General features: G+C 34.5%; 1 pseudogene; it reads right to left on the reverse strand.

Moving 5' to 3' along the window:
- Window positions 1-10,412: 10,412 nt before the first annotated feature.
- On the reverse strand, window positions 10,413-60,585 carry LOC133101650 (uncharacterized; annotated as a pseudogene).
- Between the last annotated feature and the right edge of the window lie 83,594 nt (window positions 60,586-144,179).

Raw genomic sequence — 144,179 nt, forward strand, 5'->3', positions numbered from 1 at the left:
TCCTTGGAGAGTCATTTTCTTGACTGCTCCCACATGAATGTTTCCATGCTTATAATAAAACTCTGTCAAAAGGTTCAATTCAGTTGTTCCTGTTTCTTTGTGTGTGTTTGTGTGTGTGTGTGTGTGTGTGTGTGTGTGTGTAAGGGAATCTCTTGTGATTGAAACAATTGAGCAATTTTTTTTTCCAGAAGATGAAGTATCCCTATAAAAAAGTATAAGTGTTATAGACTCAGGTTGATTAAGTGGGAAGTCAGGAGACTTAGCTGGTTAGAGAAGAGTGATTAAAGGCCATTGTCCACAGTACACACAATTCATTTAGTCTTGTAGGTGCATGAGACAGGCATGTGGAAGAACATCAGTAGCACAGGAGAAACCCTAATTACTCGAGGGTACATGTATGTATTTGTGTGCAAAGCAGAGGCCTCTTAAAACTTGGATCAGATTTGCTGCTTTTATAGATGAATTGTCAAATCCACATCTTTTTGAAAGAACTAGTCCTTAGTTTTACATAAAATGTAAAACTAGCTGAATGTCCAAGTGCTTACAATTATGCTTTTATTTTTCCCCCAATTTGTACCTCAAAAATTAGTCCTGTGTAAAACTGTCATTGGATTTTCAAATGCAGGAAAGAAACCACAGGCATAGGCTTGTATAACCAATAAAACTTATAAATGCTGCATCAAAGATCAGCAAGCCTTACTGGTACATGTAGGTTAAGACCACAAAAAAAAAAAAAGTCTAACTATGCTTGAGGAGCTAAACTGTGGTTGCTGTGGAAACAGAGCTTAACTTTAAGGTTTTACACTGTGGTGCATGGAAAATTTCAAGCCGACTGTGCAATAATGTCAGCTTTTTCAGTGAATATACAGCATCAGTTATGGGAAATAGCATGAATGGAAGATAATGAGTTCCTAAGACTGACAACAACGTTGAACACACAAACACACATATGCACACACACAGACACACACACATGTCTAACTTTTTAGAAACATAATTAGATATTATGTTTTTTTAAAAATATATTCCATTTTCCTTGTCTTAGTCCATTTGGGCTGCCATAACCAAATACCCTATTACTGAGTGGCTTATAAGCAGCAAACGTGTATTTCTCACACTTTTGTAGGCTGGGAAGTCCAAGATCAAGATTCCAGTAGATTTAGCATCTGATGAAAACCTGCTTCTTGGTTCATAAGCTGTCATTTTTCTGCTGTGTCCTCACATGGCAGAAGGGGTGAGGAAGCTCCTTAAGATCTGTTTTATAAGGGCACTAATCCTATGCATGAGGTTTCACCTTCATGACCTAGTCACCCCCCAGAGGTCCCATCTCTTAATAACATCACAATGGGTATTAGGATTTCAACATATGGATTTTTGGTTGTGGTGGGGGATTGGGGGGAGCACAAAAATTTAGTCCATTGCATTCCTCCACTCTGTTTTTCTAAATCATTTCCAATGGAAAATTTTCACTCTCATAACGTTTATAATGTTATTCTAAAGGTGTGTTCTTTTTTTTTTATTTTGACAACAGTGGTAAGGGATGATCTCTAACATCTCTCTCATTAATGATTCCACTGGTGCATTGTAAATAAATCACAGAGGCATGAGCATTTTAAAATTATTTTGTCCCATGGACAATACGGAACACGTATAAATTTAAGTATACATAGGTATAAGAACAGAAGTTTAGCTAAAGAGAAACTTATCCTTTATAGACAAAAATCTGTAAACAAAGTACAGATACATTTTTATATCCCCAGATAAAAGAGTGCTGCTGTATAGATAGGATGTAATTTATACAAATTATTTACCTAATATCTCTGATATTTCTCTATAATAATTGCATCATCTATATTTCCTGGTGTGACCCAAATAGGAAAAGGAAAAGCTAGGAGACAAGGGTATATCAAAAGTACCCTAAAAGCAGCCTCTGGCTCAGAGGTCCTCCACCACCCCCCACCCCCGCACTTTCTTACTGGAGTCACACAGTAGTCCAGTTCCATGTCCCCCCTATCTCTTACTGGCAACCCCAAGTTACTAAAACATTCTCATCTCGGCTAATGATGTCCTGCTCTCATGCCACTGATGCCAGCCTTCCCTCCTCACCTTCCTGTAGCCTTAGTGCTGCAGGCTGTGGTCTTTGCAGCTGATGTTGGCTCACCTTTACGCTAACGTTGAGTGTGGCTATTGTTTTCTTGTCAATCATTATGTTGACACAGGGCTGGCACAGTAACTATTGTGGAAGCCAATTTTTTTTTTTTTTTACCACGTTATGGCTCCTGTTAACTTTCTAGTATCTCTTCCATTTTTTTCAATCACTGCACTGAAATTGGGTGAAGACTTCATTAATAGAGCTAACAATTCTTTAAACACTCAAACAAGGACCATGATTTTTTTTTTTTTTCCTGTGAGTAATCCACATTTTTGGTGCTAGTACTTTATTATTTCAATGTAATACTTAATCATCCTTCTCTATTGCTTTTTGAAACTATTCACACATCCCACTAGGACATGAACTAGAAGATAATATAAATAGCAATTCATAGTGCAGTATTCAAACTTATTCTGTCTTATCATGGGCAATGAACAATTTTATGTCAAGTATTCACTCAAAGCAATGATAGAGGGAGCAGTTCTTATAGCAAGGCACTGCTCTAAGTGCTTTATCTACATTAACATTTAATCTTCATGAGAATATTAATCCCTATTTTACAGATGAGGAAACTGAGGCACAAAGAGCTTAACAATTTGTCCACATTCTCACAGCTAATTAGGGGCAGAGCTGTGATTTTATAGCAGGCCAACCTGGCTCCATGAACTTTTACTATTCTGCCTCTTTAAGTCTGGTATAAAGACAATTGAATTTCTCATATGGTACAACTTCCTGAAAGTTAAGGACAAGCCTTTGCAAATTATTTAATTCCGAGGTCTCCATCAGGGGATTCACCATCAGCTTTAACAGTTCCTCTCAAAGTATCCATAATAGCTTTATGTAAAAAAAACTTCTTTGATGCCCATGCTGAGAAGCATGTCATTCTAAAGGGGCTATGAAAATGAAAAGACTTTTCTCTGGAATCTCTACTACAGCGGAATTTAAATACTATTTTACAGTTCTAATTAAAATGACACTATTTAATGCAGTGATACATAGAATACTTTGTGGTGCAAATTTTTTCATCTACCCCAGACATCAGCAAATGTCAAATAACATCTATGCCATGATTGCCTTCATCTGGCCATTCAAAAGAGTCACCCCACACACCCATTTCTGAACTCAAGGCTTTTTGAAATTCATATACAATAAATTATATTAATTGGCCACATTTAAATGGGGGATTAACATGATGAAATCATAAACTAAAATAATTACAGATTTTTAGGAGGTATTTGTCCCTAGAAATTAAAAGCAGAGTGTGTAAAAGCAAATATCTAATACTATGTTTTTTGAGCAATGTAGTAACTGAGATAAAGAGAAGCCATGATGAATATTCCTTTTTTCCTTAATCAATCATCATGAGTGAACTTTTGAAATCTTCACATTGTCTTTGAAAATTCCCTTTCCCTGTTCTCCAAACTCATCTATTTATTCATTTTAATGTTTCTATTTATGGAAATTTCAATTTACATCTTTATGAAAATATACCCCATATATGGAGTATATCATATATATTTTATATACAATCAAAGTAATACATATTCACAATTTAAACACTCATGATGTCTCATTGAAAACATCTTTCTTAGTTCCTTCTTTTCCCAATTCTCACTCCTCAGAGGTACCACTTTCAAGTCTTCCATTTTTAAGTCTTCTAGTTTTCTTTACAAGTTTACCTCCATATTTATCAACAACATGATTAGCCTGCCTTTTTTTTATTTTTCAGCTTAAGGCATCATTCCACATTACAAGGAAAGACGATTTTTTTTTTTTTACATTCCCTTCATATCTGCTTCCTCTTCCCTCCTTTTTCCATTTTAGTTACATGAGCCTATGTGTATTTATATCACCAGTTTCAGTTCACTCAGTACTCCGTGTTTGCATTATTATGACTATGCAATATTTTTCACAGCAAAGCCATGCGGCATGCTATGATATTACATAATGTTATAAGGATTAAATGACTTACAGCTTTTGAAGTGCTTAGAACATTGTATGTAATAATCCTACATAAGTGTATATAGTTTAATCAAAATCTTTTTGATTTTCTAGTTTTCACTTTTCTGATTTTCACTTTCCTACTAATATAGTCAATTTTGTAATGGATAGTTTTTTACATATGTCTTTGCACGTTTGTCTAATTGCTCCTTGAGATAAATTCCTAGAAATAGGAAAAAAAAATCCTTTCTTTAAAACTTTTTTTCCTGTATGTATTAACTGTCTCATTTTTCCTTTTCTTGATTTTCTACAAATTGTTTATTAATTTAGCTAAGGTTTCTGACAGAATTGTAAAATTATTCTCAAGTTCCTCATATACATTATGTATTTTATCAATTTGTTTCATAACTCCTCTGTTTGCTTCTGCAAACTTTCTAGGACAGCTGTGCAGAGCTTGCCATGGGATATCTTTTGCCAGCATCTGGAGGGTTTCTTTTACCTCTCTCTTATTGGAAGCTTTATTTCCTCATTCCCATGCTTGTTGGTTTTCTTAGTGTTTTCCTTCTTTCATCTGGAATACATCCTCCAATAGTTTTTTGAAAAACAGGATACAGAAAATAAATGATAAGAGACTCATGTGCCTGCAAACATCTTTGCTCCTCTTTCACACTTTATTTGATGGGCATTGGGTATAATTACAAATAATTTTCACTTATAATTCTGGAAGTTTTCCCTGTTCCTTGTTTTCTTTGGGAACACACCTTTCCAGTACTGGGACTGAAATCACATTGTGCCTCTGCTCGGGCCATAGGGGTAGCCATGCCATGCAGGCTTGTGATTTAGAGTACTATACATCCCTGACCCTGGTAACTGACTCAGGAATGGCTGTGCCACTCCAACAGCTTAATTCATAGCTTAAGCTGGGATTTGGTACATAGGCCATGGGAGAGAGAAGATTTATCCTCCTCTGGGATCGTAAGCTGTTAGGACTATGTAAACCCGGAGCTGCTGACAGCGCCCTCCCCTGGTCACATGGAGAATATGATGTATATCACATGATATTGCATAATGATGCAAACACAGAGAGGAAAGAAATCTTAGGGTTAGGAGAGAGAAAGACAAAAAAAGTTTACACCTCTAGAACCAGTCGTACTTAAACGAATATTTTCTATTTTATAGAACTATTTCAAACTGTAGTTCTATTACTTACAAGAACAAAAGAATATTTAATATAACTAGTTTTTTTTATGTTGATGAAACTGAAACTTTATAAACCAATTGCCTCTCTCTGGTCACACACGGTGAACGGTGGTAGCAGATTTAGAACACATGCCTCTTCCTCTAATGCACTGTAGTTTCTTGGGTGTCAAGTGTCAAAGCCCAAAACCTGAATAGTGATGAAGTTAAGTGCCGGAGGCTTATTGCTATTTATTCTTTGCATTCTTATTAAACAAACAACCAAAAAACAAAAACAATAAAAAGTGCAGTAAGCCCCTATTATGTAGCAGTCTGTGTGTCTGTCACATTTTTTTCTAGTTAGTTGTTAGGTTCAAATATTAAATAATTATGAGTATTATATATATTTGTATATACAATGACCTCATAATATGTGCTTCTACATATACATTTTTCATTGGTCCTCGTGAGAATACTGTCCAGAGAGCATATGACAAACTTCAGGCTCCTGGATTCCTTCATATTCCCACTTTACCATCACAGTGTAAGTCATTCTGCAAAGTTCTAATGTGCCTTTAGCTTTCCCATGACATCCTTTTTAGTGCATATTGAGAAAAGTAATCCAAAAGTTCATCCTATTTTTATATATGTATCATATATATAAAAATAAATAATAGCATTTTGCCAGTTAAACTAGACCTATTTCCCTAAACTAAAACCCCAGTGATTGTTTTTATAGGTTTGTATTAATTTTTTGTAAAATATTTATTTTGTAAGATTATTAAATATTTTGATAAATTTTCTTCAGTGAAAATGACAATAAAAAACTTAAAAAACTGAATAGTAGTACTTACTACTTGCCCGCATATTTTATTGTCCCTTTAGACATTTTCTGCTTTATGACCTTGTCAAAAGAGATAAAACAAGACTGAACAAAGAGAGAAATCTTCTAAAACTTTACAAAAATGGGATAACTTGGTACCAATGATGTCAAAGAATGTTTATTCTTATTTTCTTTGGTGGATGTTTCATCATCATCATCACCATATTTCAATCTAAAGTTACATTAAGGCTTCTTCAAAATACCTCCCTTTGAATTATTCAGTGCATGATCCTAGCTTTCCATTTTCAAATTGGATATATTCTCATTAAATATGTAAGTTTTCCCTATGGAATATTTTTAATTCTGGAATTGAAAGTCCCTTAAGTATCTTTTGTTTTATGGCTTAATATAATGAATACTTATAATATCTGCAAGATCTGGCCTGCATTTTAGGCAGTGCTAATTGGGCCATTTTAGACATATGTTTATTTGTAAATGGGACACTTTCAGACTATAACAGATGCATACATTACTAGATTGCAAATTTGTATATTTCTCTACAATCTGCTTCTCAGTTTCAGAAGTAATTTTCTCTATAATGGCATGAAGATAGAGAGATAGCTGGGAGTCCATCTTTTTTCCTCCATGTCTCTGGGTTATTTGTAATGTGGTTCACTTACCTTCCAGTCATCAAAGCTCTGGAATGATGAAGCATCAGTAGTTATATGCAAAGCATATAATGAAAAAGAGTGTGAGAAAGTTTGGAAATTCATACTGGTACATCTGCATTCCCCTAGTCTGGGCTACCCTAGAAGATGAGAACTGGTGTTTTTGTTACGAACAGAATGTTTATGTGCCCCCAAATACATACGTTGAAGCCCCAACCCCCAGTATGATGGTATTAGGAGGTGGGGCCTTTGGAAAGTAATTAGGTTTAGATGAGGGTGGGGTCCTCATGATGGGATTAGTGCCCTGTAAGAAGAGATCAGAGCTTTCCCAATCTGTCTCTCTTGCTCTCTCTCTTTCTGTCTCCCCTCCCCCACCCCAAATGAGGACACAGCAATGAGACAGCCATCTGTAAGCCAGGAAGAGGGTCCTTACCAGACACTGAATCTGATGGCACCTAGATCTTAGACCTCCCACTCTCTAGAAGTGTGAGAAATAAATGTTTGTTGTTTGAGCCACACTGTCCATGGTATTCTGTTATAGCAGCCTGAACCAAGGCAGTAACTGGGACTGATCTTGAAGGACCTTGTGAACAATAACATATTATCTGTGTGACCTTGGGAATAACCTGGGACTCACTTTCCTTATGCATAAAATGAGTATTATGACAATACAGTTGTGAGAATTAAATAACTTGATATTTGTAAAGTGCTTTAAATAGTACTTGGCACATAGTAAGTGTCAGCTATGTAATTGTTATAGTTGTAAGAACCGTTTTCATTTAAAATATTTGTCTTAACACCCCCTTTAGGTAACATTGCTGTTTTAAAAATATGAATCCTAGTTTCAAGTTCGGAAAACAGGGGCACAAGGGTAATCAACACACTTTTGGCTGGAAGCGATGGTAATCAACTCAACAGTTTGATCAAATAAATAGTTTATGATCCGACATGACTGAGCACAGCTGAATTCAGGGTCCAAAGATTGACGGGTTTGACAATATCATCAGTTTATATCAGTCTTCACTGGTTCTCTCATTCTCAATTTTTCTTTATTTTGTGTTGCCTTTATTCCAAATAAGAAGTATGCTCGGCTAACCCCTTCAAGACTGCACTGTCTTCTCAGTTCGAGATCTTAATAAAACGGAGAAAGACCACCCGTTTTCTCCTAGAACCCATCTTGGTTCTTGTGCCTGCCCCAAAACTGTCCCCAGAAAGTAACAAGTATTCTTTAGTCATAACATACCTCAGGAGCTAGGCAAGTGTGTCTACTTAATAGTAGCCTTGTCAGAATCCTGTAGACTTTTGTGGAATAGGAGAAGAGTATATTCTAAAAAAAAGAAATAGCTTTAAGAAGAGAAAAATGTATGAATGTGTGCATACTACTGTACCATCCATGCTTTCTCTTCACTTTCCATCTCTTCTCTAACATAGCTTGGTAGCTACCCAAAAGGATTGAGCAAATCTCAAAGTCTGTCCAATTGTTTGGTTTAGGTGTCCGTGTGGCTACTGCTGCCACCCCTGCTTTCCGTCTTGAGATATTCAGAATCCTGTAGCTGCTTCCTCAAGAGTCAATGCAGTTCGCCACTTACAGCAGGAGTTCTGGATTCAGGTGTTCAAATTCTTGCTATAGCACCTACTATGTCCCCTGGTCAAACAACTTCACTTTTATTTGTACATCAGGAAAATGGGGATTATTGTATGACTATCTCAAACATAAGCGAGGCTTAAGTAAGGTGATATATATGTAAAATCTCATTATTTGCTAATTTTGATAAAATTATCACTGCTTCCTGGGCGACCTAGAGACCAATATAGATAAGTGCAGTACATGAGATTCCTTACAACAAATAAAATGTTGAGAGAGAGTAGAATTTGGAGGGTGATAGTGAGAGCAATTCATTGTGTTCAAGGGAGCAAGAATAACTAAACTCCTTGAGTTTCATTCTAGGATGTAGTATGATCACTGCCTCTGCTTTCCTTCTTTTTATTTTTTTGTTATCCCTGGAAAATTCTAATATTTGATGTATTCAGAACATGTAATTCTTGTTTGATTCCAGAGACTGTCAAATGAATAAATAATATATTTGTACTTTAGGTTTCATCTGGTTTTATTCAGTGTCGCTATTTTTGCTCTCTTGCTGTATTTCCTTGTGTCCTGCTTCCTCCTCTATCTTCTTTACAGAGAAAATCTTAGATGATTTCCTTTCATCTTAAAAAGCTTTTTATAATGATAAAAATATATATATAACTCTGCAACTCAGAGGCCAGGTATATTTTTTAGTTCTCAATAGTGACAAAAATGCTTTCCCCAAACGCTTCGACTGCATCGAGATCCCTTGGGCAGGCTTGTTCTTGCTTTGGCAAACCTGTGGAGAGGTCATTCACTTCATTCAAATTTGATGGCTCTGTGCATTTGCAATGTATGTCTAGAAAGCTATGAAGGCTAGCTCAACTCTTTCTCGGCATAGAGGTATTTTATCAAAACCTTTCATGGGCTTTTTTAATTTGTTTCCTATCTTTATCAATGTCTCCATGAATTTTTCATTCTGTCATGAGGTTAAAAAAAAAAAAGACTTAAAATAGCCATTTAAATAACCCAGAATCAAATATTGTAAACTTCTCTGAATATACTTCCCTCTTCATTTTTATAAACATTTTTTTTCTTTCAAATTGTGCTTTTAGAGTAGGAGAGAGGGGTATCTACAGCAGCTGGTCATTTATTATCTGTCTTTGCAACAGCTGAGAGACAAGATCAGTTAATTCTCCTTGAGAGGCAACAGAGGAGAAATTATCAGGCCAATCTGTTTATTTCAGATGAGCACTTTGAATAGCCTTCTCTACCACATGGCATAGAGGTTCACCTTAGATGCAGATGATCGTTGACCAAGAAAATATGGACTCACTGAAATACAAATTATAGGTTTTTCAAGCTTAGAACACTGGCTTGAAAAGGAAAGATGGGCTCTTGGAGAGTCTATAAAGTTTTCTGTATTCCACTTTTTGCAAAATGAAGAGGGATAAGAGAGCTCAGTCTTAAGCTACAGGACATGAAACCTGTTCCCAGAATGGCTTAGATAATTCTCTAACTTGAGAAAACTGAAATATTTTGGGAGGAGGAGGTGACATTCTCCCATTATTTAAGATAAGAGTATTATCACCAGATCTTCCTCTGTAGTGTTATAAAGATGAAACATGGATTAGGTATTTTGAAGAGACTGAGTAAATAATATTGCATGCCTATATATTTTTATCTTCTATGTTATCTTAACATTTTTCAATGTAATATATGCTAGCTCTATGTCAGGCCACATGCTTTCTATGCCTTATCTTTATCCACCATAAAAACCCTATAAGGTACCCATTTTATAACTTTAAAACTGGAAGGATCCAGAGAGGTTTCTAATATATTTTCATGAAAATGATCATGTTTCCATTATCTTTAGGGAAGATAACTCAGAAGTTAGAAAAATCACTAGCTTACAGATTTTTTTATGGATGGTGACTAAATAAGGTCCTCTGTCATGTATTCTCATTCATAACCTAGTATTCTAGCATGGTGCTCTCAAAGTGTGGTCCCTGGGCCAGCAGTATCAGCATCACTGGGAACCCATTAGAAATGCAGATTTTGAAAACTTACCCTAAACCTATTGAATCAGAAATTCTGGTGGTTGAGCCCGGCAATGCATTTAACAAGTTCCCCTGATGCACCATAAATTTGAGAATTCCTGTTGCATTGGACGAGTAGTTCATTAACTTTAGTATCCTGAGGATACTGTGCAGACTGCTAAAAAAAAAAAGAAAAAAGAAGATTTTAGCAACACTCATAATAATTCTTATTCAAGCTACATGATATGGGTCCGAGATAATTGCATGTAAAGGAGCAGCCCAGTAAACCCAGTGTATGTGGTCCTTATAATTATCTGGATTAGACAGAAGGGCTTAACACTGAAGTTGTTCAGCTTTCTATAAATGCAAAATGAAGGCCTATTGTTTATATATTGTGCTTACACTCCATATTAGGTTTGTGCAAACCAATTCACCCAGTCCCCAAAAATGGAGTTTTCAAATTACTGAATGAATTTTTAGAGTGTGATTACGGCAATCCACACTGAACATTCAATATTCTTTCTTTATGGTGTTCCTTATGATGTACTTGCACTTGGAATGTAATTTTGCTCTATATAATCAACTTCACATTTATATTGTGTTACATTAAATCAGCTTAGCTTTCTTGCATTTGTTAAAGATTCCTTTTCTTTTAAGATTTGGAATCATGTTTTTTTAGCCAAAGACAAAAATCTTTGAGAGTTCTGGTTTAGGTAGCTTTCAAAATTGGAGGTTAGTTTATTTAACTCTGTTAATATTCTCATTCCATAGACTGATGCTGAAAGAATACAAAGAGTTTGTTGGTTTATTACATAGGACTGCTGCACTGATGGTATCACAACTGTTTCTTTAGTATGGTAGCTGCCAGCAGAAATACCAGTTTTAATGAAGCTTTGCACAGGCTCTTATCTCTTGCTGGGACCGACTCTGTTATAAATAGTTTGGCCATTGACTCATCATTAGACACATATCGGGAATCAGCCCGAGCTCCTCTAGCTTACTCAGAGACCTGCCTTGCGTTATGATTCATAATTTTGTATTCGTATAGAGTGGATAACACTCAATGGTCTTTTTTTTTCTTTGCTATTTTATATTACCAAATGGAGGTGTGGTCATTTTCTAATTTCTGGGTGGCTGAATTTTTCAGATATGCTCTTGCTGTGTGAGCAATTTGTCAAGGGTAAATGGTGTTATTTCTACTCCCTTACCATCGGGCAAGAATACCTCAGAGAACGAACAGCGCTCTCTCTGTGCGTGTACGTGTACGTGTGCGTGTGCATGTGTGTGTGTGTTTAGGAAAGGCGAGGGGAAGAGAGGATAACTTGAATTTATCAAATTCTTTTCAGTGAGAAAAAAGGAAATGCCAATGTCTTATCACTGTAGATTCTAGAATAAGGTAATTCTATCTTACCTGCCACTTGCTTTGGAGAGGTCTAACACCTTTCCCCTGTATGATATTAAGGAGTTGGCATGGTTCAATAACCATGAGCAAAGGAAGCAGGATTTGGGTAAGACATAGATGGGTGTATGAGTCACGTATTAGAAGAGTAATACTGCTAGCTGCCATAACAAACCTCCCTCAAATCAAAGTGCTTTAAGTGCTTTAATACCTATTTTCCTCATGTCATAGTCTACTGTGAGTAGCACGGGTCTCCTAGGAGTCTGTTTCTGAAGGGGTTACTTAAGGATTTCGGTTCCTTGTATAGTGTGGTTCCACACTCCTGAAGTCATTTGCCTGTGGCGAGTAAGAGAGACAGAGACAGAGAGAGACAGAGAGAGAGACAGGGAGAGAAAGAAAGGAAAATCTGGAATTTAAGGGTTTACCCTTGGAAGTGGGAGTGCCTCGTTTCTTCCTGTATTCTATTGGCCGAAACTAATTCAAAGTCACAATCTCACTGCAAAGAAGGCTGGCATGCATCCTAATGTGTGCTCCAGAACAGTCAATATAATTGGTTAGTATCCAGTCAGTCCCTTCTGGTCACCAATAACTTTTTCATTATTCCTCTTATATGGAACACATTCAGCCTTTCCCAATGCTATTAACACCCAAATTCCATCAGCCATGGCATCCATCTCGAAAATCTAGGATCTTTAAGTAATGTTTGGACCAAATATTACTCATTTTGGTCTAGAGACCTACTGTCAAAAAGATATATTATTTACACACACTCTTCCCATCAACCACTCAATTATTTAATGGTGAAACAAGGAGGGCATAAACGCAGAATATTCTTATTCTAGGAGTAAAAGAAAAACACAAAAGTCACTGGTCTCTAATAATAGAAAATCCTGCCAGTCAGACTATGTAAAAGCTGCTCTCCTGGGTTGGGGAACCAAGTCAGCTATCTGGGAGGGGCTCCTGTGTTAATTTTCCCCATATTCTCCTTGATCAGATCTTTGCGATGCTTCTCCTTGCTCAATATCCTCCTTAGCCATATTCGAAGTATGTTTTTGGAGCCTTATTTTTTCTTATGCATTAGGGACCCAATAGTTATTTTAAGTATTTGTCAAAGATCCCCTTGCTACCTTTTAAAGCCAATTTCTCTGGTGCTACATTTTCTTCAAAAACTTAATAGATTTCTGATCTGTTATTTCTGAGTAAGTTCCATGTGTCAGAAACCATGCCCAATGTTTTCCACTAGACATTACTCTCCAATCTGTTGTTCTATTTCTTTTTTCTTTTTGTGGTCTCCATATATTTCTGGACCTATTTCTGGTCAAGCTCTGCCACAGAAAATAATAAAAATAAATCCAGAATATATGGACAATATCACTAAAAATTGGACAGAATATTTTTTTCAGCTATGAATAATTGACCAAAACACCTGCTTTCACTTGCTATTCTCTTCTCATTAAAAAAAAAACAAAAATCCTGTGGGAAAATTACTCATTAATTTTTACTCCATATTTTATCCAAGAATTCTGAGTGAGACCCTGAGCATAATTCTTATGCCTAGTGATACTTAGTTTAGCCACCATCCTTTCCTATAGTCACTGTCATTTACTGTCTCTTGGACATATTACTTAATCTTTCTAAATCTCTTCTCTAAAATGTCGATAACAATGATATCCTCTCCCTAATGTCGCTTTGAAGATTAAATTAAATAACATTACATTTCTTAGTACAGTGTCAAAGCCCTCAGCATATAATTATTATTATTGTTGCTTTTATCACAGTTGTCATCCATACTTCGGGTTTTACAGACATATGGTATCTGCTATATATTTTATACAAGCAATATCTATTGACCTGGATAAAAAACAATGATTAAGACATGACTTCAAAAAGCTGAGTTTTGTACCGCTTTATGAATAATCCATAGCAATTTGTGAAAATTCAATTCTTATGTTCAGCACTGCTTTCCTTCACCTGATCAGCTTATAAATGTCCACTTATTTATTCAATGAACAGCATTTGGAATAGCAGATGGCTTTGAGTTGCATGTGTATTATTTCTTTGGGCCTTAGTGATATACTGAGCAATCATTTGCTATGTAATGGTTGCTTCAGGAAACAGAGCAATTTATTCCAAAAGTACAGGGCCAACACATGGTACATGGGCACAATGGCATAAATAGACATACACAGGTGGCAATGACATTAATACAACCAATGTAAGTACTAGCAACAGATTTTAAGCACCAATCTACCCTTGGGCTACAACAAGCATTACCCATATTACCATTCTTGATTTGTTTTAGGAAGATATTAACTAACTTTTGTTTTTAACTTCTTGTTTTAGACTTAGTATGCTGAATCAAGGTTCTGAATAATGCACTGTAGTTAGCCTAGTTCTTCAAGTTCTATTCAACTTGAGGCCTGATTCAACAGGCAATTCAAGTAAGAAAAATACCTACTAATTTAATTACCACTAAGTATACAAACATATTTATTTCCTAGATAAGACTTGGGGCATTGGATATCAATAACAAAATCTATTTACAATGTATTTCCTGGAATATGTTTTCCTGGCCTCCATATAGAAATAGAAATATAGAAATATAGTGCCCACCATAGTACTTGCAATTGCCAAATTTGCTGAGATTTGGGGTAGATAAATTGGCATTGTCTGAATCTGACAGATCCTACAACTGTTATTTAATGGGAACTATAGGTTACCACTTCCTCCCATCCCAATGCTTACTGTTTGCTAAATAAAGCAGGTCACTTTCTCTGACTTTTAAGGGATTCAGGGTTGTACAATTAAGCCACAAATGCTGACAAGATAAGAGTAATATCTTTTCTTCTTCAATCACTGCTTTTCTCTCTTTTGGTTTCTTTGATTTTAGTAAGTCAAGACACAATCTTTTTTGTGCTCTAGAAAAGAAAAAAAAGCAACTCCAGCTTGAAATGTGTTTATCTGTGGGAACAGGGTTGGAAATCATACTCTCACATTCATTTTGTGCTGCCGTTCTTATTTAATATATAATCATCACAACTTGCTATAACCTAGAAAGAAGAATGGAATAAGACCAGCAGTAGTTTTTTTTTTTAATGTGCTCACAAGCTATTTGTTTTCAAATTAAATCTTTTATCCAGAGGCCAGTGTGTGTTGGGTGGGAAGAGGGTGCAGCTATAGACTTCTGGAAGGTTAAGGTGAGCTTGTAAACTTACCATATAGATGTGATTAATTTTCTGATATTTTCCTAGTTTGTAATTTGATCTCAAGGAACTCCTAGTATAATGACTTCAGCACTATGATTTTATCAGCACGAAACATACTCTACATTTTCTATTCAGAAATTCCCCTGACCCGACCCTTTCATCTCGGAAACTACACTCACATTAGGCAAAACATTCTTGAAAAACGTCTCATTCTTGGCTTCTCCACTTTCTACTCCCTCCTTAATGCTTTCCTCCTAGTTTTTCACATACTTCACACCCACCAGAGATTGCTTTTAAGGGGATCACTTCTCACCTACCTCTATTTTGAAAATCCAGTGGAGGTCTCCCCATTCTCCTCTTTTGCTGCTTTCAGGAATATCTGGCACAAATAAGCTCTTCTTCTGAAAGAATTTTCCTCTCAGTTTCTGAGAAGACATATTCTCTGGTTTTGTTTCTACCTAATTTTCTTCTCTTGATATTTCTCTGCTATTCCTGTACACACACACACAAATACATATGTTAATTATTATGATAGTTATTATTAAAGGTGTTTGGATATTTGTTTCTATAATTCTATCATTGAGCTTACCACTGAGATCCAGAGTTGGTAACTACCTAACAACTTGATACTTCCACTTGAAAATCTAATAGCAATGTGAAATTTAATGTGTCAATCACAATTCTTTCTTTTAAACCACCCCTAACATTTTTCCTCCTTCAGTGTTTAGTCTCCTTAAATGACACCACTGTCCATCCGTTGGCTCAAATCAAAATTTTAGGAATCATCCTTGAGTCCTCTCTCTTATCATCTGACCATGTATTCATTTTTCATTCATCCATTTATTAAAGAAACAGTTATTGAGCAGTAACAATGAACTATTGCTTTGAGCCCTAGAGATCCAGTAGTAAACAACCATTAAGTTCTCTGCTAGGCTGGAACTTACATTTAAGTAGGGAAAGACAAGTAATAAACAAATGGATACAACACTTGTTTGTTATAAGCACTTTGAGCAGCATGGGAATAGGGTCATGTAAAAGGGCAAGGGTGACTCTGAAATTGTGGCATCTGAAGAGTTCTCTTTAAGAGATGACATTAATCTTGAACCTAAATGACAGAAGAAGAAGAAAGATGAGGAGGAAGAACAAATTTAGGATGCAGCTTGACTTGTCTGAAGAAAATAAATTGGCTGTTATGGCTTTATAGTGGATAATGGTGAGAGTCATTTGAAATGAAGTCAAACAAGTAGGCAGGGGTCAGGTCATGTGGATATATATAAACCAGCTTAAGGAGTTTGTAACTCATTCTAAGTGCGGTGATAATTCGTGGAAGGATTCTAAGCAGGGGGATAAGAGAGAGGGACTTATCTTGTAAAAAATATAAGTACTGCCCTATCTAATCCAAATGCTGTTTCTTTTTTGCTTAAAATCTTTAATGAAATTCATAATTAATTGAATAGATGAGTGCTTTGCATATAGCAAATGCACAAAAATATCAAATGAATGAATGATAAAATAAGCAAAAATATGTTTTACATAATTTTATGTCTGTTAATTTTTTTTTAATTTCAATATTTTAAAATTAAGTTGTAATTTGGAGTTTTCTATTTTATCAAAATTAGTAGATTTGGGGTGAATTTAATTAACTTCAATTCAATAAATTCTCATTGTGTGCTATGTGTCTTCTTTATAAAAAAAATGTTATGAAAAAGGAAATAAGGCATAGTCTCTGCCCTCAAGGAACTCAAACTCTAATAAGACATATAATAATCCAACATGAGAGTAGATCACAGCACTTTCCCAACACAAAGGCAAACATGGGCTTTCTAGTTTTTTCCTTCCTTCTTGCCTTCATTCTCTCTCTTTCTATTGGAAAGTTACATTAGACCAGGCACAGAAACAGAATAGAAATATGGAAAGATTTTTAAACAATCAAGGAGAATGTAAAGGACACTGATAATTTATAGGCATCAGGTAATTTTATATTTATTGGCATCTGAGACTAATACATCTCTAAATTTGGTTACAAATCATTCTGAGCTTGATTATAGAATGGCTTTGTACTAGTCAGCTTGGTTTGCCATAACGAGATAGCACAGACTGGGCCACTTAAACAACAGAAACAACTTATTTTCTCATCATTTTGGAGGTTGGAAGTTCAAGATCAAGTGCCAGCAGTATTAGTTTATGCTGAAACCTGTCTCCTTGGCTTGCAGATGGCTGCTTTTTCACTGTGTTTTCACATGGCCTTTTCCCTCTGCATATGCAGAGAGAGTTAGTTCTGGTGAGTTCTGGTGTTTCTTCCTCTTCCTAAAAGGACATCAGTCATTCAGATTACCCTATGATCTCACCCTCAATTACCTCCCTAAAAGCTCTATCTCCAAAAACAGTCACATTGGGAGTTAAGGTTTCACATATTGAAAGGTTTCAATATGTGAATTTTGGTGGGAACTCAATTCAATCCATAACAGGCTCTATACACTCACAGTGGACTATCACATTAATTATCTCTTAAATCGTTCATAAATCTAGCTGTTTAAAACAACAAAAGTTTCATTATCTTGACAGTTCTGTGGTACAGGAATTGGAAGAGGCTTAGCAAGGTGATTGTGACTCAGGGTCTCTGATGAATTTGCAGCCAAAACATCAGCTGGTGCTGTAGTGTTCTGAAGAATAAACCAGGGCTAGAGGATCCACTTAACCATGGCTCATTCACATGGTTATAATTTAAAACTATCACAGCCACCTAAAATAATTCTTAGTTTTATAAATCTTCATGTTGCTAAATAATTTTAATCCCATTGTAGGTACATGGCATGCCTTAAAACTAGAGAGAGTTGGAATCTATAAGAAATGGATGAGTTGAACTATTTACTCTGAAATTCAGAAAAGATTTCCTCAGGTGACTCAGCCACTGGAAGTAGAAATAATAGAAAAGGGAGGGACTAGTATTTTTATCAGTATAAGCTACAGCAGTCTGAGTTTTACTAGTTCATAAGAGTTTGTGTGTTAGCAAGGAAAAAATGTCTGGTAATTGATTATATTTTAATGTCATATATTAAAAAATTCATTTTTTACAGAGATATTTCTTGAGGTATTGTTAAAAAAAGACACTGGCCCTCACAGAAGATAGCCAGAAATGATTACTTAAAATTGTTTTGCGATGTATGTTCATCGGTCCTAATAGTATAATTTTCTGAGGCTATGCATATGTGCTTTGATTTTGGTTTTGCACAGTAAGATACGGCATATTGGTGTCCTTTCTCTTTAGAATAGCCATTTTTTTTTCTTTTGACCTGCTAAGCTGTTTCAAGGACTGAGAATAAAGCAACAACTAAAGATGTGTTTTAGATGCTATCACTGGAAGCGTTTCTTCAGATGTCAACAGATATTCAAAGGCCAAGAAGACCTTAACCTTGCAATATTGAAGTGAGGATTATAATTACTTTTAAAATGATAGTGTAGTTGGCAATGAATTTTCAGAAAGTACAACATTGCAGTTTATGGCCTTTTTCAAAATTACAAGGAATCTCTGATCTTGTAGGTAAATTCCAGTGGAAAGTACCCAGGAAGAGAAGACTAGAAATCTGGGTTCCGGAGATGTGAGCAGACCACTTAGCCCTTTTGCCTTCTGTTTCCTTCACTACAAAGTGAAAAGTTAGTGCTCATTGCTCTCTGAGGCCTCTCAAAGTTCCACAGTTCTGTGATTATTATTTTGAAGTAGAAAATATAGAGTATTTGATTGCTGATTGCCATGAAAATATCAATGAGAACAATGAGCTGTAAAAGATGCAATTTTATTTCCTATGTGACCAAGCCAATTTAACATTTATAAGAATTTTTTAATGAAATGAAGCTATCCAGGAAATAGTTTACATCAATATTAAAATTCTATGATAATAGCAAGGTTGATATCTAAGAACAGCTTTACAGACCCTATGATGACCAAAGGAGTTATCTATTAGTGATTTATTCCTGCTGAAAAATTCAAGAATTATATAACACAAACTCTTTCTCTATAACATCTAGAATTAGCATATTGGATTAGCCCAGAGATATGATCTCATAATGAATGTTACCACGTAATGGTTTCCAGAGAGGTGATGAAGGATAACACTTTTTAAAACATATTATCACCAAAGGGTTTAGTACTGGGAGGGAACTAAAAGTCTTTGAGTTAGCTATGTTTAAGCCATAGTACTCAGATATTTACATATATCATGTCATTTAATAAAATGGATTCATAAAATTACTTAAGCTAAGATTGAATGTCATTAGCTTGGGTAAATTTTTGCTGTAGACAGAGGGTCAGAAGAGTTGACAGTAAATACTTGCTATGTGACCTTAAGCTGATCATGTAACCTGGGTTGACCTTAATGCTCTCATCTCTGAAATTAAGGATTTGGAGTGATGGATCTCCTTGTGCAGTTGAAAGTTATAGGATTTAAAGTTAAACCTGTATTTGATTGTCTGCTCTTTTATTTCCTGATTATATAACATTAAGCAAGTTAGTTAAACATATAAAGACAATTTCTTCAGCTGCAAAATGAGGATAACATGAAGCATCTTTCAGGGTTGTCCTATGGATTAAATGAGACACTGCACATCAGCTGTCTCACACTAGTCCAGCACATAGTAGGTGCTTTGAAAAATGGGACCATATCATTATGTTCTCTTTGGCTTCAAAAATAGACTGATTTATTTTTAAATTTTCATCTAAATTTTTCCTTAATTGGACTAACAAGATTGGAATGACCATATATATTACGGTTGTTTTACTCAAATTAAACCAGATGGAATCAAATGATTCCTCCATCAGTGTACTTTGTTAACAGTGGTAATGGAATTTTATATTTGTATTTTATAATAGTGTTAAGAGTTCATGAATATGCATATATAAGTAGAACTGTTTATATCATGTGACTGTCACTTTGAAATTTCAGTACTTGGATAAGATTTGAGATCATAGGCATAGAGTGACATTTAAGATGCAGAATGGATACTTTGGTTGAGTAAATGCCAAATAATTTTCACTAACATTGAAAAGGCCAACTACATTAAGATAATCTATCTGTTTTGCCAGTGGTATCTTCCCTCCTGCCATTCCCTTCTGGTCTAGGGTTTAGGCTTGCTTTTTGGTGACTGATGTCATGGAGCTGTGGGACACTGAGGCATACTCTAAAAACTCCATACAGAGGGAATTTATGCCTGAATATATGCTATACAAGATTTTGCTAGAGAAATCAAATACACAAAGTGAAATGTTACATGTTTCATAGTCTGACGCTCTACTCTGAAATCTCTCTGGTAATGGCAGGCCTAGTACATTTCACACTAAAAGACATTCAATAAGTGATAAAGTGCAAAAACAGGTTTACTAATAGCCTACACAAAATGTCATGAAAGTTAAGGCAAATTACATATAAACCTGATAGTTCACTTGGGTGGTAAGATGCTCCAATTTCTGAAGGATGCTGAAGTTCTTTCAAGGACCTGAAGTAGAGGCCCTTGCCAGTTTATTTTATGGGCTCTAATTGTCAAGATGCCCATCTGCCTCCATGGCTCACCTTCTGCTGGCAAAGCTGTCTGGCTGGCCATCCATATCATCTGGAGCCCAGGTGCTTATATCCTGGATCACTGAAGTGTTCACAGGACCACATGCTATGTTCACAGTAGTGGATATAGCATTTTTATTTTAATATTAAAAACAAACACATGAAGGCTATTGGAAGGCTTTACTCTCAATATGTTTCTCATGTCCATGTAATACTATTTAGGCACAACTAATCATCTCATGGCAGCTATGATATATCAGTTTAAGTTGTGGGAAGATAAAAAAGTACTAAGGCTTGTCTTGAAGACTCCCTTGTGAAGTGTTGAGTTATTGAGTAACCATATGTCCTAGTTGGTCTTGGACACCCTCTGTGTAGGTCTGTTATCACAGTATAATTACTGAAAACTTTTTTGTTTATCCTCAAAATGTCCTGGTGTGGACAATAAATTATATGGTTATCCCATAATCTCCTTAGCAATGTCATTAAAGCGCCCAGCCTTCTTAAGATTCTACTCTTTTCTACTTTTAAGCACTGAATTCAGAACTGGATAAATAAACTTCTCAACTATGTCTAAAAAATAGGTGGGTGATCCTAGAGCAATCTTATGCAATAAGTTAGTAGATGCTGATGCAGGCAGATGCTAAAAGAAATTGGTTGGTGTTTATGACCAATGTGATACGTATTAAGGTAAGTGGAGGCAAGGGATTGAAATGGCAATGTTAGGAGCTCCTATTAGCAGGAAGTAAGACTGTTGCTGAAAGATCCTACTAAGTGGCATAAGGAAGAGGGCTGAAACAGAAATTTAAGAGGCCAGGAGAATATGAACCCCAATGAATAAGGCTGAATGTGTGACAAACCAATAAGAGAATTTGTCAGGTTATTTTGGTGAGGAAAAATTGTGTTAATTCTCGTCAGTAACAGAAGCAGTGAATATGAGTTTTAGGAAGAGACTTTTAGTAATAACCCTAGCTCCTTGTCAAAGGTATCTTGGGCTTCCCATTTAAAAATGATATCTATGTTATAGAGATGAATCCTGTTGTAGCCATCAACCAATCTTCCTTTTCCCAATTCAAAGCTCACTAAGCAGCTCTTCTTTTTTCCCTTTGAGGAGAAACACATCATTTATATTTCTCAGTACTAATTAGTAAATTAGTATCCTGGTACCTGTATATGAAAGATCATACCAATTCAGTTTCATGTAAATTTAATCAATATGAAGGCATTCCTAATTTCAAGCCACAGTGAGGCATGAGCACCACCCAGTAAGCAAAGATCATCACTGTGCTTTGTGATTAAACATTTAATATCACCCTGGGAAACACTTCACTTCATGATTTCCTTTATCATTAAAAAAAAAAAAAATGTGCTTATCCACTATTGTGAAGTCAGTAGATGCGAAGTACAATAAGTATTTCCAAATTTACATATTACATACTGAAACTTGAAAAATACTACATTACGTATTCAAAGCCATAGAGTGAATCAGTAGTAGTGTAAAGAGGGAGTAGAACATAGGTTTTCCAAGTTCTTGTTTTTTGCTCAGTTTATTAGCATACACATTTAAAAGCTGTGGATTAAATCATGGGGGAGAATGCAGGCTTACACCTTTTTTCAGAAAGACACAAAAGTACTTAAGCATACTAGTCATGATTTCATTTAGAGAAATACTTACCTTGATGCTGTCTTGTTATTTACAAGGCAATCAGAGCCATTAGCCTAAGATGACATTTTCAGTTGACATTAAACATCTTAGGCCTATTTTAGATAACATTTAAATCCTAGACTTAGTTTGGCTACATCTTTCCAATGATGAATGCTTTTCCCATCTTTGAGTGCTCTTAAGTGTGACCTGTTTTAATTTTTTTTTGCAAAGGTAGTACAGTCATAAAATAAAAATTCAGGAGTGAAAGAAAATAGAATTAAAATTGTCTTCTTCTCTCCTTAGCCCCCACAGAGCCTAGTTTCCTTCCCCAGAAGTAAATACTGTTACCAGTTTCTTGTATATTCCTCCCTCTAATTTATTGTTTGAGAAACACACATAAAAACATACATAATTTTAGCATTTTACACAGAAGATTACTATACTATACTTATTACTCTATGCCTTGCTTTTAAAAAATGTTTCCATATATAGCATAGCATTCATTTTTATATCAGTTTAAATAGAACTGTCATGTTCTTTTTTAATGGTGCTTAAAAAAGTATTCTAGTATTCCACTGAGTATAGGAGCACAACTGACTTGAACCAGCCTCAGTTAACAAACTTATATTTTCAATGCTGCTCTGAATTTCCTTGCACATCTGCTTTTTGCTCAGATGTGAGGAAGCTAAATAATGAGGAGTTGAATATCTGGATAAAAGTACACATGAATTTAAAAATTTTGTAGTTATTGTCTACAGAAATTGCAATAGATGGTATTTCAGTTTACGTTTCCTCCAAGTATGTGTAGGAATACAGGAGAACGCCTGTTTCTTTCACCCTTGCCCACAATGTGTAGAAACGAAATCTTTAGTTCTTCGTGCATATGCTAGGGGAAAAACAATTTGTAGTTAAAATTTAGAATTTTCTTATTAAAAATTAATTTTGGTATTTTACTGTGTTTAAGACTCAGTTTCTACGAAATGTTTTTATCTCTTTCCTTGAAGGAAGAAAATGCTAGTGGCGTCAATATCCGTACTTCCCTTTGTCATTTATTAAGGGACCAACCTTCCTCATAGGTAAATGTCTAAATTCTTACTGGAGGGATGTGTGTAATGTGTGAACACAAATATGTGTATAATTTCTGGGTTATATTGTCTCATTGCCTTTTCTCTTTAGTAATGATGAATATGTGTACAAGATGAGGAGATAGACCAGCCATTTTAGGTCATGGATAGAAGTTACATTTTTAGGGAAGCTGGGCAACAATATAACACCTGGACTACTTATACACACATTATTATATGAGACAGAATAAAACCCCTAATTTTAAAGCTATCTTGTTTTAGCTATTATTATTTTGGTAATTTTTTACAAAACATCTGTATTTTAACTAATATGAACAAATTATATTGGGTCATTTGTATTTTTCTTATTAATTTGTAGATACTATTATATACAAACAATAAAAAACTGAATAATTTATACAAAATTTTCCTCTCCAGTTTAGTATTTATTTGACTTTATGATTTTTTTTGCTAAAGTGAATTTTTTATGTTTGTGTTATCAAATTTATCATAAAAATTTCCTTTTATGGAATCTAGATTTTGAGTAATTTTTAATTAATATAGTGAGTAAATAGGTTTCCTGAGTTCTGTGAGCCATTCTAGCAAATTAATCTAACCCAAGGATTGGGTTGTAGGAACCTCTGATTTATAGCCAGTAGGTCAGAAGTACAGGTAACAACTTGGACATGTGACTGGTATCTAAAGCAGAGGGCAGTATTATGGGACTGGAGATAGTGTCAGAATTGAATTGAATTGTAGCATAGCCAGCTGGTGTCTGAGAATTGCTTGTTGGTGTGGGAAAACCTCTCCCCCACTCATTGAAATTGGGTCTCAGAATCCTTTTAACACCTTAAATTTATACAATGTTTCATGTCCATTATATCTCAATAAAACTGGAAAAAATAAAACAATATAGTACTACAGCCTACCATATTTGACAACCATCACCAAATTTTCCTGGGCAGATTTAAGTGTTCCTTCTATATACTTTTTATAGCATCATTTTGTTGAAAATGCCCCTATTTTCTCCCATATAGACATTGAACTTCATAAGTGCTAGTACTGTTTACTGGTATCATCCCAGTGCCTGGGTTGCTTGATAAGTTTACATAGAAGTGAATAAATGTGTGGTCCTTAAGACAGACAGTTGATTTAGAATTCTATTTCATTCTCTTATAGAGACAAATAATATATAGAGAGATATTATAACAGACTTCATTAAATATAGAACAGCATTGCTAGAAAATAAGTGCGTTAGGTATTTTGATAGATACTGATTAGGATCAAAAGTGTACATTTAGCCTATTAGGATGAATATCACTTAATTATTTTAAGAGTAAAACCAAATATCCGAGGTTATTAGCCATTTGAGATCCAGACAAGTCATTTCAGAGACAAGGAGAGAAACACTATTCCACTAATTTATAAAAAGTGTCAGACTTCAGTGAATTATAAAGGAAATATAGCTGAAAAGAAGAAAACGTGTGTCAGTTAATGTATTTTTCATCCTCAATTCTTTATGTTTATATCTATTGCTTCAAAATATTTCTAAAATTAGAATTTCTTAGACACTATTAGAAATAATACATTTGTTTAAAATCAATTAAAAATACCCTCCAGTATTTGGAAACTTTGGCAAGAAAGCAAATCTATTCAGATACACTCTGCAACTAGCCCTAAGACCCTATTGTACTGGTAGACATTCATTGTTGTAGTTGTTGTTTTAGCTATTCAGTGTCTATTCTCACTTCTAGTAACAACCTTCCAAAAGACAATTTCTTCTTGCATTCTTGGAGAGAGTATCACTAATATTCATTGTCTGTCCCTAGACAAGATGTAGACAGGTAAACCCAGCAAAGCCTATTAGACTCTATCAGGACTTTGAATCATAAGCTAAGTGACCCACATGGGGGAGGGGGAGTAGAGCTGATTGATCAAAGCAGCAATAGGAGACTCAATTTGTTCTTGCTCCCTCAGCCTTTGGGGCTATATTAGCTCTTGCTCTGTGCTAATTAAGGTCTTCAGTTCTTCCTTCAATGAATTCTACTTTCTCTCACATTAGCCAAGGTAGGGCTCTGTGAATTGCAACTAAAACACCATGAAAAGACTTGTTACAATGATTTGGTTTCAACATTACTCAAGCACCTTCCAATCATTTTATTAGTTCAATTTGAGTAACATGACTCACAATTGTCAAATTCTTTTCAAATATGAAACAATCAAACAAGCATGGTAGCTGATCCCATATCTCCAGTGCATGGATTTCAGAACGGTTTTACCTACTACACAGGGCAAACAAAATCATGATAAAGAATGCTTAATGTTTTTAGAAGTTTATAATTTTTAAAGATTTTTCACATTATTACCTTATTTAATCCTCATGGGAACTCTATGAAGTAGACAGAAAAGGAAATATTACTCCCATCTTCAAGGGAGGAAATTAAGTTTGAAAAAGAAAAAGGAACACCAGAGAGCTATTGAGTTAGAGGAATATGTCACATAAATAAAATCATTTTGCATACCAAGTCTAAAAGTACATTGTAAAACCATATCTAGGGAAATCCTTTATTTTAATGTAATTATTTTATGTATAAGAAGCCATTCTAAAAAAAAAAAAAAAGAAGCCATCTGCTTAAAAAAGAAAGAAAAAAAAGACTGGTCTTTCAATTCAGTGTTTGATCCCTGAATCTTCCATTCCTCAGTAAGTGTTATTCCTACTAGTCTAGTTAATAACCTTGACTGTGTAAAATCTGATAGTAACTTTCTATTCAAATAATGTATAGGGACATATGGTATTATTCTGACTCAAGGTTGAAGTTGATGATGGTGTTTTCACCTTCAGTGGGGTCATGAAGTTCTGCACTACATAGACTGAGTATGGGAAAGAAGAATCTTTATTTTCTGAAGTCCACAATAGCTACTCAACCAGCAACGATTACAGAGTACAGCCAGGGGCTGACAAATAATCATTCAGGATCTATCTAATTTTAAAATTCTTTATATTAATATAAGTTACCATACACAAACACATATATGTATGTATATGTATGCAAACATGTTTATATCTTAGAAACAGATTCAGGGAATTCTCTGGTGGTCCAGTGGTTAGGACTCTGAGCTTTCACTGCTGAGGGCACCGGTTAGATCCCTGGTAGGGGGACTCCCGCAAGCCGTGGCACATGGCCAAAATTAAAAAAAAAAAAGAAATAGATTCAGTTATTATTAATAAAAAGTCTGGAAAATAATATTTTATAACTATTACAGTTTAAAATATTCCCCCTTTTTATGGCTTACAGCAGATTGACTCCATTTCTTTCTGTTGTTTTCTTTTTGGAAAAAGGAAACAACTAGCTATCACCATTTCTAAAATAGACTTCATATCTCTGAAGGCCATTCTTAAATTATTCCTTAATTTCTTTTTCCCCAGGCTAAATTATCCTTTTTATTTTTACTTTTTTTCTTATAGGCCTTGTGTTTCAATCTTTAATTATCTCCTTTGCTCAACCCCTGCCAAACTCACTACACATATTAAATTGCCATTGATTTTTTCATTTGGGTGCCCAGTGGGTACACAGAACTCTATAAAGTATCTTTCATTCATATCCTTGTGATTTCAGCCAAGTACAGAAATTCTGATGTAAATTTGAACATCATTCCATATATTGTATTAGAGGTTAAAAAATGAGACCTGTGAAGGGTGAATTTTTCAGATAAAATCTGCCCCTACTATGGAGTTTTATGTTAATGTAGGGCTAGAAACTTACGTAGTTTCATTTCGTTATTCAGAAAAGTGTTACCTTCTTGTCAGATTGCCCATTGCATCTATGATTTTTAGGTTTATATGGCAACATTTTGGACATTTACCTTTCATAATCATAAGAATAAGAGAAGGAAAAAATCTACAATTCAGACTGGATCTATATTTACTAATTTGTCTGTTTTCACTGCCAAGCCTAAAAAAAAAAAGCTAAAAAACTAGCCTGTTTTGACTGACAACTATTTTTTTTTCAGCAGACTCAAGCATTTTGATTTAAGTGTTAGTCTAAATAGTCAAGTTTGTGTCAATAGACACACTAGTTTTCCTTTATTTGTTTGAAGCAAGAAATTCAAGGGTTCACATTTCAGCTTTCAAGATCCTCTTTCCTTCCTCCAGTCTGTTTCCTTTTTCCATTCTCAAGCTGAGGTCATTAACTAATGCTACTGGGCAACTAGTTGCTAGTAAAACCATCTTCCATATATTTCATAGGAATGGCTATTCAACACTATTATACCTATACCTATTTTTGTGTACCTGTTATAGAACTATAATTACTCACCCTCTGGAGCCTGGTATAATGAGTCTGCTCCCTACAAACTATGTGATTTATCTAATTCACATGACTACTTTGATCCTCAGTTTTCCCATCATCTATATTTAGTTTCCATATTGGGTTAATGTACAGATTAAAGGTAAAATACTGTATATAAGATTCTTTGCACATTGCCTAGCGTACAGTAAGTACTGCCAAAATGAATGCTATTAAAATACATAATATTTATTAATGGTATTAATTCATAAAATGGAGATACCCAAGCATAGTTGGGCAAGGCTAGTTACTATAAATGATAATCCTCAAAAACTCAGTGGATTAAATAACAGTTTATTTTATCACACTTAGAAAAATTTAAAGCTTATCTGAATAACAAACTAAACTCTTTTTTTTCTTTGAAAGTAAAACCATAGTAGAAAATATAGAAATATCAAAGAGCACATGGATCCTTTCTGGGGAAAAACATAAAATCTTATTTGACTATTAGATGTGAAATTTACTATTGTATATTTAAAGGGAACTGCTTTAGAGAAAGGAACGTAAAAGTAAAATAGAATTTAAAATATTCCAATTTCAAAATCTAATAATAAACTTTATCTACCCTGTAGCTGACCTACCATCTTATTACTAATTAGGTTCTTAATACCTTAAAATATTAAACTGAATTTTCAGAGTTTGAGGAAGCACATAGAGAACAAGTGGAAAACATACCATAATTTGCTTCAGATGTTAGAAAAGTACAGCATGCTTTCTCTAACTGTAATCCCCTCCCTTGTAACAACATTAACTTAAAATCATTTCTAAACTGTTTTTATTTACAAAAATGTACACACAAAGACTGTCTTTGCAAAGCCAGTGTTTCTGTTTTTCAAAGCAATCATGTATTTTTATTTTTAAAAATTATGACGTGAAGTGTACAAAAAGCAAAAGTGTGTGTTAAGAATCGAGAAATCTGTTCATATACTGGTAAGTCAACTAAAATTTAGTGACTAAATGATGAACATTTGGGTATAGATTTCATGGAACTGATAAAATATAATATTTTATAACATTTACAAATAATATGCTGCCACTTCTAAGAAAATATCTGTACTTTAGATCTGGCCTTGAACACTTGCTGTAGTGGAGAGCTTGCTGGATGGAATACCAGGAGGCCTGGGTTCTAACCCAGGTTTTCCTGGACAGCCTCTGGAAGCTCAGACAGGTGTTGATTCTGAGCTTCAGTTATCCCACTAAGAAAGGAATAGCATTTGAATGGTGAAAATAATATTGTGTAGCATTTAGGTGACTGCTAAATGGGAAAATACATATGAAAACACCAAGCAAGGATTTAGGCTCATGGTGGACATTCAACACGTCCATTCAATAAATTGCCCGTTCCCTACTTTAATTCCTTTCTCTTTTTTCCTTCTCTACTCCATCCCTCTTCAAACCTCTAGAAATTCACAGCTCTGTACAGTCTCTGCAGACCCCAAGAAACCGTAACTTTGAACATGTCTCTGGTTTCCCTTTAAAATGAATCTGTAGGTCAATACATGCAGTTACCTCCTTACATTCTGAACATTTTTGCACATTGTCTTGTTTTATGCTTGTATAACTGCAAAAAAGTGACTTCAGTTGGGAGGAGTGGGTATACAAACTGTGTATAGTAAATAATTTTCAATACAAGAACAGGTGCTAATGGCACGAACAGGTGCCAGTGGAACACTGGGTCCTTGACGTAGATAGAAGTAGAGCCAGACAAGGGTCAGTTTGAGGAGTCCCTAGAAATTTTAGAAATGTAACTATTCTTTTTCCAAGGAGAAAAATTATAATTTTGTTGACTCTTTGAATGATTTTAAAAAGTTAAAATGCAAATCATTTCAAATATTTCTTTTTTATATAAAATATAGGTATTTAAAATATAAAGTGTTCACAATTTTATAAATTGTTTTCATATTTTTCACCTGCAAACAATGTCTAATTAGCAATTACTGTTGGCTAAGCTTAAAAATTTTAGTAGTGCAATATAACTTTAAATCCCCATATTAGAAGCTGATTTTTTTTATAACCTTTAGTACTAATTTTCAAACTTGAAATCAACAATGTCCTAGTTGTAATAAAACATAACACTAATAAGATAATGGTATAATAACTCTAATATAAGAGTGCATTAATTTGAATATTAAAAACATTATGTTTAAAGTCTGATTTATAGTATCAATGTGACATGATTTGTCCTTTTAGAAGGAATGAGTATATACCATCTCTTCTCTTTACAAATCTCACGCTGTTCTATGAGAATTTATTTTCTTTATATCTTATATCCTTCTTATAAAATACATCCCTTTGGTATAATTGCACAAAACCACAATTGGTTATTTATTTTGGCTTACTGAACATTTTACACATAATTTCTACATTCTGTTTCTTTCATTCATTCATTCTTCATTTATTCATATTTATTGATTTTCTACCATGTACTTGGCTGTGACCTAGTTGTTGGGGAGTCAATATGATGAGATTTGGTTTCAAACCTCAGGAGCTTTCATTCTATTGGGGAAATAACACAACACACTCTATTCTATGCAAGAAATGATACAGGAAAATTTGAAATTATAGTAATAAAAACGGTGTGGTAATGTCACAAGATTAGACTAATTGAAATGAATGCAAGCTAAGATATCAACCCAAGTGCACGTAAGGGCTTAAACATTACAGTGCGTGTTGCGCAGTAGATGGTATTACAAAAATTGGATCGTAATATGAAGAAAAATACAATTAAATCTCTACTTAATTACACATAAAGCTTGAACTTTAGAGAGACTAAAGACCTAAGCATGAAAAGAAAAACTGTAAGGTAATTATATTAATACATGAGAGAACATTTTATTGACATAGGGTAAAAGGATATCTTTCATCTTCATTTTACAGATGAGGAAACTAAGGCACAGAGAATTTTAGGAGTTCTCTGGGGTCAGTCAGATAATACATGCATGACCCTAGTTTTGAGCTCAGTCTCACTCTGAACCCACAGTCTTAAACACAACGTTAAATTGTCTCATTTCCAATTACCTAATGCCTGTGCATATCAGGAGAGCTGTTATTTTCAAATTTCAGATGCACAATGATTCAAAATTCATAAATGGGTCATTTCAAATAGTACTTTCTTTTTCTTTCTTTGTCAAGAAAATAGTTTCTTTATATAATTTTTGTTAAACAATTGTTTTTCTACCTCCTGTCTGTGATTTTATCCCCCTTATACACTTTCTCAGAAATTAGAATATTTATGTTCAATAGAATGGAATTGCAGTCTTGTAGATATTTATTTATTGAGGCAAATGTTGTAACTCAATCTTAATTCACCTTAGAAGACCTTAACATGTATTGCCACACTGAAAGACCAAAAGAAAAAAGGAAAGAAGCAAGGAAGGAAGGAAGGAAGGAAGAGAGGGAGGGAGGGAGGGAGGGAGGAAGAGAGGGAGGAAGAGGAAATTTTGTTGAAAATAAAATTTTCCACAAAGAAAAAAAAATTGACAAATTGGACTATATTAAAATTACAAACTCTGTTTCTCAAAGGACATCCTTAAGATAGCATCCTAACTAGGAAAAGATATTTGCTATTTGGTAATATCTCCTACAGTTGAATGTACATTTACCCCATGAATGAGCCAGAAATTTTACTGCTAGGTATATACACAATAGTATCAAACACACATGTGCCAAAAGTCATGTACAAGCAAAATAGTTAATCTTTTGTTTACATTTATTGACATAATGTTTTATTTCCTTCAAATTTAACATGGTATATTATATTAATTGATTTACTAATTTTAAATAAACTTGAATCCATGAAATAAACCTAACAACATAGATTATATTACCTTTTTTATTCATTGTTGAGTTTGGTTTGTTAATAGTTAGGTTTGCATTTTTACATTTATGTTCATGGGTAAAATTTGCATGTAAATTTATTTTCATGTACTATCCTTATTTGTTTTTGATACAAGGTTATGCTACTCTTATAAATACTGTTGGTATACATATGTTCTTTTCTATTTTCTAGAACAGTTGGTGTAAGATTAGAATTATATGACCCTAGAAGTTAAAATTTATTAGTGATGCCATGTAGACTAAGAATTTTCTTCAAATAAAGTTTTTAACTATTGATTTAATTCAGTTATGGAGTTATTTAGAATTTATAGTTCTTCCTTTGTCAATATACAACTTGTTTTCTAAAATTTGTCTATTTCATATGAAGTTTCAAATGTATTAGTATAAAGTTGTTCATTATATATTAATTTATTAAATCTCATTGAAGATTAGTCTATTTTATTAGATTCCTCTTTCATGAACCAACTTTGAACTTTGTTGATTCCATTTTGTCTGTTTTTGTAGTATTTCATTATTTTTACTTCTTATTCTTAATATTTCCAGTTATTTACTCTTTGGGTTTATTCATTTTCCTATTTCTAACTTTTGAATTCATTCATTTTTAGCCTTTCTGCCTTTTGATTTTCAATCTTAGGCAAATCCTAGACATTTTCTTCTAATCCCTAAACCAAAGCTTAAATTCACTGCATTTGTCAACTGCTTGCAAGGCCTAGGGTAATGTTGCCATTCTTAATTCTGGATTTCCACATCAGTTAGATTTTGGCTAGGTCATGGATTATTTCCTTGGTATCCTACTAATGGCTCCATGTTAATTAAGTTATTATTTTTTAATGGTCACTAATAATCTTAATTGTTTTCAGCTGGATTGATGGTCCTGCTGCTTAGCCTAAAATATTCTTGAAGGTACAATATTGTATTCTTTCCATAGGTGAAATCATCCCATTATTTTGGATATCTTTCTTAAAGCCTGTCTTATTCCTTTATCTGTGTTGCCTCTTTTTTTACACTGTATCCAATTTTTATTTTATTCTCAACATTGAAGCAAACATTAGATACAGTATGCAACCACTATTTAGCCGATGTAAAAACTTGAAAACTTCTTTTTCTGTGGGATGAATTGGGAGATTGGGATTGACATATATAAACTAATATGTATAAAATAGATAACTAATAAGAACCTGCTATATAAAAAATAAATAAATAAAATAAAATTCAAAAATTCAAAAAAAAAAAAGAATTATAAGCAAAAAAACCCCAAAACTTCTTTTTCTGCATTTGCCCAGCCAATGATTCATTATATTTGAAATCAGAACTTTTATCATTCAAAATATTATATCTTTTTTCATGGTATCAGAGAATACCAGTGCTGAAACAGACAACGCCAAAGTCTCTTTGCCTTAAAATTAAAAGATTTTTTTCTCACTCAGATTTATTTATTTCTTACTCAGTCCAGCTGGCAGCCAGATTCCATGTGGTGATTCAGGAATCCATGCCCCTTCCATCTAGTAGATTCTCAAGTCTTCCCACTCAATCCTCCGCATCTGGCTGTGAAATGATTGGGGATTGGTGGCTGTCACAGGAGATTTGGTGGGCCATACCTGGAAGTGTAGAGCATTTCCATCAGCAATACATTGGCCATAGTCACATGGCTTCATATAGAGAGAATGTTGGCTGGGAAATGTAGAAGCACTCATTGTTCTTTCCACAGCCAAATTAAACAGTTACCAAAATAATAGTAAATTAATTGAAAATGACAGAAACAAATAACAACTTGGAAAACTGCCTCAATCTGTGCGGCTAGGTTGTCTATCAGCAAGACAAAATGATACAAGTGCAAATAATTCAGCCCCCCCTTGGGTTATAAAATTGATTACAGACATTTGCATGGTATCATCTTCAAGAATATAGTCACAGCTCTGCATATCCCTTTATGTAACTAGTTATGGAATATTATAAAAAATTGTTTGTTTTAAGCCAAATACTAGGAGAACTGTCAAGATTTTTCTTTCTGTTTGGGCTTTTTCAGTTTGCAACTACATAAATAATCCAAACTTGGCCTGATTTGATTTTCTAGTGATACTCAAAGGATTAATTAGTGTCTTGCTTCCTTTCAAACTAACTGACCGTTGGCTTTTCATCTTTCTTCCTATTTCGCAGATATCTTACATTAATGATAATAGTCACCCTCATAATAAGCACTCATTTCAGATTTCAAATTGGTAAAATCTGTTCTTCATTTATTATTTAAATTCATTTGCCTATATATATATTCACAAATTTGGGGGGAAGTATATACATTCAGCAGTACCTGATAGACTGTTAATTCATCATAGCAATGAAATCAGTTTAAAAATTCTAACATTTGACGCCACTAAGGTTTGTAGGCTCCTGCAGAAAAAGACTTAGGTAGTTTCCAGTCTTACCTGCCATTGATCTTGACTCTATTCTTACATATTGTGTGCTGACCATTTAAAATGAATAGTGAAGGATTATAATTCTTGTTTGGAATATTTGTTTTCATTTTCTCTGTGGTATCCTTAATTTGGTTTTACTAAATTAGAGTAGGGGCTATGTTTTTTTTCTTTTTTTAACTTGTTTTAAAAAAATGTTACACCATCTTTTAGTATTCTTATATCCTCCTTATTAGACTTATTTTTATGACCTTTTCCCTGTTGGATTCTAAACTTTTTTATTCATTTCTAATTTTGATGTATTTGTCTATTCCAGGGTACTAGAGCTATTAAAGTATGCATTTTAGAAGTACATTCAATGTTTTCTACCCTCTCCTGTGATATTACCTGTCTTTCCAAAACTTTCTTCTTCAAGACTCAGCATTCCAACTACATCACCCTGAAGTCTTTTCCCACCTCCCCATTTGAGTTGACTATACATTCTCTGTTCTCCCAGAGAGATTATTTATATTTTTATCATTGTACTAGACAAAGACATAACAAGTAAAAAAAAAGGGTATCTATCCTTCATGAACATACAAGTGATAATCTAAAGTGAAACATTAACACATCAACTCAGCAATCTATTAAAAGATAATATATCATGATCAAGTAAGTTTATCCAAGAAATGCAAGCTTGGTTAAACATTTTTCTTTAATTAAACAATGTAATTCACCATATCAACACACTAAAGAAGAAAAAAAAATGTTATCACCTTGTAGACGCAGAAAAAGCATTAGATAAATTCCCATATCTCTTCATGATAAGAACTTTCAGCAAAAAAAAAAAAAGGAATATAAGGCAACTTCTTTAATCTAATAAAATGCGTCTTTGAAAATCCTACAGTTAGCATCATACGTAACAGTAAAAGATGATGATTTTTTCCTAAGATTAGGAACAAATAAAGGGTATCTGTTATTGTCATTCCAATTCAACAGGGCCCAGTCCATCCGGTAAAACAGGAAAAATAAATAAAATGCATGGGTATTGGGAAGAAGGAAATACAATTTTCTCTATTTGTTCACAACATGATTACCTACATAGAAGATGCTAAAGAATCTAAAAAAGAGCTACTAAACAAATAAGTATAAAGCAACATCACAATATACAAAGTTAATTTTAAAAAATCATTTGTATTTTTAAACACTAGCAAAGAAAAACTGAAAATTAAAATTTTAAAAGGTATTATTTATAATAACAACAAGTAACATGGAATATCTAAGTATATAGCTAAACATATCTATAAGAGTTATATGCTGAAAACTACAAACATTAATGACAAAAATAAAAGAAGTCTAAATAAGTGAAAAGAAAAACTATGTTCACAAATTGAAAGACTGAATATTGTTAAGATGTATTCTCCCCTAATTGACATGTAGATTCGATGCAATACCCCACAATATCCCAGCGGGGTCTTTTTTTTTTTTTTTTTTTTTTTTTTGGTAAAAGCTAATTCTAAAATTAAGAGAGAGATAAAAAGAATTAAAAATACCCTTTCCTGCCAAAAAAAAAAAAAAACCTTTTAAAAACAAGAACAAACTTCAAAAACTTACCCTACTTGATTTCAAGACAAAACGAGACAATGTAGTATTGGTATAACAATAGAAAAACCAATAAAACAGAATAGAGGATGCAGGAATAGACCCAATATATATGATCAAATAATTTGTTTTTTACTAAGTTGGAAGACTCAAAAAGCTGCACATCACATGATTTCATTTATGTGACATTCTGGGAAAGGTAAATTTAAGAACTTAAAACTGATCAGTGGTTGAAGAATAAAGAAAGGGATTGATTTTAAAGAGTCAGACATGTGAACTTTTTGGTGTGAGTAGAGTATTCCATATTTTGTTTTCTTCATTGAATTGTGATGATTTAAGAATGGTGAACAATAATTGAATATTAGATGGTATTAACAAATGAATTACTTTTGATTTGGGGTTGAGGATGTGATGTGAAATTGTGGTAATGTATATAAAGAGATAAACTCGGTGATAAATATATGAGGAATCACTGCACTATTTTAACACTATTGTATTTTATTGAAAATTACCTAACCCCAGTATAAGGTATAGTCATTTGTTGAAAACTATTGGCCTTTCTTCCTAAATTTGAAAAAAGAATTTATATCTGACTTTCATGTCCCAATAAAATTTATTAAAATACTACCTGAGAATTAAGTTTGGTATGGGAAGAAGGAACCCACAATAACTTATTTACTTCATGAAGACATTAGGAAGTTTCCATTATTTACGATGTGGGTATGTACAATCCTTCACTGAGAGATAGTGACTTTCCATCACAATGTACTGTGATTTACCATCTGAATAAAAACAATAATGCAAGGAGACAAAGTAAGGTAACAGAACAAAGCAACAGAGTCATTCTGTCAGTGGATTAAATTGATATTTTGTACAACCCTACAGAAGGTGTTAAAGGTCCCTGCTGAGCTATGTAATAGCAATTCAAGGCACCCTATAGATAGTTCCAATTCAAAGTCGATCATTAGAAAGAAGAAAAAAAAAAAGATACCCAGACTTTAAAGAAAAAAAAGAAATAAAAACCAGAAGGAAAAGTCAATGACTTTCTGCATGTTCAACATTAATCCTTTCTACTTTATTAAAAACAAATACATTAACGTGGCAATCATATCAGTAATATTCTCAGTTTGTGATTATGCTGATATCCATTAAATGTATGCATTGTACTTGTGGGCTGCCAAAAAACTGAGCTGACAAGATTTACCATTAGTTTTTTAAATAAGAGCCTCAGAAAACATTATAAATAAATATTATTATCCATTAAAAGAGACTGTTTTGTTTTTATAGGAGAAAAAGATTTTAAATATTTAATGAAATCAATAGGAAAACATTCCTTATTTTTTTGTAATTCACTACTCTACATTAGATCAGATTTACCAGTCAAAAGGGAGCACCGTTTACATGCAGCAATATAGTAGGTGAATGTTACCCTACATATCATTAATAATTATGTGGCATGGACCCTGAGGATATCTAAATCTCTAGGATATTAGCAGTTATAACTTTGAAATTATTTTATTTCTTGCAAAAAAAATCATTAAAGTCAATTGAATTTCACTATTTTTAAAAGGATTAATGTTTAAATGATGGAGCGGTTATAGAAAAGTCTATTACCTGTGGCCATACATGGAGCTCCTTCTTGATGAGTAATACTTTGTAAGTGGCTGCCTGGAAGTGATTTTTTAAGTCCTAATTTTCCATAAATCTAACTGTTTATTTTTATAAATAGCTAAATTAGACTGACTTATATAGATTTAACTGCATGCTTCCAGTTTGCACAAAGAAACATAATTGAAATGATTTGCTGGCTTCAGACTGTCTCCAGCAAAGCGAGAAACCAACCAATACGCAAACATAACCAACATCACAGCAGAGTCATCATAAGAGTAGATAAAATGTACTGAGTGCTTGTTATGTACTGGACACAGTTCTAAGCATCTAACAAATACCTCAAATAATCCTCATAACCATCCTGTGAGAAAGGTGCTATTATTGTCTCTATTCTTCAGATGAGGAGTATAGATTCAGGGAGCTGAAGTAGCTTGTTCTGGTAACACAGCTGCCAAGTGAGATTTTAGCCCAGGAATTTTGGCTCTAGGGCCTATGCTTTTAACCAGCTCATTAATTTTTACCAAGATTCCTGAGCTAACATATAGAAAGTGTTTTAACAGTGTTTGTCACATAATAATGACTCAAAAGTTTTAACCAAAATATTTTTTTTAAAGAAATAAAGTATATGACATTTATTTCAAGTGAAAATTGTAGTGCAGAAGAGGGAGAGTATACCAGAGCAAATAAGGACTGTATAACGTCCCTCACTCCAGTGACTTGTTGCTGTCTCATAGGGAACCTGAAATTTGAATGTGAAAATCAAAGCCAAAGTCCATGGAGGCTACTCTCAACATATCTTAACAAATCTTAGCCCTGGGGTCTCAACTAACTCATATTAAGAATGTAGGTCAGCTGGAAAATCAGATTCTTCCCTGAGTTTACAGACATTCAAAGTTCTAGGCCAGTTGTGAAAAGAAAACCAAAACAACAACAACACAAAAACAAAAGCCTTTCCCTTAGGCAAACTGGAGTAGTCTCAGCTGATTCCAGAACTTTAAGGTTAAAATATTCCGCTCAAGGGTGAAGTGTGACTTAAATACTCAAGACCTAAGCAATAATAAATGGCTACAGATTTCTAAACTTCTTTGTGAAAGAAATGATTCTACCACTTTTTTTTCTCTCTCCTTATCAAGAAGCAAAATACACCCTCTGATCTTGTGTTTCCCTTTTGGAATTGAAGCCCACTTACAGAAACACAAGTAGTGATAGTTCTGATCAACGAAATGTTTATTCCTAACTGTTACTACAATCTAGGAAGATAAATGACATAGATAAAGCAGATCTGCCTTTAGAATTTGCTAGGCCTATAGCAGGAGTACAAATAGAGCTCATATACCTTGTGTCTAAATATATTACCTTATATATCAAAATTATTTGATTTAGGAGAAATTCTGAAAATCTATATTTATTTTTGAAAATTTAATTAAATCTTATATACGCTCAAGAAAATATTTTTTAATTAACTTTTATTGGAGTATAGCTGCTTTACAATGTTGTGTTAGTTTCTACTGTATAGCAAAGTGAATCAGCTATATGTATACATATATCCACTCTTGTTTGGATCTCCTTCCTATTTAGGTCACCACAGAGAAGTGAGTAGAGTTCCCTGAGCTATACAGTAGGTTCTCATTAGTTATCTTTTTTATACATAGTATATATAGTGTGTATATGTCAACCCCATCTCCCAATTCAACCCACGCCCCCTTCCCCCCTTGGTGTCCATAAGTTTGTTCTCTACATCTGTGTCTCTATTTTTGCTTTGCAAATAAGATCATCTATACCATTTTTCTAGATTCCACATATATGTGTTAATATATAATATTTATTTTTCTATTCCTGAAGTACTTCACTCTGTATGACACTCTCTAGTTATATCCACGTCCCTACAAATGACCCAGTTTTGTTCCTTTTTATGTCCTAGTAATATTCCATTATATATAAATACCACATCCTCTTTATCTATTCCTCTGTTGAAAGACATTTAGGTTGCTTCCTTGTCTTGGCTATTGTAAATAGTGCTGCAATGAACATTGGGGTGCATGTGCCTCTTTGAAATATGCTTTTCTCTGGGTATATGCTCAGTAGTGGGATTGCTGGGTAATATGGTAGTTCTATTTTTAGTTTTTTAAAGAACTTCCATACTGTTCTCCATAGTGGCTGTATCAATTTACATTCCCAAAACAGTATAAGAGGGTTCTCTTTTCTCCACACCCTCTCCAGCATTTACTGTTTGCAGATTTTTTTGATGATGGCCATTCTGACTGCTGTGAGGTGATACCTCATTGTAGTTTTGACTTGCATATCTCTAATAATTAGTGATGTTGAACATCTTTTCTTCATGTGTTTGTTGGATAGCCGTATGTCTTCTTTGGGGAAATGTTTATTTAGGTCTTCTACCCATTTTTTGATTGGGTTGTTTGTTTTTTTATATTGAGCTGCATGAGCTGCTTGTATATTTTGGAGATTAATCCTTTATCAGTTGCTTCATTTGCAAACATTTTCTCCCATTCTGAGGGTTGTCTTTTCATCTTTTTTATGGTTTCCTTTGCTATACAAAAGCTTTTAAGTTTAATTAGGTCCCATTTGTTTATTTTTGTTTTTATTTTAGTTTATTTTATTCATTACCCTAGGAGGTGGGTCAAAAAAATCTTGCTGCGATATGTCAAAGAATGTTCTGCCTATGTTTTCCTCTAAGAGTTTTATAGTGTCTGGCCTTACATTCGGGCCTTTAATCCATTTTGAGTTTATTTTTGTGGATGGTGTTAGGGAATTTGATTCTTTTACATGTAGCTGTCTAGTTTTCTGAGCACCACTTATTGAAGAAGCTGTCTTTTCTCCATTGTATATTCTTGCCTCCTTTGTCATAGATTAGGTGACCATAGGTATGTGGGTTTTTCTCTGGGCTTTCTATCCTGTTCCATTGGTCTATATTTCTGTTTTTGTGCCAGTACCATACTGTCTTGACTGCTGTAGCTTTGTAGTATAATCTGAAATCAGGGAGCCTGATTCCTCCAGCTCCATTTTTCTTTCTCAAGATTGCATTGGCTATTCAGGGTCTTTTGTGTTTCCATACAAATTGTAACATTTTCTGTTCTAGTTCTGTGAAAAATGCCATTGGTAACTTGATAAGGATTGCAATGAATCTGTAGATTGCCTTGGGTAGTATAGTCATTTTCACAATATTGATTCTTCCAATCCAAGAACATGATATATCTCTCCATTTGTTTGTGTCATCTTTGATTTCTTGTATCAGTGTCTTATAGTTTCCTGCATGCAGGTCTTTTGCCTCCTTAGGTAGGTTTATTCCTAGGTATTTTATTCTTACTGTTGCAATGGTAAATAGGATTGTTTCCTTAATTTCTCTTTCTGATATTTCATTGTTAGTGTATAGGAATGCAAGAGATTTCTATGTATTAATTTTGTATCCTGCGACTTTACTAAATTCACTGATTAGCTCTAATAGTTTTCTGGTGTCATCTTTAGGATTTTCTATGTATAGTATCATGTCATCTGCACACAGTGACAGTTTTACTTCTTCTTTTCCGATTTGGATTCCTTTTATTCCTTTTTCCTCTCTGATTGCCGTGTCTAGGACTTCCAAGACTATGTTGAGAAATAGTGGCAAGAGTAGACCTTGTTTTGTTCCTGATCTTAAAGGAAATGTTTTCAGTTTTTCACCATTGTGAATAATGTTTGCTGTGGGTTTGTCATATATGACCTTCATTATGTAGAGGTAGGTTCCCTCTGTGCTCACTTTCTGCAGAGTTTTGATCACAAATGCGTGTTGAATTTTGTCAAAAGCTTTTTCTGCATCTATTGAGATGATCATGGGGTTTTTATTCTTCAGTTTGTTAATATGGTGTATCACATTGATTGAGTTGCATATTTTGAAGAATCCTTGCATCCCTGGGATAAATCCCACTTGATCATGGTATATGATCCTTTTAATGTGTTGTTGGATTCATTTTGTTAGCATTTTGTTGAGGATCTTTGCTTCTATGTTCATCAGTGATATTGGCCTGTAATTTTCTTTTCTTGTGATATCTTTGTCTGGTTTTGGTTAAGAAAATAAATTGATTCACAATTTTAGTATTCAATACCCATCTAGTTGCCCATGTAAATAATCAGTATTATGCTTTGCACATGTTATGTCTATACATACATGTACACAAATGTAGGGGGATTTTTGAAGTGAAAAATATTCTTCAGCTGTCAAACAACTGTTAAGAATACCTTACTCATACATGAGTAATACCAGAACCACAAATTGCAATACAAAGATAAGGCAAAAATTTGATATTAGACAATACTGAGAAATGGTACTTTGGTATGCAAGAATATATTCCATTCATGCCATCTGAAAGGAAAGATTGACAAGTCTATTTATTCGTCTTTTACTTACATAAGGACTTCTACTGCTGAAATTCTGACTGCAGCTGTAAACAGTGTTTGTCTCTGACCTATGAAACTTCATGGCATTTGAATGCAGTGCCTTTTGTTTTTACAACATAGGTGAAGGAAGGATGTGTGTAAGCAATTTGCTTGGGTCTGAACAGTGTTAATCATGAGAGCCTAAGTTAAGATTACTCCTTTATATCTGAACTTCAAAAAATGTTATTCCAAGTAAAAATATAAATAATCAACTTAAAAAAAATACATTACAAACATATAAGACAGAAAGGCCCATGTCCTTATTATTTAAGAAAAAAAACTTTTAAATCAAAAAGGAAATAATAAATAATCTTTCCCCTACTAAATACTCCTTACTTGTTCCAGTAACAAAATACACAAGTAAAAACATAAAAACAAATCTGAAACCAAGATGGTATTAGGATAAACAGTTATGAAAATAATAAAAATATTACAATTCTGTATAAAACTGCAAAGAGAATGAATGATCTATTGCTATGTCTCTTACTTTGCTTCCAGCTTTCTGTCTTTGTTTCTTTCTTCTCTCTCTGTCTCTCCCCATGTTTTTATGAGAAATTGCACAAAAATTCTCATATAAGTGTTTATATATGTTCACACATACATGCATACTACCTATATAGATATATAGTTATATTTTGTTATATATGTACAATATATCTACATACACACACATATATGTGTATATATATGTGAAAAGATATATATTTATAAAAATTTCTTATGGTTAAATATAGAATTAAAAGTTATATGAAGAAGCTGGTTTTGAGTGAGTGATGCGGTTGGTTCTGTCATAGTTGTGTATTCTTAGTGGGGCTCCCAGAGCTTGGTGTGATGAGTATATTAATCAAGGTTCTCCAGAGAAACAGAACCAAAAAGGTATATGCATATAAAATATAGGATATTAACTCACGCAATTATGGAGGCTGAGAAGTCACAAGATCTGCAGTCAGCAAGCTGGAGACACAAAAGAGGCAATGGTGTACAGTAGTGCCCCGTTATTCCAAGACCCCCCAGTGGATGCCCACTGATAATACTGTACCCTATATATACTATGTTTTTTCCTATACATACATACCTATGGTAAAAAATTTATACATTAGTCACTGGAAGAGATATCGGAATTGCCAACCTCACTGCTCTTTCGCTTTCGGGCCATTATTAAGTAAACTGAAGGTTAGATGAACACAAGCACTGTGATACTGCAACAGTCCTTCTGATAACAGGGATGGCTGCTAAGTGACTAATGGGCAGGTAGCATATACAGGGTGGATATGCTGGACAAAGGAATGATTTATGACCAGTGAGGGATGGAGTGGAACTGCTTGAGGTTTCATCACGCCACTCAGAACACTGTGCAATTTAAAACTTATGAATTGTTTATTTCTGGGATTACCCATTGAATATTTTCAAACCATGGTTGACCATAGGTAACAGAAACCTTGAAAAGGGAAACCTCAGATAAGGGGGGCACTACTGTATACCACATCCACGTGATGATGGAGGGCTGCTGTCCATGCCCAGCTTTATGGTTTGGTGGGTCAGATAACACTCAGTTCATTATGGGAATCTCCAGTCACATGGTAACTTGGCAGCCCATGGTTAAGCATTCAGTCTCCACCAAGGCCCAGCATCAGGCCAAGAATTATTTCTCAGAAAGAGAAGAGTTATCTGCAGAGTAGGGTAAGGCCTTGCTCCAAAATCCTAAGGGCATGCGCTGCAAAACTGCCCCCTATAGAGGCCTGTCAAATGTTCCAAAGAGCATCCCCATCTGCCACTGACACTTCAAGCACCACTGGATGTGCTGGATCATGTGGCCTCAGTGGGGGAGCAGCTTGCAAAGAAGCTTGGACCTGTTGCAGAGTCTTCTTTTGCTCTGAGTCACACTTGAAACTAGAATACAGGTCACTTGGTAAATGGGCTGGCGTAACACTCTCAAATGAGGAATACGATACCTCGAAAATCCAAAGAAGAGCACTGGGCATTTTGCCTCTTATTAGGTTGAAAAGGGGGCCAGATGCAATAACTTATTCTTCACTTTAGAAGAGATTTAGAAGCAATTTCTTGGCATGACCCACACCACTGGACCCCTGAAAATTTTGCTGGGGTAGAAGACCCTTGATTTTTTGTCAGATTTGCATTTGTCTGACATGCAAATGTCTTACCAATAAGTCTAGAGTAGTTGCTACTTCTTGCTCACTCAGCCCAGTGTAGTGATATTAGTGTAATAACATCAATGTGATGGGCCAGGGTGACATTTTCTCCAAGGGAAAGGTGATAAAGATACCTCAGAACTAAATTATGACATAGGGCTGGAGAGTTGATATACCCTTGAGGGTACAGTGAAGATGTATTGCTGACCTTGCCAGCTGAAAGCAGACTGCTTCTGGTGGGTCTTATTAACAGAGATGGAGAAAAAAAGCATTTGCCAGAGCAATAACTGTATGTGGGGTGTGTTAATTTGCTCAAACAATGAAACTACATCTGGTACAAGCAGCTGTGATTGGAGCTTACAGTAATCCACTGTCATTCTCCAAGATCCACCTGTCTTCTGCACAGGCCAGATAGGCAAGTTGAATGGTGATGTGGTGCGAATCACCATCCCCGCACACTTCAAGTACTTGGTTGTGTCATAAATCTCTAAAATTCCACTAGGAATGAAGTATTGCTTTTTGTTTACTATTTTCCTAGGTACAGGTGGTTCTAGTGGCTTCCACTTGGCTTTCCCATCATAATAGCCCTCACTCCACAGGTTGGAGAACTGATACGGGAATTCAGCCTGCTGCTGCGTATATCTATTCCAAGTATGCATTCTGGAACTGGGAAAATAACCACAGGATGGGTTCAGGGACCCACCTGGCCCACTGTAAGATAGATCTGAGCTAAAAGTCCATTGATCACCTGACTTCTGTAAGCCTCTACTCTGATTTGTGAACTACAGTTACAGTTAATTCCCTGGACTTAGTATCAGTTCAGAGACAGTATCTCAGTCTCCCCCAGATCTGATTATTTCCCTTTCCCCAGTGTACCTACCTCAGTTAAAGGCCATAGGAAGGCTGGGAGAAAGATTAACAGTATAAAGTTTTGGCAGCGTAGCAGAGTCTTCCTTCAAGGGAACCAAGCCTCTACTTCATTCAATGTGTTCTGGGTCCATAAACTGGCCATTACAGTGTCCTTAGGCAATGCAAGATTAATCCTATCAGACAGTGTGGAGAGGCACTGAGGGTAGGGAGGCCACTCCCACTGGGCAAGGCAGGTCTCTTCCACTGGTAACGTAGAATGATCAGGATTTAGAGGCTCAATGTTTCCAGCTTCACCAGGGTCATCCCAGATGTCCCTATTCTAACTCAGGATCCCATTCTTGCCCAATCAATGCCCTCACATTAACTGTAGACACTCTGCAAGGCTGGAAGTTCAATTTGTATTATAATTCAGCCAGTGGCTGGTTGAGATCCTGTGTCTGATTTTTAGCAATCTCGGTTCTGAGGTAGGAGATAAGGATCTCCTTCAGAGCACACGTAGAGCTGGGAATTTGAATCCCTAGCTCATCCTTTTCTTTCAGTGCTTTGTCCAGGGACATCAGGAGCAACCACTCAATCTCATTACATTTGTTATTTTTCCAAAAATGTTCAAAAGTATCATGGTGACAGTCATTCAGATCCTTCTTTCTTATAAGTGGTTGATTGGGAGTATCCAGTGGAGGTATTTTGAGTATCTCTATTGCCAGATCATGCCATGGATGATCAGTGCTCTTTCACTACTGAAAATATAGTTCCTAGCATCTTTAAACCTAATCTGATTAAAGAGCCAATACCAGAAACCCCAAAACAAATTCAGAAAACTCATCTTTAAAATTCTGTTCCTCTAGAACAATTCTTGGTAGCAAAATCTATACTAATCTGGGTCCTCCAGAGAAAGATAACCAATAGGATATTTATACAAGCATACCTCATTTTATTGTGCTTTGCTTTATTGTGCTTCACAGATACTGAATTTTTTTTAAACTGAAGATTTGTGGCAACCCTGCATCAAGCAAGTCTATTGGTGCCACTTTTCAACAGCATTGGCTCACTTTTTGTCTCTATATCACATTTTGGTAATTCTTGCAATATTTCAAAGTTTTTCATTATTATTATATTTGTTATGGTGTCTATAATCACTAATCTTTGATGTTACTACTACTATAGCCCACTGAAGGCGCATATGACAATTAGCATTTTTTAGCAATAAAATATTTTTAAATTAAGGTATGTACATTGTTTTTTAGACACAATGCTATTGCACACTTAATAGACTACAGTATAGTGTAAACATAAATTTTATATGCACCGGGAAACCAAAAAATTTGTGTGACTTGCTTTAATGCAATATTTGCTTTATTGTAGTGGTCTGGAACTGAACCTGCAATATCTCTGAGGTATGTTTGTATATCTATTTATATATGTATATGTAAAGAGTCTTATTATAGGAAATTGAGTATATATATTCTATTATTATAAGAAATTGGATAATACACCTATATTATATATAAATATTTATATATATATTTATAAAGGAGTTTATTATAAAAAATAGGCACATGGTTATAGGGCCAAGAAGTCTCAAGATCTGCAGTTGGCAGGCTGGAGACCCAGGAGAGCCAATGATATCCAAGTCCAGTGGCCTAAGAAACAGGAGATCAAATGGTGTATGTTCCAGCCAAGTCTGAGGCCAAGAGCAAGAGAATACCAATGTCCTAGCCTCAAGAGAGTCAGGCAGAGAGAGAGAGTTCCTTCTTATTCAGTCTTTTGATCTATTTAGACCTTCAATGGATGGATATGGTCCACTCAAATTAGGGAGGTTAATCTGCCTAAGTATGGGTTGATTTTATGTCATGTTAATTTATACAAATATATATATATATATATAAGTGGCCCCAAAACATTCAGAAATAATGCTCAACTCACTCAAAAACAAATGCCAACTAAAATAGTGAATTCCATTTCTATCTTTCAAATTGGCAATAGTAACAAGTTTGTAAATAATTGTTTTTGGAATGTGTGTGAAAGAACAACATTGCTGTTAGAATTAAGAATCAATACAACATTTGGAGGACATTTTGGCAATATTTTTCAGAATCTAGACTATTATATCCTTTTACCTAGACATTCTATTTTTTAAATTTACCTAAGAGATATACTCACTAAAGAATGCAAAGACATACACAAGTGTATTCCTTGTAACACTGCAATATAAGTGAAAAATTTTCAAACAGATACCCAATAATTGTTTCTGTGTAGTATGTCTCTGCGTACTACTATGAAATGATATCCTATTGTTTTGCTTGTTGTGTTTTGGGGAAAAACAAGTTAAAGACAACTGTACTATAGGATTATATTTGTGCCAAAAAAGTAAAGCCACATCCTTATCTTTGCTCTTTGTACTTTCATTTTCATACTGGATTGAGGACATGGTGACTAAAGTAAAACAGATTTGAAACCACAACGATGAAAAACACATGTCAAGGATGGTAAATACAAACAACTGAACTGAGCCACTTAAGTGTTCATGGCATTTACCTAGATTTCATCAAGTTAGCCAAAGTACCTCCAAAACTAATAAAAGTCAACTGTTGTCAACAATTTTTTTCTATCAGAGAACATAGGGAGAATATGTGAACTTTGCAAAATAAAGTATATAAAATGCTGTAAGAGAGGTCTTCCTTTTCATTAGAATTAAGACTCTCTATTAAAATGCCTGTTGTTTTGTTTATTTTCCTTCCTGGGTTTGAAAGATCAGTGATTTTCAAAATTGATTTTGGAATTCTAATCCTTTTATACTGCTTATTTCAACTTGTGGCCAACATACTGAGACACAAATGGCTATTAAGTTGTCATGGTGCTGGGTATCAATATTACTTATTATATAGATTGTCCAATATATGGTGGTAATTATTCTAAAATGCTAAAAGCCTGAAAATACGTAGTGATTTCAATCATTTTTATGAGTGGTTCATTATAAAATCAAAAGCAAGAATCTAACCCGAGCACATTTGAATCCATTCCTGTATGTTTGGGGTTGAATGTTTTAAGCATCTTCCCAACTTAAAAAAAACAAAATAAAAAATGATCATTAAACAAAGCAAATAATAGTAAAAATATATCTTGTTTGTTAGATGTGTTGTATGTGTTGTATCAGTTACATTTTGAACTGAATTTCAATTTCCTAAATGCCTTATCTCCTCTAATCTCAGTTGAAAAAAATCAAATCCCACTTCTTCTTCCTAGGAGATAAATCAGAAAACACATTTTTAGTTTATATCAGAGATAGAAAAAACTCCTCATTTAAAACATTCTTGTGGAAAAAGACCAATTCCTTAGCAATGTTTGCTAATATAAACTAAGGTGTGTCTGTGAGATTCTATGTCTTTAAATTAATCAAACTGTAAGTTTCGGGAAAATACTAGACATGCCCCATTATATTTCCATTGTCTAGCATGGATGAATGAATAAATAATGAAACCCTCTGCTTTTAAACATTTAAACTCTCCTATTTCTCAAACTACTGTCATAATTTTGCTTTTAACTCTTTCCTCAAAATTTTAAATGCTTCCCCAAAATCTATAAAATAAAGTGAAAATCAAATTGTGAGGCATATACACATTAGAGAATACAGATAAGGAGGCTGGCCCTTGGGTCAGACTGCCTACATTTGATCCTAATCCTGACTCTTAGATGTTTATTTTTAGGTGAGTCACTAAAATCTTCCAGATCCAGTATTCTTTTTGATTCTTTCTGGATATTTAAATAGTACATCATCTCTTTGGGTCATCATGAGTGCATGGCATGCAGTAATCACCCAATTAATGTTATATACTATTATTTTTATTCTATTCCACCTTAGAATCCAAATACTGCCTTGACCTGGCATTAAACTGCTTTCCCAGCTTCAGCTCACAGTAGATTCTCACTATTCTTTAGAAAGAACACTTGGTTACCGACCATTTTTAAAAAGTTATTCTGCAAACTTTACATCTCTAGAAAATTTTACATCTCTAGGCATGTTTATCCTGGTTTAAACTCTTTCTCAAGGTACAATTTAAACATATTCTGTGATGGATTATTGACCTCCAAGTCAACTGTATCCACGCACACGGAGTTTCTGTATCATGAACAGTACTTTGAATTTCATAACAACAAGGGGAGAGTAAGTATGCATATGAGGACACTTTTTATAGCCTCTTTAAAATATAACTCAGATGTAAGATAGATTTTCCTTGAAACTTGCTCCACTTCCCTGTGCTCTTCTCTAGAGAAAAAACTTTTCAGCTTAACCTCCAGCAGCCCGCTTGAATCATGAGCAAAACTTGAGGGCGAAAGCCTTGCACTGAGGATGGAATGGCGTAAAGACCGAAGAAGCCCAGATTCCTGATGATCTCTGAACATCTTTTATATAAGTGAAAACAAATATTTTTTCTTGTTTAAACAACCATTGTTTGAGTTTTCTCTTACGTATAACTAAGGTATTACTACCTTAGTTAAGGTGCTAATTAAAATGATAATTTAATGATGATCGAATTGTGCGTTACGAACGCATCCATTACTTCAACTAAAAAAGAAAAAAATTGGTGATTTCCAGATCAAATTTTACTACCATCCAAAATAGATACACATTGCTGAAACCAATTATTAGTAAATAATTCCCTAAGTAGTATAACAATAGTAGTAGTAGTAGTAGTAGCAGTAAGCATTCAATACACATTTTAATCATTATTTTCAGGGTCCTCTGCTATGGACTTTACATATATTAGCCTGCTTAATCTTCACTGCACCCCTTTGAGGTAGTTACTAGTATAAGCCCTAACTTACAGACGAGGAAACTGAGGTTCAGATAGGCTAGGCAATTTTACCACTGTATGACAGGATGTGGCCAAGTCGGGATTTGAAACCAACAATTGGGCTGATTATAATTGGCAGGTGATTATACCACCTACCAAAATGCCAAAGACACTCCCATAAATAATTGAAAAACAAGTATGTTAACTATTACACTGCTTAACTCTATTTCTTTAGAGCTCCTAATGAAGTTGAAGTACAGGAATCTCAGGAGATATTCAGTGAAAAGACAGAAAGTATAAATTATCAGTTCAAGTTAAATCTCTTTTATGAAAGCTTTTCATAACCATCCAGATCTTTGCAAGTACTTTCTTCTTAATTATACCATAATGTTGATTTTAAATACCTTTAGAGACAAAAATCATGTATCTCCTTTTTTATCCCCAGGTTTAAATAGCCAGTGTCCTAACTAAAGCTGAACTTATATATGATAAAAGTCTCTCTCTCTCACTCTCACCTCTTGCTCTGTTACAATTTTAAAAGAAATTTTTTTGCTTTTATAAGATTATTATTATCAAGCTGGTCTTCTCTTGCTCAATATATATCCAAATATACATTGAAATGTGTTAGCAGAATAGACTTTGTACTCTCCTATTATCTCATGAAAAAAAAGATTGTCATTAAAATGAAAATATTGGCCTATTTATATGAATTATTGTGTTCATCATCAGTTCAGAACAACAGTTTGATCTATTAATGGTAGTCTATAAACAAAAATAAAATAAATTATACTAATACAAAATTGATCCAAGAAGAAGACAAGAGTGTGATGTACTAATTTCAAATAAATTCTTTTCAGGTAAATAGTGACTAGTACATTAGAGCTCTAATTCATGTAATAAACACCAATCATGTCTAGGAAAGGTTAATTCTCTTTATAGTGGATGCAATTTCCTCTGTTCTTATTGATTGAAAGTATGCCTGTGAAAGACCAATGTGATTTAAATCGTTCTTTTTATTAGTCTGACACTGCAGAATTTGTTTTTTATTTTACTTCAATAAAAACTTATGATATTACTATGCATGGCTGATATGAATTCAACCAATCTATTTTGTATCAGTTATGTATTAGAGAATAAATTGTAATGCTGAATACTGTCCTGATTTGTAAATGAAAGAACTATGTTCTGACCATGTATTTATCTATTCCTAAGCAAATTTAGATAATATGAACAGAATTATAGGTCCCAGATAGGTCAGACAATTCATTAAGAGTTTTGGAGGCACCTGAACAAGTATAAACACAGGAATATCAGACTGTTATGCAAAATAGTAAAAGTACTTTGCGAATATATTTGGAATATTATATAGGCAATTGGATTTAAAACAACTTAAAGGAAGTGAAGATGCTAACTTTAACAGGCAGATATTTCTTGGTTTTCTTAATAAAGGTAGTAATATTTTACTGGCATAGCTATAATTGAATTATCTATCATTTTTACATTTATTTTAAATTATTCATTATACAGATGCCAATTTTTACATGGAACTTTAAAAATTTTCTGTAATATACTTCATTTATAAAATTTTAAATTATTCAATGGTGAACAACTTCATGTAGTGCACTGTTAAACTTTAATCAACTTTTCCTTTCCGCCTGTTCTCATCTCAGCTATTTCTTATTTCTGCCTGTCAGACTTCATAATCGCTCCCTCTCAATGTTTGCTATGTTCTTGATTCAATAACCTGTTGCTTTTACTATATCTTTGCAATGACATTTAACTCCTCATGCTTGCATGTTTATTTCCCCTTTACACTTACCCTTCTACCTGTTTACAGATATATTTATAAAAATCATTAAAAATGAAGCTAGAACAAAATGTATCTTTGTTTAATATTAGATATATAGATACAGATATAGAAATAGCTATAGATATATTATATACATGCCCATTACCATCACAGCAAATGTGAAATGTCCACATACCTCATCTTATTCATACATTATGCCATAGACGTATAATTGGAGATCAGCTCCTAGGAATGTCACATTCTAGGCATATATTCAACATTTGATTATATCAAGATTAGTTCCTAGTGTGTTTGCTTGCCCTGCTTGGCCCTTCATCCAAGAGTCACTAGTTATGAGTTAGCACTGGGTTCTAGAAATGGCATTGTATATTAGTGTATATGATCACCTCTTGTGTGTGAATTTTCATCCATCTACTTCTAAACCCTGGCTTTAACATGTTATACATTCTCCTGTATTGACTATAAATTTTATCTAAGCCTGCATTCCAAAGTATTACGTCTTTTTTTTAGTTTTCCTCCTGCTCTAGTTTTCTGAAATACTTTACACAGTTAATTTTACTCTTGCTGTGGATTGAATGTTTGTGTCCTCTTAAAATCTGTATTTTGAAATCCTAACCCCCATAGTTGATGGTGTGAGGAGATGGGGTTTTGGGGAGATGAGTAGGTCATGAGGGAAGAGCTCTCATAAATAGGATTAGTGCCTTTATTAAAGAGGCTCCAGAGAGATCCCTTGCCCCTCCTACCATGTGAAGGCACAGCAAGAAGTCAGCAGTCTGCAGCCCAGAAGAGGGCCTTCACCAGAATCCCATTATGCTGGCACCCTGACCTAGGACTTCAGCCTCCAAAACTGTGAAAAATACATTTCTGTGGCTTATAAGCCCCCCAGTTTGTGGTATTTTGTTATAGCAGCTTAAATAGCCTAAGACACCTCTGCTTGAAACTTTTCTTATTTAGATTTTATTTCACTGGAATATGTTGGTCCTTGTGTTAGGGCATTACTTTCTTTCTTTTCATATGTATACTTTGCTGGAGATTCAAGCTTTTTAGGCTTTTCCACCCTCTTACCGCTCTCTACTTAATATTTGTATATCCTCATTCACTGCTATTGCTTCAACTGAGAAGGAAAAAAAAAAAAAAAGCTATCGAATTGAGAATCAGGAGACCTGAGAACTAATCTTGCTTTCGCACAAACTAGTCTGTGACTTTGAATTGCCATTCCATTTTTCCGTGCTTTGTAGTGCATAATAATTCTCCACATTAGAGATTTGCAATGTTCATTAGCAAATTAAGGCTTTGAGAAGTCCTGTGATGTAAAGAAAAGGAAACAAAGGAAGAGAAAAAGGAAAACTCTTGAGTTTAACTCAGAAACTCCAAAAGCTATATTATTATATAACACTGAACTATCAATAATAAATCATCCAATTCCATCCATTTTTCATGTCCACAACAAAAATTTAGTTCAAACTCTCACAATATTAAAGTCATATTTGATTCCACCCATAATTTTAGTAGCCACATAGAATTGATAACCAGACTTTTTTGTTTGCTCTAGTAACTGTTTTTGGAACCCATCTTGACTTCTCATTGTCATCACCATTATTCAGGTTCTTATGCCCTCGTAGATTTCAATGGAGGATGCTTAACTGATTCCCTTACACCCTTAAATCCTTGTATTCCATTAATTTTAGTGAAGCGCTGTTTTGATAGAACCTCTTCAGTGTTTCCCTATTGCTCAAAGTACAAACCTAACAGGTTAATTGAGTATCTCTCACACTCTTCCTTTAATATCTTTTCTGGCTTCTACATATAGGTAAATATACATCCAACTTTCTGACCATAAGTCTGGTTTCCTGTTTTCCTCAGCATAATTAATTTCCCTTTTCATTCTCAAAAGTGCCCCATTTTGGACAATACATTATGTAATTATCTTATCTATATGACTTCTATTTTCTGGTAAGTTTAATCAGTTATCCCTTTGAATTTATTTCTACCTATGAAAATTCTACCAGTATCCAAAGCCTAAATCGAATACCTCCTACTCTAGAAAATCTCATATTACATGATTTCTAGTTCTTCATTTTTCTATTTGCGTAAGGTGTATGATATACGTATTATTAATGTATCTCCCAAAATATATTTCCTAAAATTTAATTTGGCTTCCAGCTGTTGACTGATTAAAATAAATTTATCAGACATTCAGTATTTTCAAAGTGCAAAACTGTTCATATCACTTTCATGCTTAATAGCTTTCAGGAGATTCTCCACCAAAAAAAAAAAAAAAAAAAAAATTCAAATTTTAAAGAAGGAAGAGAAAGCCCTGCTTAACTTTCTAGCTGTATCTCTCAGCATTTCCCAGCATATCCTCTGATTTCTAGTCATTCCAAACTATTTACTTGGAATACATCATGCTCTTTTATACCTGTGTTTTCGCACACGTAAACCATCTGTTTTTGGAACAATATCAATTATCTGGGAATATGAATATGAAAATTTTATATTTCTTCCAATCATTACCCTGAACTAAAATAGGTCAAATTGCACTTTTTCATCCCAGCTAGGCAGCTTACATAAATGCACAATCACTTTCTGCCTTTGAAATTAGTTCATTCCACTTTAAACTCCAATCTCTTATTCTGTTCTAAACTCGTCCCGAAACCCAGTACAAACTAGACCTGTGCTTGTGGAAGAGGGCTATTCAGCTTTTACTGCCTCCTCATCTTCCTCCTCCAAAATCTGCATCCTCCATGTTTGAGGACAGAAAGGAAAGATGTGGCATAGGGGTGGGGGCATTTCTCTTTACTTAATTAGGTTGGAATTTGCAACTCTCCCATAGGCATCAAACTCCTTTTCCTATCTGGAGCATGTTGGTGGATTCTTTCTACAGCATCTACTCTATCCCTGAGAATCATTCACATCCTTGCCTCTATAAAAGGAGAATATAAGCTGCTTCACTGCCACCCATATAAAAACCCAGTGACTTTCACCACCATAGTCACCCCCAACACGATCTTCTCCAAATATAATTGGAAGTGGGCAAGAGGAAGCATATTCTGGCAGGCTTCTTTTTCTGGCTCTCAGTGAGCCTTGGCAATGGAGAAAGGACGTACTATTCACTAATTCTGGAGCATCAGGAAAAAGTCTCATCCAATATATCATCAATTATTTGCTATTCCCTTTCTGGGCATGCACCTTTTCCTTCTGTAGCCAGTGAATTCCTACTCATTTCTTAAGTTTGAACTCTCACATATTATTTTCCCTGTGAAATTTTTTTCTCGTTCTTCTAGACAGATTTAACTCCTGTGTCAGAATTTTTCTTCATGTCCTTTCCATAGTTCCACTACAGTTTGCATCATATTTGTCTATATTGTTTGTAGTTCCTTGCTCCTTAATGGAAATCTGGCACCATCAAAAAGCCCAACCCTGGACCACATTAAATAACCAGACAAAAATCCAATTGCAGATATCCAGATTCCATTTCCAAAATGATATTATTCCATCTTCATATTCTCTGATCTGAAACTCTTTGGCTTCTACTCTTTTGATTTTTTCCTACCACACACCAAAAAAAAATTTGAAGGACTAGAAATTTACCATTAGTAAAATAAATATCTACCCTCATGTAGCTTACACTCTAATAGACAGTTTCCATTCATTATTCAAAGTACTAATATTTTCATTAAACATATTACAAGTCACCCTCAAATTTGATCAGCATGACACTAAACTTAACTGAGCATGGAAAACAGTTCAAAAAGGTCCAAGGGCAGAGGCTGCATCAGAAGGCAGGAGGTTTTCCCTCAGATAAAGCAGCAAATATTTACAAAAATGAATGAAAAAGAAATGAGCATAAAAAAATGAAGAATGAAGAAATAAGGAGAGTGTAAAAGGGTTAAGAAAGGATAGAGGATAAATAGAGGTTAGAAACGTAAAGAAAAAAGAGCCGAATGGCTGAAGACTCGGGACTCGGGCTGAAGACTTCTGTCTATCCCTCTTACCTGTCTATTCTTCCCAATAATCAGGTATGTCAAGGGATAAAGCTTTATATTAGTACTAGCCTAAAATGTGATTAGACAATATATCTGCTAGGAGGAGAATGAAATCTGTAATGAATTCCAAAACCAATGATTTAGATTATCTAGGTCAAAAATTTTCTTCATGTTCTTGGGCAATGGCAAGTTTCCTTTGCTGCACTTCCTTGAAGTATTCCTACCTGGAGTACACATTTGACAGCTATAAGTCAAACTTTAATTCATTTTTATAAATTTAGGATGTGGTTTTGGTTGTGATATTTTAAAGATTTTTAAATCAGTTCATTGAGCCATTGTAGGACCATGTTACAAAAATAGCAGTAATTTATCTCTTCAGAATGGCATGGTGGAGAATGGAGAATGGATTTTGGGACTGTGGCCTATTTGTGATTGATGAAGCAACATTTGTCAATTATGAGACTTAACAGATCCCAGAAATGCCCAGCTCTCCTAGCTACTGAGCCTTTCTTACTCTAAAAACAAATCAGATCTGCTGGTTGCCAGCATATGAGATTCAGAATAAAAATGTGAGGGGAATAAAACTTTTATGAATATAGTACTCGTAAATCAACTATGTATAGGGTTAATAAGCCACATCTTTTGGTAACAATATCTCAAGTTTTAGAAGAAAGGGAAGTATTTAAGGGGTTTTATTTATCCAACAAGTTTTGTGTTATAGTCCAAATTTTCTCTAAATTTGGTAAAATCCAACTCACAGCCTAGTCAGAAAGTCTAGGCTAGAATAGTGAAGTCAGAACTTACTATGGAATGTCCTTATTAAATCTTAGTGCTAGCTGACAGTCTGTAAAATCTTGCTACTCCAAATAATGAAATAATACATAGAAGAATTTTTGTTACATTATAATTAGTAAGTTTCTCCATGAATTAATAGCCAATCCTATCAGGCTGTTTTCAAGACAACATTATATTTCTGAAAGATCAAAACTGACCAGAGGTTGAAGGCACATATTCCTTTTCTACTCTTTGCAATTCCCATTTGAGGTTCTGAACTCCTTCTTACTTGCTTTGTGAACTCCCTGCTATGGGTCCATTTTCATACTTTATGCTTCTCACTCCCTTGAAGCTTAATCAAGCCCTTCATATATATATACGAATATATGTATCTGTATGTTCATATAGATAGATATACGATTTCTTTACCACTAATCTCTTTAAATATGACATGCTTTAATTTATGCAAGACATATTCAGAAGGCCTGCATAATTTGAATTTTTTAGAATGGATTATATTTTTACATATTATATGTTTAAAATTATATGTTTTTTATAATTGATTTCCTTTTTAAATGGTTAATTTCTCAATTTGTCTTCCAAATTCTTAATGATATTAACACCAAAAACTAAATGTCTACAGGATGTTTTCTTCATATAGGAGCACAAAACTGAAGTTTTTTCTTAAATAGTAATTTTTTTCCTAATTTTAAAAGATGCATTTGTCAGAAAAATGAAGAAAACAGAGAAATCTTTAAGAAAATAATCCTCATTTATAATAGTATTATATCTCAGTGTTTTTAACAATTTCTTTATTATTGAAGTAAACAAAGCAATATAAATAAGACAATATTAGTTATTTAAGTACAACAGTTATGTTATTAGTTAATTAAAGACTAAAATTAAAATATTATAATTAATATACATGTTAAATATCAAACATAACTAGTAATTGAGATCATGTAAAGTGCTAAAGTTTGAATGTTTGTGTCCCCCCAAAAGTTACATGTTGGAATCCTAATTGCCCAATGCCCAATGATGTTAGAAGGTGGAATTTGGGGAGGTGACTTGGTTATGAGGGTAGAGACTTCATGAGTAGGATTAGTTCTCTTAAAAAAGAGATCCTTGGGAATTCCCTGACTGTCCAGTGGTTAGGACTTGGTGTTTTCACTGCTGGGGCCAGGGTTCAATACCCGGTAGGGGAACTAAGATCCTGCAAGCCATGCTTCAAGGCCAAAAAAAAAAAAAGAAAGAGAGACATCCTATAGAGCTACCTAGCCCCTTTCACCATGTGAAGATACAATGAGAAGTCTGCAGCCTGGAGGAGAGCTCTCACCTAACCATTCTGGTACCCTGATCTCAGATTTCCAGCCTCCAGAACTATGAGAAATTAAATTTCTATTGTTTATAAACCACCCAGCCGGTGGTAGTTTGTTATAGCAGCCCAAGTGGACTAAGACATAAAGTAACTTGAGATAACAGCATTTAAAAAAATCCATAAGTTAGAAAGCCCTCAAAAAATAATATAGGACCTCTCATTCATCTCTAGGAAATAGAATGAAACTTTGAAATATATATAAGAAGCCTTAAATTTTTTATATTCTTTGTCACATCTTTCCACTTTCAAGGATTTTTTGCCAAAGCAATATGAAGAGATACGTGATTATTCATTATACCCATTTTATAACATTGGAATCAAAATATATGAATGAGATAATAGATTTGTTAGTTGCTTTATAGTGCCCCATAGATCCATATACTGGAATTTATTAACTTACGTAAATGTTCATAATACACTGTTAGTTGCAAAATGGGCTAAGTAACAGTATATACTGTTGAATGATTATTTATTGTGAGTGATAATGAATATGAGCTCCAGCCACCCTAATGTGTGTTATTTTCTCTAGCAATGTTCAGCTGCTCAGCTGAAGACATGTAACTGGTTAGATTTTCTAAGGTTATGGCTGTGCCAAGGAATTAAAGTGAGAAGAAGAAAAGAGCAAGAGAACTGGGGATATTTGTGAAGTAATAACTGTAATAATGTCTCTTAGCTGGATAAGGTGTATAAGCAATGGCCAGATCAATAGTAGAAAGGCACTGTTAAAGGGAAAAACCTGTTACAGGGGGGATTGAACAAGTTAGATGGTATTTCTATAATTAGGGGTGTAACATTTACATTTCATTATAAATATTTCAGATATCTTTACAAGTTTGACATTTGCCTCTTACTTTTTAATATTTTTGATTTACAAAAGTTTTAAACTTTTCTGTGCCGATTAGTTCTTTGACTATTGTCTTTCTGCTTAGAAACTCTCTCTGCAGCCTCAAATTAGTTATTAATGCATCCCTATTTCCTTTGGCGTTTTTCATAATTTATGTTGTATAGTTTAATCTTTAATCCATCTACAACTTGGTTTGGTTTAAGTTTCATCCTCTCTCAAGGTAGAGAATAGCTCAAGATCTCAATCTCATACTTTTTGACTAAATTATTTTTTCCTATTAGTTTGTTATTTTCTATGACAAACATCTTCAAAATATGTAGGAATATGCCTACCTCTCAAAAATCTCTACAGCCATCACCCACTTCCAAGCCACTGTCATCTTTTGTTTGGAAAACTGTAACTGCCTCCCAATGAGCTCCCTGTTTCTCCCTGCAACTCAACAAAATATACTCTGGACCATGGCAAAGCGATCATTGAAAACAGATATCAGATCCAGACACTGCTCTGCTCAAAATACTTGAGTGCATTTAAGTTATCTCACAGAATTGGGAGGAAATGCAGAAAAAGAATTTTGGAGAACACACAGCTAGCAGAAATGATGACCCACACTAAGGAGTTGTTCCTACAGATTCTGTTCTTCTGCTAATCAATGAAACTAGAAATCAACAGTTCTTACTTCCCAACTGCCATGAAAGGACCAATACCCCTGCCACTTGGATTTTGAAGATAACTATGTCAATTTCACCTGCAAGCTTTGTGTGGAGTCTTGCACAAACATCCACTTGAAGCAAGCTAGGGCACATGTGAAATTCCGGCTACAAAGGAATCTTAGAAATGTATTTATCTTTTCTGGGGATGAAGCATTATTGAGCCAATTTTCAGCCTATTCCAGAGTCTACACTTTTCAATATACTCAATTTTCTGAGCTTAACTTTAGACAATAAACTAACAAAAGCATTGTGCCCCGGCCTCACAAGCTGCATCTTTATATATGCAAAATATAAGACATGCTAACTCTCTCTTCAGAAGAAAAGACCATGTCTTATCAAGTCATTGCTTTCATCTTTAGTTGTTCTTTATCCTTCCCCTAGTTCATTCACAATCCTGACTTAAAAGCATAAAATCTGTGGACTAAGTTAACCTAACTATCAATAATAACACAGCTTATATTTCAGAGAAAGAGAAATTGAGAGAGGGGAAGAGTTAGGTATATATAAATAGAACGATTACGTATGTGATAAACTGCAGTAGTTCTTGGTTCTGCAACTCTTTACTTGGCTACTCTTTGCATTTATAACTTTCTCTCTCCACTACATGTTTCTCAGCTTTTGAGCCATTCTACAAGTGGAATTCTAGATATGTTTTAAATGCAGAGCTGAAATAGTTTGTAGTTAGCTGGATATGGGGTTATGAGAAAGAACCATCGTAAGATGACTCCTAGGTTTTTGGCCTCATCAATGGGGAGAATGAAACAGTTTTAGCTGAGCTATACAAGAATCAGATGAAAGGGAACTTCAGAACCTCATGCTTATTGCATTTTGTTTCATTTTCATCCAAGACGTAGCTTTTATTATATTATTTTTTCTTACCTTTAATTTGTTTTAAGTTTTATATTGTTTTATACATATATGTTATAAACTCCAACTATATTTCAAGCTACATTAGGTAGGGTATTTACACAGATAGATAAACAGAGAGAGACAGACGGAATGAGAGATGTATCTCCGTTAGCAACTAAGACTGGCCCATAGTAGTTATTCAGAAAATATTCGTTGAGTGGATTAAACAGTGAAAAGATTGGCTAACAATATAATAGATTACACACTAGAATATTTTATAAGCATGAGTAACTACTTCCAGTCTTTTTAAAATTAAACTTGACTGTTGCCTACTACCAAAAAAGTGAGTTTAAAGCAAGAACATTTATTTACCATAAATGTTTTTACTATGTCCTTGGTTAAAATAGTAACAAGTGAACTGATATAAGAACATTAGTAAATCATAGTGAAAGTAATCAAAAGAATTATTGGAAGTGCCTTGGCTATGTGAGTTTAAAAAATCACATGGTTTTGAAGAACCTAAACATTGTAAGTAAATTCATGATGATGTTGGGATATACTAAACTTCGTCTTAAAATGAAACACAAAGCCATTTTGAGGAAGGAATCACAGCATTTTGCTTGGAAAATGAAGACGCTCTAAGGTTGTTTTTATTTGATCGTCATTAATAGTAGTAATATACAAAAAAACTAATGTATCTAAATAAGCAAATGACAATGCAAACAAATACATTGCTCTATCTGCTTTACATTCCAGAAATCTCAAAGAGGACAAATGATTTCCCCTTTCCCACCTACAGGTGGTTTCTTCTCAGTCTCTACTAATAGTGCCCATAGTTACAAAGACTTGTTTATAGTGGCCCTCACCCCTCATTTATGTCTTCATTCTCACTGTGTCTCTTTCCTCTCCTCTTTGCTGCTTATTCTCCAGTTGCTTCTCCAGATCTTCTCCCTGCCCTTCTCTGCCCTGATTCATGCTTCGGAAGGTTGAGCTCTGCAGACTGGTCAGCCAGGCTCTCTTGTTCTTGATTTCTGGATAGATTTTGCCAGTGGGAGGCATGGGCAGGAGATAAGTGTGTGGAAAGTAAAAGAGACTGAATTTATGCTCCATTACCCAGCTCCCTCCCCGTGGCACGACTGTGGCTGCATTCCAGAGCTCCAGCTTCTGTCTGTAGCCCTTGTCCCAAGACTCTGCACCCTCTGGGCTCTGGGAACACCATGCCCTCTATTTGCCCCTTCAGGTCTAGAGCTGGTAACTGCTTTCTTTAGTTGATTTTTATTCCCTTAACCTCTTAATTCATATCCCCTTCATTAAATTATTTTCATTTACACTCGTTTGAGTGTGTCATTTTTTTTTTTTTTGTCCCTATCAGGGCAGTGACTGATACATTTTCCCCAGCCTTAGATGTGTGTACATTTCCTGTTGCCTGGAGCTGGTGTACCTTACCTGAATGTGACTATGGAGTCCTCCCCCATTGCTTTTCTAGGTAACATTAAATGTTGTGTATTTATTTCTTTTCACTGAAAACAATATCTTCTATGTTTTATTCATGCAAGTCTGTTTTATTTCAGCTATCCTAGTTTACTAATTAATGTCATTAACTGTGGGTAAGTTAATAAGTTGTTTTTCCTGCAAGTCCTTAAGGTTTTAATTCAAAGAAGTGAAGTAAATTTCGGGTAGTTTAATAGGAGTCACTGATGTGGAAAAACGTTTAATTTTTTTCTAATACTCATATGATTTTTTAAGACACACAGCTATTTAGTAATGACTGCTATGATTAAAAACTTTGAAAGACATAGACAAAGCCTATATTTAAAACCTCTGTGGACTCTCCATTTATTTTTTCTTTTTTTAAACTGAGATATAATTGACATATGACATATACTTCAAGTGTACAACATAATAACTTGATATTCTTTGGACTCTCCATTACCTGCTGGATAATGCATACTCAGCATAGGATCTAATGTATTTTAATCTCTGGTATTTACTCTCAAAAGTCCATGATTTTATCTGTTTTTTCCTAATTTGATTTTTGTTAGCTAGTTTTTAGTATTGTTTTCTTCTAATTCCTTTTTACATTTCTTTACCTGATGAATCTTATGTCTCAAATCAAAGTGCAGGTGGTCCCTGATTCTGGCAAGAAAAAAAAAAAGAAACTAATAATTTCATCAACTCTAATTCAAAAATATTTGACACATATAGTTATCATAAAACATAAGATGTCCTATAGTGGTAATTTTGACAAGCTTATATTTGAATACTCTTGACTTTTTAAGAGATAGGCACTGCATATTCATTCTCACAATAATCTCAACAAATAGTTGAACAATTAAAATTTGAATTCAATTAATATATGCCAAATCAATTAGGTAAACAAAAATTAGTTTATAAAAGGAATGAGAACTTCTAGATTGTTACTAGAAATCCATTATTGATGTGTTTGCCTATATTTTTACTTTACTCAGATTATACTTGTATCGTTTTCTGCATTTGTCTTCTTCCTTATATTATAAATGTAACACTCCTTATTATGCACATTATGTGTCAAGATAATGTTTTGCTTTGAATCTACTACAGTTTTCACTGCAAACCATTGATGGATTTTGACTCAGCTTGGCCTAATTTTAAATTTTAGCTTGGGAATTATGAGATTATAATTTAGAAATATTAGTAAAGCATGTATTAAAACAAGTGTATACGGTAGGATGAAACATCTTAGCCATTTTTCATTGCAATGGAAATAATACTTTCTACTAAAAATCTCAAAGTGCCATGAGGATTAAATGAATGAACACACATAAAGCACTTGTAACAATGTCTGACACATAATAATCCTTGAATAAATATTAGTGGATTCTTTTTCTTACTGTCAATGTCATTTGAATGAGGAATCAAAGAGATTTCTAGGAGAAAAGTTATCCTAAGGGAAGGAATGGTTTTTCTGAGTAAATCCTGTTGTTTTTTTGGACAATTTTTCCCAGTTCATCACTCACATGGGCTCATGTTTGAAATACAGAGACAGAAAAGGCTACAGTTTTGTCTTTGTAAAACATTAGAACATAAAGGTTTAGTACCCATTCTAGAAGAATGTAACATAAAAGAGAAAGTAAGCATTTTCCTCACTTACAACTCAGAACATGGCATAAAGATAGCACTAAGGACTCCAGATATCCAAGCACCACCCTGGGGAATCCAGCAGTTTTCCAGGATCAGGGAAGGGAGTGGTGGTGTCTTACGTCAGGGCCAGGGGAAGGCCATGGCAGCCTAAGGGGCAGCAGAAGCCCATGGTGGCAGATCAGGGAACATGTCTAACATTCTTACAGTGAACAGCGGCATTCATCTCAAAATAGATCCCGCATAGAGCCTTAGGAGAAAGCGTGTCAATAGTGCAGGGCGGGGGATGGGGGAGTAATGAATAGGCAGATACAGACGAATTTTAGGGCCATGAAAAGACTCTATATAATATTATAATGATGGATATATGTCATTTTAATTTCCTCAAACCCATAGACTATATGAATTTTTCCAAACCCATGCAACACCAAGAGTGAATCCTAAGGTAAACTATGGACTTTTGGTGATTATGATGTGTCAATGCAGGTTCACTGATTGCAAGAAACTTACCATTCTGGTGAATGATGTTGATAATGGGGAAGGCTACACACATGTAGACAAGGTGTATGTGGGAAATCTTTGTACCTTCCTTTCAGTTTTGTTATAAAGTTAAAACTGCTCTAAAAAATAAAGTCTTTAATTAGAAAAAAAAAACAAAAAATCTTCCCTCACATAAAACTATTAGCTGCTAGTCTAGGGCCCTTCGAGACTGATGAAAAACTAGTGAGAATATTTCAAATTATGGTACTACAGTTCTTTTTCTGGGTAATGAAACTAACAGAGTACCCCATACAAGTTAAAGAAGTGCAGAAACAACGTTGAACAGTAGTACGTAGCAATCAGATTGTAGAACTGTTTAAAAAAGAAAGAAAATGTAGAACTTATTTACAGAGCACTGAAGATATTATTTTATATTTTCTTAGAAAAGTTATTTATACAGCATTCAAAAAATTTTTTTAATTGAAGTATAGTTGATTTACAATGTTGTGTTAGTTTCATGTGTACAGCACAGTGATTCAGTTATACATACATACATATATATATATATATTTTTTCTTTCAGATTCTTTTCCTTTATATGTTATTACAAAATATTGAGTATAGTTCCCTGACAGCATTCAAAACTTTAAATTAAAGCCTCTATGGTATTCTTATTAATATTTTATGATAATAAAGATATTAGGAAAGTAAAGAATCAAAGGAAAATGACGAAATTGTCTTTGGCAGTTCACACAAGGTTGGATTTGTATATGTCCCAAAAGATAAGTTCAGTCTCTTGATATGCTTGATTAACGTTCCCTATAAACAGAAAGAACTTTCCATTGTGAAAGTATCACGTGCATTTTTCTTCTGTCAGTCCTGTGCTTCACACTGAAGGGAGAACACGAACCTTACCAAAATATCTAAATTCAATAAAATATTATTCTAAGCCTAAAATAAATATCTCCACATAATAAGTTGTCTCCCATCTACAGAAGCTTACGCCCTTGTTATAATTACTTCAGTACTAAAAACTCCTCCTCTTAACACTCAAAGTGTGTGGATTCTGAGAAGGCAGCACACAAACCTGATAATTTTAAAAGAGTCTAATAATAACAACATAATATTTTTCTTCTTCCAGATGCCCACATATCATCATTTATTTTTATTTTTCCTTCTTTTACTGACTTTTCCCTTTAAAATTCAGTTGGTCTATATCACTTATTCTGAACTATATCTACATGTGTGGAATTTCTTCTTCTGCTTTTGCCATTTATTCAAATTCCTAAGAAAAAAATTGTAAAACATATAAGACCCAGATGACTGCACATAGATTTAAAAATGTGTCGTAGACTTGATTTTTATGAAATCAACAAAAATCTTCTCAAGTATTATGAGTTTTTGCATTTCTTTGAAATACAGGAATGTTAATAGTGATAACCATGATTTATTGAGTGTTTACTATTTAGTGCCACGTACAGTTCAAAAGCATAACATTTGTAACTCTTCTAAAGATGGGTGTGGTATCTGCCCCATCTTACGGATGAAAATTGTGGTATAAAATGCTTTAATAACCTGATGATAGAAGTTTAAATGAATCTTGACATATTCTTAATTTTCTTAAAAGCTTAAGAACTTCAGTTATATGTCTACTGCTCCATTTAGGCAAAATGAGAGGTCCTGGAAGGATAGAAAAGTCTCCTATATGGAAAAATCAGAAGGTAAACAAAATACTTTTAGAAGAGATTTTGAATGCTGGAATCCATTTTTGGACTTCTGTTATTCACAGATCCCCTCTATTGAAGGCAAACTATGGTGTTGTCCGATGTCACGCGGCTGACAATCTGTCAAGCAAGGATTTGAATCTAGGCTGTCTGATTATATAACTTATGGCACTACACTTTATGCATTGAAATTACAGTTTCTTTTTTTTAATATTTATTTTATATTGGAGTATAGTTGATTTACAGTGTTGTGTTAGTTTCAGGTGTATAGCAAAGTGATTTATTTATACATATATATATATATATCTATTCTTTTTCAGATTCTTTTCCCATATAGGTTATTACAGAGTATTGAGTAGAATTCCCTGTGCTATACAGTAGGTCTTTCTTGATTATCTCTTTTATATATAGTAGTATGTATATGTTAATCCCAACCTCCTAACTTATCCCTCCCCTTCACCTTTCCCCTTTGGTGAGCATAGGTTTGTTTTCTAAGTGTGAGTGTGTTTCTGTTTTGTAAATAAGTCCATTTGTATCATTTTTTATATTCCACATATAAGTGATATCATATGATATTTGTCTTTCTCTGTCTGACTTACTTCACTTAGCATGATAATCTCTAGGTCCATCCATGTTGCTGCAAATGGCATTATTTCATGTTTTTTTATGGCTGAGTAATATTTCATTGTGTGTGTATATATATATACACACACAATCTTTATCCATTCATCTGTAGATGGACATCTTCTTTATCTATTCATCTGTAGATAGACATTTAGGTTGTTTCCATGTGTTGGCTATTGTAAACAGTGGTGCAATGAACATTGGGGTGCATGTACATTTTCCAAGTATGGTTTTCTCCAGATAAATGTCCAGGAGTGGGATTGCAGGATCATATGCTAGCTCTATTTTTAGTTTTTTAGGGAACCTCCATACTGTTCTCCATAGTGGCTGTACCAATTTACGTACCCACCAACAGTGTAGGAGGCTCCCTTTTCTCCACACCCTCTCCAGCATTTATTTTTTGTACACTTTTTGATGATGGCCATCTGACCGGTGTGAGGTGATACCTCTCTAAATAGACATTTCTCCAAAGAAGACATACAGTTGGCCAAAAAGCACATGAAAAGATGCTCAATATCGCTAATTATTAGAGAAATGCGAATCATAAAGACATATATTTGATAGCATTACAATAGTGAAAATCACAAATTGCTTGGAGGTAATTCTGATTAGTAAATTATCATTCATAGAAACAATGGAATGGATTCTGTCATTTTGCTCTCTTAAAAGGAAATATATTTGTATCCTGGCGTTGAAAATAGAGAAACAAATTCCCTTTGAAATAATGAAAATTCTAGCCATTTCATGTTGCTGACACATAATCTTTGAGATTATGCACATTTTTCAGTGAGAGTTTATTAAAAAAACACAGTGGCAGCACACTTGTAAAAATAATTGTAAATACTGGCTTTCACAGTTTGTTTTCTTCTCATGGAACTTACTATTAGTTCAAATGCATAAGGTTAAAAGGATTATACCTGAATCAAATTATAAAGAAAACAGGAGGGTAGCAAGTAGCAAATATAATGATCGGGACTTTTACCTAAAATAGAACTTCTGTATTTTACTAAGCTTTTATTCTCATTGCTTTGTGAAGAAAGTGAATTTAAGAAAAGTATATTCAGGCCAACCTTATACAGGTCATGTAAGTTGTGTCCTGCACAGGGGACCTCAGTCAAGAGAGCCAGCTGAGGCTAAACACCCTCTCAACATGCTACTTGATGCAAGGCTGTGTTAGCCCTGAGGAAAACTGTGCCTTTTTCTAATTCATCTTCCCAGAAGGGGAGCCTTTTTCTAATACAGCAAATGAGCCTTATGTAAAATCAGCAGATCTGAATACGTGGACTGGCCAAAATATTTTTCAGGGAATTTTTTTTCCAAAGTTATTATTGCATAAGTATTTTGCAGGAAGAGACAAATATTGCTGGGCCCAGGAGCCAAAGGCACAAAACTAAGTCTAAGCTTTGGCCATAACTCTATGATTCTGGCAAAGTGCCTAATTTATATTTACTTGGAGAGATGTTTGTTCAAAATTATTTCTACATTATTATTTTGTTCTTTAAATTCTGAGATTTATGAATTGATTATCAATGTTGGCATTCAAATTATCTTGGGATGTATAGAATCAAGTGTGTTTCCCATATTCTTTGATATCCCTGATGCATTTTGACATTAACATAGCACTTAACATCATTGTTGAATCATCTAACACACAGGATTTACCAACCAAAAGAAAACTGTACTCTAGAGACATATTGAAGAACTGACAAGACAATGAGTACTATAGCTATCAAAAATTATAGAAAGATAGATGCACTTTCAATAAAATGCATTAAATAATTCAGGAGTCAAGAGGAGGAATAATGTTTCTAATTTGGGGTAAGCATCTTTGAACCATCAGGGGCATCACTAGAGGCAAAGCAATGCCGCATTATGATGTTTCATTTATTATAATTCTTGCTGGTGATATAATAATGAGTACATTAAAAAAGCAAATTAAAAAATTCTAACACTGGTCATTCCCAACTTCAGTTCCCCTCACAAGATGACCAGCTAGCAACTATCCATAGATAAGATATGTTTGCACTTGTATACACTAATAATAAACTACCTGAAAAGGAAATAAAGAAAACATTTACAATAACATCCTAAAAAAATTAAAATATTTAGAATAAAAATCTGTTCACTGGAAACTATTAGGCATTGATGCATGATATTGAGGAAGACATAAATAAGTGAAGAGATAGTCTGTGTTGATGGATGGGAGAATTAATATTGTTAAAATGTCCATACTACCCATAGCCACCTATAGATTCAATGCAATCTCCATCAATATTCCACAGGCACTTTTTACAGAAATAGAAAAAAAAATTCTAAGATTCATATGGATCCACAGAAGAATCCGAATAACTAAAGCAATCTTGAAAAAGAAGAACAAAGCTGGAAGCATCACACTTTTTTATCTCAAACTATACTACAAAGCTATAGTAACCAAAACAGTATGGTAGTGCCATAAAAACAGACACATAGACCAACTGAACAGATTTAAGACCTCATAAATAAACCCATACATGTACAGTCAACTAATATTTGAGAAGACAGTCAAGAATACTCAATAAAGGAAAAGATAGTCTCTTTAGTAAGTTGTGTTATGAAAACTGGATATTCACATGCCAAAGAATGAAACTTTCTCCATCCATTTAATTTTAATATGTATGTGATTTTATATTTAAAATTTTTTTTTGTAAACAACATAGACTTGGGTCTTGTTTTTTGATCCACCCTGACAATATCTGTCCTTTAATTGGTGCAGTTAGACCATTCAAAGTGAATATGGATATAATTGGATTAATATCTACCATATTTGTTACTGTTTTCTGTTTACTGCCTTTATTCTTTTTTCTATGTTGTCTTCTATTCTTTCTCTGTCTTTTGTGATTTTAATTGAGCATTTTATATCATTCCATTTTTTCCTCCTTTCTTAGCATATCAGTTATACTTTTTTTACTCTTTTAGTGGTTGCCCTACACTTTGTAATATTCATTTACAACTAATCCAAGTCCACTTTCAAATAACACTGCTGCTTTGTTTCTGTTGCACATACCGTATAATAACAAAATAATCCTAATTCTTCCTTCCCATCCCTTGTATCATTGCTGAAATTCATTTCACTCATACATAAGCATACAAAGCACATATTGTATAAAATTATAAAATCAAGTACATTGTTGCTATTATTTTGAATAAACTGTTACCTATTAGACAAATTAAGTGAGAAAAATACGTTTTTATTTTATCTTTACTTATTCCTTCTTCAATGCTCTTTCCTTTTTTTAAATGTAAATCCAAGTTTCTTAGCAGTACTATTTTTCTTCTTTCTAAAGATCTTCTTTTAACATTTCTAGAAAGACAGGTCTACTGGCAACAAAGTTCCTCAATTTGTTTCTCTGAGAAAGTCTTTATTTTTTCTTCACTTTTGAAGGATAATTTCACAAGGTACAGAAGTTCAGGTTGGTGTTTTTTTCCTTTGAACCCTTTAAATTTCTCACTCCACTCTCTCCTTATTTGCATGGTTTCTTGGGAGAAGTTGGATGTAATTCTTATCTTTGCTCTTCTGTAGGTAAAATATTTTCCCCACCTCCCCCTGACTTTTCTCAGGATTTTTTTTCTTAGATTTTCTTAGTTTGAAAATCATATGCCTAGGTATATTTGGGGGGGGAGCAAGGGGAGGCATTTATCTTTGGTATTCTCTGAGTTTCCCAGATGTGTGGTTTGGTATCATATTAATTTGGGGAACTTCTCAGTCATTATTATTTTAAATATTTATTCTGTATATTTCTCTATCTTCTCCTTCCAGTATTCCCATTATGTGCATATTAAACCTTTTGTAGTTGACTTGCTGTTCTTGGATATTCTGTTCTGGAGTTTGTTTTCTTGTCAGTCTTTTTTTTTTTTTGCTTTGCAGCTTGGGAGTTTTCTATTGAGATATCCTCGAGCTCAGGGATATTTTTCCTCAGCTGTGTCCAGTCTACTAATGAGCCCATCAAAGTCATTCTTCATTTCTGTTAACAGTGTTTTTGACTCCTAGAATCTCATTCTGGCTCTTTAAAGAATTTCCTTCTCTCTGCTTATTGTCCATCTGTTCTTGATTGTTGTCTACTTTACCCATGAGAGCCCTTAGCATTGCAATCGTAGTTGTTTTAAATTCCTGGTCGGATAATTCCAACATCCCTATCATATCTGAGTCTGGTTCTGATGCTTGCTATGTCTCTTTAAACTGTTTTTTTTTTTGCCATTTGATATACTTTGTAATTTTTTCTTTGATAGCTAGGAGTGATGTACTGGCCAAAAGGAACTGCTATAAATAGGCCTTTAGTAATATTGTGGTGAGGTGTGGGGAGAGAGGAAGTGTTCTATAGTCCTATGATTAGGTCTCAGTCTTTCAGTGAGCCCGACTCTGGATTGTGAACTGCTCATATGCCTCCTGTTCCCCCTTCATTCCCCTATACATACTTAGGTGGAACAGGATGGCTAGAATTGGCTGGACTCAGGTATTTCCGTTCTCTCAGTTAGGCTGTGATAAAATCCTAGCAGGTAAGACTCTGATTAAATAGTTTCTCCTGAGGACACACTTTGTTAAGAAGAGCAGAATGTTTTGGTGTTATTTCAAAATGGTTCTTTCCCCCTCTCCCTACCAGAAGCATGAGGGGATATTTCACCAATACTCAAAGTGAGAACCTGGTAGAACTTTGGGAGGTAAAATTCACAAAAGTGTGTAGCCTACTGATAACTAGTCTTGGAGTTTTTAATTCTCAGAGTTGTTCACATTAAGCCTGTAGCAATTTGTCAATGACAGTTCAGGTTTTCCTGCCCCAGCACTGATTAATGAAGAAGTTGCTATTCATGAGTTTCTACTTTGGTAAATTGTGATTGTCTGTATTGCCTTGTTGGTCTCTCCAATTTGGGGGAATTGTGCTCATACACAATAAAGAAAGGAACACATAGCCAAAGAAGCAGAGGGTAAGACATTGCCAAAAAATATTTTTTCCTAGGAAATAAGAGACTATTTCTGAAAAATTATTGACATCAAAATTTAATAAAATGCAGATTTTATAAAATGACATACAAGATGAGATGATAAGAAACCAGATTTAGATGGATTAGGAATTCCTTGATAGACATTCAAAATATAAAAAGATGAATGAGATAAGAGAAGAGCTTATGAGAATTAAGACTACAATGAAACAATAAAAAAAGCATTAGAACCAGTGTATCTACTCTGAATAGGAATCTAAGGTCTCTGACCTTTTTTATGTTCTTACTTTTCTCTTTATTCTCTTCAATGAAAAAGGAATTGCTACGGCAAAGTTGAGAACATTCATGGGACCATCTCTCTAGTGGTGAGTCACTGAAGATTTTGATCTTCTCTTTCATTTTTTTCGTTTGATGTCATCAGACTTGTAATAGAAAGGAATCATTCCTGCAAAATCTCAGCCTGGCCATCTTTTCCTCTCTTCTTCATTTCTTCTCCCACCTGACATTCACTGCTACACTAAAGTAGGTTAGCTCTATTCTAGGTTTGAAAGAAAAAGACCAACTGTCTATAGTCTTTATGATCATGATGGGTAAGTTAATCATTTCCCCCTAAATTCTAAAAAGATCTTAAATGTTGTTTTGGGTATTGAAGGGTAGGGACAATGAAATGGTATAGCTCTCAGAACCTGTTTTTGCCTTATTGTATTTGTTTAACTCACATAGAATGAAGAAATGCTATATTTCTCTATCCTTATGTGTATTTTCCCATATATATACTTATGTATATCATGCAGATGTGTAGCAGATAGATAGATAGATAGATAGATAGATAGATAGATAGATAGATAGATAATGTTGGAAACCATTTAAATAAGACAGCTTGGTCCTACCTGGTACAAGAATTAAGAAATCCTGTTTCCTAGACTAAGAAATATATAATTTCATTTCTATCAAGCAAGAGTGAAAAGATGAAAAGGATGTGCTGGAAATGAGAACCTTGGAAAACTCTCCAAATGTGCAGGGGAATCAGACAAAGACATTTAAAAATGTGGAGAGAGATGACAGCTATAGAAGATAGAGGATAGCATACCGAGAAGTTGCCTACATACTAGAAACAGATGAAAGAACAAATAAAATTTAAAAATCAATAGTACAATTGAAAAATGTTCTAGAGTTGAAGACTTAAATTTATAAGTAAAATAATGCTCACAATATACCATAGAAAAAGAATAAAGGGATTCAAACCTAGAGATCCAAAAATTTAGAATGTCAGCAGTATTTTTAAAACTTTATAGATATCTTGGCAGGGAAAAAATGGTAACTGCACATGATTTAAAGGAAAATTAGGGTGTCCTTAGACTTCCCTTCACAACAATAAATTCAGAAGACAATAGACCAATACTTCATACAGAAGTCATTAGGGGGCCCGTGGCTCTACCCAGGACATAGACAGGCTTTGTTTGGCTTATACAACACTCTTCAAATGTGAATTTCATTTTAAAATGTTGTAGTTCTGTTTTCTCCTCAATAATAGTAAGATTTGGCACTGCTGGTCCCATATTTCCTCAAGGTAACAATGAGCTGGGGCTGAGTAGTGCCTGTATCACATTCCTGCTTCTTCCAACTTTTCTCCCAACACTGAGGGAAATTATCAGTTGGTGTTTGCCATAGGGTTTGCACTGTTGCTTTTAAATAAAGAGATATTTCTATACACTTATGGTTCTATCAACAGTGCAAAAATGAAAGATAAACAGAAAGACTACATACTTTAAGAAAAATAAAAGAGAAAATACTTCTATGTGGAGTCTTGTTTTTAAAAGGCAAATATTCCTTTTTACCCATGATAAAAAAAAAAAAAAGTGCCTAAAACTTGTTTCATGGATTTGCCTAATCTTATCCTTTCTAGGCATTTGAAGTTTTAAACTCATTTGGTGATTTGAAGTGAAAGTTTGGTGCTTAATTGTTCTACATTTTGAATAGTTTTTCTTTTTTTTTCCTCAGAGAAACGGAGAGATTTATCTCAGATAAACCACAGTTCATAGGTTATAAAACTCAAGGGCTGTTTCTTGAGGAAACAAACAAGCAGGCACACAAACTAGTGGGAATCTTATGCTCACCAAAAAGTAAACCTAAATAAAATTTTATTTTTTACCATTGGATTTGCCCCCCCAAAACAATTTTAGGATATAAAATATATTTTGTAGAAAAATAGAGCAAAATATATAACAAAGTTGCATGCAAATATAAACAAGGAGCAAGATCGTTGGTCATAAACAAGTGTAGTATTTGTTTTTGTAATTGCTTCTTGAAGCATATTTATGATGCTTGCTGAAGTCTTAACTACCTGCCTTCCTCTTTCCACCTTCCTGAGTTCTCTTTTAATTAATTGCCTCTCGTGTTATTGCCGGGGTTTCTAATTGTATCTAGCTGGGAAGAACAAGGAGAAACAAGACTATACGTACCATCTTCTCTGGACTCTTAGTCTCACAGGATACTCTTTGAAAATGCATTTATTTAAAATTTTCCAAGGAGAAAGTAGTAAAGACCCAAGTGCTTTAATAAATAATAAATTCTGTAATACAATGAGTGCTTGCATTTGCTGGGAAAATATTTTAGGGTAAATTGGATGACACTTCTTGGTAAAAGCCCACGACACTAAGGCCAACCTCAGGGTATCTGGTGTGTATACAACCAAGCAATAATTATGTCATTTGCTCTCAAGCATAACAAATGTGGGACCTTTAAAATGGATGTACCTGTGCACAATTTTCTTTAAAATTTATGATTCCAAAATGTTCTTGATCTTTGTTCATACAAAAATAAAATTTGGAACAGAGGTTGGAAGATTGGAATCTATGGAGGATCAAAAACAATTAATGATTTGACTTTGACTCCATTTGTAAGTAATAATAAAAATTATTTTTATTATTATAGAGTCACTTTCTTGACGAAAAATCTCCAATGGCCTGATATTGCCTAGAGAATTCTATACTCTTTAGTTATCCATCTGTTTATACTACAGCTTTATTCCATGAAGAATCACTATACAAGATGATAGATAGATAGAATTAATGGTTTCGGATCAAAGGCAATATAAAGATATTAAAGTAATAAACCAGAAGTTGAAATTGATAAGGTAATGCAAGGCAAATGGTGGCACAATTTCTACACTTGGAATTCTCATTGATAGAGCCTCATGAACAAGACTTTCTGCATAATATAACAGAAAATGGATTTGACAATGTTCTCAAAATTAAATACAATAATGGATTTTATACAATGCTTCTTATAATGTTACTCAGAATACTATAAAGTGAATGGCATAACAACAAAATACAAGTGAGTTAACGTATTTCACCTGAGCCCAACCATTTTGATTCAGCTTCATAACCCTCTGATGTCATGGCTTCATCCAACTACAAAATTTAGATTATTTATAAGACTGCATATGTTGTAAGTTAAGAACTGTAAGTAGTATTTCTTATAACAAGGATTTTCCTAAGGATTAGTTGAGAGAGTTCTAGGTTATATTCTTTATCAAGATCGCATTTTAGTAATATTCTATATTCAGGGACAAACTTTCATTTTAGCATTTAATAAAGTGAAATGAGTAGGAATTGGGTAGGGTACCCTTTGGAGGCTTAAAAAACCTGCCTGCCTGAATAAAATTTTATCCTCCACTGCTTACAGAATATAAAGAAGGCCCTTCCCAAAATGGTTCCTGATTAGACTTGATTTCCAAATCATTGGAATTAAACCTTCTGCGGGAGGAATGTCCGTTTATTTGGTACCATAATAATTCAGTCAGCAAATATGTATTGCATGTCTATTATGTGCTTATTATTCTATGCTCTGAGGATACAGTAATGAGCAATAGTAAGCCCTGGTTTGGACAAAGCCCTTTTGTCATGAAGGACCAAAAGCAAACAAACAAACAGCCAGTACTTAAGCACAGAGAGAAAAAAGGAATAAGAAGCAGTGAGATTAAGAAGAGTGGACAGTTCTTTCATGAGTATTTCACCAAAGAGAGTGAAGCTAGTAAAATATTGTTTGGCAAATGTGTGAGTTCCATGTGGTGGGAGGTCCATGGAGTATGCGTTCCATGGGAAAAAATGAGATCATAAATTGATCTTAGATGACATAAATTAGATGACCGAGAGAAACTGGAGCAAGTTGAGGAGAATAGCATTACATGAACCAGTTTAGATGGTTCTAGCTTTAAACTTTTGTGTGAGGGGATGAACTTAGGGATATGATTTATGAGCTGTCAGCTGCATAGTGTAGGGGAGGACTTGATGGGGCCAGAAAATTCCAGCTATCCCTTCCAATATAATATTTCAGTATAAACCCTCAATCTCTGCACTTGCTGCAATAGAGAAATTAACATTAATGAACCTGACTTAAAGCTTTGCTATTACCATTCCCTGTGCTTCTCCTCAGATGTCCTTGACATATTACTTATATTTCAATGCCCTGCCTCAATTTTGCTTGAGAGAGGCTAATCTGCTCTCACTCTGTTCAACCAATAAACTTTTCTTACATGTATCTCATCATATATTCATATTATAATTTTTTTTAAAAGATTTATTTTATTGATTGATTGATTGCTATGTTGGGTCTTCGTTTCTGTGCTAGGGCTTTCTCCAGTTGCGGAAAGTGAGGGCCACTCCTCATCGCGGTGCACGGGCCTCTCACTATCGCGGCCTCTCTTGCTGCGGAGCACAGGCTCCAGACGCGCAGGCGCAGTAGTTGTGGCTCACGGGCCTAGCTGCTCCGCGGCATGTGGGATCCTCCCAGACCAGGGCTCGAACCCGTGTCCCCTGCATTAGCAGGCAGATTCTCAACCACTGCGCCACCAGGGAAGCCCCCATATTATAATTTTTGTTTGAATTTATCACAACCCATAGAATGATGGGATTTTTGTCTTATGTTTCCATGAACCCTCTAGTACCAAACAAATAGACTTATATACATATTATCAGTCCTCTTTTTTCCTTATGAATTGTCATTTAAAAAAAATTCAGAGGTTAGAGGGAAAATATAATGTGGTGCTAACGGGTAAAATAAACTTTATTGAGGTCTCCAGTTACATAAGACAGAGTTCACATTGGTCAGTCTCCTGTTGAAGGTATTCCCTTCTCTAGTTTTCCTTAAATCAATTACTTTATTTTCATGCAAATTGAAAATTATACATAAACAGTAGTTCTTCAAACCTGTAAAACAATTTTTCAAATGTAAATTTCATAGAAAACTTACCATTTAAGAAAGGTACACCTATAAATATTACCATTCATAATAAACAAACTGAAAAGAGTGCTTTTCTGTTGCAATAATGCATTCTGATGGAATGTTAGCAAGCAGCCAGAAAAAGTAAGCATTTGGAAAAGGGGGTAATAAAAATATGTATAATTCTTGAATTGTGTTTTCCTTTGATATGAAATGACCTAGATTTTTGGAATTCTAGGTATATGAGATGACTTTTGAAAACAAATAATTAAAGTATTGCACAATTATTCCAAAGAAGAACTATTGCAGATTTTTTTAAACCTTTTAAATGTCAAAGCATAAGACAGAAAAAATAATCAAATTGTTTCCTAACTTAACTACTTATTCCACGTTTCTATTGCCTTATAGTTCTGTTTTGATGCAGCATTTTTCTGTGATTTACATACGATATTCTGAAACCGTGTAATCCTATAGCGGCTGTTGTGCAATGTGTTTAACTTCTAGTTCTTCTCTTGATATAACATCTTTTCTCTTTGCTTTTCTGACACTTTGTTCTCCAATATAGAGTAATTTAATACAGAGGTCCCCGACCTTTTTAGCACCAGGGACCGGTTTTGTGGAAGACAGTTTTTCTGCGGTCGGGGGTGTGGGGCCTGGGGAGTAGGGGGGTGGGAGATGGCTCAGGGATAACACGAGCAATGGGGAGCCATGGGGAGTGGCAGATGAAGCTTTGCTCGCTTGCCCGCTGATCACCTCCTGCTGTGTGGCCCGGTTCCTAACAGGCCGAGGACCGATAATGGCCTGCCGCCCGGGGGGGTTGGGGACCCCTGATTTAATAGACACAAGTTACACTTTGAGCCAAAGTTTTTTTTTTTTTTTAGAATAAAACAGTAGGCATTATTGAATTTGATCTGTCTTTTCTTTGTCAAATTTCTACCGCTGTGTAATTGCTTTGTACTGTGTGAACTTGAACTGTGTGACGTGTGAAAATAACTAAGTAGCCCTGAAGATTTAACTAATTAACTCCTACCAGTGAATGAGCAATGCAATTTTATTGTTTTCATGTACACAATATCAATGGACCTTTTGAAGGCTGTGTCTTTACCGTACTGATATGTGCTTCCAACAGAAATTTAAAGCATCTCTTGTGTAATTAAAAGAGAAAATTGTCAGTTTGAATAAAACAATTTTTATTAGAGTTTGTACTCTACTACATTCTCTTGTGTCCAATATCAAATGACGAGTTATTTGAAAATGTAACCTTTGCTTGACAAGATGAACTTCTAAAAATCCTTCATAATCTGTAATGTGACCATCTGGATTCTAAAAGACATTGTTTTCACCTGGATATATCAGTGTAGGATTTCTGTTTTGTTGTTTATGGTGGCTGTTTGTTGGTTGGTTGATTGATCTGTTTTAGTTTTGCTTTCTTTGATTTTGCTCAGGTTTTTTTTTTTTTTTAATAGTAATGGTGACACCTTCCCTCTAAAAGGTTGACATTGCCTCTTACCTGATTTCATGTGGCTTAAACAAGTGTCCGTGTGACTAGAGAAGGGAAGATGAGGAAAGAAAAAGCAAGTATAAGAGAATCATTCTGTAATTTTTAAAGACATGAGTACCTAATATTTTAATAAAAGAAGTGTTGCTGAGATGAATGAAATATGCACTATTTCTGAGGCCATTGATTCATTCACTCATGTATTAACTTAATAAAGCAATAAATATTTATTCAGGACTCAGCGTGTTCTAGATACTCTATAACAGAGACTCCAAGGATGGAAACAGTTCCATCCTTGTCCTTTAAAAGTTGGATTATAAGAGGAAGACAAATATCTAAACCAATATTTACCATTGAATGTCATAATTCCTCTGGGAAACAAATGTAGATATTTCAGTGGGGACTAAGGATTCCAGTTCTGCCTTGCAAGTGGGTAGAGATTACAGAAGACATCTACTTAATAGATGTAGGTATTTGGTGTTTGTTAGCCATGTGTTAGGGTAGGCTGAAAATCCTTAACAAATAGCACTCCCTTCCATTTCAGTGATAACACAGCAAGAAGTTTATTATTTTTTTTATACGTAAGCATCAAGGGCAGGTTTTCAGATAGCAGAACAATAGCTGCACACAATTATTCTGGCCAGGCTGATGGTTACTTGGCATTTTTAACTCATGCCTTCCAAGACCCCCTGGGCAAAATCCTTCCCTCAGCTAAAGGAGAAGAACATGGAAAGGTGCTTATAGGTTTTGTGGGCCAGGCCTAGAAGCCATACACATCTCTTCAGCTCACAGAGGTTGGAGAGCCACACCTAACTGCAGTGGACACTGAAAGAACTGGAGAAAGGGAGAAGAGATTTTGATGGACAGCTGATGGGTTTTGCCCTTAAGAAATATTTCCAAAAAAAGAGAAAGATAGCATACTCAAAGGTTCCTGAGTTTGAGCATCCTTGATGTATTTTTAGAAAGAAACAAGTTGTAGTTTGATAGAAGCCATGCAAAAGTCTTTTGATTTTGTTCTTTGGACAGTGGAGGAGAACTAGTCAATTATTTTGGATAATGAGCAGATTTGATCATCTTTTATTAGAGCCTATAAAGCTGATAAAAACACACTTTAACCTTGGTGTAAATATGTTCTTTAAGCCAACTGAACAGTTCAGATTTATGATTTTTCAGTTATAGTAGGCAATCAGATACCTGCTAGTGTAAATACCAGCTTAAATATCAGCAGACTCATCTGATTTACATAATCCATTAGCATTAATATTTTAAGGAAATTGAGAGAAAGGTTATATTGAGATCTAAACTAATTATTTTTGTCATAAAATCTTTCAAGTGAGAAAGTAACACTATTTCTCTACTAAAAGTTATTCCAAAACTTTGGCACTCTTCTGCTCCAAGTACATTATACTATGAATCAGTTTCCATTTATTGAATACCTACTATGCTTTATTAGATATACCTACACACAAATAAATATAAAATTGATAATTCTCACCAAGATTAATTTTGAACTTCTAACTTTGGTGTGTTAGATTTTTTTAAAAGACTATTATAGCACAGTACTGAAAACAGACTGCAGCACATATACATACCATAAAAATAATCAAAGTTAATGTTTATCATTTATATATTTATTTGACCAAAAATTTTTTCAGCACCTATTATATGCAAAGAATTGTTCTACGTGCCTGAGCTGCATCAATGTCTATTGGGCATCTGAGGAGAAATACTGAATAGATATCAAAGCCTGGAGTTCAGGAAAAAGAGTTGAGCTAGGCACAGAAATCTAGGATAACGATAACACTTGGAGGTAGTTCATGTTTAAAATCCAGAACTGAATTTAATGAATTTATATGCAGTGAAGTTATCAAATTTATTTTTCTTTATGTTTCATTCCTATAAGACATAGTCCATAAATTATATCTTCTATTACATATTTACACAAATTCCCTTGAAAAAATAAACCTTTTAGTTTTAAAACCCCTCCATTGAGCAACAGAAGTAAAAGTATATAACTTAGCAGATCTCAAAAGAATACACTGTGAGCTCCCTCTGCTGTTACTGGAGACTCAGATATTAAGAAAATTAGCAAATACTGGTGATACCTAAACTAAATAACTGCCAGATATTTAAAGAAAAAGAAAACAATACAAATGGAATATGAATATGGAGTTTAAACAATATTAAATGGTTCAACACTTTCCTCTGTTTAAAGTAGATAATATATTAAGAATGTTAGCAAAACACTGCACTTGAACTAATTGATTCCTCTTTTAAAATTTAAAAATACTACATAGTTTTCATTTTTTAAGTAAAACCACTTACATATTCACCAATTAAAACCATGGAGAAATGATCAGATCAAAAGAGAATGCCTCTATTTTCTTTAAGAAGAATTATGTTCATATTGCCTTCTCAATAGAACAGAATATGTTTTGTTTAAAATTTAATTATTTAATGGATATAATTTTGTGAGATTCATAACCAGCAACTAAAATCTAGAATGGCTAGTCAGTAGTTTCCAGTTGGCAAAGTGACCATGGATTTAAAATTGATTAGATTCATCAAGAAAAATATGTATTAAAATTTCCTTTGTAGGTGGCAAAGCACAAAGTATTTTGAGAAAGTATATATCACATGGTTAAATATGGTAAAGCTCAGGAATTACAATTTAAACAAAAACGTAGATATGAATGCAAAAGTAATGGCTTAAAAGGCCCCCACCTGTCTCTCTAGGTACCATTTTATGACATTACTCATTTTAGAACCTTAATAAAATAGTTGTAGTTCTCCAGTTGCATCATATGCCTCACTTTGTCTTATATGAGTATTTATTTGACTTTTTTCAATAGTTAGCTGTTGATCTCATTAGTTAGGTAAGGTGTCTCTCCTCTGTATGTACAAAACATACAGGCTCTGAAATCAAATATGACTGGCATTTTATCCTGGCTCTGCTACCTCATGCTTGTGAAACTTTGGGCAAAATATTTAACCTTTCTCAGCCTTAGTTTTTCCTCTGGACATTGGAAATAACATAGGTAATACATACGGTTGTCAAAAAAATCAGTGAAATAATATATGTAAAGCACCTAGTATAGTTTGGAACACAAAAGATACACTCTATGTACTGTAGCTATTAATATTCTATAATTAATATCTTTCACAAAACATCACAATGTATGGTAACTGTTAATATTTGTACGTCTCTATTATAAGAGTTCAGTTTCTTCAAGAGTAAAGAGCTTCATGTTTTCTATATTATCTTTAGAACCAAGCTGAATGTATGGTATAATGGAAACAAGCAATAAAACATTTTGAATTCGTGAATGCAGGTGGATTAATGACATTCTCAAGTCCTTATTTAAAATTAGAAAATTAACTTAAAAGAAAAAATATGTTAGAGAGTAATATACCATTCACATATAAGTCTGTGAATTAATATTTTTATGAAGTTAATCAATTAGACATAATAATAGTAAAAAAATTAAAAAGTAAGTTATTTGCATTGGATAATATTATACACTCTTTGTTGCTTCTTTCCTCATTGCCCTCAAGTTGTTAAATGTAGCAGCAGACAGGAGGGACAGGTAATCACATAAAATGATAGTTGTAACTAAGGCAACCATGTCATTTCTTTCTGTTTTTCTTTCTTTCCATTTTCCTTTCATCAATAAAAGCTCTCAAATGAAATGGAACATTGTGTTTATGCTAATTTTCCTTTCTGCTTGATTTTTCTCAGGTGTGCTCCTGCTGTGTACACTGTAATTATTCTCATTTTTAAACAAAAAGGTACTCTTTTCAAAGAAATATTTAGGGCATCGCTTTATTAGAGTTTCTTAAGATTTGACACATTAAAGTAAATGGAAGTCATTCTTAACAGTGAAATTCCTAATATTTCAACAACACCTAAGTCTATTTTGTGAACTTTTGATACTTTGAAGTTAGTTTGCGAGAATATGAAAACATTTATTAGTAGACAATTTTATATAGAGATATGAATTCCTCATAAAAATCCAGTTTAAAAGAGCAAGCACATAATGTAAAAACTGACATTTTCTATATAATTAATGGAAAATAATGTACTACTGGATGTTAATGATTTATTCTCATTTAATAGGTAAAGGAAATAACATTTCAAACCATTAAAGTTCCTTGAGTTACTTAATTAAAATTCTACTGTAAAGCATTATAGAACTTAAAGAATCTTTCATTCAATAAAAAATTTAAAAGATAAATTTTAAAAAGGGCTCACATGAAAAAAATTCTGCTAACTCTATTGTCATGTGAAGTAATTTTATCTCTCTTGGACTTAAAAAAAAAGTGACATTTGAGTTCAAAAGCCTTGAAATATGATTGGTTATATCTAGCTGTATATAGTGTGATGAGATGGGTAAGTAAAGGCATTCTTGGCAGCGTCAAGTACATAGCAAATTCCAGAGGTGTGAAAAACCATAATGCATTAGAAAAACTTCAGGTGGGATTATAGAATATGTGGAGAGATGGAAGAACTTTGTGCTTTTTCCTGTCTTACATGTATATCTGTTAAGTGCAAACCATGGCCCGAGAAATAGGCAATTTTGGTCTACTTGAGATATTCAGAAATAACATATATTGCAAAGTAGAAATGACAAACTTTTAGCTAGATTGACAATGAAGAAAAGAAAGAGGACATAAATAACTAAAATCAGACATAAAGGTAAAGACATTAACTTTATAGAAATAAAAATGGTTATAAGGTGTGAGAATGTTATAAGCAATGGCACAGTAACAAATTAGATAATCTAGATGAATTGGACAAATTCCTAGAAATACACAAATTGCCTAAACTGACTCAAGAAGAAACAGAAAATCTCAACAGATCTATAACAAAGAAGAGAGATTAAATCAGCAATCAAAAACCTCACAACAAAGAAAGTTTAGAACAGACAGATTCACTGGTGAATTCTACCAAACATTTAAATAAGAATTAATACCTATCCTTCTCAAACTACTTTAAAATACAGAAGAGGAAAAAACACTTCCTAATTCATTCTAGGCAAACAGCATTACTCTGATACCAAAGTCAGATAAAAACATCACAAAAAAAGGATATTACAAATATCCCTTAGGAATACAGATGCAAAAATCCTTAACAAAATACTAGCAAACTGAATCTAACAGCATATTAAAAGGATTATACACCATGACCAAGAGGGATTTATCCTAGGAATCCAAGAATGGTTCAAAAAAGAAAATAAATCAATGTAATACACCACATTAATAGAATGAAGAAAAAAATCAATAATCATTTCAATCGATGCATAAAAAGCCTTTGACATAATAATATTGTATAATATATTAATAGCTGAAAGTTGCTAAGAAAGTAGATATTAAATGTTCTCACCACAAAAAATGATGTTATGGAAGTGTTAACTAACATTATTTTGTAATATACAAGTATAACAAATCAACATGTTGTACACTTTAAATTTACACAATGCTATATGTCAGTTATATCTCAATAATGTGGGGGGAAAAGGCCTTTGAAAAAATTTAAAACCTTTTCATAATAAAAAAAATATACTCAGAAAAATAGGAATAGAAAGAAACCTACTCAACATGATAACCGGCATTTATGAAAAACCCACAGGTAAAATCATACTCAGTGATGAAGACTGAAAGATTTCCCCGAAGATCGGAACAAAAAAAGCCACAAAAAAAATCACAAAAGTCATAAAGATAAGGAATAAAAAAAAAATCACAAAATCACACAAAAAATTAGAAACAAAAATTACAAAATCCACAAGGATCAAGAGCAAGACAAACCGGGGCTTCCCTGGTGGCACAGTGGTTAAGAATCCGCCTGGCAATGCAGGAGCCACGGGTTCGAGCCCTGGTCCGGGAAGATCCCACATGCCATGGAGCAACTAAGCCCCTGTGCCAAAGCTACTGAGCCTGCGCTCTAGAGCCCGTGAGACACAACTACTGAGCCCGTGTGCCACAACTACTGAAGCCCGCACGCCTAGAGCCTGTGCTCCACAACGAGAGAAGCCACCACAATGAGAAGCCTGCGCACCGCAGCGAAGAGTAGCCCCCTCTCGCCGCAACTAGAGAAAGCCCGTGCGCAGCAACAAAGACTCAATGCAGCCATAAATTAATTAATTGATTAAAAAAAAGAAAAAAAGAACAAGACAAATCACTACTGCTATTCAAATTGTACCAGACATTCTAGCCAGAGTAGATAGATAAGAAATAGAAAGTATCCAAAATAGAAAGGAAGAAGTAAAACTCTATTCAAAGAGGATGTGATCCTATATATGGCAAATCCCAAAGAACCCAGAAAAAAGATATTAGGGCTAATGAACGGATTCAGCAAAGTTGCAGTATACATTATCAAAGAAATTGACTTTTTATGTTTAATAATTATTTATTTTTCAAAACATGCAACATATTTTTGTTATTTGGGTCTCTTGTATATTAGTAACAACTGGAATGATAACTCAACCTAGTTTTTTTTAACATTTAGAGCCTCATGGTTATAAAACATTCTTTAAAATTTTTTTAATTAATATATTTTGTTGCAGAAAAGTATGATACAATTCTGAGGGGAATTTGGTATAGAAAAAGATAAATGTAAGCTCTATGGCTGTTAGAGAAGGACCTATTTATATGATTTGAAATAAGTGATTTTGTGTATCAAACTGCTATTTGATTAGATCCTCTTGGAATTATTTAGACATATGGTGTAACAATTTTCCTTAAAAATATAAAAATATAAATACTTATGTTTTATATCATTTTCAGCTATTTAAACTTGAAGCTTTTAGATGTAAATTTTAAAATGTAAAAATGCCTACATAGTTTTTCTAAATAATTTTAGGTCAAATAAGAGAAAAATAATTTCAGTTATTTATGATCTTTGCTAAGCTCCAGGAATGAAAGGATGAATAATCAAATGCCTGCCCTACGGGTGTCTTCAGGGATTTTTAAGGCTCCTCAGAAGGTCTGACATAGTTTAATAATCCTGGCTGAAAATAACTGTAGGGAATCTGCTCCTGCCTCAACTACAAGAAAAATACATTTTATATATGGAAATAGCAGAGCTTAAGAAAGTCATATAGGGGCATTAAACCACAAAGGTCAAATCTCGGTTACCACAAGGCACCTTTATCTTTATATAACAGATTGACAATTAACATAGTGGATAATTTGGGGAATAGATACATCTACATATTTATGAGATTTCAGTGACAGGGTAGATTTTCAAATCAGTGGAGAAACAGAGTTCTTTTCAATAACTGTAACTGGATATTCATACTAAAAATATATGAAAAGCCCAAAACAAAAACAACTATGAAATATTAAGATAAAACATAATCTTTTGAAAAAAATCTTATGACAAAGGAATTATTAATCAAAACAAAAATATATTAAATATTTTACACATTAAAAATCGATGTATGGTTTTTAATAAATAAACTTTTAAAAAATCTGTTTAATAAGATACTCCTTAAACAAAGTTTAAAAGATAAGAAATAGGGGAAACACAAGAAAAAGTAAACCATAAAATAAATTTATATCACTTATACTGATAATTTTGACGTTAATTGAGCAGATTACTTTGATTTGGATCAAAATAATATGGCAACACCATATCAGATAAATTTGAGAAGACAAAGAGAAGGTCATGACTATTTCATTCCAATATCTTTCAATTATGGTACGTGTTACAAATAAGAGAGACAGGAGAGGACAGAATAACACAGTAGGTCCTCTTTTAAGTTCTCTTGTGCTCTTGGAGAGAGAGCAACATTCTGTCAAAGAGTTTATGGCCAGGAGTTCCAGACTATGGAGGGCAACCAAGGAAGCAATGGTTCCCAGTGGAACTTGGCAGCAGAAAGGCACAGATATTCTGTGGAGACCTTGCCGAGTAGAGAACTCGGATGAAACATACAATTTCTCCTCCCACACATTCTCAGTATATGCCAGAGAAAACCAAACCTTGAAGGGTATGAGTCTGAGGTCACTAATATTTAGAAGATTTAAAATAACTAGTAGGAATATAGTAGATTTTTAGTAAGTATGTGGATGGAGGAATGAAATAATGGCTACTGAGGTTGAAAAAATTCTAAGATGCTTCCTAATTAGAGATATGCTTTTCAGTATTTATCATAGCCTTTCCACAAGTAATATTTGTGTGCCATATAAGTACATTTTAAATAGTTTCTCACAGATTTCTGCTTTTTATCTGTTACAGTGGGGTGTGTTAGTTGAATAAATAATAACAAAGCATAATTCCTTGTTTGCATTAAAGTAGCACTTGCTCAAACAGATAAAATCATATTTCATTTATTTATTCTTGCCATTAAGTTTTTCAAATTTCTTTACAATATTCTCACATAGTTGGTTTACTCACATAGTTAATGTCTACATTAAATGTTGGACTTAATGTGCACTATATTCAGTTTTCTACTTCATGATCTTTCTTGGTGTTTTCCAAGAATTAGTTACCATTTTTACCCAACAAAATAGCTAAGTGATTTTTGATATATTTAAGTACAGCTAGTTCTCGCATTTTCTTCAACGCTTAAGTTTCTTTTTACTTTTAAACAGTTATGATAATTACAACATTAATGATAATGCTTTTCCATTTTATAGCTTTTTACATTCTCTAAAGCCCATTCATTATTGAGCTTTTGCAAGTTTTGAAGGGTGGTGTGTTTTGGTTGCTGTGATAGGAAGTATATGTTATATATTAACAACAGTGATATTTACCAAATTGTTGGTCAATGCTTTAAGTTTCTTTTTTTGTTTATTTTTCATTGGGTGGATGTTTTCTTTAATCAATCATTGGCAATTACACATTCTTTAAATATGTTCCTATGGAAATAAAACTAAATGTCGTCCTACTGTGTTACTGAAGGTCATTTGAACATAAAATGCCTTTATTATTTTTGAATGGATATAATATCGTTCTTTTCTGTCAGGAGGTCAAAAATAATACTGAGTTTAAAAGATTTTAAACTTATTTTATAGCAGTTACTTTATTGTGCAGAATAAAAAGATTTTGCATTGTACTTTAAAATTAATATATTTGAATTAGTTAATTCTTATTTACACAAGTAAATGGTTTCAAATAATATTTTTTTTCAAATAATATTTTTAATAATCTTATTGTGGCATAATTTACACAGCATAAAATTGATTCATTTTAAGTGTACAATTCAATGATATTGGTAGATTTCAAAAGTTGTACAACCATCACCACAAACTTACTTTAAAACATTTCCATTATAAAGACACAGACCTACTAGAGAGTGGACTTGAGGATATGGGGAGGGGGAGGGGGAAGGGTAAGCTGGGACAAAGTGAGAGAGTGGCATGGACATGTATATACTACCAAATGTAAAATAGATAGCTAGTGGGAAGCCTCCGCATAGCACAGGGAGATCAGCTGGGTGCTTTGTGACCACCTAGAGGGATGGGATAGGGAAGGTGGGAGGGAGGGATACGCAAGAGGGAAGAGATATGGGGATATATGTATATGTAAACTGATTCACTTTGTTATAAAGCAGAAATTAGCACACCATTGTAAAGCAATTTTACTCCAATAAAGATTTTTTATTTCCAATAAAAATTTTTTTCCGATTAAAAAAATAATTCCCATTACTCCCAAGTGATCCCTTGTGTCCGTTTTCAGAGTCACTCACTGTTCCCACAGTTAGCCCAAGCAGTCACTAAGTTACTTTCTGAATCTATATATATTTGCTTTTTCTGGACATTTAATCTAAATTATTCATACAATATAATGTGTGTTCTTTTACATCTGGCTTCTGTCACTTAGCATAATCAGAGGTTCACCCACTTTGCAGCATATATCAATACTCCATTCTTTTTTATTGGCAGATAATATACCATTGTTTAGATATTCAATATTTTTTCTTATCTAATTCACCAGTTAATGGACATTTGAGTTGTTTCCAATATTTTGTCTGTTATGAATTATGCTGCTATGAGCATTCATGTACAAGTATTCATGTACAAGTCTGTGTGTGAATATACATTTGCATTCCTCTTGGGTGTATATCTAGGGGTGGAATTACTGGGTTACATGGTAAATTTATGTTTAATAACTTTTTAAGAAGCTACCAAACTATTTTCCACAGTAGTTGCACTATATTACATTCCCACCAGCAATGTATGAGGGGATCCAATTTCTCCACTACGAACACTTGTTATTGCCTGTCTTTTTTATTTTTGCCACCCATCTGAGCTAAAAGTGATGTCTCATTGTGATTTTAGATGCATTATATATACTATCTTTTTATTATAATAGAATTGTGAGGCCAAGGAGGATTAATTATTTAAGGTACTATAGAAAATTCAACCACCTACTACAAACATATTTTACATCTGTAGGATGCAAACTTAATTTTCTCTAAACTAACACTTAACAAATGTAGATGCTTATAGTATACAGGCACAGTCTCAGGGTTATAAGCAAACAGTCCTGATTTTTAAAAATTCTCCTAATATTAGAGAAAGGCTCTGGTTTAAGCAGCATAGCATAGCATTAAAGCCTAGATGCTAGAGACAGATGGCCTGAGTTCAAGTCCTGGCTTTACAGCTTATCCGTGTGACCTCTGGAAAGCTACTCTCTCTTTCTGTGCTTCTATTCCCTCCTCTGTAAAATGAGATTAGTAATAATAACTGTCCTAGAAGTTTGTGTGTGGAGATTAGATGAGTTGATATGTGTGTATCATCCTGGTTCAGTGAAGAAAATAGAAACTGTTCTAGGTACTAAAAATAAAGAGAGAAGCGGTACAAGGAATGGATTGGAAATATATTGGAAGAGGTGGAGGAACAACAGGAACATCACCCAGAGATAGTAGCCCCAGGAAGTTGCTACTGCCCTTGGGTTGAGGAGAAGGAGGACCGCATTTGTCCATGATGCCACCCGTGTGCCTTTGCTGCAACTGTTACTGCTAGAACTGCCACTGTTGCCACTGAGAAGCAACCCTGGTGCACTGGGAACCCAAGATCTTTACTCCTATTGCTGCAGTGGCTGAAACCACAACGGGTATTGCTGGAGTGTGGGCTTGCCTACCAATGTCGGAGCCAGAAGGATCATCATTCTCCCATCTTTCCCTTTCTAATCTCAGACAAGAGCCTCTCATTAGTAACTGAGCTGGCAGAGTCTGGGAAATGTTGTTCTCTAGGCTTGTAGTACAGAAGACAACAAAAAAGAATGAGAATAGAGCCGGGAACTAACAAACAGTATCTGAAACAACAGATGAAGCCCAAAGAACAAGTCCTGGCACGTAAGAACTGTTGCTAGTATTAGACTTATTTTTCACTTTTTAAATTAATAGTCTTAGATGAAGACTCAATAATGACTGAATTTAGAATAAGTATTGAATTAACTTAAATTTTGTGGTAACATGTGTACCTGCTTCCTTATTCTTTTTAATAGACTGTAATCTTTAACCCAACCTCTGTTCAAAGCACTCCTGTCAATGGATATCTTGTATTTTCAAAAATTCTAATCTGCTGCTACCAAAATTTTTTATCCCAGTTCCAATTTGAATTTCAACTGATGTTGAATTTTAGAAACATGGGGCTTATGATACTTTATTGCCATAATCCAAGTCTTTTTACCTTTAGGTTTTAGAGCCCAATTTTTCAGAGTTACATTATTTTTTTGCTTGGTAACGACTTCCAATGTAAGTCGAGGTTGAGATATCAAATATAAGAACTGTCTAGCTAGTCTTTTCCAGATCCTAGATTAGGGAAGTGCTTTTGTGATAATTGGTCACATCTGGCAGTGGCGCTTACATCACTTTACATGTGTAGAGTAATAAGTAGATTGAAATACCAGCAAAAGAATTTTGCCTTCTGGTCACATTTCAAGTGAGTACATTTCTAAATAAGTAACACACATTTTAGAACTATGTTTGTAATGTTTAATTTCCCATAAAATAAAATTTTAACATCTCCATCTGCTTTTGCAATCAAGAATTAGAAAAATATATACAAATGAGCAAGATAGAAATACCATCTAAATATATTCTGTAACAGTATTAGGATCACCTTGAACTGTATTATGTCAGAAAAGTTTATTTATTGTATTTAAATTGCTCTACTTTTGACATTCAGAAAACAACCTGAAATTAACGATACTAACATTTTTAGTAATACTATTTTCTTCTTTCCTGTATCTCTCCATATAGAAGTGGATATCTTCAGTAATTCATAAATTCTTACGCTATGACCCTGAAGATGAATATGTATGCCAGAAATGCTAATAAAATTGAGAAAAGTTGTCAATTAAATATCACATATTTTATTTTGTACTTTTATTGAATGATTTAAAATACTTTCATTGTATCCTTTTGGAATTTTGTACTTGAAAATGTAAGAAAGTACTGTTATACTCTAGACACTTAAAGAAGATATGGAATACATTATGAAAAACAATGTCATTTTGACTCAAGAAAAAGTAAGGAAAAGGAAGAGTGTGCCAACATTTTTAAAAACTTTATTTATCCATTCAGCAACTATTTATGAAGTACTTATGATGTACCAGGCACTGTAAAAGAGAGTAGAAACACATTACAAAGGAAGAAGAGACATTTGCCCACTGTGATGGTTAATTTTATATGTCAACTTGACTGGACTAAGAGATGCCCCAAAAGCTGGTAAAATGTTATTTCTATAGATGTCTGTGAGAGTGTCTCTGGAAGAGATTAGCATCTGAATTGGTAGACTGAGGGAAGAAGGTCACCCTTACCAGTACAGTGGGCATTATTCAATCCACTGAGGGCCTGGATAGAACAAAACGGTGAAGGGCAAATTTGCTTTCTTTAGCTTAAACTTGGACATCCATTTTCTCCTGCTTTGGACATCAGCACTCCTGGTTCTCAGGCTTTGGATTCAGAATGGAACTTACACAATCAGCTCTTATTATTCTCAGTCAGGCCTTTGAACCCGTACTGAATTACACGACAAGCTTTCTTGGTTCTCCAGCTTGGAGACAGCTGATCATGGAATTTCTCAGCCTCCGTAATGCCATGAGCAAATTCCTGTAATAAATCTGCTCTTATATACATATATCTACATATATCCTACTGGTTCAGTTTCTCTGTAGAACCCTGACTAATACCAATTTTGGTATTGAGGGCAGCTCTAGATAAACAGAATTTTATGGATGAGTTTTCTGAATTGGTTCTGGGGTTTCTGGAATTGCCTCTCCAACCTGATTAGATTTGAAGATGTCATGATTCTATGCACTGATAGTCCTAGCTGAAATGTGTAGAGAGATATGCAAAAATATCTGCATTGAAGACCCTTAATCAATACCTTATAAGAAACAAGGAACTAAGTGACTCTGTATGTGATACTTTTGAATATTTTTGGAAAACTAAGGAACATAATGTTGTTGGTTGGTTGCTCCTAATATCACTGAACAAAGTGGTGAAAGAAAACAGTGAGCTCAGGGATTCAGATTCTCAGGTCAAGGACTACATAAATGACTTAAGAGCATTTGTGTGTGCCCTGGAGGAGAGCCTTATCTCTTGTAGCCAGAGGACTGAAATTGCTGAAAATCAAACATAGGACCTCATACTGCTATTGGCTGAATTAAGTTGAACTTTTGGCATCACAGGGTGTCTACTGTGATTTAAAGTGAGGGTATTGATTGGGAAAGAATGGGGTCTTGTAAGTTGGGATGGGGGATACGTGGGAAAACCCTGATGAAGTGGGGGACTTTGAGCCCCTTAATTCTGATGAGTCTTCTGTGCCAGTTCAAAAGGTCTTCCCACATCAGGGGAAGTGGTCTAGTAATCGTGGATTTTGAGTTCTGTGTTAAACTTCTGGAGTAAGAAACCACTATCTACATAACTCTTTCACATAATAACTAACTAGAATGCTGAGCATTTAGTGTTTAGTTAGTAGATAATTGTTTATCCTTTGATTAAAGGTAGAAAAAGAAAAGGCTCAGTACTGGAGCTGATTAACATCTAACAATACTGAATAGGTGAATGAGTGACTAACACATAACAATACAGAATTATGTACTTCGTTGTGCCGGAAAATCTGAATAAATTTGCATTTAATTAAGAAATGACAAATGATTAGGACATTTGACTATCATAATATTTAACTACCTTTTATGAGCATAGAGGAAATTATGGCTGAATAAATATTTAGGTTCTTATTTTAGAATTTCATTTCTTGACATTAGGATTCATGCCATTCTCTACGTAAGACTCAGCAAGAGAAAATGTAAAAGCAGAAAGATTTCCAATTAATTACCATATTGGTAAATCAAGTGGACAGAAGAAAAAAAAAAAGCCCGTTATATAATTTGTTCTTTTGAGGCAGGGTAGAAAAGATAAAGAAATGCATTGAGGAGTTCTATTTATAGCTGAAATTTCGGAATAGAAAACACTTCTATTAATCTTCCATTCATGACAAATTAAATACATTTTTATTTCAACAGCTTCTTTTGTAACATTTCTTTTTTCCTTGTCTTTAGCTAAAATGTCTGTCAAGTACAATCTTTCTAATAGTGAGATACCAAACAATAAACAAGCTGGTTAACAAGCCTCCTTATAAGCTTACAGAGTCCATATGACAATCTACCAATGTAGATTGGTACCAATCTACCAAGAGTACACTCCTTCATCAAAATAAGCTAAGGAAAAAAAAAATGCAAGAGGTCATAATATTTAAGAAAAGTGTTGAAAGCTCTCCTTCTGTTGGCGAGCTGTTAGGTCAAATTCTCCTAGACAGCAGCCCTTGTTCTTTCCTCTCACTAGTGCGGGGTAAATTGGGGGTGACTGTCTTCACTGGCCATGTGTTTATACCTGATTTTTTTCTCTAGTAGATAGAGGACAGGACAGAAAAACTTGTGAGGGAATGAAGCTTATCTTTAGAGCCCAGGCTCTGTCCTTTCTTATTTTTTCAGAGACCCAGAGCCTTTCTGTCTTGTCTCATTTGCCTTTTCTCTCAGCCACAAATCAGATGTCTAGAAGCTCTACTTGTGGATGCAGTTTATTCCAGGGGTAGTTTCATATGAAGTTTACATCTAAAGAAAGCAATCGGTCAAATCATTTGTTACACTTCACCAGGATCTCTTTAAGGGTAGGAAGCATTACAGGATTATTTTATCACTGGAGTCTCACAAAACGTCTGTAAAAGTTTCAGACTAAATATAAGCACTCTTTGAGTTTCCTTAAATTCTCTCATTCTCATTAACTTTACTGTAAGCTGCTGTAAACATTGAGCTCTTATTATAAGCAGGAGAGACACAGCAGCCTGTGTACCTTTCTCATCCATAGTGATCCTTTGGGGGAGGAAACATGGTTGATTCACGCTGTTTAATTGTGGTGAATTTAAATACACTGTGGGGATTTCCATTATGTTTTTCCCAATAATGTATATAAAGTCAGTGTTTTGTTTTCTTGAAATGAAAAAACAATCACCCACATTTTGTGACTAATGTGATAAAATTTATTTTGATCATCATTGCTGTCTATTTTCATCATTCTGAAAAAAAATGCTTAGTCTCTGTTAAAAGAGCATTCACAGCAGGATCTTGTTGCAGAAACTTCTAATGAAACATTTAAGTGATTTGCAGAGTTACACCTTTAGAACTATATTTATATCTAGAATGAAGTGTCACTTCTCAGTTATGAACCATGGAAACTTGTTTATAGAGCTGGGGACAAAGTGAACAAAAAAAAGAAAGAAAGGCTATTTTTCTGAAACACAAACAAAATCAACATAGATAACAAAAGTACAAGCTCCATGAAATCAGGAAAACTGCTTGATTGTTTACAGGAGCTCCTACACTCAGCTCCTATCTTATGTCTGGCACATAGTGAGTCCTTGATAGATGCTTGTGAATGAATGAATGAGTCTAGTCATCTGCAGTAATAAAATATTCAGAGTGTTAGTGAACAGAAAACTCTCTATTCCATTTTCAATCAAGAAAACTAATGTATAATATTAGTAACAGAGGAATTAACTATAATTAATACAAAGGACAACTCTGACATAATTGTGTGGTGACTTGCCTGGCACTTGTCGTGACATAAAAAAAATATCAAGTTGAGAGTAAGAATCTGTGAATCTTTAATCAGCTATGGCCAAGAAAGCGAGTGCTCTCATTCTTTCAAAAGAAATATCTCTAGATAAGGAAAGACAAACCATCTGAATGTAATAGCTTGAAGAATTTATCTCTTGGGAACATTCCATACTCCAAAGTGCAAGACATTTTTTGAGCTGAAGACCTAAAACGGGTTCTCTTCTCACTGCAAATCTCATGGCTATCATAAGAATCAGTCAGCGGAAGAGTAAGAAACTGTGAGCCCAAATCTTGGCTCCGTTTTTGTTTACTCAAAAAAATTTAGGCCAAACCCTTATGCACTCTGATTCCTTGTCCACAGAGTAGATTGAGTAACCATATCCTTCAGCTCTCAGCTACTTGGTGAGGTGTCCCCTGATACCCAATTAACTGTGAACTTCCCCAGTCAGTCTTCATTAGAGCTAATCCTTCATGGCATGCATCACCCTAAAATGATCTCGCTTACTTACTTGTCTCCCTTTCCCTTTCCCCCAGCTAACTAATGGAATTACTGTAAGTGAACCTGTGAATTTAACTTTCTGAATCTAAAGATCCAACAAACAGGCCCTGAGCAGCTATGACTTTACCAAGCTCAGTCAAATAAGTTAGCCTCTATCTTTGACTTCTGGCATCTTATAAAGGAAAACTTTTCTAGCCCATTAATTACCTGTAAAATAATCAAGTTTGATAGAAATTATTTGACTGAACTATTTTTGTTTTGGTAAATAGGGCTTTTTGCTCTAGTTAGTGGTGATGGTTGTTGTTGGTAGTGGTAGTTAGTGGTGGTTAGCGGTGTGACTTGCAGGGAGAAGAAAGGAGAGAAAACAAATGGGAGTTGTGATGTGGAATGAACATGACACTTTCCATTCTCACTTATGGATAAAAATCTCTGTATCTCAGAGAGAAATGCCCTTTCCTGGGAAATCATTTGAGTTAAACACATATTAATGGACACTTGTTTTGTGTTCAGTATGAATAACCTGCAGCTCTTTCCTTAAATAGCTAGCAATAGCGATAGAAAATTAGTGGGAGACTGCAGTCCTGAGCTGGATGGGAAGGAAGTTTTGAATTAAGAGAGTATAGATTTCTGTAATTACAACACTGGACTGGCATCTATTATTGAAGTGAGACATTTCTTGGTACTAAAAGCACCTAAAGGACATTATATGATCTAAGAATGAAAAATAAATAAATAAATAACTTTTTTTGTGGCCTGCCTGAGATTTCATCAAAAGAGGAAGATAATAAACAGTCCATACTGTAGGTCAAAGGATAAAGGTGTTGGTCTTCCCTGGTGGCACAGTGGTTAAGAATCTGCCTGCCAGTGCAGGGGACACTGGTTCAATCCCCGGTCCATGAAGATCCCACATGCCACGGAGCAACTAAGCCCGTGCGCCACAACTACTGAAGCCCATGTGCCTGGAGCCCGTGCTCTGCTGCAAGATAAGCCACGGCAATGAGAAGCTGGTGCACCGCAGCGAAGAGTAGCCCCCGCTCGCAGCAACTAGAGAAAGCCCGCACGCAGCAACGAAGACCCAACACAGCCAAAAATAAAAAATAAAAAACAAACAAAAAACACCGCTTAAAAAAAAAAAAAAGAATAAATGTGTTGTGTTGTTTTGTTGTTGTTTGATTTTTACTTGCACCCAAATAAGGTGAGCTCATTCAAAGTACAGGTTATAGTGAGATAATGCACGTGGAAGAAGCAAGAGCAAGGGACCATTTGATCCCAGAGAGATATAGAAGCTAGGATGGTAGAAGGAAGTCCTTTTATTCCACAAGATTAAGATCAGTAATTGAAACTTTGGTTAAGGTAAGGAATACTTTAGAAGGAATATATACTTCTTCTAATCTTTCTTAATGTGAATGCATATTTATTTCCCATATCTTTTCATGGAGCACCAAAGCCTTTTCTGTAAGTGTAGGTCTACCAATTGGAGTTTGTGGTAATACTTTTTGCATAAACAAAATACGCAGTGCATCATTTGTAATTTCTAGTTTTAATTTTTTTTAATAGAGTGAGAACTTGAGTACCCTTGTGAGGCATACTGATTGAAGATTTTTAAAAATAATTTTCTCCCATCTTTGTAGTTTCACACTCTTATTTAACTGTAAGATTGTAATGTATCTTTGTCAAGCATTTCCAAAGCATTGAAAGTAAATTTCATAGAAAAAGCCTTTCTTACTATATGCTATTTTACTTCGTTAATTTACATAATAATTACATTATGTACTTGCAAAAGTTAAGGACAACAAGCATGAAAAGGTTACAGAAGGGAACAAACCACTTTAAGCATACTGATGAACGTAAATGGGCAGAATTTTGGGGGCAAGGTAGGCAAGAGGTTATTAAACAGAGGCATTTCAAATGCCATGAGAATTAATCAGTATGTTTTAGACAGGCAGTGGGAATTACTGGTTAATGCAATAAGTCTGTAAACTGGACATCAATTAAGAGAGTTTTTATTCTAGTTCTTGATGGCTGTTCAGTTCCAGGTGCCTCCAGACAACCAAGCTGCACTTCCTGCCTTACAGTCCAAAAAAATAAAATAAAATAAAATAAGCTTATCCTCTTAAAAAACATTCCTTTCCTTGCTCGTGCTAATTCAAGTAGTATCTGTCAAATGTATCCTAAAACACATTGATGAGCCCTAGACTGGGTCCCAAGTTAGATTAGCATAGAAGTTCTCAAAGCTTTGGTGAAATTCTTATATCATTATCCTGTTCAAAATATTTTAAGATCAATAGTGTCTTTTTACTTATATCTGAATATTCATTCTAATATATAAAGCATGCTTCATGTTTTGTATAATAATCACTACTGAGACACTATCTGATTTAAAAATGTAGCTTTTTTTCAGGCCAAGCAACAGAACAATTTCTGAGGTAAACTATTTAAATAATTTTGACAGTCAGCCTAATAAATACTTTAAGAAAATTTTTCCACAGTTGACATAGATAAATATTGTTTCCTCCAACAGGTTCTCAATTTCAAAATTGGTGTTTTTGGTTTTCATAAATTAATTTAGTGCATCCGTTCAGCACACAACTTTAATTTTCTTTCTTTGCTGCTAACCCTTGTGCTTCTATCCTCTAGAGGTGTTTAGTCTGTGCCTGAATGCAAGAGATAAATCTAAATGTGTAGATCACCTTTGTTTCTCCACCAGTAATTTCTTTTGTAATATTTTTATTCAAAATAAGTAAAACTGAAACACATGTAAATGATCAACTCACGACACCGAAGTCAATCACCTGTATTTTTATGATCCACTAAAGAATACTTGCATCCTTTATTATCCCAAAGAAAAGAATCTATTTCTTGATAAGAAGTTGTTGGCACTTATCCAATTATATAAGAAATGCATGCCTTTCTTTTAATTGGTTCTCTTTTTATGGAGTTAAATTTGGGAGTCTTCCAAGGTTTCTGTGGTTGTCCTATAGTCACTCCAAGAATAAGTTCTTTTCATTCTGAAATGAACAAGAGTCACATTAAAGAAAATATCCACAAATAAAAATTTTTTATTAAGATTGAAATTGTTTGGATTGACATTTTTTTGAATGAATAACAAGATAGATACTTTTATCTATTTATTTATTTAAGGATGCCTAACTATAATAAAGGGTATGGACAGAGTCGGCATTATCCCATAGTCTCTGGATTTTCAGTAGAATCTTCCCACAATTATTTCCTAACTGAAGAAACTGGGCTGAAAATGTAGATACATCCTTTCAAAACAATTAAAAATTCCAAAATCACTAAATATTTTCAAATGAAAATATCTATTCTTTATGAGCAAACGTGACCAATTATAGCTACTTCCTCACTTGTGTTTTATAAACTTTCTCACAGATTTGTAGGCCGTTAGATTTGGCAGTGATCTTAGAGAACCTCAATCCAAATTCCCTCCCTCAATGCAAGAATCCTTTTTCAGTCAAGGGATCACCCTTGGTTGAAACTTCTAGACGGTAAAATATTAGTTATCTGTAAATCCATTCTAAACCAGAATGTTTACTTTTATGTAGAATTTTTTATTGTTGAAACAGAAATACACTTCTTGATAGGGTTAATTGTGTTTTTGAGAGTTACACACAAAAAGAAATCTATTTCTTCTTGCAACTAAAACAAATTCAGATTTATGGCATGTTCTCAAGAGTATTTTCTTTTCCAAAAACATTCTAATTGTTCCTTCAACCATTTTTTATCTTACATGATTTACAGATTCACCACTGTTCTGACACTTCTACTCAATTCTGGCTTTGATGTTATCGTTTTTAAAATATAATGAACATAATTTAATATGACATTGTACTTAGAATAATCCTAGCATAATGCAGTGTCTATTTCTATCAGGATGGTTCCTGGGTAAAATACTAAAGAAATCTATTTCTTCTTGCATGTATCTTCTATAATATGGAAAATTTTCCATAGGTTTCTGTCATTTATTCCGAATGAAAGACAATACCAGAAGGGATAATTCTTCATTGGTTAACATGTTGTACATAGTTTTACAGTCTTGTAGTAGTTTTTCAGATTTGATAACACTTTCATTCAGAATAACTCTCAGAGTCAATAATCTCCCTGATAACTTTTTTAAAAGTTACTTTGCTTATGAGTATTTCCAAAGAAGTGCTGAAAATATAATATTCTCATATCAGTCATTTTAATTGGGTAGTCTATAAAGTCTTTTTTAACATTTTAGAAACTACAACGTGGGATTGGACTTCTTGGTGTAATCTGAATGGGCTAGATGTGAATTCTCATGTGTCTCTCTCCCTACCTCCCCTTCATATACACTCTTGTCCATTTTAAATGGAGGTCACTCTTTCTAATTTATTCATTTGTCACCATTTGGACAGGTGACAATCGTCTGTCAGGATTTAAAAACAAAGTGAAAATGAGCTCTTTAGTTTTAGGTTTCAGATGCAATATATGAATCTGATTACTTCGGTTAAGAAAATTAATTAATGTGTGATGCTAAAATATCAGTAATAAAAAAGCGGAAATAATAGTACCAGAAGATAATGTACTGGTGTCATTTACCACATAACTCTAACAATAAGCTATCATAAACATGTATTTTGTTTTTTCATTCATTGAACACGTTTATTGATAATTTACTACATGCCTGGCACTTGCTAGGTTTCAGGGATCCAACAGAGACCATGCCTTCATGAGGTTTTTTTGGATAAGGTGTTGTCATGTATTGAACTGTCCTCTAATTTAATTCTCTAATATTTAAGTCTCTCTCAGCATAATCATTTGCCTCTAGAAGGTTTATCAAATAAAAAGTGCATAAAGTTGACATTCTTATTACTGGGTGCTCATTATCTGCTTTTCTCAGTCAGATGCTAGGAAACATGAATTTCTTGATGTTTCCCTTTTTTTTTTTCACTTTTAAAATAGAGTTTGGGCTAGGTTAGCCGTATATTTGCTTTTAATTTTAACTTCAATTATTATCAGTGATGGAGATGCTTTATTTTGCAAATCAATTTATTGTCTTACTTTTTGAAAGTTGCCTTCCTATGACAACTATCCATTGGTCTTTTACACCTAAAAATAAATCAGTATATTTCTCTCTTCATATTATATATCTCCAAATATTTGAAAAAAATAGGAGTTCTCTGGTTTGAATAATACATCTGGCATTCCATGAGGCAGTCTTTTACAACTTATACTAAGTGTAAAATATGCATGTGATAAAATATATGTGATAAAAGATAAGAAAGATGAAAACACAAAACAACACTGAAAATTAGAAATTAAATTCTTGTGAATAAGTGAGAGAACTTTTTAAAAGTACTTTGCTGATAAAAATGATGACCAATGGCTTACATTAGTTTTGCTTCTTAAAACATAAAGTTACCTGAAACTTAAAAGAAGTGAAATATGTGATACCCTTTCATTGTCTGTTTCTTACTACAGAGAGGAAAGATCCATAAATGATGAACTGAGTACAATCCAAACACTGATTATCCATCAGTGCCTGATTTTTATATGTTAGAGAATGTGTCTTTCAGAAACTCGCAAGGCAATCATAGCATGGTTCTGGAACAGAAGTATTGCATCCTGGAAGTCACGGAAACCACAAATAAAACTGCTCTGAGAAGGAACAAATACAAGAATATTTTGGTAAAGGTTCTTGTTGAGGATTGTATTGTATTTTTGGTAACTAATTGGGACAGAGTCAGAGAACCAGCCAAATTACCTACAAATTAATGCCTATTAGACAGTAGGAATTTGGCTTAGAGTAATACACAGTAATGTAATATCCAGTTGTAGATAAAAACAAGTATTTGACTTAGACCCAAAGAGACGACAAGTGGGGCTCAGAATGAACTTTGTACCCTTTGTTAGTAAACATGAGGATTGAACATACTGTCTTATCTTATAGAATGAATCAACAGCTCTCCTAGGCTGGTATTTAGAGAAAAAGACTATGTAGTGATATGCATTTAAAAGTAGCAGTTCTGATTGGTATTAAAGACATAAGACTGAATGATATTCAAAAGGGCATCAGTGTAGACCAAAGAAAGAATATATTCCAGCACGGAGTTCTAGGGCTCTGAAAAATCTGCATGTCACATGGGTGAAGAAGAAAAAGGAAATGCCTTCTCAGCTCAGAAACCACATGCAAACTATTTATTAATTATTCTGTAAATATTTATTAGGTAACTACTAAATGTTAGACACAGTTCTAGTATGTGGGGTACATGAAGTGAACCAATCAAGCAAAGCTCCTTGGTCCATAGAGTTTGCATGTTTACATCATTGCTTCTTTACCCAACATGCTTTTCCGATTCAGAAGTGTTTCAAACCTTCTCCACTTTCCATAAACCCCATCCACCTCCACCCTATCCCCTCAGAAGATATACTGGACACCAATTTCACAGAGGAACCAGAAGCCATCAGACGAGAAATTTTCATCATCATACCTCCAAAAACATTTCCATCCCCTCTCCTTTCTACCTTCTTCTTCTTTTTTTTTTAAAAAAAACTATTTATTTATTTTTTTTTAACATCTATATTGGAGTATAATTGCTTTACAATGGTGTGTTAGTTTCTGCTTTATAACAAAGTGAATCAGATATACATATACATATATCCCCATATCTCCTCCCTCTTGCGTCTCCCTCTCACCCTCCCTATCCCACCCTTCTAGGTGGTCACAAAGCACCGAGCTGATCTCCCTGGGCTATGCAGCTGCTTCCCACTAGCTATCTATTTTACGTTTAGTAGTGTATATATGTCCATGCCACTCTCTCACTACGTCCCAGCTTACCCTTCCCACTCCCCGTGTCCTCAAGTACATTATCTACGTCTGCGTCTTTATACCTGTCCTGCCCCTAGGTTCTTCAGAACCATTTTGTTTTTGTTTTTTAAGATTCAGAAGCCTTTTCAACTGCCTGGACTCTGTTTGGTTCTAGTTTAGGTGCTATCAGAATGCCTCAAAAATTTAATGACAAGGTATCTTATTTGTTTTTTTGCAGGAGGTGGGAGGAAAATGGGAGATTAAAGTTGTCATTGGTAAAGAAGTAGCCCTCACTCATGTTAGCCTGGAGAGGGGGTGCTTGATTCTTTTTCTGGTGTAGTATCCTTGTCTTTGTTTTATGTTCAGACATGATTCAAAGTAGTCATATTTTCTCTCTTCCACCATAGTCATGGAATATTTTCCAATTATTGTTGATATTTTGTAGATTTTTTTAAATACTCAGTAGTACCATTATAGCCCAGCTCTTAGCCAGAAGCTTTCAAAAACAGATTTCTTTTTTTCTCATTTCTTTTATTAGCTTTAACGTTTAAACTTATTCCAGTCTTTCATTTTCCTTCCAATGCTTTTGATTGATTTCCTTGAGGCAGTGAAGCAGTTGTAGTTAATATAGCTTACATATAGCGGATTCTTAATATTTTATATTTTATCAACAACAATAACAAAAAATAAATGGAGAGGTGTTGTTTTTGATATATGGTTTATGTGCCACTATATTTTATTTTCCTTTAGGGAAATTCCTAGTTGGATATCTTGGTTAATTGTTTTCTCTTTATCTATTATTTGTCCTCATTCTTTTTTCCCAATAGTTGGAATTCTCAACTATTTGCTTGTCCTTAAAGTATAATAACATTTAATTTTATTGTATTTAATATGCCCATTTTCTGATTATAAACTTAATTTAAATTATTTATCCAAGCAAAAAATAGTCTCATTCTGAGTTGACATAATGTCTTGATTAAAAGCCACTACTTTTTTTTCAATACTGAAAACATAAATTTATGAATATGCACAAAAATGGGTTTTCATTTCAGCTTAATATAGGCTACCTTCTCCAGTGTGCTTAATTACTCTTATAATTTAGGTAATTTAGATTTAAATGTGCCTTTGATTAAATGATTCTATCGGCAAATATTCTTGGTGCTAAAAGAGAATTTAAACAACTTCACTATCTAAGTCAACCAAAAGAGCATGAGAGTTGAGAACTGAAATATTTGATATGAATATTGATTGGGTCATAATAATGTAATAAAAAGTGTATCATCCAATCTTGTTTATCAGGACGCAATCTTAAACATAGACAGCTGATAAAATAAGTTCAATTATATAACATCATTAAAATAAAATATAGGAAATGGAAGCAGCTTCTGGTTCACCAATTGCAATTTACTTCTCTTCTACATAACGTTCGACACCATGGCAACTACTGGGAAATGTTCTTCAACTTCATCTACAACAATCCCTCCTGCAAATATGTGCCTTGCTCATCTGGAGTTTACACTGTAGCAAGCCTAATGTCCACATACATTTTTCTTCTAATATAAATGCCAAATTGCTTTCTCAAAAACAGAAAACAAAAAGCTTCCGAAGTGGAGGAAGGCTTTATCTACTGCCTAAATATTTAGATAATGTACTGTTTCACACAACAAGGTGATTCATTTTGTAACGTTTAGAAGCTATATATCTTGCTGGTTTGAAGGCTAGAACAGGTGGGCAGTTTCCTGGGAACACTAATTCTAAGGGAAGTAAAACATTCATGAATATGTAAAGAGAAGGGGGAAAAATCATTTATTAGGACTTCTCTCAAGGAGGACGTTTTATATTCTGGACAGGAAAACCCTTGGGGCAAGGGAAGAGGCAATCAGTTACAGATGGTTGCTACACTGCCTTCTAAGGTGGCTAAATCCAATTAGTTGCAGGCATTTTGTTTTATTATTGGCAAATGCCAGCTGAAGAAGTGTTACTAGCAGTTATCTTCTGCCCATCGGCAAGCAAGGTTGAACTTCTCCTCCAAATAAGTGTTTATAGGTATTATTCAAAAGATGAACCACATTAATAGTTTATCTTTCAAGTAATTTTCTTACAATGTATATGTGTAGGGGTAAATGTTGCTGCTATGAACTTTGGGTTGCATGTATCTTCTCAAATTAGTGTTTTTGTTTTTTCAGACATATGCCCAGGAGTGGAATTACTGGATCTAGAAGTTTCTTTATATATTGTTTTTTATATCTTTACTTTCACTGCAGTAAGGGAGACCACTATCTTGACAGAGTCGTAGTAGTGCCACAGAAAGTGAAAGTCAGGGATATGATGTACCATTTTGGGGACCTGGTTTCAGGTGCTTTTTCAATATGGAAACACCATTGAGATTGGATGAAATTTGTAATATAATAGTTGGGGTTGGTGTACACAGCAAAGTGAGAGTTTTGACGTGAGCATTTACAAGCAAACAACCATCTACTAAGTCCAGTTCAAGGACTGACTGTTAAAAATGGAGAAGATGCTATCCTGATGAGGGCAGGTTGAATGCTTTATTGTTTGGATAAATGAATGTTCGCGAAATTCCTGAAATGAAACTAAAGTTATTTGCAACTTTATCTTAACTGGGCAAAAATGTCCTGGTTTTTAATAAGATCATGTTAATACAGAATGTAAAGCAAAATGTAAAGTCATGTTAATGTAAGTTAAGTGTTTGTAGATAATTAAAATTCTCATGTTTATTATGTTTCAGGGATATCTTTTAGCCCTTTTTTCCCATAGATTTATTTCCCTTTTAGATTTATTCTCACCACTGCGATATTTATATTTGAAACCATTTTATTTTTGCTTTTTTGTGGATTTTCTACTATTTTGCCATTTTACTTTTTTTGTATATTTTGTGTACTTTTTGCTTTTTTCGTACTCATTGGATCTTTGCCTATTGTTGAGTGAAGTGATAACCTCCATTTTTTTTTTTGTAACATTTTAAATCAGCCCTAGGGCCTTAGGTCTGAATTGCCAAGGTCAGCCTGCTCCATATTTGCCATTTGATCCACCTACACTTTTCCCTCAGGCTCAATTTATTCACGATAACATGGCTTCTGAGAATGGAAGCAATGTCCAGCATTGTATATTAACTCCTCATCCTTTGGAATTCAGTTTATGTTTATCGAGCCTAAAAGTCTTATTTTGCTGACTGTTGATTGGGATGCAGTAGTTGCTGTTTGAGCGTGAAAACTGATGTGCGTGGTCCCCCCGCCCCCCCCAGAATACTCAATACCTCTTCATGAAACAGATTTACATTAGAGCTGTGTAGATTTGATTCTCAGGATAAAGTGTCCATATTCAAGGCAATTGTACTATTATTTTCATCTTGGAAGTCAGCAAGTCTTCAGGGACCTTTTTGTATTTTTGATACTATTTGAGCAAACACTATGCCTCTTATTTAAAGGATTCATATTTCCTTACAATATCAGCAATCCAGATGCTCAGTTTGGCTTTGAGTAACATCTAAATCAATTATTTTTATCTGGAAAGCATATTAAATACACAATCCTGGATTAGCACTCAAAAAATAGGTTATTACCTATTGATACATGGTTCGATTTATGAACAATATCTAATTTAAGATTGATACTTTAATAGCTAAATTTTAATTTTTAAAAAATATTGTGATTTTGTTCCCATACTTAGAAATACATTAAAGGAAAGTGCAAGTCATAATCTTAACATTTCTTAAATACCCTTTTCTCTTTTCTCCTATTTTTTCACATCCCCCAGTCTTGAGCCTTTTTTGTCAAAACCATAAAACATTCTGTCACTTTACACACTGGTTTGTTCTCCCTTTTTTTCTCAGCTCTTTATTATCTATATGGACTCAAATAATTACATTTTGTGCTCCTACTTTCTCTTCAGTCAGGCTCTCTGCTCTTTCTTCATACATGCATAATAAAAGAATAGATTCTGGGAATAGATACAACACCATAGGGCAGTGGAGGATAAAATTGGACTGGCAATTTCAGACCATGAGACTTTGAACATTCCCACAGTAAGATTACTGTCACGTTTTGTATACTCTATATCTAGTTAAGAGTAGGGTTGATCATCTCATAGTGTTGGTTTCCATTGTATCTCCTGGTCTCACAAAATTTAGATTTTTCTCTAGTTGACTCATATAACTCTCATCCTCATCCTCAGTCCTTGTTTCTCCAGTCATGGGGTTTAGGAGGAGTTCTGTAATTTGTGATTCTGCCCACTTATTTCCCAATTTAATTTAGAATGAGCTGGCCTCATCTTCCCTATACTTGTAGAACTTTCTAAACTTATTAGACTTGTTCATTATACCTTGTTTATTTTTACAGGCACTTTCAACTATATGTTTTCCTTCTTTGATTATTTCTATGCAAATTTAGAAAAGTCAGGAGTCGAATGTGTATAGTCAATCTCTATGTTTAAAACTTATCTGCAGACACAGGAGAGGATTAACCAAGATGGCGGAGTAGAAGGACGTGCTCTCACTCCCTCTTGCGAGAACACCAGAATCACAACTGGCTGCTGGACAATCATCGACAGGAAGACACTGGACTTCACCAAGGAGGATACCCCACGTCCAAGGACAGAGGAGAAGCCACAGTGAGACGGTAGGAGGGGCGCAATCAGAGTAAAATCAAATCCCATAACTGCTGGGTGGGTGACTCACAGACTGGCGAGCACTTATACCACAGAAGTCCACCCACTGGAGTGAACATTCTGAGCCCCACGTCAGGCTTCCCAACCTGGGGGTCCGGCAACGGGAGGAGGAATTCATAGAGAATCAGACTTTGAAGCCTAGTGGGAATTGATTGCAGGACTTCGACAGGACTGGGGGAAACAGAGAACCCACTCTTGGAGGGCGTACACAAAATAGTGTGTGCATTGGGACCCAGGGGAAGGAGCAGTGACCCTGGGGGAGACTGAACCAGACATAACTGCTGGTGTTGGGGGGTCTCCTGCAGAGGCGGGGGCTGGCTCTGTTTCACCATGGGGACAAGGACACTGGCAGCGGAGGTTCTGGGAAGTACTCCTTGGCGTGAGCCCTCCCAGAGTCTGCCATTAGCCCCACCAAAGAGCCCGGGTAGGCTCCAGTGTTGGGTTGCCTCAGGCAAAACAACCAACAGGGAGGGAACCCAGCCCCACCCAGCAACAGTCAAGTGGATTAAAGTTTTACAGAGCTCTGACCGCCACAGCAACAGTCAGCTCTACCCACCTCCAGAGCCTCCCATCAAGCCTCTTAGATAGCCTCAACCACCAGAGGGCAGACAGCAGAAGCAAGAAAAACTACAGTCCTGCAGCCTGTGGAACAGAAACCAAATTTACAGAAAGATAGACAAGATGAAAAGGCAGAGGGCTATATACCAGATGAAGGAACAAGAAAAAACCCCAGAAAAACAACTAAATGAAGTGGAGATAGGCAACCTTCCAGAAAAAGAATTCAGAATAATGATAGTGAAGATGATCCAGGACCTTGGAATAAGAATGGAGGCAAAGATTGAGAAGATGCAAGAAATGATTAACAAAGACCTAGAAGAATTAAAGAACAAACAAACAGAGATGACCAATACAATAACTGAAATGAAAACTACACTAGAAGGAATCAATAGTAGAATAACTGAGGCAGAAGAACGGATAAGTGACCTGGAAGACAGAATGGTGGAATTCACTGCTGCGGAACAGACTAAAGAAAAAAGAATGAAAAGAAATGAAGACAGCCTAAGAGACCTCTGGGACAACATTAAACGCAACAACATTCGTATTATAGGGGTCCCAGAAGGAGAAGAGAGAGAGAAAGGACCAGAGAAAATATTTGAAGAGATTATAGTCAAAAACTTCCCTAACATGGGAAAGGAAATAGCCACCCAAGTTCAGGAAGCGCAGAGAGTCCCATACAGGATAAACCCAAGGAGAAGCACGCCGAGACACATAGTAATCAAAGTGGCAAAAATTAAAGACAAAGAAAAATTATTGAAAGCAGCAAGGGAAAAACGACAAATAACATACAAGGGAACTCCCATAAGGTTAACAGCTGATTTCTCAGCAGAAACTCTACAAGCCAGAAGGGAGTGGCATGATATACTTAAAGTGATGAAAGGGAAGAACCTACAACCAAGATTACTCTACCCGGCAAGGATCTCATTTAGATTTGATGGAGAAATCAAAAGCTTTACAGACAAGCAAAAGCTAAGAGAATTCAGCACCACCAAACCAGCTCTACAACAAATGTTAAAGGAACTTCTCTAAGTGGGGAACACAAGAGAAGAAAAGGACCTACAAAAACAAACCCAAAACAATTAAGAAAATGGTCATAGGAACATACATATCGATAATTACCTTAAACGTGAATGGATTAAATGCTCCAGCCAAAAGACACAGGCTTGCTGAATGGATACAAAAACAAGACCCATATATATGCTGTCTACAAGAGACCCACTTTAGACCTAGGGACACATACAGACTGAAAGTGAGGGGATGGAAAAAGATATTCCATGCAAATGGAAATCAAAAGAAAGCTGGAGTAGCTATACTCATATCAGATAAAATAGACTTTAAAATAAAGAATGTTACAAGAGACAAGGAAGGACACTACATAATGATCAAGGGATCAATCCAAGAAGAAGATATAACAATTATAAATATATATGCACCCAACATAGGAGCACCTCATTACATAAGGCAATTGCTAACAGCTATAAAAGAGGAAATTGATAGTAACACAATAATAGTGGGGGACTTTAACACCTCACTTACACCAATGGACAGATCATCCAAAATGAAAATAAATAAGGAAACAGAAGCTTTAAATGACACAATAGACCAGATAGATTTAATTGATATTTATAGGACATTCCATCCAAAAACAGCAGATTACACGTTCTTCTCAAGTGCGCACGGAACATTCTCCAGGATAGATCACATCTTGGGTCACAAATCAAGCCTCAGTAAATTCAAGAAAATTGAAATCATATCAAGCATCTTTTCTGACCACAACGCTATGAGATTAGAAATGAATTACAGGGGAAAAAGCGTAAAAAACACAAACACATGGAGGCTAAACAATACGTTACTAAATAACCAAGAGATTACTGAAGAAATCAAAGAGGAAATCAAAAAATACCTAGAGACAAATGACAATGAAAACACGACAACCCAAAACCTATGGGATGCTGCAAAAGCAGTTCTAAGAGGGAAGTTTATAGCTATACAAGCCTACCTAAAGAAACAAGAAAAATCTCAAGTAAACAATCTAACCTTACACCTAAAGAAACTAGAGAAAGAAGAACAAACAAAACCCAAAGTTAGCAGAAGGAAAGAAATCATAAAGATCAGAGCGGAAATAAATGAAATAGAAACAAAGAAAACAATAGCAAAGATCAATAAAACTAAAAGCTGGTTCTTTGAGAAGATAAACAAAATTGATAAGCCATTAGCCAGACTCATCAAGAAAAAGAGGGAGAGGACTCAAATCAATAAAATCAGAAATGAAAAAGGAGAAGTTACAACAGGCACTGCAGAAATACAAAGCATCCTAAGAGACTACTACAAGCAACTTTATGCCAATAAAATGGACAACCTGGAAGAAATGGACAAATTCTTAGAAAGGTATAACCTTCCAAGACTGAACCAGGAAGAAGCAGAAAATATGAACAGACCAATCACAAGTAATGAAATTGAAACTGTGATTAAAAATCTTCCAACAAACAAAAGTCCAGGACCAGATGGCTTCACAGGTGAATTCTATCAAACATTTAGAGAAGAGCTAACACCTATCCTTCTCAAACTCTTCCAAAAAATTGCAGAGGAAGGAACACTCCCAAACTCATTCTATGAGGCCACCATCACCCTGATACCAAAACCAGACAAAGACACTACAAAAAAAGAAAATTACAGACCAATATCACTGATGAATATAGATGCAAAAATCCTCAACAAAATACTAGCAAACAGAATCCAACAACACATTAAAAGGATCATACACCACGATCAAGTGGGATTTATCCCAGGGATGCAAGGATTCTTCAATATACGCAAATCAATCAATGTGATACACCATATTAACAAATTGAAGAATAAAAACCATATGATCATCTCAATAGATGCAGAAAAAGCTTTTGACAAAATTCAACACCCATTTATGATAAAAACTCTCCAGAAAGTGGGCATAGAGGGAACCTACCTCAACATAATAAAGGCCATATATGACAAACCCACAGCAAACATCATTCTCAACGGTGAAAAACTGAAAGCATTTCCTCTAAGATCAGGAACGAGACAAGGATGTCCACTCTCACCACTATTATTCAACATAGTTCTGGAAGTCCTAGCCACGGCAATCAGAGAAGAAAAAGAAATAAAAGGAATACAAATTGGAAAAGAAGAAGTAAAACTGTCACTGTTTGCAGATGACATGATACTATACATAGAGAATCCTAAAACTGCCACCAGAAAACTGCTAGAGCTAATTAATGAATATGGTAAAGTTGCAGGATACAAAATTAATGCACAGAAATCTCTTGCATTCCTATACACTAATGGTGAAAAATCTGAAAGAGAAATTATGGAAACACTCCCATTTACCACTGCAACAAAAAGAATAAAATACCTAGGAATAAACCTACCTAGGGAGACAAAAGACCTGTATGCAGAAAACTATAAGACACTGATGAAAGAAATTAAAGATGATACCAACAGATGGAGAGATATACCATGTTCTTGGATTGGAAGAATCAACATTGTGAAAATGACTATACTACCCAAAGCAATCTACAGATTCAATGCAATCCCTATCAAATTACCAATGGCATTTTTTACGGAGCTAGAAAAAATCATCTTAAAATTTGTATGGAGACACAAAAGACCCCGAATAGCAAAAGCAGTCTTGAGGGAAAAAAACGGAGCTGGAGGAATCAGACTCCCTGACTTCAGACTATACTACAAAGCTACAGTAATCAAGACAATATGGTACTGGCACAAAAACAGAAACATAGATCAATGGAACAAGATAGAAAGCCCAGAGATAAACCCACGCACCTATGGTCAACTAATCTATGACAAAGGAGGCAAAGATATACGATGGAGAAAAGACAGTCTCTTCAATAAGTGGTGCTGGGAAAACTGGACAGCTACATGTAAAAGAATGAAATTAGAATACTCCCTAACACCATACACAAAAATAAACTCAAAATGGATTACAGACCTAAATGTAAGACTGGACACTATAAAACTCTTAGAGGAAAACATAGGAAGAACACTCTTTGACATCAATCACAGCAAGATCTTTTTTGATCCACCTCCTAGAGTAATGGAAATAAAAACAAAAATAAACAAATGGGACCTAATGAAACTTCAAAGCTTTTGCACAGCAAAGGAAACCATAAACAAGACGAAAAGACAACCCTCAGAATGGGAGAAAATATTTGCAAACGAATCAACGGACAAAGGATTAATCTCCAAAATATATAAACAGCTCATTCAGCTCAATATTAAAGAAACAAACACCCCAATCCAAAAATGGGCAGAAGACCTAAATAGACATTTCTCCAAAGAAGACATACAGACGGCCACGAAGCACATGAAAAGATGCTCAACATCACTAATTATTAGAGAAATGCAAATCAAAACTACAATGAGGTATCACCTCACACCAGTTAGAATGGGCATCATCAGAAAATCTACAAACAACAAATGCTGGAGAGGGTGTGGAGAAAAGGGAACCCTCTTGCACTGTTGGTGGGAATGTAAATTGATACAGCCACTATGGAGAACAATATGGAGGTTCCTTAAAAAACTAAAAATAGAATTACCATATGACCCAGCAATCCCACTACTGGGCATATACCCAGAGAAAACCTTAATTCAAAAAGACACTTGCACCCGAATGTTCATTGCAGCACTATTTACAATAGCCAGGTCATGGAAGCAACCTAAATGCCCGTCAACAGACGAATGGATAAAGAAGTTGTGGTACATATATACAATGGAATATTACTGAGCCATAAAAAGGAACGAAATTGAGTCATTTGTTGAGACGTGGATGGATCTAGAGACTGTCATACAGAGTGAAGTAAGTCAGAAAGAGAAAAACAAATATCGTATATTAACGCATGTATGTGGAACCTAGAAAAATGGTACAGATGAGCCGGTTTGCAGGGCAGAAGATGAGACACAGATGTAGAGAACAGACATATGGACACCAAGGGGGGAAAACTGCGGTGGGGCGGGGATAGTGGTGTGCTGAATTGGGCGATTGGGATTGACATGTATACACTGATGTGTATAAAATGGATGACTAATAAGAACCTGCAGTATAAACAAACAAACAAAACAACTAATACTAAACTTTCATTGGGTTATTTGTATGGAAATATGTTAATATAAATGTTTCAGACATTACATGAAATTTCTAAAAATCTTATATGTTCTGGTATAATGTTATAAGTCATAACCCTAGTTATTACTTTAAAATGTATATCTCAGAAATAACTAATTTTCTTGTCAACTGCATTATTATGAACTTTCATCAAATCTTTAACCGTGGTCATTTTTAAGTCTTTTGTCATTTACAGACAGTTCTGGGTGTACTCTGATGCTTTTGTAAATATGTTACTATAAAAGGGTTTCATCTTCAGGAAATTCATGGAAAAGACTCTGACAAGTACAAGTTTCTGGTACCTGACTGTACTGCTGAACTGAATGAATAAGCATTTTCAGAACTCTAATGAAAAACTGATGAGCTCATAAAAGTGCTAACAAAAGATCAAGATGAAAAAAAAAAATTAATTACATGGGACTGAGTGAACTGATGAGGATGAGTATAATTTTTGTGACTTTCTGGTTGAATTTAAAAAAAGAAAAAATCCCACAAGAACTCAGAGGCAAAGAATATACAAATCAATTTTCACTGCAAAGTAAAGGAGCTGTTACAGTGGAGGATTACTGGACTGAATGTCAATATTATGACATAGTATGAGTGTGTTTCATGTTTGGTAATTGCAATCATTGTTGCTTTTGTTGTGGTCATCCATGTACAATGCTTGGTGTCAGTCTACTTATCTCTTGTAAAAATAAAATACAGTGTGTGTGGAAAAACAAAACAAAACAAAAAAAACTTATCTGCAATAAAATTTTATATCACTCACTAAATTGCTGCATATACATTTTAATACAGATGATGAAACCTAAAAGCATGAGCAATCTAACAACATGTTTTGGAATTGATGGCAGTTTTCTCTTTCTCTATGATTATAAAGTTATTGGTTTAAATAGATTTATGGAAATTGATTCACATGGGGACAAGCAAAATTTATAGAGCAGACTGATAAAACAACCTCTCCAATTTAATTGCCACCTAATAATAAACCCCTGCATCCTGTGCTCCGCTTCATAGAGCCTTTAGAATACATGTGGAACAGGAACACATATGGTTTAGGACCTGAAGATCTGTCTTTATGAGTAAAACCAGAAAGCATGAACTAAGCACTATTAGGAATGGCCATGGTCACTCTTCCAGTTGTATTTATGTTGGAGCCATTTCTGAAAAAACCTATTTAACAGATAACCATTTAACCATTAAACTACCTATTGGAATGACTACTTTATTGGCGCAAGGGAGGATGTTAGAATAATGCTGAACATTTGGATGACATAGGAGGGAAAAAAAGTTGCAAAATCTTTCAAAAATTCTACATATATTTGGAACGGTGGAAAGGAAATATCTGAATATTTGATCAAACTCCCATCAATTTTTACCCAATTGTTTGGTATTCAGTAGGTATAGGCAAGGCTGGTGGGTTTATAGCATTTTAAAATAATTGGCACATGTATAAAAAAAGATAAATCTGTGCTTTGAAGGTCACTCTTGTAGGGCACAACTCTACAAAGTATCACATTACAGAGAAACACATATTCGACTCGCCCACAAATTGGAAAATAACGTTAAGTGATGACTGAAGTCTCATATAAAGGTAGAAATAGAGGGATGGGGAAGTGGTTGATGGCTTGTGTTTATAATACAGTCTGTGATAAAACATCATAAAATTCATTGAGACTTCAAAATTTCACACATCCTACCAATCTTGCTTAATATTCTCCTTTGTACTCCTTAAGACTCTAGCCATTTCTCTCTTTTGTCTTTCTTCTCTCTTCTGGAGCTCTTTCTTCTATAGAATGAGATCAAAACCCCCAATCTCGACCTGTAAAAACCAAATTTATTATTGAATCGCATTGCTTTGTCACTCAATACAGCTTTAGCTTTCTAATCTTACAACCTTGCATTTGAATCCCAGATTTGCCATTAAAATATGGGAACAATATTTTCCTAATGCCATCAATAATAAATGTATAATAAATACTTAATGTACAGTGATTGGCACAAAGTTTTTGATCAGAAAACAAAAGCTAATATTTGTCAAATGGATGAATCTGATACTTTTTTCATAAAAATAAATTTACAGAAAATCTGTATCTAAATTTGTTTCAAAAATAATTCTCTGAATGAACAAGGAGAAATTAATATTTAAAATAACTTTTTTTGTGAATCCTTCATAAAATTATAAGTATTTTTAAAGCAATTATTTTCTTTTTAAATATTTTTTGAAATATAGCTGATTTACAATGTTGTGTTAATTTCTGCTGTATAGCAAAGTGATTCAGATATACATATATATATTATTTTTTCATATTCTTTTCCATTTTGGTTTACCATAGGATATTAAATATAGCTCCCTGTGCTATACAGGAGGACCTTGTTTATCCATCTTATATATACTAGTTTGCATCTAAAGCAATTATTTTCCATGATCCCAGTTGGACCAAGACACTTGGAGATGTTAGACAAGTGATTTAAATGTTCTGTTACAAAAATAAAATTATGTCCTTAAAATTTACGAAGTGTTCATTATCTCATGAACTTTAAAAAAAAAAAATGACATTTAATATGAGAACCAAGTCTTAATCACTTGGAAACCCACAATACATACAGGGCTTTTTTTATTCCCAATATAGTACTTTCCCCCTGTGCCACTGAAGCAAATCTGTGTTTTCCAAATGTGGCTTATCATCAAATCACCTGAAACCCTTAGGACAAATTTGATTTTTGTGCCATATTCCAGATCTATTGAGTTAGAGTTTTCTGTGCCGAAGTCTGGGAAAAAGCAACCACCTCCCATGCAATTCTGATGATGAGGAAATTTTAAGAAACACTGGGCTAGATGACCTCCAAGGCCCCTTTCTAGCTTCTGATTTCTGACAGTCTATTTTAGGAAAGAAATGTTAATTTTAATGTACCACATTTGTTTAAACTGAGTAAAATTTTATGGCAATTAAATAATCAAACTCCTTGCAAATTGAAAAAAAAAATCCATGTGGTAGCAGGAATAGAAGCAAAATTCTCAATTTAGTTATGACTCTGATCGTACATTTCGGTATGGTAATCAAAGAAAAAAATATGGTGATTTTTGTTTTGCCTTTAAAACTAATTTTTATATCCTTGAAAATGTGACTACCAATATGGCTGAACTTTCAGTGATAATCTGCTCTTTGAATGTTTTTCTCCTAAATTGCGGAAATCAGTATATATTGATATATGGGACAGTAACAGTTGTATTAGTTACAGTTTACTTAGTATTGTTTCCAATGAAATTTCCTTGATTTGTTCATCATATTTAAATTCATCAGAATCATATTAGGTTACTAGTAAAATTAATTGTATTAAAAGTTTCAATTTTAATTTTTTACAGTTTATATCTTAAAACACAATGTATTTTCAAACTGTTAATGTATGTGGCCAATAATATGTGAAATTGAAAAGGATATAGTGTTTCTACATCTCCACTAGCTAACTACAATAAAATCTCTTCTAGTTTAAAACCTACCGCACATTCTATCCACCCCCTTCCCAGATCCTCAATATTTTCACAGACTTTTCACAAAAACTTCTTGTTTAATTTATTATTGGTAATAGTCAATAAGTAATGCTTATTTGATAACCCCAAAACAATACACATAACTGAATAGCTGAATTCAAAATAAGAATAAAAGTCATACCTTAGAACTCATATTTAACTACCACTGAAGTCATTATAATAATCACATATCAGCAGAAAAAGACATTTTTCCTCTTCTGCTAAAGAAAGTACCAGAACTGGAATTCTCATCATCAGAACGAAAACTTCTGTTCTCCATGGGTTAATTGTCAGCAGAAGAACAAAAGTTTCTACACCAATCAATTCACAATATGTTGCATGATATCCTTGCTTACTAAAATAAGATGGTAAACCAGTAAATAATTTCACCTCTATCTTTAGGAACATCCCCCAAATCCATTTTTTCAAGCAATAGATTGCTCAACTAGCCCCCTGTCAGCACAGCACCTTGCTCATTTGAGTAAATGGTTTTCTTTCCAGGACAACTGGGCAAACTTGCTTTCTTATCAAATAATGGTTTACTTACCAAAAGTGGCTCAAAATTCCCCTACATGGTGTGTCCACCAATACTAGAGTATTATATCAAGGCTTTTACTCAATAGGAAGTAGATTCCTGCTTTGAAAGATCTGCCTTAGACCATGCCAACCCAGACCCTAAAAATATTTTGAGACATTCCTAAGATTCAGTCAAGAAGGTACTCTTCCTTGCTACAGTAATGAACTAGGCTTTGCTTGATGAACAGTTGTTATGGGACTTTCTTTCTTTCTTTCTTCCTTCCTTCCTTTCTTTTTTTCTTTCTATCTTTCTTTCTTTTTTTTTTTGGTGTGTGTGTGTTCTTTTGGGAATCTGCGATTGACAATCTTCTGTTTTTTATTTTAAAAAGTAATTTTTATTCTTATTGATTACAATAATACTTTCACATGATCTATATAAATTGTTATCACATTCCATAAAAGAATACATTATATATTTTTGTTTTGTTTTGGTGTTTAGACAATCTGCAAAACTATTATGTCTATTAATTTATGGTTCATTCTTTTTTTCAAATGATAAAATAATCATTAATATTAATTATAAGACACTATAGGAAGAAATTTTCTGACTTAATAAAGCACAGAAGACTGTGATAAATTTCAAACATTAATCTAACTTTAAATAACCTATTGTACTTATTACACACATACAGATCAAAATAATAGTCAACATTTTGACTAGTGTTTAAAATAAGCAAAAACAAAATCTACAAGAATACCTGCGTTGGATTCTGAAAAAAGTTTGTTTTCCTTTTTGGTGATTCTTTGTACTTTTACAATTTTTAATTGTTTTAAAAGTTTATTTTTTGTTATCTTTAAAGCTGGAGATAGAGGATGGTTTCAGGTCTATAAAAATACGATTATAAATATTCTAAACTGATTGAAGTGAGCCTATATTTTCTTCTTTATGCACTTTGTATTTTATAATGTATTTGCAATGAAATAAATATGTGTAAAGTCTTAGAAAATTATAAATATTTAAAATGAATACATTTTAAAATGTACAAAACCTATAATAATATTTTAATGAACAGTTGAAATGTTATAAAACATGAAGAAAATTATTTTTTATGTAATAAAAACAATAGAGTTATAATTTTTAATACAACATGGGTTCGTAAATAGATGTAGGTAATTTTTGCTCAATGTGGTCTTTTCAATAATATTTTAATAAAAATCTTTGCAATCTATAATAGAAGATTTGAAGGTGGATATACATACTGAAACATGAACCTAATAATTTAGTCACAATAGTGATGGAATAATATTTCATTACCAGGGGATTTTACTTAAAATTGCTCATAATACATTACTTTGGCAGTAGATATTGATGTATTAGAAAGTGATTCTGTTATGATGGGGCTAAATCCCTGGATAGTTATGAATAATTGGTTTCCATAATAATACATTTCATGCAGAAAAAAAATGACATCGTTATTGTCTTTTTATATTGTATTAAGAGTAGGAAAGAGCTTCCCTGGTGGCGCAGTGGTTAAGAATCTGCCTGCCAATGCAGGGCACAAGGGTTCGGGCCCTGGTCTGGGAAGATCCTACATGCCGCGGAGCAACTGAGCCCGTGAGCCACAACTACTGAGCCTGCGCGTCTGGAGCCTGTGCTCTGCAACGGGAGAGGCCGCGACAGTGAGAGGCCCGCGAACCGCGATGAAGAGTGGCCCTCGCTCGCCACAACTGGAGAAAGCCCTTGCACAGAAACGAAGACCCAACGCAGCCAAAACTAAATAAATAAATTAATTTATAAAAAAAAGAGTAGGAAGACTTACATAGCACATTCGTTCATTTAGTTAACACTATTTTTTTTTAATTAATTTATTTATTTATCTATTTATGGCTGTGTTGGGTCTTCGTTTCTGTGCAAGGGCTTTCCCTAGTCGTGGCAAGCGGGGGCCATTCCTCATCGCGCTGCGCGGGCCTCTCATCCTCGCCGCCTCTCCCGCTGCGGAGCACAGGCTCCAGACGCGCAGGCTCAGCAGCTGTGGCTCACGGGCCCAGCCGCCCCGCGGCATGTGGGATCCTCCCGGACCGGGGCACGAACCCGTGTCCCCTGCATTGGCAGGCGGATTCCCAACCGCTGCGCCACCAGGGAAGCCCTAGTTAACACTATTTATTGAGTTACTACTGTGTTCACTGTTCTAGACACTTGGGAAACATAAACAATCACAGATCTTGGACACCATTGTCAAGAAAAGTTAATCAATCAATCTCAGAAAGAAATGGAAATTTTATATGAGCCAAATTGAGGATTATAACTCAGGAACAACATCTCAGAAAGCTCCAAGAATTGTTCTGCTCGTTAGAAGTCAAAGCACAGTTATATAAAATTTTTGAGACAGAGGGCTCTACATTAAATGATGTATTATTGACAGTTTACACAATCTAGATCTGCAAGTACAAAGTGGTGAGTCATCAGGGCCCTGGCAGTCCAGTGGTTAAGACTCCGCACTTCCACTGCAGGGGGCATGGCTTTGATCCCTGGTCTGGGAACTAAGATCCCTGCATGCTGCGTGGCACAGCCAAAAAAAAAAAAAACAACAACACATAAAGTGGTGAGTCATCATGACAAAATCAAGATGAAAAGTTATCTTCTAAGAAGTTTTCTTGTTGATGCCGGGAGAATGTTGCTTTTTATGGTTGAGCAGGTATTTCTGCAGATGGGGGAGGTTTGGTTGATACTCAATGCACAGTGGAGGGGAGAGAGGAAGCCAAAGGGCAGAGAAAATATTTTCATTTTTAAATTTTTCTTGTCTTGCCATAGAATATGAATTTTACTTTACACCATGGAGGATGAAACAGTGGAGAAAGAGTTAACCCTTTACACAGTGTTTGCTATGTGTTAGGTACTGTCCTAAGTGTTTTCCAAATAGTAAGCCATTTATTCCTCATAACAACTTAAAAAATGGGTACTCATCTTCTGTATTTTAGAGTTGAGGAAACTGAAGCAGAAGCACAGAGTGTTTAAGAGCCTCTCTGCGGTCACGCAGCTAGTGCATGGTAGAGCCAAGATTCAAATACTGAGGCAGGGTGCTTCCAAGGCTGTGTTCTTAAAAGCCATGCCGAGGTGCCTAATTTTTCATAGCAAATAAATGCTGGATTGTTGCTAAAGTTATTTTCTAAGTTAAATATAGTTCTTAACCCCAAATTATTTTAATGCCTACTTTATTCTTTCAATTGTTATACTACCATCTTGTATCAAAAGAAAATAAGCACAGAGATACATTATTGTTCCCTTGTCTCTTTCATAGAAGCTGAAATTTTGTTGTGTGGTATCATTGAAACAATTTTTTTTTCACTACTGTTACTTGCAAAGAATTTACTTTTCAAAAAAACCCCAGAGAATTGTATCTTCTTATATAACACTGTGGATCCGGCTTATTTTATCTTTAACTGAAGTATACATTAAGTGCAGCAGAGAATTGTCTCACTATCATTAAGAGATATTAAAGTGAATTTTCTCAATATTACAGAAGGAGAGACAATTGCATTACTTGTTAGTATATTGGCATAATTCCTAATTAAAAAGACCTAGGAATAATCATTATGTTTTGAAAATGATAAATTAAGAAAAAAGTTTTTCCCCATATAAACTTACATACTTATTAAAATATCTCAGGTTATCCCGGTTGTGCAAATATGGTTCATTTATTGTACACCTATGGCTTACACTGTGCCTAGGGGAGGTCTAAGAAGATGGAGTTCCAAAGAAAATCACATTTCCTGTAATCTGAACTCTGCTCAGAATCCCCGCTACCATACCCAGCCCATATTCCTTGCAGATCTCTTTGCTGATAGCTCTATTCTGGGAACAGGCCCTGTACCTAATTTCTTTCAGGCAGTTAGGAGGAAGTAAGGTTAAAGTTTCTCCTGAGTCTTTTGGGCCTTGATTGTTTTCAGCTCAAAATAATCCTCATGCCAAAGAGACCCATTTTGGGGTGGCAAATCCTGCTCCCTTATACAACACATTACCAGTTTGAATTACATCTGATCCTGCAGTTGGGAAGGCTCTCTCTCATTTGCACCTGGCCCCTCACTTGTACTGGGAAAGGTTTTAGATTATCAAGTCCTACATTTCACATCTCAGGGAGTGGATCCCCATTTTTTAAATCATTACTTATTTGTTACTAAAACAGAGATGGCTATTTTTTCCCACTGGCTGAAGGATTAAAACTGCAAAAGACACCCCCAGAGGTCAGACCTGCCCATTTGTCAATGAACCCACACAGTAGTTTAAAAAAATTATCTATTTAAATTGATTTATCAGTTTGAAGGTGGAGCCCAATGTGACAAGTCAAAACAAGTAATGACCAGTCTGGATAAATGAAGAGAAGCTTAGAGAACTATCATAATAAAATTAAAGGAGAAAACATTCCAGCAGTTGGAAATGATTTTTAAATCTTATGATTTAAAATTGAAAAAGGGAATGGCTCTTGCTAGAAACTTGACTGGGTAAAGAATAAATATCTTAGAGTACAGATGAAAAATACAAAGAAATGAATAACTGAAAATGAAAGAGATTTAAGCATAATTATAATGGTTTATAGTTTCCTTTCATCTAAATGGACGATATTGTTATTGAATACTTCAATTTAAGGGCCAAGTATGGATTTTCTAAGCAGAAGAGACTATAGAAATATAATGATAGCATGGCACTCAAAAATTCTAAATGATTCAAATGAAGCCCAGGGATTGAGAGTTGGACTGCTATGTAGTGTTTTAAGTGTTATTGTTGAAGTATGAGGATATCATAGTATAGTATGGTATAGTATACCATAGTATGGTATAGTATAGTTTGTAGGGACAAATATACCATACTGATGATAGTCAGGGAATACTTTTGATGAAGCAAAGCTAAATCCTGAATGGGGAAAACAACATAACCGAGTAAAGTGGTGATATTTACTTGGGAGCAGGACCCAAATAGAAGTAGTTTTTAAAACTCCCCAGGTGATTCAAATACAGCCAAGTTTGAGAAGGTACTACTATCACTTAGTGGAGAAGAGTCAAAATGTATAGTGAGAAGTAGATCCTCCTAAATAATTTTAGAATGCCCTTTACTTCACTGAAAATCCTGGATGTGAACCATCTAATTAGGACCTCCATAAGTTCAAATTACTGTAGGTACTCTAAATCAATACAATTATTTTTTTAAAATAATCTAAATATAGCATACTCTCAGAAAATATTGTTTGCCCCTAAAAATATTTTTTCTTTCAATTATCTTTTTAAAAATGACCCTTGATACATGAAGTTTGTTTTATTTGACCTTTGTCTTGTTTTCAACTTTTTCACTGGCTAAGTTTTAATTAAATTGAAATGAAATTTTCAGAAGCACACTTGATCCAAACTCAAATGACAAAACAAAACTATAGTTTTTAGTTACCCTCTCAGTAGTGACAAATAAACAATAATAAAAATAATTTATAAACTCAAAACACTAAGCACCACCCAAACAGAATGGGCTCCAACTGTAACAATAACAGGTATGCTCTGTATAGGTATGTACCTGATAAAATATAGCCTTTGCAAAGATAGTGCATTAGGCTTGCCAGAATTGGATTTTTCTGAGCAAGGCCTTCTTGATTCTTTTAAATGAAATGGGACAATATTCTCAGGACAACTAAATATAGAAAAAAAACCATAGGATTTTTACTCTCTCTTTATTTACTGTCAATATTCATATTTTGCCTACACTCTTTTCAGTCTCTGCTGCAGCATTGTTGTGAATGTCTAAGAATTCTTAGATCTTTTAACTCTTATCACACATTTGGACACAGAAGGCTCTGACCACAATTTACAGAACAGCTTTGAGGACTAGACTGAGAGACAATTTCTCAGGATGAATTTTAGCTTATTTTGGTTTTGGCAGATCAGTTTCTGTTCTCTATTTGAAGCATTAAAAATAAATAAGCATAATTTCTGGACAAAGAGTACTCACAGGGGTTTTACAAATAGTATATTTTCTTCCTTTATTGCATTGTATGACTTACCTTAGGAATGAACACACAAGTCTTGACATAATTTGATAGTCAGGATTTATTAATTTATTTTTTCTTTCTAAAACAAAAGATAAGTACTATGAATTCCGCAGTGGAAATCAGGGCCATACAGAAATTTAGCAAAAGGTAACATTATTGGACATAACATTGTGGGTATGGAAATAGAAAGTTGTAGTACCAAATACTTTGAATCCTCTTTAATTAACATAATAATCAAAACTATAATGAGAAATAAGAAGCAGAGGATAATGTTAGCACGGTGCTTTTGAGAATGTATAAGAGGGGAGCCAGTCATTAATCCTCTTCTGTATCAAAAAAGAACCTGAAAAATATTTACAAATCAGGTACCATAAAGACACAACAAATAAGTAGTTTAGCCAGGGTGTTGACAGTGCTGAGGACACTGTTTAAAAAAGAACTATGCATATTGTATCCCCTGTGATGGTAAAATTGAGCTTTGGCATGCTATAAATAGAAAGGTGGGATTGCACAGTGGGTAAGAGCACGTGACCACTGGAGCCAGATGAACTGGGCAAAAACCCAGCTCTACCACCAGCCAGTTTTATGACTTTGAAGCAAGTTAGTTGATTTATTTATGCCCTAGTTTCCTCATCTATAAAATGGAAGTAAAATAGAATAAAAACACCTGCCTCAGGCTTAGAACAGAGCCTGCCCAGTGTAAGCAGTATGTAAAGAATTGTTTTACTATTTTTTAATTGCTGAAAAATGTGAAAAGTTCTGTATGTTCTTCTTTAACTACAAAAAGTCAATAGTTATTTGGGTGGAATTAAGTCTTACCCTTGAGGTTAGGATAGCTTCTAAGCTTGTTTCAAATGTTTGTTGCAGGGAATTGTGTTATACTCACCTTAAGTATGTGTAGAAAATTATGATTGATAAATTATATTTGTTGCAGGAAATTGAATTTCCTTGTGTAAATTGTAAAGTACACACCAGCATTATTGTGATGAACTTTCTGTCTATGACCTCTAAAACACCCCTTTCTATTTGTCACAATATTTTTCCTGTTTATCAGAATGCATCATATCATTTTGTCTTGACAATCTTAGCTATGTGCCCAGTGAAAAAATAAACTGATTGTAACCTACTGAGTCCTAAAATAAATGTGAAGCATGTTTTTTTCAACATGAGGAAATAAAGATGAATATAACTTGGTTTTTGCTACTAATAAGCTTATCTTTAACCTAAGATTTAATCCGTATTACTACTACTACTTACGTTTAGCCATGACCTTGATAGGGATAAAGGGATCATACATCTCAATTTATACCTGTTTTTCCTGGCATAATTAATATGTCCCCTTCTGCATATTTCAAAGTTTTCCCAGTTTGGATAATAAATTATATGGTCACCCTCGATAATGGATACTACCTACCCAAAGGCTCTTTCAGTAAAATGTGGTTCAGGAATTGGACATTAAGATAATGGACATGGTGGATCTAAAATAATGACTGGTTTAGCAAGAGACCAAGTGTTGTCATCTAATGAGATCCAGGAATATGGCCCGCTCATAATGATCTGTCCCTGCACTGATGCCTGAACTCCACCATAGAGATTTATTTCTGCTGCCTATTTAAGACAGGAAGAGAGACGGAGAGAGAGGGAGAGAGACAGACAGAGAGACAGAGAGAGATCACTTTTATGGTATTCCAGCCAAAAATTCATAATCAGAATCTAATATGAGGAAACCTCAGAAAAGGCCAATTTGAGGAAAGTTCTGTAAAATAATTAGCCTATAGTCTTTAAAAAGACATTATCATGAGAGACAAAAGGAAGTCTGAAGAACCATTCTAGGTTAAAAAGACTAAAGAGACATAGCAACTAAATGTACTATATGATTCTGGATTGGTTTCTAGGCAGGAAAGGGTTGACTCAGCAGGCCTGGGTTGCTCAAACCCTGCACATTTCAAAGAAAGGCCTGTTGTCAGGACTGGCCCTTTGTTGGCTGGCTCCTGGGAAATAACCTGTGGGCCCTTGGAATATTCTGCTTGGTATGCCTGAGGTTTTGGGCCATACTGTGTCAGTTTGACTAGTTTATCCTGATAATGTGATTTATGGTGAATACTTGTTTTTACCGGTGTATGGGGATGGTGGGGGGAGCTTGGAGTCTTAGTAGCTGAGGTCAGTCAGTCAGGTGCTACATGCTTATATGACTGACCCCCAGTAGAACTCTGGATACCAAAGCTTGGGTGAACGTTCCTGGTTGGCAATACTTCACATGTGTTGTTACATATCATTGTTGGGACACATATTAAGTGTGTTCCTGTCCGATTCCAATGGGAAGAGACACCTAGAAGCTTATAACTGGCTTCTCCTCGACTTTGTCCTATGTACCTTTTCCTTTTGCAGATTTTAGTAAGTTTCTTTTCACTGTATTAAACTATAACCATGAATATAATAGCTTTTCTGCATCCTGTGAATACTTCTAGAATCATCAAGTTTGAAAGTGGCCTTGAAAACCCCCGACACAGTTCCTATATTGGAAAAAATTGCTATGAAGAACATTACTAGAATGATTATTGAAACTGGAATATGGATTGAAAATTAGATAGAAATATTATATCAATGTTAAAATTTCTGAATTGATAATTGTACTGTGTGCAAGAGATTATCTTTGTTATCAGCAAATGCACATTGACGTATAGTGGGGCCACAGGGCAAGATGACCACAACCTACTCTCAAATGCTTTTTTTTTTTTGTATATACATAATTAAGGAGAAGAACAAAGCAAATATGTCAAATATTAAGAATTGACAGATTTGAGTAGAAGGCATATGGGCATTCTTTGTACGATTCTTGTAATTTTTCTGTAAGTTTCAAATTACGTCAAAATACAAAGTTAAAAACCTCTGCAAAGGATTATATATATACATACATATGTGTGTGTATGTGTTTAATCTTCATTTATAATTTAATGTGAATTCACTATCTGAGCTTTCTAAATATTACCCAAGGACTGCATTTAATAAGTAAATAGAAGGTAGAGAAAAAGTTCAATCATTTAACAGACAATCAAATGATTGGGCAGCTGGATGTTGCCCTTAAGGTGGAAATTGTCACTAAAAAGAGAAACAGAAGGATTGAATAGAGATGTCAGTTGTCAGAATGGGTATGTGGTCTCTCATAAGGTGGGCCAAAGATAAATTGGCAGACCCTGGGGTGGAAGCAAAGATTTGCAGACTAAGTTGGTGTAGACAATGGTGACTATCCAGTTTTCAGTTAAGCATGGGTTTCAGAGAATATGATGACAGACAATGATCCAGATTTGCAGATTGGTGGTGTTGGAAAGTCTAGGATGGGATACAGAAAAGGTTTCCAGACAGGTGGCAAAAACGTAGGTATAGGGAGTCAGGGAACAGGCAATTTCTAAGGGATCCAGACTAAGTTGTAAGTACCATATAAATTTGGAAGAAATTAACAGGCATCCAATGGTGGTGAAAGTTAAAAAAAGAAAAGAAGAAAGGGACTCCAGGCTTCAGAAGTATTGGTAAGAAGAGAGAACATATTAGGACCTAGGCACCAACTGACGGGATAGATGGAAAGGAACCTAATCAATTCAGTAATTAAGTTTATTGAGGTACAGAAACCCAACAGAATTGATAATATGAAATGCTGAACAATCAACTGTTGGCCTAGAGCTTTTTAAATAGAGGTTCCCAGCTGCTGAGAAGGGACAGAGTTTGCAGGTGGGAATTAAGTGGTCCCAGCTGGGAAATTTGGAGGACTTCAAGAAGAGAGTGCCAAGCAGTCACTGCAATTACTTTTTCCAAAAAAAAATTTCTATGACTGCCAAATTAAAGAGGTGCTAAAGAGGAATATGGAAGAAAAATGCATTTGGGATTCATATAGATCTGCATGTAAAACTTGTCTCTCCCACTTACTGCCTATGTGAACTTTATCAAACCTCATAATAGTATCTAATTCAGAGGACTAATTTTAGAAATAAAATAAGTTAAGCAAATATGTAAGCTTTTGGTCCAGTGCTTGGCACAAAGATTGCACTTAGTAAATGATAGATTTAATTATTATGGATGGAACAAGAGATTGCATAATATTCTCTCTCTTGCTGCTAGTTGGTAAGTGACAGAGGTAGGCATACTGATTCCTAGCTTCATTGGCCAATATTTAAAACAAAAATGAAACAAAACAAAACAAAAAAAACCAACAGGTAAAATCAAAGTCTTCTTGTGATACAAAAACTCTGCATAGTGGTAGCCTGCTTCTGAAGTTCGCTTTCCCAATGAGAGACGGGTATACACATAATGTTGACTTTAAGGTCTACCAGGTGGATTGAGAGTTAAAGTTGGCTGGTGTCTCAACTGTTGTGGGAAAACTTAAATGTAAATGAGATCTTACATTCTGCAAATTTGAGGCCCACATACTGCTGGGAGGAAAACATGAAGCCATATGATAATGAAACTATGTTGAAGCCTCCCGTTGTAAATGCCAAAGAATGTCATTCATATTTACACTGGGCCTAGAATCTCACCCAGCTGGGAATCTGACAGAAATATGAATTATATATAATTGAAATATGTAAACTGTGGACTGAAAGTGAGAGAGTAGAAAAATAATTACATAATTAATTCCACCACAATTATATCACCAAGTAAACAAGGTTTTTTAAAAAATATTAGCACTTTATTTTCTTGTTCCACTTCTTCAACTGTTTATTTTCATAATTGTCTATTTGTAGTCATACAGAAAATAATCTATTGAAGCTGGAAAATATTTTTGTGTGGATAATTTACTGTTGTTCACTTTATCTCATTTGATTTTTGTAGCAACTCTTTGAGTTGTGAAGGGCATATGATATTTCCATTTTGTAGCTAAAAACCTGAAGTTCAGAGAGTTCATAAGAATTGCCCAAGGTCACACAGCAGATAAGCCAAATATGGAATTGCAATTTCTCACTCCAAAAGACGCATGGTTTCTAATTCATTATTCTAACAAAATTTCTAACAGCTCAAGGCAACATCTCTAGGATGACCCTAGCCCTCGTTAAAGTGCTTGCCTAAGGAAACTCAAGGCTGTCAAAGGAATTTACTGTTTGTTTCAGCCCACACCCGAAGATAAGACCCCATCTCCCAGTCTCTATGGAGAGTAGGAGTCTAATTTAGATAAACGCCAGTTAGCACATGGGTTTCACAGGGACCAACATGCCCTTTCTGCATTTTGTAAATTTTCACTTGCCTGACTTTACTGAGACTCCACTCATGCCCCTCCCCATTTCTTCATCCTCCCTTTATAATGCCCAGTCTTCTCTATACAAGTCGAAGTTGAGGTCAGTTCACGCTGGACAGACTGTTCCCTACTGCGGTAGTGTTGTGCTGATTAAAATCTGTCCATACCACCCTAACTAGTGTTCAACTTCGTTTATCTTTGACAATAACCCCTAGATTGAGAAGAATTAAAAGCTTTAAATATATAAGCATACCTTGTTTTATTGCGCTTGGCTTTATCGTGATTCAGATACTGTTTTTTTTTTCCAAACTGAAGGTTTATGACAACCCTGCATCAAGCAAGTCTATTGGCACCATTTTTCCAACAGCATTTGCTCACGTTGTGTCTGTGTCACATTTTGTTAATTCTTACAATATTTTAAACGTTTTCATTAATATATTTGTTATGGTGATCCGTGATCAGTGATCTTTGATGTTACTACTATGACTTGTTCAAGGCTCAGATGATGGTTAGCGTTTTTAGCAGTAAGGTATTTCTTAATTAAGGTAGAAAGCAAAAAATTCATGTGTCTCGCTTTAGTGCAATATTCACTTTATTGCTGTGGTCTGGAACCTAACCGGAAATATCTATGAAGTATGTCTGCATTAAGTGTTGGTAAGGATAGGATCCAGTGAAAACATTTCTACACTGCTGGAGGACTATAATTTGTACTATAAATTGGACAGTTTTCAACATGTAGTAAAGCTAAGAGTTCTTACCCTGTGACTCAGCATTTCTTTTCCTGTCCTTTACAGACTTCCTTACCAGGATAGTTACCTAGAAAATACTGTTGCACACATGCATCAGGATGCTTGCATAAGAATACTACATGTGGGAAACATCTAGATACAAACTAGATGCATAAAAACAGAGGGAGAGGCAAAACATGTGCAGTGCATTCATAATATTCATACAATGGAATATTTTATAGTAATAAAAGTAAATGAACCACAGCTGCATTTATCAATATTTGTGACTCTCACAAGTATAATATTGAGCAAAAATTTATAGAATTCATGCAATATACCATTTGTATAAATTTTAAATTAGTCGCCAAAAGAACAATAATAATAATAATATAAAGTATATAAAGAAAATAGAGGAAGGGCAAAAGGGAAAAAAAAAAGAAAAATATTCAGGATGCTGGTTCCTTTAGGGCAGGAGGAGGAATCCAAGAAGAGATATATCTTAACCTGGATGGTAGATACAGTAGTCTATTATGATATGTTTTATAAAGTGTATAATTATATATATGTGTATGCTCAAAATGAAGTTAAAGTCATAGGTCATAAATTAGATTTTAAAATCATAACCTAATATTCATAAAGTATGAAAATGGGATATTTCTTATATACTTGTTTTTAAACTAAAGTCCATACCCCAGCACATCAGTTCTGAGCTCTCAGCAAGTTCACAAAATCTTTGTAGTAAGCAGAGTCTCCCCCTCCACCCACCCATCCTCGTTGAAGAATGAATGTTTATTCTCTGGAAAAGCTGAACAGGAGAGATTATGGACACAGGGAGAGAATCTTGCTGAAAGCAGGAGGATTTAACAAAAATGTGTATACTGCACCAAGAGAGTCTGACTCAGAGAACAGAGATAACTAGGAGTTCATTGTCCCCTCATACCCCTTGTCCTTCATCCCAACTCCTGACTGGCAGAACTGAAGACTCATTCAAAGAAAAACTGAACAGCATAAGAACACACCTTACTAACAAACCCTTTCGGGAAATAAAAAGATCACTAGATGACCCTACAAGAGTTTGCTATCGTGGCTTACTCTTAAATATGAGGGAACAGCCAAGTATTTTCAGACCATGAAGAAATTCTCTAATATTAATAAATGAGATTTTTTAAAAAAGAAAGAAGCTCAAAGGAATTGAAGAATACAAAAGTTATGAGATTGGGCAGGGGGAATGTTGATCTAAGCTTATTTTTTCATAAAGTAAAAGGTAAAAATAAAAGGTAGAAATATTGGAACATATATATATATATATATATATATATATATATATATATATGCACATTGCAATATATATATGTTCCAATACTTCTACCTTGTATTTGGGGATTAAAAAAAAAGACTTTGGCATTTAAAGAGAATTTAATAAGTTTTATCATTCATTATTTTAAATCTTATTATTCATTCTACTGATGAAATTTATTAAATTATGATTATATTAGGAAATTTTAATACCTTTATATACTACCAAATTTAGATTTACTTTAGATTATTTTGTGTCTTTTAATATCTTTACTATCCTTCTTGTCATTCATTAATTTTCAGATTTCAAATTCATATTTGTCTATTACTCTTTTATGAATTTTGATTCCTCTTTTGTACAGACTGTGTCTTCTTACATCATAATGATGTACTTTTTTTTTTTTTTTTTGTAAATTTTCTTTAGTTTCTTAATAGTAAATAATTTTCAGGGCTTTCATTTCCTCTATGTCTCCAAGGTGCTGTTTCCTTCCTACGCCTTGTAGTAATTCTTCCTAGGCCTGTTGTTTATTTTTGGCTCTATATTTGTTCTTCATATGACCAGTGAGGCAGAGATTCAGCTAAGCTCGGCATGTTCTGTTATTCAGGTTGTTCAGATGGATTTCTGTTCAAGTCGTTTTTTCTTTTTTTTACACAGTAGGCTTGTTTCATTTCTGTGTAAGGCTTGTAGCTGGACAGCATGTTGATAATCACGTGTGACCAAGTAGGCCTTAATGTTCTTCTCAGGTTGGCTAACCTTTAAACACACTTCTTCCTGACTCTTGGCTCCTGACCTCCCTTTTCTTACAGCATTTACTTTAGAAAGCTTGTAATTTTAAATCTCTTCTCTGCCCCTTGGAGACACAATTTTTTTAAAAGGCCTCTTGCCCATTTTACAACCCAAGAATGTCTTTCTTAAGGACCTGGGAGCCATCTCTTTGAAATGTAATAATCAAGAAAGATAGCTCCCTACTTCCTGAGAGGCACCTTCCTCATAGTTGGAAAAGTACCTCCTGTCATGAAAACATGACAGAGTTTACTTTTCCTTAGAACAAGACCAGTTTAGCAAACACAGGTGGCCTGTGATTCCACTGCCCCCACTCCCCTCAGTTCTTAATATTCACCAGCCCTTTGGTGCATTGGAGTTGAGCTCAGGACTCTCTCCCTTATAGCAATAATGTGGAATAAAGCTTCGCTTGCCTGTATATCTTTGGTATAATTTTTGCTTCGACATGTGTTATGACTCAGTTATCCTAAGCTTTCATGTAGAAAGGTTATGCTGACTTCAGAAGAGATGGTCACTAACTATACAGAGCTATGTATCTAACTAAAACAGAGCTATACACAAGAAGTATGTGAAAAAAACAACCCCAGTAGACACGGCTCCCAGGCTTTTATTTCTTGTTTTACTTTCCTATGTTTATTTGTTTCTTTTACTTTTGGCCTGTTTATCCTCAGGATGAAATACAGCTCTCCACTTTTGTCTCCCTTATCATATAATCTCTGAGCAGATGCAGAAAGAGGTATTAAGTTAGTGGGAGAAGAATTCTCTAACTTCCCCCTAAAGCTTCAGCTGTACAGTAAAGAGATAAAAAAAAAAATCTCAATTTTCTTTTCTTCTTTTTTTTCCTTTTTAAATTTTTAATTTCATAAAGCATCTATAAAGAGAGGAATTGCTGCCTATGCTTAGTCTCTAGGACATTCAAACGTGGGGATTAACACACATCAATTTATTCCCTGCTGTTGTAAGTATGTGGGTCACTTCTTACAAATTAAGAGAACTGAAAATACTCTTGAGAGGTCTGATTTACACTTACATTTAAATCAAAGAAAGCTGGAATATTTCAAAGAGAGAAGTAGAATTGTAGTGGTTCCTGGCTAGGAACAGGAGATCATTTCGGATACCATTATAATTATAGCAGTGAGTTAATAAAGGCTTTAACTAAAGATTGGAAATGTAGCTGAATATAATAAGATAGTTTCAAGAGGCTTTTGGAGATAGATTTGGCATGAATCTGTGATTATGTTTGGTGGATGAGGAAGAAGGGGGGAATAATTATGTCTAAACTTTCTATGTTGGGTCATGGTAGATGATCATGAACAAAACAGGAGTCGGTATGTGGTATATTGGAAAGATAATTTGTTTCTAATCTTGGACCTGCCTCAACAAATTGTATGACCTTATAAAAGTCTATTAAAAGCTGGAGTCTCCAATTCTTCATCCAGTTTATCTTGATATTCCTTTTCAGCAGTAAAGAGCTAGTGTTCTTAAGGTAAATCAATCACCTTCATATTGAATGATCTCTTTCAAATCGTTAACAGGCACTTATATCAAGCATCTATTGTGGTTGTTATAACACTGAGAATTAAGAGAGACACAGAGTAAAGACAGTATATGTATAAAGACAATGGAAGAATAACCTGCACAATGCATTTATAAATTAATAAAGCGATATTATTTAAATTCTAGTATTTACGTTATAAGAAGGTTAATACTATGGAAGTTTCATCATTGCAGGAAAAATTAATAAAGAAGTCATCTTCTGCATAAAAATTACCATGTAACACACACAAAAAGACTGCTTCAAAGTTGCCAATTACAAAGAGATTATTTAAGAACTGAGATACAGAGAAGAACAATGACAACACATTTTTTAAGTTTAGTGACTGGTAAAGAGAAGGTCACATTTTAATTCAGACATGTCCGACTCCAAAACGCATGCACTTTAATCTGTATCCTTGTTAGATCTTAGCATTACATAACCTATTTTCAATAGTGAAAGAGATCGTTGCTTTCTTACTTGAAGCATAATAAATACATTGGCCCTAATCTGAAAATAATGTGCAATTAGGTGCAACAACTATTTCAGATGAACTAATATATTACTTCAAGATATTGTCTTGTCATGCAAGTTTTTGAAACAAATATTAGAAAAAAAACTCCAAAACTCCAGTTGAAATGTATAAGAACTGAGTTATGCTGCCATCTAGTGATCATTTGTTTGCTGACATTCCTTGAGTACCAAAATAAATAAATAAATAAAATCAAGGAAATTAAAAATTTATATATGTGCGAAAGGTAGGCTAACAAAGCTAATAAATAGGCCGATGTAGATTTATATGGTTAACTCCATACAAGTTGAGATGAGGGTAAAAATATAAAATAATAATGAAATAAAAATATTAGTGAAAAATTTTATTATTCTAAAAGTTTTTCTTCTTAAAAGCAGAAACTGCATTAGTTTACATAGAAACTTAAGTCCTTCAGTAGACTTTCCACACATTTCATTTTATGGATTCTAGGGGGTTTTTTTTGTCTTATTACTTAAAGTACATATTCTTTATAACTTACATGTAGTCTCAGTTTAGAGAGATTATATTTTAGGGACACATATCTTTCCACCTAAGCTGGAAGTGAGAATAAGAGCTGAAGACAGTTGGATAAAGAGAGGTGATCTCAAGAATATCACGGGCAGAGGAGGAAGCAGCATGGAAAGTGAAGAACAAAGAAGATTTGTTCTTAAGGTCAATTGTGCTCAATGTTTTAAGGAGCTCAATAATTGCTGGGGAAACTTTAAGAAAACCTTCAATGGTAACCAAGTAGTGGAGGTCTCAAAGCATTTTACATAGTTTGGTATATTACACAAAATAAAAGTACAGGGTTTTAATTCCAAACAATCATATCTGGAAAAACTCTAGGAATATTAGATATTGATTCTCATTTATGTGTGATCTTTACATGAAGATAAAGGTCTATAGGCTTAAAGGCTTGAGGGTGAAGAGTACTAAGAAGAGAGAAAAACAGATTCTACATTCTAAAATGCGTTCATTTACTTGTTCAGAGAGTTGAAATCACTTAGATAACATATGAGATGCTAAACCATGTGTTAGGTAGTGTTACGTACTAAACTCTCCCAGCTCTTAAAAAATTTATAATTAAATGACAGAGAAACACACCTATAAATGTTTGAATATGCTAAACGTGGAGCACATAAACAGAAGACAACTTTTTTTTTTTCTCCTATCATTATCCACACACCCACTCTACTGCATCTCTCTTCCCAATTTATTAGGGACATTTTGGCAAATCATGACTCTCTGGTAATATGGGGGTATTAGAATAGCCTCATTGTCGGGTTTAAAAGTTTACCTCAAGATATAAACTAATCGAGGTTAAAACCTTACTATCTCACACTCAATGTCTCTTCCCTAAGATCAGCTCAGCCTTTAAGTGGCACGGGAATCAACAGTGGGGCAAAGGCAAGACTTAACAATTTTATTTTTTCTTTTGCTCTCCTTACTTGATTTCCTTTCCTACCATCTCTCCTCCCACTGACTTCTTCACGAGAGCATCAGTAGAAAGGATAGTAGAAGTTTAAAAGAAATGACTTTTCATTCGGCTTGTGCTGTTTGTTCTCTCTGTTGTGATAAATACTCAAATGATGGCATTCTATCACAGTGAAGTTCTGGAAACTTCAGAGACACCCCACACCACATTCGGTTAACAGGCAAGACCATCCTTTTACTTTGTGACTTTAAACGTTTAATATCGCTCACCATGTTGGCTATAAGCTCCATGAGGACAGAGATGGAACATTCTGTCACTGCTATACGTTGAGCACTAATGCTCTGTGTCTGTGTTTGAACATTCAAAGAATCGGAGAATCATGAAACTTCATATTGAAAAGGGTCTTAAAGCAAAAGAGAATGAAAAATGGGCTCTAATTCAGATGTAAGCAAACTGAAGACAGTTTGACTAGAAACCTTGAAATACGTGCTTATCTTTCAACACATGTATGGTTATAGGTTTTACGGATGTCTGCTTATGGATTTTGGCGTGCTGATTGGTCACGTCTGAGTTCCTCTCTCCACCCCTGTGTGGAGCTTCACCTACAAAACATGTCCTGGAAGGTGAGGAAGGATGGTCCACCTCTATGGTGGCTCCGGGAAAAATAACCTCAAATCGAATTTATGTTAAAATTCATCTTATCATTCAGGAACTCTTGGGGGGCAGCATTTGGTTTGGTAAGGCCTGATTTGGGCACATTTTGGAACATTACATGAATTTACAGAAAATTTTTTTTTTTTTTTTTGAAAACAGAACTACACATTTATTCCAGCAGTGGAGCAAAGATAAATTGAAAAATTGAGTCTGTCATCAGACAAGATAGATGTGTTTGAATAAATAAATCTTTGTACAACAAAATTCTACAAAATATATATTAAAAGGAAAACAATAGAATGGGAGAATTATGTCACCAATATTACTGTGAAGAGCTTATTTTTATTTATTTATTTATTTATTTATTTTTGGCTGTGTTGGGTCTTCGTTGCTGCACATGGGCATTCTCTAGTTGTGGCAAGCGGGGGCTACTGCATTGTGGTGCACGGGCTTCTCATTGCGGTGGCTTCTCTTGTTGCGGAGCACGGGCTCTAGTCGCGCGGGCTTCAGTAGTTGTGGCACACGGGCTCAGTAGTTGTGGCTCACAGACTCTAGAGCACAGGCTCAGTAGTTGTGGTGCACGGGCTTAGCTGCTCCATGGCATGTGGGATCTTCCCAGACCAGGGCTCGAACCCACGTCCCCTGCATTGGCAGGAGGATTCTTAACCACTGTGACACCAGGGAAGTCCCTGTGAAGAGCTTATTAACAAAATTATTAAAATTGGTAGAACTGTGTAATGAACAGGTCTAGATGCTCCTCCCAGAAGCGAGCAAAGACGTGGGCAGCTGGTCCTCAGGGCCGCCAGGAGCCGTGGTCTGGCCTGGAGAGAGCCTCGGACCCGTAATGAGTCAGAGTCCACACATCCCAGTTACCTAATGAGCCCACATCTGTCCCTTCACATGTAAAATGCATGTAAGTATACCTACTTTGCAGGATTCTTACAAGGATAAATTAGAGGGCCTGTCACTATTGTGAGCATTCAAGAAATGGGATTATTATTATCATCAGAGGGTAAAAATGCACACCATTACTGTCAATTAAAGAAATGAAAATTATGACAATTTAAAGGTAACATGACATATCTATTGAAGTAGCAAAAAGATATCCAAATTCAGAAAAGGACTTGAACAAGAATACTCATAGCAGCTCCATCCACAATTTCCAAATCCTGGAAAGAGCCCAGGTGACCATCAGTGGATAAACAAATTGTGACACATTCACACAGTGGAACACTTCCCAGCAACAAAAAGAATGACTCGCTGATACATGCAAGAATGTGGATGAAGAGCAAAATCATCATGCAGAGTGAAAGAAGCCTTACACAAATGATTTCCTACTGGATGATTCCATTTTTATGGAATTCTGGAACTCTAGAAAAAACTGATCTGTGGTAGAAAAAATCAAAATAGTGGTTGCTTTTGGAGGAGGGGGTCAGGGATTGACTAGGAGGGGGCATGAGGGAATTTTCTGGACTATGGGAATCTTCTATATCATGACATGGTACAGCAAATTTTTTAAATTAACCACTTCCAACTAATTCTACATACAGGGATTGCAAGAAAACATAAATAAAAAGAAACATTTGGAGAAGAGGGATTGGCCACCACTCTACTGAATAGACCTCTGAGGTCCAGTACAGTAGCCACAACCAAACATGTCTGCTGAGCATTAGAATGTGGCTTGTCCGATGTGATATGAGTGTAAAATACACACTGGATTTTGTACAAAAGTAAAATATCTCTGCAATATCATTTGTAAAGATTATAGTTTGAAATAAGAATATTTTACATATACCCAGTGAAAAAGTATTATTAAATTTGTTTTACCTATCTCTTTTTACTTTTATTTATGTGGCTACAATAAAATATAAACTAACATGTATTATATTTCTATTGGACAGTGCTGGTCTAGAAAATAATCTCCTGGCTGGAAAAGCCAGAATTTTCAGCCCTTAAAGAGGGATTGTTTCCTTATCCTCTGACCTGGGGATTTCTCTGTCTTAATGAAACGCTGATTGCTTTCCCTGTTCTCCCTCCCCTCATTTAAGGCCTCTACTTTGCATCTTCCTTAAACTCACTCTAAATAATTTCTCCTCAAGCCCAGGCTGCATGCAGTTACATCTTGGAATGTGTATTTTGACCTTAAACTCTAGAGAAGAACTTCTATCCTGCGGACACCTGTATTTTTCAGTGTTTTTAATTCCTGTTTCTGGAAAAGAGATTGTAGGAGATTCAGAAAAGTCTTGATGTGTTAACATTTTCCATCCTTGACATCGATAGAACTTACACCTATCTGAGACTAATGGAATGGAGAGTTTAGCCCTTCAAGCATTAATTTCAAGAATTCTGACCATTTAATATACTTCCTATACTAGATATATTTTCCCATTGCATTCCTTGGTAATGTTTTGCTTGCAAATGATACTAAGAACTCTATCTAGCAGAAATATAAAAAAATTAATTACAAGGATATTCAGATCCTGTAAAACAACAAAGTTGTATGTAAGACAGGCATACAGCAAAACCACAGGAAGAATCAGAAGATTTGGAAATTCATTAAAACTCTTTCCCCATTTTTAATATTTAATTCTCCCTCTCTTTTCTGTTAATTTTTTCTCTATCTCTTGACCAATTTTCTCTAAATGGCAGAAAACATGACTGTTAAGTCTTAGGGGGAAATTTTATTTTGGTTCAGTATCCTCCTACTATTCACCCAGTTTCAAAACTTCATATTTATCTCTAAATATACATTGCTTCTGTAATGTAATTAACATAACAATCTTCTTTATTCTTGCAGTTCCCCTTGACTTTCCATTCCATTTTCCACCATCCCAATTCAAGACTGCTCTACTCTTCCCCAGACTTCTCACTTTGCTTTCCACCTCTACTCTTTCTCCTCTTCCTGTGTATTGATATTCAGATTTAAAATATTCTAATGGTAATAACTGACTTCATTTGAAGATTCCTGGAATGAGTGGATAAAGTTAGTATTAAGAAAAGATACAAAGTGGTTTACAGATTCAATGTAATCTCTATCAAAATGCCATTTTTTTACAGAAATAGAAGAAAAAAATCTTAAAATTCATAAGAAACTACAGAAGACCCTGAATAGCCAAATCAATTTTGAACAAGAAGAATAAAGCTGAATAAAACTTCCATATTTCAAAATATGTTACAAAGCCACACTAATCAAAACAGTATGGTACTAGCATAAAAATAGACATATAAGCCAATGGAACAGAATAGAAAGACCAGAGATAAACCCATGTATATATGGCCAACTAATCTTTGACAAGGGTGCTAAGAATACACAACAGGGAAAAGATAGTTCCTTCAATAAATGGTGCTGGGAAAACTGGATATACACATGCAAAAGAATAAAATTGGACCCTTATCTTACAACATACACAAAATTGCCTCAAAATATATTAAATATTTAAATGTAAATCATGAAACAATGAAATTCAAGAAGAAAACTTTGGGAAAAAGCTTCTTGACATTGGTCTTGGCAATGATTTCTTAGATATGACACCAAAAGCTGAGGTAACAAAAGCAAATATAGACAAATGGGATTACATCAAACAAAAAATGCTTCTGCACAGCAAAGAAAACAAAGCAAACAGGTGACCTACAGAATGGAAGAAAATAATTGTAAACTGTACATCTGATAAAGGGCTGATATCCAAAATATATAAGAAACTCTTACAACTTAGTAACAAAAAATAATAATCTGATTTAAAAATGGGCAAGGAACTGAATAGACTTTTCTCCAAAGAAAACATACAAATGGTCAACAGGTACATGAAATAATGCTCAACATCACCAAACATCAGAGAACTGCAAATCAAAACCACAATGAACTATCACCTCACACAGGTTAGAATGGCTATCATACACACACACACACACACACACACACACACACACACACACAATAACAAATGTTGGTGAGGATGTGGAGAAAAGAGAACACTTATGCACTGTTGGTGGGAATGTAAAATGGTACAGCCATTATGAAAAGCAGTATGGAAGTTCCTCAAAAAATTGAAAATAGAACTACCATATGATCCAGGAATCCCACTTTTGGATATGTACAATGGAATTGAAATCAGGATCTCAAAGAGATATCTGCACTCCCATGTTCATTGCAGGTTATTCCCAACAGCCACATGGAAGCAAACTAAATGCCCATCAATAGATAAGTGGATAAAGAAATTGTGTTATATACATGCAATGGAGTATCACTCAGTCTTAAAAAAAGAAGCTGTATGACAACAGGAAGAAATCCAAAGGACGTTACACTAAGTAAAAGAAGCCATGATTCTTCCTGCATGATTTCACTTATATGAGGTATCTAAAATAGTCAAACTCAGAATAGTGACTGCCAAGGGCTGGCAGGAGGGGGAAATGGGGAGCTGTAATTCAACAGATGTAAAACGTTCCAGTTGTGTACAATAAATAAATCCTAGAGATCTACCGTACAGCATAGTGCCTACAATTAACAATACTATATTATAAATCTAAATATTTGCTAAAAGAGTAGATCTATGTTAATAGTCTTATCACAAAATATAATATAATAACATATAAATAAATACAATAATAGTAATAATAGTAAAAATAAAGTGGGCAGGCAGAAACTTGGAAGGGATGGATATGTTTATTGCAAAGATAGTGGTGATGATTTCATGAATGTATAAGTTATCCCTAAATCATGACGTTGAATACATTAAATACAAACAGCTTTTTGTGTATCAATTTATACCTCAGTAAAGTGGCTAATAAAAAGAAAAAATATATATATATAAGTCATTGAAAGGGAAAAAAAAGAAAATGTTGACTTTTGCAAAAGAAAAAGCAAGAAACAATATTTCACTTTTGAGTTATATGAGTTTCACTATAAATGAAGTCAGCCTTCAGTACCTTAATATAATCAGAAGAAATATGTTGTATTTAAAGTCAATTGATTTCAGAATAAAACTTCCACAAGAAGGATAAAGGCAAAGTATTATTGAATCTCAGGCAAGTCTTTATTTATAAGTACAATTTCTCAAATATGTTTTCATCCAATTTGGTCACAGCTTCTGGGAAGTTGTTTGGTGACATATGTCTGTGCTTGAAAAGCTAACGGACAAGTGGAAACAGAGCTGCTTTTTTTAAAGCTGCTAAAATGATATAGACACACAGGAGAAAGGAACCAATTATTTACTTTCTCTGAAGGTTAAACTACCAATCTGGAGATAATAACAAGTTTTGTGGGTATTGGTAACATTTTTCATCATATGTTTCCATGCATGATTTATCCTCCCTATTTTCCTTCAATAAGGTGAACTGCTTTTCTGATGAGGGGTCATTAGGTAACACTTGCACAGGTTATCATAAAATATAAATCTAATGATTAGAACTAATGTGCCAGCTGAATATAGTCAATATAAGCAGACATTATTAGCTGAAAAGAGAAAATGGCTTGAATATCTAGATGCCTTTATGTTATCTCTAGCATCATGAAAATCTGCTTAAAATGCAAAACAGATTCCTTTGACAGAGTTTGGTTTTAGGTTTAGACGAGAGGAAATGACTGCCCCTTCACTTCCCAGAAGGTGCACTGGATGGAAAAATATTTACCCTGGGAGACAACTGAACATCAATCAGCTCAGATCAGGACTTGGTTGGTTTGGGGCAAGATGATAGATATGATTTGGAGATTGATTTTAGAAGGATACATTCTTCTTAAGAGAAGGGACCAAATTATATTCACCTTTCTTTTCTTCATGTATATACTTACACAAGCTTTGTCATTCAGATATATTTATTTTTACATAAATTAATATAAAATGCCTGGATAACTCACTTGATACAGTAAGGGCTTTTGGAATAACTAACAATCATTATCATTCTGAGAGATTTAACATGGAAGAAGAAGTGTGGTGTGAATTATTAGTATGATCATTTTTATTGTGAGAATTATTATACTATGTAGCTTTTTATGGTGGGCATCTTTTTAAATTTATAACCACTTAGCCTTTGATCCTCTGACTCTATCTGGAGAATTCCTTACTTTAAAAATATTGGTAGAGGGGAAAAAAATACCCTCCTTCTATAGAAACTAAAAATGCTAGCTACTCCTGATCTAACCTCTCCCCACCACTGACATTGACTCAGTTTCTTGTAAACAAGCAATTCCCTTTCTTAGCTAGGGAGGATAGTAGTAAATTATGAAAGGTGACATTTATGGAAACAGAAGTGTCCAATGCTTGAAGAAATGTTCTTCAACATACCAGTTCTGCAGTGTGGTTTTATGCATTGTTCCTGGTGATTAATTCAAAAATTGCTTCTTTGGTCTTTCCAATAATTCTTTTAATAAAGTTATTTTCCTCCTTTTTAGACAGAGCCAGTTTCTGTTAATTGAATAAAAACCCTGATCCGTTCCATTGCATACTTCCATTTCACTGTGACTTCCCTTCCTTTGGAATTTGTAGAGAATACGACCTATATGTGTCTTTATTTCTCTATTTAATCATAAACTGCTTGATCATGGGGCTCTTATGTTATATATTCTTTGTATCATTCATAGTATTTAGCAAAATGCCATCTTTCTGATGCTTGAATGAACTTGAGATTACATAGAAAAAGCATAGACTTGAGAAATACTCAAAATGAACACTACTCTGCTAAAATCTTACCTTGCCTAAACCGCAGTATATGCCTGGGTCACAGATTCTTCACATATAAAAACAGTCAGATAAGGTTTATGGTTCTAGAAATCCATGTCTATATTATATGTCTTAGCTTGTTCTGTTCAGTAGCTCTTGAAGTTAAGGACCCTTTAATATGATACTCCTTAATAAAATTTCAGGAGCAGGTATGCCTAAAATAGATGCACAGCCCAAATTTAATTCATGTTTCTTTGTTGTTTTTCTGCCTATAAACTGAGGATTGACTACACATGTGCCAAAATAACCTCAGCTTAGGGGAAGAGAGTTAATTAGACTAGAACTACTTCCATTGTCACCTCCCTTTATTATCTGGGTTCCTCCAGATTTTCCTGAGACTGAGAAGCTCAACAATTACAGCAGCTTAGTACCCTCCGGATCTTACTTTCCTATAATTATTTATGTCTCCAATCCCCAGTTGCCACTCCCCAGCTGCTTCTTTGTTCTTCTCTCTGCTTGGGGACAAAATAGGTGACAGGCATATCCAGACTCCCTCTCTTGGTATATCAGCATCTATCACTAATGAATAGTGTCACTCTTTCTTGCTGAGCCTGCATATGTTTGGTAAATATTCAGAACAACACTCCAGGACGTCAATACCAACCAGGGCTGGCACAGTTTGGTGCAGACACTTTATATTAATTCACTCACCACTCACTTCAGTGCATTCGGGGCTTGCTTTCTTGAACAACAGAGGCTGGCAACCCACAAGCTGCATTTTCCAAACATCCTTTTAACTAGGGTTCAGGCATGGGAATTAGGTTCTGCTAAGCAGATGGGCCTGCATGAAATGTGGATGAGGAAATAAACAGCATGAAGTAGCTGTTGCTTGTGGGTCTCCTGGGGCAGCCATGGTAGAGTTTCCAGTTCCTACTGTAGGGGCAATGGCATGTTTTTCCATTGGAATAGCCTCATGGTATGATTGGGCATTTTTCCTGGATATGTTGTCCTTCATGTATCTCTCCCAGAAATGAAGTGCCCAGACTGAAAGGCCATCCTAACAATTCTGTTATGTGATTTCCACTAACCACTGCCTTAGTGAATAAACCAGCTAGATTAATTTCAATTGTCTGACACTAAGAACTATGACCTATACAAAGTTGAAATGTACTTTTTATCTCTGTCAATTAATAATGTGTTTGTAACAGAACACCCAACAAACAGTGGTTTAAACACGGGGCTTATTTTGCACATGGTGCTCAAGGATGTCAACCAGAAACTATCTTCAGCATGTAATTTTCTACCGCATTGTTGTAAGATGCATCCCTATTTAGTCTGCACACCAGGTAGCAGGGAAGGGTGGATCAAAGCTTTCTTCTAACATTCTTTCATTTGAGAAATGATGTCATACCCAGGGACTACTGTTGACATTTCAGTGGCTAGAACTGTGTGACATGCCCTCCCTAAAGCATAGAGGCTGGTATTTCATTATCCTATTTTTATAATAGAGACAGGCAAGGAAGTGGAGATCAGAAATTGTGTTGAGGGAGACATAGTACAGTGTTTGCCACACCATCATTGCCTTAGTTGCTGTTGTCACCTGGGACTCCTCTGATAAGCTCCTACCAAAGCCTCCTCACATATTTAGATGAAATAGTTAGTTATTAACTGGATGAAATTAAACATACCAAAAGGCTCATCTGTTCAAAAGTGACTTCCCCCAAAGCTTGTCATCAAATGTAAATTTTCTACTTCTGGAGTCACATATTTGGATTACAATATTTGCCAACCAGAGAACATATGCTAGACTGCCTATGTGTGATAGCTGCCTATTCAGTGATAGCAACTCAAAAACCCGTCACCACTCATTATCTTGTTACTACAGACAAGATTATTAAATGGACAGGGATATCTTCATGCAAAACAGAGCAGAATGGAAGCTTTATGAGAAAGGTAGGCCTGAGTAGACCATAAGGCAGCATGAGCAATTGGATAACAGGGATGACAAAGTAAACTAAAGAGGAAAACAAGTACAACTAAGCTTCTCCTACACAGATCTGATGAGATTGACATCTTTCTGTTCATTTCTTCTACCTGAAATCTGTAGGAGCAGCATTTCACTTCCATATAATCATACTAAGACGTAACCAGTTACTGGCTACTCCAATTACGAAGGACCAAAGTCCCACATCCTAAACCTTTTTGCTATGTCTTAATGTTCTTGAGGTCTGGCTTAAGTTTATGTTCAATATTCCAATTCTATAATTCTGTGGTATTTGCTGCTTATTTAAAGATATGAATTAAAAATGTAGACCTACAGACCCCTGCATTTAATTTCTACAGAAATTTTTGTTTTGACTTCCATAAAATATTAAAAATTAGTAGAGAAATATTGATTTCAAGTCTTATTATTTTAAAGATTTATAATTTACTAGGACCAAACTGGAAGATTTGTACTTAACGTTTATTCATATAAATCAACATGTAATCACCTTCCTCACTTAGCAATGACAAAATAAATAATAAAATTGGTATCTACCAACTTAACCATTGCTAGAACCAATTTTTAATTTGAAGTTGTTTTTTTTCTTAGTCATTCATTCACAATTAATCATTCTTGAATTGCTCAATCCTAAAAAGGTTTGACAAATGTTGCACGTAGAAACAGGTTTGTTTTCCAAATTGTATTTTCTACACTACTCTTTTTCATTACTCAGAATATTTGCATAAAAATAGTATCAAATTAAACAAGTTGCCAATTTCATTTTAGTGGATCTGAAATCCTCTTGACATTATTGCAAGTCAACAAAATGTAAACTTGCTTGCTTTAGCATATACGTGTTGAACAGCAAACACATCCAACTTTCTTCCCAGTGATACCTCTGTTAAAATATGCTTTATTCTACTACCCCATAAAAGAACCATAAAATATTGCTTAAAAACTATCTCAACTAACTTTTAAGTTAGTTTCTGCAAGTGCAAAACAGAAGCATTTGATTTCATGAAGCTTCAAGTGAACTTCTAGTAGATTTAGGCCACTCCATCTCTCTGAGAATCACTGTGCAAAATCATTTTCAGGTTAAGTATAAGCATTGTAAAGAGTAGTCACCTGAAAACATAATAAGAATGTAACCAAGATTGTTTTTATAGCTTCCATTTTAAAATTTCTTCAGTCCTATAATTTTTCATTTGGTTTTCTGTATAGCAGCCATTAAAGCCTCAGAATTGTCTCTGAACGATGCTTATTTATTCTTGTTAATATGTTATCATTCTATTTCTTTATCCATTTTCAGCTACCAAATATTCAGGCTAATGGAGACTGAAATGTGTTGGGAAGCTATTTTTCTCAAATTGCTTATGAGGTAGATTTTACTTTTGAAAGTATTACCATTTTTCCCATTTTACTATCATTCTTATTAAACTAGATACTGATATTGTAGTAAAAATGACAGATTGCTTAACTTTAGGATTTTTAATGGAGAAATAAAAATTTAGTCACAATATATTCTCGAAGTTTCGACTTCTATGTTCAACTTACATTTTTTCCCTCTCCATTGTCATCATCGCAGCTTTAGTCACCTAAAGCCTGGGTTTTGCAGCATCCTTTCTGCTTCTTTTAAAACCTCCAATTTCTCTCCTCTCCAATAGGATCTGCACAAAATTTACAAAATTATCTTATTAAAAACAGTTCTATTACTCTGACTAAAATCTATAAAAACCCTACCTATTTCCTGCCATATCTATTGTAAAATAGTAGTTTCCCTGGTTTTTATCCACCTCTCTGTATTTTCCCTGCTAAGGTATAGGTCTGATATGGATGTGCCGGTGATTCCTTAATTTTTTTAAACTCATCTGTTATTTTTTATTTTCATTTTTCAAAGTCAGAAACATTATATCACAAAGTTATCTTGATTCTGAAAATATTTTCAATTCCTTACCCTTTCATTTATTCCTTTCACAGGTAATGATTTCTCCAAGTATTTCTGACTTCAGGAAACAAACACTGCTTTTCTACTTTTTTCAGATTTATTAAGATATAATTGACATATAACATTGTATCAGTTCAAGGTGTACAATGTGATGACTTGATACATGTATATATTGTGAATGTTTACCACAATGAGGTTAGTTAACACATCCTTCACCTCACGTAATTACCATTTTGTGTTGTTGTCCTCATGGTGAGAACATTAAAGTTTTATTCTCATAGCAACTTTCAAGTATACAGGATTGTTAACTAAAACCACCATGCT

This window comes from Eubalaena glacialis, chromosome 11 (assembly GCF_028564815.1).
Source record: "Eubalaena glacialis isolate mEubGla1 chromosome 11, mEubGla1.1.hap2.+ XY, whole genome shotgun sequence".
NCBI lineage: Eukaryota > Metazoa > Chordata > Mammalia > Artiodactyla > Balaenidae > Eubalaena > Eubalaena glacialis.